This window comes from Cyprinodon variegatus, unplaced genomic scaffold (genome assembly GCF_000732505.1).
Source record: "Cyprinodon variegatus isolate N-32 unplaced genomic scaffold, C_variegatus-1.0 Scaffold91, whole genome shotgun sequence".
NCBI classification, from domain to species: Eukaryota; Metazoa; Chordata; class Actinopteri; order Cyprinodontiformes; family Cyprinodontidae; genus Cyprinodon; species Cyprinodon variegatus.
This window is the reverse complement of record NW_015150544.1, coordinates 1,384,338-1,518,158: the sequence shown is the minus strand read 5'-3', so window position 1 is coordinate 1,518,158 and position 133,821 is coordinate 1,384,338. Positions and strand designations below refer to the sequence as shown.

The window sequence follows — 133,821 nt, the reverse complement described above, 5'->3', positions numbered from 1 at the left end:
CATTAAACCTTAAAAGATTTTTAACGATCCACTTTTTGATAAATTCAATTCCCTTTATTTCAAACTACCTCAAACATTTAGGCTGTTTTTTTAGCCTCTTATTTTAGAAAATCTCTCAGTAGATCTTTGTTTTTTATCTGCATATATATTTATTTTTCAGATTCCACAACTTTGGCAAAGGTTTAACAGTTTAAGGTTAAATAACATAGTGTTATTTTATCATTAAACTAAATGAAATGCATAAATACACTTCGATTTGCATGAACAATAATTAGCAATAGATGGGAAATAAATGACATTTATCCAACTCTAACAATTAAATAAATTGATCAAATAATGCATTATTCTTTTGTTTACAGCCTTGTGTCATCAGGTTTAAATATTTGACCACTGATGCCTTTAAAACAGCTTCTATTTCAGTTTTTGTAGAGCGAATATCTCAAGCAAGAAAAATCTGAGAAACCTTCCTAACGTCCTCCACCGCTCTCTGCAAACAGCAAAAAACATAAAGCATTATTTCAAAGTAAAAGCTTAACTATAAGGGCAAATATTAATGTCATAAATATATTATTCATGTTACACTTTTCAGGTTATGTTTATTCCAAAAAGTGCTAAGCATAAATGAAAACCAGATTATAATTTTAGAAATACAGTTTTCCTAATCCCACATAGGATTAAGACTTTTTACATTTTAATTGACTGTTATATAAACAATACAGATAAAGTAAACTTTAAATATATTTCACTCAGTGTATTTGTTTATTTATTTAAAATTAGTAAAACTTTAAAAAAATAAAAAAACAACAAACCAGACTGCTAAAGCAGGGATTTTAATCTTTTTTTTGGGCAAGTTGCTGCTTTATTCCCATATTTTCTGCTTCCTGTCTTCTCCTTCCCAAGCAGAGTCACTCTGACTTGGCTAAAATATCAGACTGCAGATATAATCTGATAAACTTCTCATCCTGTCTCACTGCTGCACAGGTTAAATTCCTTCTCAGCCATGTCATGTCAAATATGCTACTGATACACCAAGAGGCTCTTTGTGCAGGTTGACTTTGCCTGAGGGGTGTGGACAGACAAGGAAAAACCAGGACAGCAACAGATTCATATGCGAAGTAGAATATGGTTACTGTATTTTGAAGGCTTTTTGAATAAAAAAAAACCCTAAAACAGTAGAAAAGGAAGCTGTAAAACACGTATTTCAGCTTTGACGAAGAAAAATAAGCTGGTTGGATCAGAGGTTTACCGGTACTTGTCGCAGCAGCAAATAAACTTAAAATTCTAAATTTATGATTGTTTGCTGCTTAACTTTGATCAGCCTTTAATTCGGCATAGAACGAATATATTCCCAGTCAGTTTATAAGGTCATGGAGAGTGCTTCGGTTTTTGATGGGAGAAGTGTGATGTCTCAGGAGAGGCTTTTATAAAACCCGAGAAAAACTAGTGTTAAATCAGCTTGGGCTTGAATATTAAAAATTCATAGAAGACACTTCGATTACAAAATTGGGACATGCATTTTGAATGACATTTACAAGAAAAAAGTATTTTTTCTTCGGTATCAGAAATGCATAAAGGAATGAAAATGCTAAAGCAGCAGATAATCAGCAAAAAACAAGGAATGCGTTCCAGTTTCTCTCACGCTAACAACCTTTTCAGTAGATTACAGAAACATTGTTTCATTTGATATAAATGCAAAAAGCACCATCTCTGTTTTTTTATTGAAACTGGCATATATGCAGCTTGAATTTCATTGCTAAAGGAAGAGGAAAATACATTTAAAAAAAAACCTCTTTGTTTGTGCAGATCCACTCACCAGGAAGAGAAAATGGCTTAATGTAAAATTCAAGCAGGCATGTTTGTTTATGCAGCAAACTAGATAACTACATAAAGTAAGATCTTCCCTTTAATCTGATTTGTAAAGCTGCTTAATTCGGTTCAGGCACATTAGTGAGGCTGTTGCCCCTCTCAACCATCATCCCCTCCCAGGACAACACGAAATGTAGGCTGTCCACACACAGCCAAATCCAGGATAAAAAGGGCATTTTACTAAACATGTATGTTTCTGAACCAGAGGAAACTGGAGTCTCTGCAAAAAAAAAGGGGGAAAAATGGACTCTAGGATCTTTATCTTGTATGTAAACACCTCCAACTACTATTTTTTTGGTTTCAGATAACCAAACCAGCTCTGTCAGCTAATTTAAGCACCATAACCTGAGCATGTCCACCTAATATGCTGAGGGATGAAAATGAGAAGGCGAGTCCTCCTGCCATTGTTCCGGCTCTGTGGAGCATTAAACACCAAGAGGCTATGTCAGGAATGAGCTCTCCCTTCCCTCTCTTCCCAGCCACCAAAACTTCAGAGCAGAGCCAATCAGGCGTAGACTGTTTACTCTGAGCCGCAGACACACCAACTCAACCATACATGCACATGGTTATCCATGCACAGATGCAGTCTGGTTTCATTCATCTAGTTAAAAAGATAAAATAAGCATCAGTCCTTTAAGCACCTCGGCGCTTCACACAGCAGCTTGCAAACGTAGCTTTAACTCCTCTCCCCTTTTCCCATTGCTTCTTTCTTTTTTGGATTTTATTAGTCAAACAAAAAGCAGTGGTAGTAGTAGTTTTTTGCATTAAAGAGTACTGTTCGAATCGTCATCATAAAACATGCAGCTGCCAAACTTCAAAGACATGGCCGTCTAGGATGTTCAAGAAGAGCATTAATAGAGGCAGCTGAGAAGAGCATGGTAACTTTGGAGGAGCTGCAGAGACCATGTGAGAGGGTAATTAGTCATGTATTGCACAAATCTAGGCTGTTGAGAAAAATAGTGAAAAGACATCTGACAGAAGGATATGAAAACATGTGGAAGCAGGTTCTCTGCTCAGATGAGAATAAAGTTGCAATGCTGAGAATAAAGCTGCCAAATACTGTGTTGGAAAGAGGATTGCATACATTCTAAGCATGGCATTGGCAGCATCATGCCATGGGGGCTCTTTTACACCAACTAGACCAATGGTAAATCCATGGACACCCTGGAGGAAAAACTACTATTTAAAAGATAAAAGACTTGAGACCATGGATGAGGTTCAAAGCATATTTATCAGAACGGTTTAGTCAAAGTCCAGATATAAATGTAATAGAGAATCTGTGGCAAGACTTGGAAAAACAGCCTGTCTATTCAACCTGAATGAGTATGAGCTGTTCTTTTGTTTAAACAAAAAACAATGAGTAAAAATCTGAGCCTTGGCTTGCAGCTCAGATTGATGTATAGCTAGAATCTATGATATGTTGACTCAGCAGCCAAAAATACAAATGCACATTGTGTTTGCAAAACAAAAAAAACCAAAAAAAACAAGAACTCTGTATATGGAAGAGAGAAAAAAAGACTTGAGTTCAAAACTGAGCAAGGCTCTCTGACCAAACCAGTGTTAATAATGAACTTTGCCTTATAATTGGGCAGATTGGTTTTAAGTTCACCTTCCTCTAAGTGTCCTTCATTTTGACCATGACCCCTCAGAAATGCAACTTTTTCAGTAATTAAAATGTAACTGCGGTTATAGTATAACACACAGAACCTCCCATGTCAGCCAATCAGGTTAAATTAGTAGATCAAAGTCAGACTTTGTCTTTACGAAAAACATTCTTAGGATTCCAGACGTTCCCTTTCAGTGCTGCTCGTGGTTTGCATTTCTATAATAGAGGAACCGTAGAAATGGGCCAGTAGAAGCAACTACCGGTATATGGTTCCTACTTGTGAAGCATAATTCCTGCATAAGCAGTAAATGTAAGAGAGAACAAGAGTTAAATGGTTTCGCCACTTATTCAACAAACAGGATCAATCCTCGGTCACTGAAACTGCAAAGAAGCTGATGTGTTCCTTAAGTAAACACACGTCTCAACAAAGGCTCAGTTGTTATTCAGTCACCAGTAGCTGTGCACCTCTGGGTGACAACGGCTTCGCCTTACACGCCGTCCCTCTCACTTGTCACAAGGACGAGCTGAGTCAACAGAGACAGGAATGCCACCAAACTGGCCAATCAGCCGTCGCTCGTCCTCATCAGCCAACTGGATCGACTCACTTTAATACTTACTGCTTTCTCCTACCTAATAACTTTAACATTTATGGTAAAACTTTCACTGAGCACCATCATCTTCGATCTTCAATAATTTAACCCAATTTTAAGTTGCATTATTTTATCCTATTTTAAGTTGCATTATTTTCATGCATAACTAAACCACTTAATATGAATTTCTACAATTACCTTAGACTTTGTGTAAAGAAAATAAAGTCCTTTAAATTTAACAGAGTTGCTTCTTTAATATGAATTTTATATTATTGACATACTGTTCGAAAAAGAAATATATCCTTTAAAAGAAAAGTAAAAAATAAACATTCTGCAAACAGATATGTAAAAATATGTTATACCAATTTATTAGATAAAGACGGATATTTTCTAATAGATTTTTTGCAGTTTGGATTATTCTAGCATGCAGCAACTGAAATACACTGGAGAAGTTTCTAATACAAAAAGTAGAGCCTTAAGGCAATGCAATGATTTAACCAATCACAGTGAAGGCTACGGATTTGATAGTCTGGTTGGCCATCGATTAAAGGGCATTGCTAAAGAAGCTGGCTATCATAGCACATGAAGGGAAAATTTAGTGGAAGGACGAGTTCCTGCATCCCTCTTTTTAAGAAAATCTTAAAAAACATCCCCCTTCTTAAATGGCCATCCCACCCCGATACTATCTCCTGTGACATTTTATTACTGAATGTGTGAAAGTTCTACTATATATTAACAGTAAGGGCAATAATATTGCCCTTTCAACATTTGACGGGCTGTGGGCTTATGAGAAGCCTGAGCAAAATAAATAAAATCAAAGAAGTGGCCTACCATGACTATGAAGCTGATCCCAGTGGGAAATGTGTCCTCTGTATTTGTCCCTAACTATGTAGGGGCAGTGATAGCCCTGCCAAACCAGGGACTGACTGCAAATTAAAAGGTTGCCAAGTCCTAATTTCAGATGAAGGTCAATGCTGGGTTTCATTTTAAAGTCAAGGTTTCTGCACACACTCTTACCATTTGCTGGTCTTGGTTAACTTTGACTGGTCAAGTAAAATTTAAATGCAGCCATCGACCAGAGGATATTAGAGGACCTGCAGACAAGCTTTATAAAAAGACTGATTATATTTTCCAGCAGGAACTGGCACCTGCCTGCACAGCCAAAAGGTACCGATAACAGCTTTAATCAGCAATGTATTGGTCAGAGCTGGATTGATCAGCAAATTAACCTGACCACAATCACAGAGAATCTAGGGATTATTTTCAGAGGGAAGATGAGACACCAGACCAAACAATGTGGAGCAACAAAATGCTGCTAGAAAAAAGCGACTTGAGCTTCCCAGATTTTTGGTATTCACAGGCTAATTCCCTCTATTCCCTGATGCAGAATGGCTGCTAACCAAGCAATTATAATAAATAATATAATAAATCATAACAATGTTTCCAACCATTCAGCAATATATCAATAAACTTTACAGCCAGCATCTTTAGCAAAAACCTCTTCTTGTTTATTATCCTTTTAGCTGGTAGCCTGCCTATAATTGCACAGATAGTAAATCACCAAAGTTCTGTTTTAATGTTATTAGTGTTGTGATTCTATTTTATTTATATCAACCAGTTAAAAAAACGCATTTTTAATTGTTTTTCTAAATAATGAAATTATATTTATTAAAAAACAACAGTATGGCTCCATTTATTTAAAAACAACTGAAACAGGATTTGCAATCAGGTGCTGCTTGCCAAAACAAGGAATTAAACTTGAATCGTTTAACTTAGACATTACTATAAATAATTAACAATTAATGCAGACCTATCACTGGTAGGCTACAGAACAGACAGAGGCGTAGCCAGATAATTTTTATAAGGGTGGCCAGTAATAACCAATGTACACTGAGGGGTGGCTGAAGGTGGATAGGCGCCGGTCAGGCCAAAGATAAGACTAACTATACTTTCCTACAGCCTTTGCTAACAAATAGACGCATATATTTAAACATCAGTGCTTTCTAGATAAAAGATATAGTGGATAAATAGTATGGTGTATAAAATACTTTCAGGTTTGAGTTCTGGGGCGAACATCTTTTCCATTGTCATCACTTACCCACTTTTATCAATAATCATTCAGCATAAAACTGATATTTACAAGTACTAATATCTACATAAATTAATTATCAAATACGTTTTTATTAAAATAGTTATTTATCTATGATTTCACTGAATACTCCTAGATGACTTGCAGAGACACATGATTTTTTCTTTACCCCATATAACACAAAATCTAGCTCTGAAAATAGCTTGAATTCTGTACTTATCATCTTTAATGTTAGTATATTGATATGTGATAATTAACCAAAATGTTTTTGTTGTCAAGAAATTATAGATACATGAAAAAAATAGTGATATATGATATATGAAAAATGTAAATAATATTCCACTAGAGAGTATTACTGCTGCCACCATTTGTATTAAGCCGGTCGTACACTGTGCGATTTTCCAATTGCGCGAGAATCTTTCGATCGGGCCGACTTTCAGCTTGGTCGTGAGTCGTGTAGTGTACAGGGGGTAGCGAGGGGCGATCCGCCTCTCACAACCAGTTCCCGCTCAGGAATCCTAAGGTCGGGAGAGAATCAAATATGTCTGATTCTCTCCCGACCATCGTGGGCAAATCGCTCAGGGCGTATGCGCAAACAAGGACTCATCTTTTTCTTCTCCCTCTCAGATGTAAACACAGAAGCATGGCGGGGAGGCAACGAGTGAAATGGAGTTCTTTCTGTAAAACAGACGGTAGTAGCCACGTTTGCTCAGCCATGTCTTTGTCCAAATACGTTGTCGCCTTTTCTTTTTAGGGCTTTCAACACAAAATTGTTCTAAATTGCCAAGGCAGCGTGTTTCACTATAGAGAGCTTCATATTCCTCTTCTACTCATTCGGCTTTCGGATAGACGAGTCCGAGTAGCGCCATCTCACAACGGAGCTGAGTCCAACATGGATTTTGGTTGTACAGTGTGAGCAGGTACATCGCATGAGAGTGTGGTGGTGCAGATACATCATGAGTCGTGAACTTACAGTTGCAGTGTGTGTAGTAGCTGCGTGCAACGACTGAATAAAAAAAATTGCAAGGTGTACAACTCGCTTTAGAGGGGAAAAAATGGTAGGGGTGGACAATGATTGGCTAAGGGTAGCCATGGCCACCCCTGGCCCACCATCTAGCTCCCCCCCTGAGAACAGATGTACATGAGCCAACCTGACATTTTGAGGTGCTTTTGGCAGACCTCTACTGGTTCTGTGCAGCCGATTGTTTCGCTTATGCTTCTGTCCGGCTCTCAAGATTTTTTTGTTGTTTTGTTAACAGCATGATAATAAAGTCCAAAACACATTATTTCCAAAGCGAATTTCTTCAACCGTGACAGGAATAACACTACAACCACAACAAAAGCTTTTCAGATCGGATATTACTAATGCATCAATTACACAACAGTTTATTTTATAAGGGATGCTACACCTGTGTGCTCCTTGCGTTGATTACGTCACACCCACCTATCCGGTCAGTCGGTATCGGTGCGCGTCGAAACCTCCCGGCTGTTTCCACCTGAGCAGCAAAACCAGTGGAAATAATCAGCTGCCTCAGCGATGGAAACCTCCGCATCCTATTGGAGGCGTTCACCTGCTCCACCAGCCGCGCATATCCTCTTTACGCAGCGCAGACAGATCCGATTAAACCAAGAGTGGATAAAGAGCTGAGAAACTAACCCCAACAATGACGGCCAGCTACAAAAAGTCTGTTCCTCCTGATAATAAGCCACAGGTGGACACAGCGCTGCGGAAATGTCCGCTCAGCCTGAACACACTGCGATCCTCACTTTATTCCCAACTCAAAGTAAACAAGCAGCTGATGAGTATTACTGCACCTGCGTTGCCGGTCTCTTCCTCCGCCAGGTTTCTGGACATGAATCAGCAGCAGATCCACGCAGCGCTAAGATGGGGAGATATTATTCCACGAGCTGAGGACATTGGGGAAAATTACCCCCACTACCAGTGGAACCTGTTGCCAGCACGTCCGACGGACCGGCCTCTCGCCTCGGCGGCGATCTGATTGGTGGAAGCTCCCGAAGGGGGCGGGGCTTCATTTTGCACCGACTTTCATCTCTTCAGCTCTACATTTAAAACACAATGCAGCCACTGTGTGACCCATTTGAGCTGTGTAATCAATGAGAAACGCTTTGCATGGCACTATTATCTATATAAGCAGAACCAATGGGAAGTAGAAGCATAGTTTGCTGCTTCTTAAGATTAAAATAGACTTAATTTATACATTTTTTAAGGTCATAACCCCTAAGTTGTCAGGATTTTTTTGAGAAAGTAGTCTAACTCCTTAAAGGAATAGTACACCCAAAACATGATTAGCCTTCATTTTCTACTCACCCCCATGCTGAACAACACTCTGGAGTACTTTTTTGATATCTCAAATGCATCTGGAGATCTGGGAGGCTTCTTGCTGTCTGCTGACAGTCAAATAATGGAGGTCCATGGCGCCCGAGGCAGAAAGGTCCATAAAAGTCCACAAAAAACGTGTCAATATTCCTCCATACTGCTCGTCCAATGTATTCCAAGTGTCCTGAGTGGGTAGCATCCAGAATTTACTCGAAACAAAGTCATTTAGAATGTTTTTAGAGCATAAACAGTAGTGTATAGGATTTCCTAAAAGCGCGTTCACGAGTCTACGGAAACCGCGGCAGACCAAAAAAGATGAAAGTGCGCATTCAGCGTCTGCTCTGTCGATAACGCAAGCGTAGAAGAAGAAATGTGCTGTTTACCTGTGCAAAGAAAGAAACGAAAGAAAAATGTCTGAGGACTTCAGTGTTGAGGAAGAGCATGAGTTCTTTGCCGAGCTGAATGCGCACTTTCGTCTGGTTTGGTCTGCCACGGTTTCCGTAGACTCGTGAACGCGCTTTTAGGAAATCCTATACACTACTGTTTATGCTCTAAAAACATTCTAAATTACTTCGTTTCGAGTAAATTATGGACGCTACCAACTCAGGAAACTTGGAATACATTGGACGAGCAGTATGGAGGAATATTGACAGGTTTTTTGTGGACTTTTATGGACCTTTCTGCCTCAGGCACCATAGACCTCCATTATTTGAATGTCAGCAGACAGCAAGAAGCCTCCCAGATCTCCAGATGCATTTGAGATATCAAAAAAGTACTCCAGAGTGTTGTTCAGCATGGGGGTGAGTAGAAAATGAAGGCTAATCATGTTTTGGGTGTACTATTCCTTTAATATTCTCCTTAAAATTTATTTTTACAGGGACTGTTGTCTCCTGATGTCACTTAAAAAGGCATGTTAAATAGCAGATTAATAGACTAAAACTACATTTAATCACCTTATCTATACAAAATCAATTGGATGATTTCTAAAAAGCAGTGGAAGATCAATTAGCTTTAATTGGCTCCAAACAGACAAAAAACTGGTCAGATTTTCTTATTGAATGAAAAAAAAAAAAAAAACAGAAATCTCCCATCTTTTTATATATGCTTAGAAACAAAAACAGGAATATTTTTTAGTTACTTTATTGTAAGCCTCCTTACAGGAAACTCCAGCTTATTTATTTTTTGCTGCTTTAAAGCTAAAAACATGGTTTACACAAGTTTATATGTTAGTCCTTGGGCAAAAAAGCTAAAACAGCACACTGGTTGTTCAGACCATAATATGACAGAAAAATAGGTATTGGCTAATCAATGCCTGATTGGCCCATCTTTTGCTAAACGACAGACCGAAACATAAAAAGTTCAGTACCATCATCAATATAGATGGCAAAGCAACAATTTATAGGTTTTAACATTGATTAGAATGCAATCAAAGTAGAAGTGACAAACCAGACATGACAAGATGGCAAAAAAACAAACGTTCTTTACTTCAGAGTTTAGTACCTCTCACTTCCCCACCGCATGTAGCACCTGCTGGTTCCACCAGGAGGCACCAGAGCAGAGCAAGAGCACAGCACAAATAGCAGTACAAAAAAAAGGAAACGAATGATAGCGTCAAAAGAAAGGCAACTCGGACATGTAATAAAGAAAAAAATGACAAGTAAGAAGAAGATATAAACACCTTATACTGCAAGAGAAATGTAAAAATTAGTAATTTTCTTTCCTCTTCAGGTATTTGGTCTACTTCAAGGTTTCCTGCAGGGCAGAATCCTGAAAATAATAGACAGTTGCTGCATTGGATCGCATGCATCTCCCACCACTAGTTTTGTTAAGGACTATGCACATTGTGAAATGAGACATGTCACTACTTGCTATGCCAACACCGTGCAAAAGCACTGGATTCACAATTTCATGAGCACTGCAGATAAAAAAAAGAAGACCGTATAAAACCCAAAACACCATGTACACAACCAAGACACATAAATTTAACTCATCATTTTTTTGATCACCGGTTTGACTCTGCGACTTGTTCACAAGTGATGGGAACTCTAGACAAATATTTTGTCCGTATATTTACAAGTTTATGTTTTATGTTTCTTTTTTAGTGGGTGGCGAGATCCTTTGTGAAACGTGGATGAGATCCCGACCTTGTAGTCCTTTGGAATAACCAGCACTGGATACAGAATGATGCAGTAAGCAGGGTTAAAGCATGTGCATGTAAGATTTAGATTCCACAAAACACTTAATACTGACATGTTTATACTGCCATATACTCATATATTGTTTTCAGTTTTTCCCCTTGCTCTCAGTAAAAGGCCAACAATGTGAAAGGGCAGTGGTGAACTGAAGCATTTCTGTAGAAATTAAACTGCAAATTCATGAGACCATTATACAGGGTTCCTACATATACCTCAGATTTAGAGAGTAAAAAAATCCATGTCTCTAATCCTTTTAGATAATTTTAAGATATAGACATTTAATTGAACTTTTAATGCATGGAAAGATTGGATGGGCAGATGGAGGGATAAAAAAAAAGATGGCACTAGAGATCAAAGACATACATGAACAGAAAGGAAGCACAGAATAAATGATGGCAGGAATCGAGTCACACAGGACAGGATAAAAGTATAAAGTACACAGGGAAGGGCTTAAGTAAAGAAGAAATGACATGGGAAAGGAAACACAAAGGAAAACAGAAGTAGGGTAAGAAGGAGAGGCGAAGAAGAAACTGAATGTAGGAGATAAGGTAAAGGCAAGGATACTAAGATGGATGAAGAGGAAAAAGTTGAGATTTTCAAGCTTTGTAGGAACCCTGTTCTTTCCGGTGGCTGTTCCAGGGTTTCTCCTATTTAAAATCAGTAATCTTCTGAGCTCCTATCAGCACAAAGTGGGCATTTAAAAATTACGTTCCCCGCCTGAATTGAATTTCTGAGAGTGTGAGCTGGAAATCTCACCGCACACACCATTCGGTCCGTCAGTGCACAAGTTTCTGTGCCAGTCAGTCAAAAGCTGTTTGAGGTAGTGTGTTGGTGTCAGTGCTTTGCTGATTGGCAAGCAGATCTCTCAAGGACCCTGCGGGCAAAACATTCATTTAGATTCTGAACTCCAATCAGGTGGGGTGGGGGGGGTTTAAGAAAATTGATTTGCCAAGAGTCACTCAAAGTGCTACGTATAAGCATGAGAGTCGATGAGTGTGTCGCTATGTGTAGTGAATGGGTGAAGGGCTGGCTGAGACAAAGGTGACATGGCACGGTTCATTCAGTTAGTCTGTTTGTCCAATCAATGTTGCTCAGCTCTCGTTAGCCGCCACCAGCTGGCCTAAAGGCTGGCGAACAATCACGGCCTGTATGTCCTTGCTCTTGATGCAGTTGTCACAGGCCCAAACGGCAGCGCTCTCTGTCGTCAGCAGCCCATATGCCGGTTCTGTAAGGCCTGTACAGTCACGGTGGTACCAGCGCTGGCAAGAAGCCTCGCAAAGGATGGCGTCCTGGTCGTCATGTACCTCCGTCCTACAATGGCCGCAAGGGAAGACCATACCGGGCACACCAAGTTTTCCAGGACCTGAACTGGGTCCGGTTGTAGGGGCAGTGGGTCCAGAAGGTAAAGGGGACTGGGTGTTAGGGGTCGAGGTGGAGTTTGAGGGAGGGTTGGGGTTGCTGCCAGGAGTGTTGCTTCCGTTGTTGTTAGTCATGTTATTCTGATTTGAATTGGAGGCAGCGTTGGACAGGGAGCCACCAGAACCGGGAGTGCTGTTCTGCTGGTTGTAGGAGGAGGACCCTGCAGAATTTGGCGGAGTTGATTGTTGCTGCTGCATATTGGAGTTGTTGGAGTTTGGGGTATTTGTGTTGTTTGGGGGCTGCAACTGACTGGACTGAGGATGTTGGGCTTGACCTGATCCGTTCAGTGGACCAGTAGGAGAGGAGTTGGGGTTGGGCTGTGATGGGGCCGATGGAGGCTGACCGGGTGTGTTGGCACTGGGCTGTGGTACGTCTGGGTGGCCGGGAAAGCCTCCCCCTTGTTGTGAAGGCCCAGAGTTAGAGGGAGGACCATGTGTAGTGTTGGTATTCGGGGGACCGTTGGGATTCATGTTAAGCTGCTGCTGTTGTTGTTGTTGCTGCTGCTGCTGCGGGGGCCCTGGAGGCCCGCCTCCTCCACCAAAGTTCTTTCCATCTTCAGTGCCTGGCCCCGGTGGACTGGGGCCAGGATAAGGGCCATCCTGTGAGGGAGGAAACTGTCCTTGAGGGGGCATACCTGGCAACCCTCCTCCTACCATGTTGCCACCAGGGCCACCTCCCATGCCACCCATCATGTTCATTCCTGGACCCATACCTCCTCCCATGGGAGGCAAGGGCCCTCGTGGACCTCCGCCCCCAGGCAATGGTGGGCTGTTAAACGGGTGCCCGCCCTGTCCGTGCTGCTGCTGAGGGGGCATGCCAAAACGAGGGTGGGGTGGACCACCTCCACCTGGACCCCCCATTCCCCCTGGAGACAACATGGAATTAAATCCTGTCCCAGGATGCATGGGTGGACTGAAGTTTGGTTGCATATTGAACTGAGAGGGGCCACCAGGAGGAAATCCACCTCCTCCACCTCCCCCACCTCCTCCACCGCCTCCTCCACCTCCAAAACCAGGCATTCCTCCAAAGCCCAACTGGTGGTGTGGTCCAGTGTTGGTCGGAGGGCCAAAAGGTGGTCTGCGTCCAGGCGGGCCACTTCCTGGTCCACCTGGGCCTCCCATGAAGTTCATGCCTGGACCGATTCTACCACCACCTCCATACCCACCTCCTCCACCTGCACCTGGGCTGGGGAGAAACGGAGCCCCACCTGGTCCACCTGCCCCACTAGGTCTTGAGGGAGGTCCAAAGTCATCATCAAATGGGTTGGAGGCGACCAGATGATCCACCATAGGAGTAGGTGGAGGCGCAAACTCGGTGAGGTGGGAGAACCCCGCCGCCTGGAACAGAAAACATCGCAGTTTTACTTTTTTTTTTTTTTCCTTCTAATTTTCACCTTGGATGTTTTAAAAATTTGCAAATTAAAGGCTTGAGCAACATTGCAACTAAAACCTTTTAGATTTAAGGAGAAAAGACTGGAAGATAAAAAAAAGGCTGAAAATGAGACAACATACACACAACAAACAGCAGTAAATAAGAGTACAATACCATTAAAATAGATTACTGAACACATCGACAGATGCCTTAAAACACTGCAGTGCTGGCTGATTTGTACAGAATGAAGTTGTGCAGTTATGCTCACTTCAGTTCAAATTAGATTAGAGTTTTAATCAACGGCTGTGATCTGAGAACCTCTTCGTCTAGCATAGTGGCCGGGGCATTTGAAAAGGTGAAAAGATATTGAATTGGGGAAAAAAAATGTTGGAGCAGGGTTTTCAAATTTGTAGATTTTGGACAGGTGCTCAAACTATGAGTTTTGTTGTGTTGTTTTTTTTACATTAAAATAATATTTAAGTGGAAAATATCTGCTCACTGGCAAACCAAAAACATACCGCTTCATGTAGAGTCAATTGGTTGGTAAATATGGGGTCATAAAGGAAAATTTAAACTTTTTTTTTTTTATCTATCTAGAGCAAGGGATTAACTCAACAAAAAGGCAAAGAAAAGAAAAGGGAACGCTGTTTTTTTTACATTTGACCCTTGATTTTACGTTACTACATCATGTTCTACTCACCCATATGAGTTTTGTGCCAGTTGGAGCTGTTCTGAAGATATTCCGTCAGGTTATATCCAAGTACCGTCTTCCTATGGGCAACGACTTGAAAGTACAAACTGAACTGTTCATAATTTATTCTTTATGGTACGCCCGAATTCATAACATGTTGGCGAATCACTTTCCCCCAGACATTTGTGGTTTTATTTTTTTATATTTATATCTTTTAAAAACCAAGTGGCGCGTGTATGACGTCATCCGCGTGCGCCGTTCATTCATCCTGTCCGCAGAACTGCTGCTAGTTTTACTCACATGCATGGAAGATGTCTAGTGCTACTACCACAGATGATCTCGCTCTTCAAATGGAATTGAATAATTCAGATTAGCTAGCCGAATGAATAGAAGGGGTAGAGCGTAGCCGCCTGTAGCCCGGGCTTCCTGTTACGACTCCAGTCCGCGTGCGGGGATTATGTCATACACGTGCCGCTTTGTTTTTAAAACTTATTGATATAAAAAATATAACCGCGAATGTCTGGGGGACAGTGATTCGCCAACATGTTATGAATGATGGCGTACTATAAATAATAAATTATGAACAGTTCAGTTTGTGCCTTTAAGTCGTTGCCCATAGGAAGACGTTACTTGGATATAACCTGACGGAATATCTTCAGAATAGCTCCAAATGACACAAAACTCATATGGGTGAGTAGAACACGATGCAATAACCTAAAATCAAGGGCCAAATGTAAAAAAACAGCGTTCCCCTTTAAAGTGTGTTTGCAAATAGACGGTTTCACTGCTCTCACCATATTGAGAACTATAATAAATAAAAAAAACTCTGTTCGTAATGTAGGTTCTGATGGAAACATGGCCCAGAGGTCATTGAATGAGTTGTTCAGCCATTGACTTTGAGGCAGTGTGGAAACACCAGAACAAGTGGGCATGTTTACTTTATTTAGTGGCTGGAATGATTATTTACTATTTAGTAAATACCCAGCCTCCGAGGCCCCTCGCTTTGAACCTGCTGTTACCCCTGGCAACCCAATGCCATTTCCTGTCAAGGTCTCTCTGTCCGTATTTCACAATAAAAGCACATTTGAAACGTAACATCATGGACTGCTGCTCAATTGTTCCCAATTAACAACTTTTGATTGCGTTAGGTTTACTTTCATTTCTTTTGGAAAAGCCCCAAAAGCTCTGAATAAAAAAAATAAAAAATTAAAAAAACGTCCACTGGTTCATCCAAAGCTGCATCTGGATGATGGTTGGATTCGCTGGGACATCCTTGTAAATCTGGAGGTCAGGGAGGATGATTAATAGTCCTTTGTTAATATTGTTTTTCTATGTATTTAATTTTAAGTAAAAAAAGCTTTGCCTACGACCGGTACCTGATTGACTGATGTGTCGTGATTTCACAGAAAAGTTCGGCATGTTTCAACTTCAGTGATCACCGCTCTGCTCTCTCCTTCTCCACCCTTCATCGTTTGGTTTGCATAGGAATTCTATATGAATCCATCTCACTCGCAGCAAAAACAGCATCCACTCTAAATGCACTATTAAACTGGTTATTTTGATGATGGTGTTGTTAGATTTTTATTTACACATAACAACCGCATTATTAATCCTTCTGTTTTACGCACATTGACAGGCAAGTGATGTGGACACAAAATTTACAAAGAAACTGATTGCCTGATATTTTTTTGTAAATACACCCAATAAAATTAAGCTAATTTGGTGTAGAAGGAGCATTTTGTTGGGCATTTCACAAGGGCATAAGAAAATGAGGGCCTAACAAAAAACAATTAGAACCAAAACACAGTAAATCAAAACATTTTTGGATGTTTTATGGCCTTACATTTATATTTTAACATTTAAGATTTAAAGAGTTTTTTCATAAATCACAGAAATCCTACTGAATAATAATGACAGAAGGGGATTACAAATTTACTTCCTTTTGAATTTCTGTGAGGGGGAAGTCCAACACGGGGAGGTCAGTCGTTTGTTAAAAAAACTAGAAGTTAAGAAGTACATGTCCTCCCTCCTATAAGGATTTCTCTAAATGCATCCAACTTGGAAACTTGGGATCAGATGATGGCAGCCCATTAATAAGGGTGGCGGATGAGGAGTACATGTCCACCCTTCTTTTAGGATTTATGTGCATCTTAGATACTCTAATGTTAGTTGCCAAGTACTAAAAACAGATGGTAGGGGAGTTCCGTCTTCCTTACCAGATCTAACAAGTAGTGATAACACAATGTGGGACGAAATATGGAGATTTGAAATAGAAAATATGTTACTAGCATAAAGCAAGAACATGTTTGTCCTTGTAGTCTTGTTCCTAAAGCCTTTTCATTTTTTTCTGAAGAAAGCGTACTCACTGTTAAAGGGGTCATAGGATGCAAAACAGTTTACCTTGTCTAAAATGAATAACAATAGTTAAGAGGGTGATATGGACGTACAGAGAAGTTCAAACCCCAATGACATCTTCTTTCTCTGCAAATCTCACAATTCTAAACTACCACCATAAAAAACAGGTGAATCCAAAAGAAGCCCAGAGTTGATGTAAACTCTGGGATGTTGCCTTATTTGGTTCTGGCCTGTACTTTTGCCACGCCCTGAAATTTACATACAGACAAGCCCCCAGGCTATCGTCACCAGGTCGGTTCAGTCGCTCTGCCAGAGACCTTAAGGACCAGCATCAAATACTCTAAATAAACATTCTATGACCCCTTTAAATAAAACATTAATACACTCTTCTCACCTGAGTGGAGGATTTACGAGCCTTTTTCTTCTCCGGGCTCTTCATCTGTGAGGCTGCAACAGCAAAACACAGATGTAGAGGAAAATATGAGTCACTAAAAACCTCATCTTCATGTCACACATTATTGATCCACCAATAATCAGGCAAAGAACCACATTTGGATTGGCCAATTCCCCTTAGTGACAGAGTGGAGCAGTTTTAGACCTAGGGCCTTTTTTTTTCTTTTTTCTTTTTTTAAAGTCCAACAGTTGAGATGGTATCAATGATGGGACATAGACTGGCATGAGAACAAAATGCTGAACATCCAGGCGTTACCATCACCAACGTTATGAAGCCTTGAATCGCAAATGACCCAGGCAGACCAAATGACCCAGGCAAGAGGGAGAGAGGCCGCAAACAGAGGCAGAAGAGGTAAGTTCAATGAGGGAGACAGGAAAAGACTTCAGACATGAGAACAAGGAAACAGTATTGAAGATACATTTATAGCAAGATAGACGTAATACCCTGTTCACAGACTCACTCTGTGAGAAACAGCCACCACCGAAGACAGTCGTGAAGTTTACATATGGGGGAGGCGAAAAGTGATTTGCTAACAGCACCAGTGCAGCCCATTGCAGCGCAGTAATGGATGATTCCGATCTGATGGGTGAAGATAATTCCTACCTTTTCTTTTTCCTTGTCCCGCCAGTAGTCTCCCCGATTCGGAAGCCATTAGCTAATATGACTGTCGGTGAAGTGGCAAATCACCGTTCATATGCAAGGGAAAAAAAAAGTTAAAAAAATGACGACGTTTGGAAGGCTACATGCCGACAGGCTGAGTCTGCCTTTATATCAAGGCTACGGTGGCTGTGAGGTGTAAAACACAACAAGATTCTTTTTTTTTGTTGTTACTCAACCGTTTTCTTTATCCCTGCTATATTTCCTGCAACACGCAGTAAAACTATAGAGCTTTGTCTGCTGTTGTTGTGTTTTTCATCTCAGGTTTAACATTCCTGTCAGTGATTTAACCAGAGAATTTGCTAACATTTAAACGTGAACTGGATAAGCTGGAAAAACAGCGCCGGCCCAGGTCTGCAAACTCCTCCTCAGCTGCAAATGTTGTAGCCAGGATGTCTGTCACGCCGGGTTTTGGTCACCAAATCAACGTCAGACAAAAGTGACAATACGAATATTATATAGCACAAATTTACAGAGCCCATAAAGTGCCACAGATTTGAAATAAAAGGGAAAGAAATCTGATAATTTTGGTAGGTCAGGAGTATGCACACGTTAGCAACAAATTGGCGTCAATATACAACAGCTTATTTTACTGAGCTGTGCTTCCAGTTAGGGAAGCAGATCAAGAAAACAGGGACAGCATCAAACCAATGAATATCAAACAAAGTATTTATTTAGGAATTACCTATTTTATATTGTTTCCAATTAAGAAGGAAAAAACTACCCTGATAATTATTTGGTATATTCCCTTAAATACCTTAAACTGTAGCTTATGCTGCTTACAAATTCTAAAGACTTCCCAGAATGCTTAAAGCCTTTCTAAGATGTGTTTTTCTCATTTGCTCTATATTTAAAATGATGTAATTTTTAGATGGTTTAGTCTTGCGTGTAGCCATAACCGCCTTCTTTCTACTTGCTTTGCCACACTAACACCCAAATTTCCAACTACAAGGTGAGAAAGATATTTCTTATCTAATCTCATCTTTTGTGACAAACACTGATAGCGTGATAACGGGAATTTGATGACTTCTGAAGATCTATTTCACATAGTTCTTTTTTCTTTCTGAACTACATTCAAATACAATTGAAAATATACCATAAGAAGAGCAAGTTGTTTTAAATAAGGGTAATCTGATCAACTTGAGTTACTAGCTTCAAACCCTGGTATTTTTTGTCAAGGTTTCTGTGTTCCGAGCATATCCAACTGATCCCTGCCCAAATGGCATAATAAAAATGAAGAGATCGCTGGTTGTTACTGAATGTCATGGAGATTGTTAGATATATTACTAAGACAGATGAGTTAAATGTGTGAGGAAAAGGGTAATTGTTCGCAATTAACATTGTCATCATACATTTTAACGACAGTACCACTACTTTGTTTATTTGTATATTGTGCAGACCAATTTTATACACCTTAAACTACAAAACTCATTTGGGAATTATATAATTCCAGGGTCTGCTTCTTAAAGGGATAGCTTAAGATTTTGTCGGGAGCTGTACCTTCTGTACCTTATTTATTTAGGTACAGAAGCAATGTTAACTCACTGCTTTCATACCCATTCCCATAAAAAAAAAGAAAGCCATATTGGTCATAACACTGTAATACCTCACCTAACCTAACCTAAATAAAATAAAAAACTATGCATTAGGATGAATCAGAAGCAGCAAATAACGAGCACATATTTATAGCAAATGATAAGACAATTTAGTTTAAAAAAAATCTGAAACTGATCATGGAGAAACACGTTTTCCATTGATAGAAATTGTTCAAGACGTGAACATAAACACATATTTTTTTAAAGTTTGGATTCTAATATTTACTCACGTTCTTCTGTGCACACGTTTCAGAAACGTTAACGCACGTTCCCAACTTCTATTTTCCCTACACTATCTGGCACTTACAGGGCTCCGTACAAATTTGTGTAGATGTAAAACAGCTTATTTCTGCTGTGTAATACTGCTTTCCAAACAGTCAGTAAAAATACGTTAAAGAGACCCCCCTCCCTCCCCAGTCATTCTCTAATCACTTACAGATGTTTGGTTAGCAACTTACTGGTGACTACGTTTGCTAACCAGTTAGCCACATTACCAAATGCGGCTAGCCAGCAGCGTTGAGCTTTTCCCTCAAAACTTGTATTAACCATAAACCAAACTCTACCATGTATGTGTATACAGTCATCAATAATCAAATGCGGTTAAATTTAAAACTTATCACCTAATGTATAGATTGGTGTTTTGCTATGCTAACATTAGCGTGCTAGCTGCAGACTGCTAGCCATCTAGCAGACTATCGTGGATGCAAACTGTACCCTTTCTCCGATGCTTGCTCTGCTGTCCTTTAAATTGAAACTCGCTGGTGTGTCATTGCCAGCAAACCAGTCCTCACACGGTGTGTGCTTGTTGATCCACCATTCAACTGTAATTCATTCAAAAACGCAAATTTGTGTCATAATTATCACGGCCTTTCTGCCGCTACCGGACAAAGAGGGATAAGCAGGGTTAGCGAGCTTCACGGACCGCTACATTTCATTACAGAGATAGGGGTGTCCGCCTTTGTTTGCAACTTGTTTTAGGACCATATTTTGTCAATAAAATGTAAAATAATTTGTATTCGATACGAAAAGTATAAATACAATAATATTTTTTCGATATTTTCCAGAAAAAAGCAAAAAGCTTTCATTTTAATTTAGAATAGAATCCCATCTACACCTTTGAGTGGTCTGAAATAGGTAGAGGTGGCGTGAACAGTTCAACTTGGATTTCAATAAAATGCAGTCAATTCATTTTGGCTATTAAAAAAAATTAAAACTCTTCATCGCTTCATCACTATGGAGGACCAGCTGTACTATATTTAAAAATAAATACATAAATAAATAAATGCTCAATAAATAAATAAGCATAAATACAATAAACAAAAACATGCAGGTAGAAATTAAATTATACAGTTAGAAATAAATGTATATATCTTTTTTAATTAACTTTATTTATTTTTTAAAGTATTTTTGTGCATGTTATAACATAACCCTTTGCATATTTTTTACCCTATTTATTTATTGAATGCTATTTATTTCTGCCTGTTGTTGTTACATTTCTGTTTGTATTTCTGCCTCATTATGCAAATGAGGAAGGGCTGTGTCTTAGAGGGTAGTGCAGTAGTTAAACCTACTTTTAATTGTTGACTCTTTGCTATAAAACAAACAAAATAATTATATATGGTGTATGGTATATGGGGATTCATTGTCATTCTTTGTTATTACCTCCTGATGTCAAGAGCAAACAAGCTTATACAAAAGCAATGCCTTATTGCATTATTGCTATTTAAGTTTACACAGTAATTCAGTCATTTTATTTTTTTATTAAAGATTCTGCAAGTGGTTGTCCGTAAAGATCGAGATAATCCTCAGGCCAAATTAAGCTACTCCCTGTTGCATTTGCACTGCCATATCATCAGCCAGCATTCCTGAGAGAAGGGTTTTAAGAATAAAAAAAAAAAAAACGTAAAAGACCTAATCTCCTTCAGTGGCTCAAAATTACCAGTATGATGCTTGCACAAGAGAACCAAACATTAGACATTTTTAGGTTGAAGATTTTTTTTATTGTCTGATGTAAATACATTAACCTTGATGTTTATTGGCATTGCAAGAAGATCCCACACAGCATATTGGAGAGCAGGTCCTGTTCTAGCTGTACATAAATGAGGAGGCATCTAGAAGTATGATGGCACCATCTTTATCCATGCACATTATGCTCCATATTGTATTTTGACTTGGGTTTTCTTCAAGGGACAGGGGTAACAGTTAAAAGCTGATATTTAGAAAATATTGTCACGGAAGGTTCTCCAGTTTGACTGACTTCAGACAGACAGAACAAGATCACAACCTGCCCAGTATGATGCTCTGCACAACTTGATTGATGTTCAATTTTGTCAGGTTTGATTTCAGGGGGCGGCCCCAGTTTATAGCCGGCCTTTCTGGAGAGGATGCCGGCATCATCTATTGTGCTTTTTCCTTCAGTGAAACAACGGAGCTTCAGGGTTTGAAGATGCATCAGACTGCAGCCGTCTGTCATGAGTTGTTCCCTCATGGTTGAAGATGTTCATCTGTGTTGTAATGAATAGGTTTTTTTTTAACAGGTCAGCAGTTCAAACTGCATACCTGCATGTCAGAGGACTTAACATTTTCCCCTTATAAACTAGTTGTCGGTAACAATACAAGGAAGAAAATGAGAAATTAAGTAATGGATGATCATGTGAAATGTCAGAGGGTAAAATTTGAAAATACACACACAAAAAAAATCAAAAGGGAATTAAAATCCAAGACAAAAGCTGAGTTATATGACCATAAAGCCATTCTGGCCCTCATCAGTGCAAATGAACATAAGTTGGTTCAGTCCAAACTGAAGTCCTATAAAAAGTGTGTCATAATATAGTCATGCAATAATATAGTTTAATAACTGTTATATGACTGTAATAAATATATATATTGTCTTATTCTGATATTTCAGTATATATTGACTACAGCATTTGTCACTGAGCAATGTTTAATTTTTTTGTCTTTTTTTAAAGCAAATATTTTTAAATTGTTATATTAAAGGTGTTGTATACACTTGGTAAAACTAATAGTTATACATTTTTACAGGATTTTGTCATTTGCATGTCTTTCTGAGATGGTTATTTTTTCATATCAAGAATTTCCTCATTGTGGGACAATAAAGTTATTTTCTCTTCTATTCTATTTATGTTAATATAGCATTGATATAAATTTAGAATTATAACATCATAGAGTTTTTGGCCATAGACAGGGGTGAAGCTAAAGACCACTTCTAGAGAGCTTCAGAAAGACCTGGAATTAGCAGCTACAAATATTGTAAAGAAAAAAGTAAAAAAATGCCCTCTGCTGTACAACCATAGTCTGGATGCATGCTCATCAAGCGAGACTGTTTTTTTTTAAAGAAAAATTATGCTAAAGCCAGTTTAGAGTTTGCTGCATAATATTTGGACAAGTAAGTAAAATTTTTGTTTGGTCAGATCAGGGCAAAATGGAAGTTTTTGGATTCCATAATAAATGATATGTTTGGAGGACATGAAGGACGGTACAGCACCCTGAATAGTATGATCCTTTCCCGGCCCTCTGGATTCCACTCTGTCTGCGGATTTCTTTGAACCGTTCATTCAATGAAGGCCTGATTACCTACCTGGACCATTGTTAGGACAATCCTGGGGCCTCCTCAATGTGTTTGCTAAAACCTCGACAGGTTGGTCTTATCTCATCCTGAGCAAAACTGTGCTGACCTGCCTAACCCCAGTTCAATTCAATTCAATTTCAATTTCAGTTTATTTATATAGCGCCAATTCACAACACATGTCATCTCAAGGCACTTTACAGTTCAACCAGATCATAAAGTCAAATTAATTAAAAAAACATTTTCTAAGGAAAACCAGTTCATTGCCTCAACTCATTGACTCGATTGCAATCCCTCACACTAAGCATGCTTGTAGTGACAGTGGAGAGGAAAAACTCCCTTTTAACAGTAAGAAACCTCCATCAGAACCAGGCTCAGTGTGAGCGGCCATCTGACGAGGCTGACTGGGGTTCAAGGAGACAGAAGCAGAGATACAAAAAGCAGCTGTAAAAGGCGGCCCCATCCAGAAAACACACAGCCAGGCAGACGAGCTTCGAGCCAGCTCCCATGTCAGAGGATAAAGAGAGCACATCCAACCAGTCACACTCAGAGAAACAGGACTACACTGGAAAACAGGCCGATCTCCAACATCTATAAACAAGTTACTCTCTTACTTCCCTGCTTCTGATCAGAGGTTATTGCCTGTGTCCAGACCTGCAGTCTAATTTTTAAATAAAGCCTGTAAACACTTTATTCTATGAACTGTGTCATATATGGGTCATAAGATATTTACAGAGCCAAGGAAACACTCATCTGGCTTCCCAGAAATAAAGTAAGGCAACTAACCAATCACCTGATTTGAATCCAACCAAAAATCTAATATTTTATCTTTGGTTTCTGTATAACACTTTTGTGTAGGAAAGGTTTTTAGAGACAAATATTTGTTCATTGATTCGGTGATTTTATTGCTGTGTGGGTAGTGCATGGAGCTGATGTTGGAAGGAGGGGCCCAGGGCACCATTCAGGACTGAACCGCCACTGATCTCCACCCACCAGGGATTGCCTCTAACCCCCCACCCACCCACACACACACAGGGGCTCATTCATTTGACTTTTTGCCACTGCGACTCTTGTTGAAGAAGATCGACCAGCCATTCTGGGAATGGGACCAAAACTCTCTATTAAAATAAACTTCACTCTTTTTTGCATGATACCACCTCAAAGACATCTATTTATTCAAAAGGAATAAACTTTTATTTATTTTTTTTACAGTAAGTCCATTCAAGAGTTTTTTTTAAGGATAAAAGACAAGAAAATTTCCAATGGGATAAAACTTCAGTATTCTGTTTTTTTCTTTGCTTTTTCATTGTTCACCCTTTTATTTTTGATTGAGGAAATTTTCAAATGAATCTTTTAAAGTGAGGTGGGAAAACATTCTTTACAAGCTTCCTATTGGAATAAAGCAGAGCAAGTCTTTTGTTAGAGAGGCTGTGATTGTCTAAAGGTGGGTCCCAGGGGGCCCCCGTTGCATGGCGCTGATAGGTGTAGGTCCAGTCAGGGGAGTTTACTGGTTTCAATCAGATGGAAAAATGGCAAAGTGGTTCAAGGATTTCCCAATAACTCTGAAGAATGGTACGGACAAGATCCGCTCAGTGGTTGAGCCAGGCTCCCAAAGGAAAGCAAATAAAGCTGGATTTGGGGCCAAAACGGGCCATCGCAAAGGCTCCCCTGCAGACAGCACAGCAGGAGGTGGTGGAGGTGTTGGCTCCTTGTTGTCCGGAAGGAACCGAAAGAACTCAGAGGTCAGAAACGGAGCTGGATCCCAGAAGGATGGGAAAGTTTGGGACACCTTGGTGTCTGGAAAAAGCCGCAAAAACTCCAAAGCAGAGGCGGTGCTGGAGGAGATGCACAGACCCCCAAAGTCCACCCCGCCCGCCTGCGGCTACATGAGCCGAATGGTGAGAGTGGACAAACAGGACAAAAGCCCCAATTTCACTACAGTAAGTGGTACCGTCAGCAGTCCACTGGACCCTGAAGTGGAGAAACCTGCTGCCCTGAGCAAAACGGAAACTGTAAGTTTGATTCCAAGGGCCAAATTTGGCATCACTAAATACAGAATTTTTCAACTTTTAATGAGGCCATTTTTGAGCTGTAATTCTAATATTAAGAATCAGTTCGACTGTCCCAAGTTTGTTTGGGTTCCCCTGCAGAATTCCATGTTGGTCCTATGAATTTAATAAATATTTTCCAGATCGATTTCCATAATATTGTCTCAATAATCTAATGACAGATGACAAAGACAGAATATATAGATATAAATAACCAGAGTTAGAGTTGCAAAAATAACTTACTAAACAGGAAAAAACTGTTTAAATAACTTTACAAAACATGCATAGAAAAGCATAAATGGTTCTGATCTAATTCTCCCCTTTCATCTCTGTATCTGACTTTGATCAAAGCGTAAACTGGACTCTGAGGTATTTTTCATCCTGTTTACCGCTTAAATTTCATCCTGTTTACAGCTTAAAAAAAAAAAATTGTATTGAGAAACCCCAAACATGTGCAGTCTGTTTATAACTTCACGTGCTGTTTAAGGTAAACAGCATTTATGGAGAAATAGGTTTCAACTATACATATTTTAAGGGGATATTATTATCATATTCAGAGCCAAATTTTTCTTTTTTCCCACAAAAAAATATATAGATATATATAGATATATAGATACGTATATTATATCCAAAAGAGAGCTTTATGTGTTTATTATTACAGGCACATCTTAGTGCCTTTTTAAGGCAGTGTGTAAACACTGATGAGATGACATCAAGCACTATAACAGTGTTAACCTGCAGAAAGGGCTTCAGTTATGCTCAGGAGCCTGGATCCAGTCCAAGCCTTAAAAATCAATATTATTACATCACTTTGTGCTTCTGATTCTTTTTACTCCTCCCAGTTTGTCTCTCTTCATTTACCTCTACCGTTTGATCACAGACCTTCCCATGCCTCTGCCTTCATTACAAAGAAAGGTCACCACCTTCCTGTCCTGCGTGCAATCTGGCTTCTCTACTTATTATTAGAGTGATAAAGCAGAGAGGCATTGTTCATCCCTCTGGTGATCACTATTCTGGTATAACACATATTGTGATTCAGTGTTCACCAAAGTCTCTAATGAAAAAGTCTGGATCTATTAGCCCTGCACATCCAGAGGCAGGTTTATATTCTATTCATCTTTGTAAATTAACCTATAGCTCTGTCAGACTGGATGGAGAATATCTGTTGATATCTCAGTCTAACCTTTAAATAAGTCATTCTAACATACATTAATTAATTAATTAATACTGATCAAAACCAATATTTTCTTCTGGATTAATTTTTTGGTTCAGTTTTTCTACTAGAAGGTAAAACATTTTCCATAATTTTAGTCTCCCATTCGCATAGCTTGTGACAAAACGTCTTTCTATGAATGAAATATATCTTTCTTCTAGCTACAGTAAAGCAAATTATTGCCACCTGCTCTTGTTCAAGTTATCACTTTATAATAAAATTTACAATTGGGAAAGTATCATTATTATATTCTCATTTAATAATGAAGAAATGCTCAATTATTTTGATTTGCTGATATACTTTTTATTTTTAGCAAGATTTTACATTATGCTCTGGGAAAATATAATAAGCATCTAAAAAAAAACTGATCAAAGCAACATTGGTTGGAACTATTTTTTACTTATTTTAATTAGAACACTGATTGCATTTAACTTCTTCTTCATCTTTGTTTATAATAAATTCCATTTATTTGTGTGTGGACGCTCATTTTGCTTGATACTTCTAATATATTATTAAAATTAATCAGCCCTACTAGTTTGTGGAGTAACTTTTTTTCTACTGAAACATTACATCCAATCTAAAAAAACACAGAACTATAAATTTTCCCCAAACAGACGTTTTAGCATTTATTTATTTATTGTTTTCATGTTGGTAAAATTAACATTAAATGTGGTGTTCTTTGATGCATTAAAAAAAGCATATAATCACTCCTAAACTGTTGCCTTTTCTATATTTTCACTAATCTAGCTGGTTATTCTGGAGGACTATGCGGACCCCTTCGATGCTCAGAGAACCAGAGAGCAGAGGGATGCAGAGAGATCTGGAGAGAACGATGGCTACATGGAGCCGTACGATGCCCAACAAATGATAACTGGTAAGAAGCTCTGGAAACATGTTTGCCCTCACAGGATTCCAATTTTCAGTCACTTCCATCGTCCTTGTGAGAACGTGAAGTGACTCTTGTCTCTGTATCCGTGGCTTTGCTATGATGACTGTATTGCATTTAGACAATGGGTGCAGTTTCCTGTCCTCACTTCCTCTTTCCTGTTTCTGTTTCCTGGCGTTATTCTCTCTAAAGGAAGCTGGCCCTGACTGGCTCCCAGAAACTCGGACGCAGCTTCTTGTATAGCCCTATATGGACCTGGCTGACCATTAATCAAAGCCTCTCAGTGGCAAAGGAAATGTGGTGTCCAATCAGCAAATCACACATTGCCAGAAAAAAAAAATTGTTTATTGTGTTGATCAGGAGAGTCAGACAATGGCACTGTCCGAAGGTGAATGGATTTTATTGGTCTGTTGTCTTTTAGGTTGTGTCTTATTGAGACAATAAATAATCACCAGAGGATGTAATGATGTAAGTCAGCAGTTTAAGACATTCAAATCCTATGTGAGAAACTATTATGAGGATTTTTTTCAGCAGCTGAATTCTGTTAATAAACCATAACTTTATGCTTAAATTCTGCCGAATACACTTCTCTGTTGCTTATTCAGATCTGGTTGTTGTGACACGTCAAGTTTGTTTTCTTAATTATTATTTAGACCAGGGATGAGAGCAGGGCTGGAAATTGAAAATTTTATACCAGCCACATGGATATTTAACCGGGCACTATTTTTCTGTAAAATCTCCTGGTGATTGTTAAAACAGATTTTTTTTCTTTTAATGCTATAGGGGTGTTCCTTTGACTCATACATTTGACTCATCAATCTCTTTCTATGTAGATAATCTACATCATTGTTTGGGAAAAAATGTCTTCATATGATTTACAATGTCTCATATCGCCATATTAGGCAGGAAAATTAGTTCATCTTTTGTGTGAAATGTATCCCTCAGAGGTAGTAAGATTTGAACAAATAAATGACGTACAGCACTGAAGTGGTCTGTGCTTTATCTGTATAGCCACCAAGCAGACGTCATAGAGCTGTAGAGAACAGCTGTTAATGACAATGCACATCCCCACATGACCGGTTCCAAGAAACAACTTGGTTTATCTGCACAAAGAAGTTTTTAATGAGACTCCATGTGGACGGTTCTAAAAATGTAGCTTTATGCAGATGTATCCGGCTGACATCTGCTTAGTGTCTCCAGTTAGCCCTGAATAATAAACACCAGCAGTTCATAAATACCCCCCATAATCAACAGATTACGAAAAATACTCCTGAAAGAAAACTTTCTGTCACTGTTGGATGACAAAAAGAGGCTTTGAATGTTGGAAATGTTTTCTACTTCTACATGCAGTTGTTAATTGCAGTCTGTGGTTCACTCTCTCCCAGAGTTGGCCAGAATATTAGGTGCAGAACTATATATAAAGGGGGAAAAAGCCCCACGAAGTATAAAATCCTGCAATCCCTGTTGGCAATGATCTGTGCATGAAGCATAAACGTTTCCACAGTCTGCCAGTGAATACGCAGACATCCATGAATTCAAGTATGAGCTAGCCTTTACCAACATAATTCTACTGTTAGTTTTCTTTCCTTTTGCTGATAGTGTGCCTGAATTTAAACTCAGGCACACTGCTGCCACACATATAGAATATATTCAGAGTGTAAATTGTGTCAAGATGCTAAACAAACTCACTCATAATCCAATAAAAGCATTTTGTTTTGCCTGAACTTTTGTGTATCTCTATATGTTTGGACTAAGGAGCGAGAGCTGCAAGACAGAAGCCATACAATCTATCTACCCAAATCTTATTGTTATTATGTGGTTAAAATGGCACCAAGTACAAAGGATGAGCAGGCACTGTATCTCTGCAGCATGGAGAGGCAGTGGAATAAAGAGCTGCAAACAGAAGAACCAGAATGTATACTGAGGGAAGAGTGGAGAATGACATTGAATAGAGAGTTAAAGCAATCACAAATAGAAGGCAGCTGTCACCCTTAACCCTCTGGAGTCTCTGAAATCTAAATAACTCAGCCTCAAACTAATGCCATGCAAATATTCACATCATCTAAAAAATGTCTTCATGAGAGGAAAATTAATGTTATGTCAATGTTTTCAGATTTTCTGTTGCTTTTTCTGTTGATTTTCTGTTGCTTTTAGTCAATTTAACAAGGATTCATGATACATTAGATCAGGAAAAAGATAGTAAATAAGTCTCATTTTAGCAGGGGTTAGTAGACTTTTGGTTTATCTCAAATTCAGTTGCATGCCAATTCAGTGTGTTTTTGTGTCCAGTTTCCACAGACTGTAGCCCTCCTTAAGCTCTCATGTACCCAGCGGATATTTTAATCTTTAATCCATTCTCTTTAACCTGCCAGAGATCAGACGAAGGGGATCTAAAGACTTGCTGAAGGTGTGTGCGCCTACTGATGGCAGTGAAGGAGCTGCAGAGAAAGGTCAGCCAGCTGCCATCTATGATGACCCATATGAGGGAAGTGCTGACAGTAAGAAGACGGCTGTGGTGAAGCCAAAGCTGGACCAGCGACCCGTCACTGAATACGAGCTTGCCTGGGAGTGGAGGAAGGAGCACATTGTCAGGACTCTGTCGGGTACAGCGTGGAATCTTTAAACTCATTGTTTTTTCTTGAATCATCACTGAGTTTGATTGTGGTTAAAGCCTTTTAAGCCTACTTGGCAGTGTTTACCCTTCCTTCGCCTGCTTTACCCTCACATGTATTTTTTATAAGCTACACAGACCAACAGCATTCTGAACAACTTGTACTAAACATCAAAGCACCCCGCTGCTGTTTTATTATTTCCTAGACTTCAACAGAGAGTTCAAACGCAAAGACAAAGTTTTTCTTGCATATAGTTTTTTCTTTATTTTTTGTTTTGCCTGTGCTTGTCTTTTCTCAGCACAATTCGACAGCCCAGTCAAAGAAGAGATGTGCCATCAAACACTCACAAGACAGACCCAGTTGCAGCAGCATCAGAGGCAGAAAAGCAAAAGCCAGAAAAACTTGAGATCCTCTCACCCAACTCTGCTGCCATCTTCAGCTCGCTGCGGCAGCCCAGATGGTGAGACCTGCTGTGTGGACCCCTCACTTCCCCTTGAAAAACAGAGGTAACATCCTTTATATGCCAAACAATTCATTTGATTAAATATGGTTTTCGTTTTTTACATTTTGTCATATTAAAATCCTAGCTTCTTGTTTATTTTAGTTAGATTTTAAAGTGACTCAAAGTGGGACATCCCTAAAAGCAGAAAAATAAGTGTGGTGTGCATTTAATTTCATCCACTTTACTCTCGTACACCTAATTAAACACCAATACAACAAAATATATATATACATCTATATATATATATATCTATATATATAGATATATATATAGATATATATATAGTATATTAGCTATCTTAACCTTAACCCTGGTGTAAACCCAGCTGTTTCATGAAAGACATCAAGATTTCTTGAAAAAAACAAAATTCATTATGAAGAATGTGGAAATCAAAAGACAGGACTAGGATAAAGATGTGGGGAGGTTTACATCAGTTTTAGGTCATAAAGGCAAGGCAAGTTTATTTGTACATTTCAGTACAAAAAAAATTCAAAAAGCTTTGTAAAACAACCCCCCAAGAGTTAAATGAAGTTGCACATGATTGTAAGGTTTCGGTATGTAAAGGACCCAAATGAAGACTGGCTGAAGTGAGAAACGGTTAAATTATAATAAAAAATGTTACATGGGTGCAGAAGAATAACAGGACAGTTTAAGAGGCAACAGTGTGCATATAAAAAATGCATATAAAAAAATCAGTCCACTCTGACTGAGCCATTTGGTAAAGATGAGTGTGGGGACAAAATCAGGCGGTTGAGCAGCGCTGATGCTGGTAGCCTCCTCTGCTTCATCTTCAGCTGTAAGAAAAAGTGTTTCTACAAAGTATTGACTCAGAGGGGATTGAAATAAATGCATTTTTCAGATTTCAATTAAAATGTGAGGGCTGCTCAGTGTGTGTAGGTGGCATTGTTGCCTTGCAGCAAGAAGGTCCCAGGTTCGATTCTCGGCCCAGGGACTTTCTGCATGGAGTTTTCATGTTCTCCCTGTGCATGTGTGGGTTCTCTCCGGGTACCCCGGCTTCCTCCCACAGTCCAAAAATATAAGTGTTAGGTTAAATAGCTTCTCTAAATTCTCCTTAGGTGTGAGTGTGTGTGTGAATGGTTGTTTGTCCTGTTTGTCTCTGTGTTGCCCTGCGATGGACTGGTGACCTCTCGAGGGTGTACCCCGCCTCTTGCCTGTAGACAGCAGGAGACGGGGACAAGCACCCCTTGCAACCCTGCTTGGGATAAGTATAATGGAAAATGGAAAAAGTGGATGGAAATAAACATGTTTTACATTTAATTTATGAACTATATTAGAGTTTGTTTCTCTAATATGACAAGATTTGGAAGTTTCTGCTGATTTCCAAGCTTTCACTAAGATGGTGGAGATTTTTATAGTGGTTTTATAAACCCTCTGCATTTATGACTTATGGTATAATGTTTACAAATCTCATTATTTCCCAACATAAAAGCTCAACAAACAATTTTATTATCAAAGAGTCTAACAAACTTTTCGATTCTACACTTTATATCTTCCAGCTGGTACCATGGTTATGTGACCAGACAGGAGGCGGAGTCACAGCTGCAGTCCTGCAAAGAGGCCAGCTTCCTGGTCAGGAACAGCGAGTCTGACAACAGCAAGTACTCCATTGCCCTCAAGTGAGTGTTTTCAGGAAGTGCAGGGGCATTTTTTTCTGGATGAAGTGTTTGAAAATGGGTGCTCATTGCTTATTGGTGGCATGCTGTTGTTGGTGTTTGGAAGAATTAAGTTTGTGGGTTTGTTAGTCATAAAGGTCATGGGGATAATGAGTGCTCAAAAGCATCTTCATTTAATTATTTCAGTGAAGTGGATTATTATTTTGTACACTTTTTTTTTTTTTTTTTTTTTTTTTTTACAGATGGTATTTATTATTTTTCACCTGTTAAAGATATGCATATTTTAAAAAGCCAAATATATCAAAGGAGCTCTACAATCACGTATTCTCCTTATCTTCACATTACCCTGTTTGTACTCTTTAGAGCTTCTCCACTTCCTATCCTCTAACATCTGCATTTAATTTAAACTTATGTGCTCTGTTTCTTTTCAACTATCATATAATTTCTATTGAGCCACAAAGGCAAGGCAAGTTTATTTATATAGTGCATATTATCAATGCAGTAAAATAAATACATAAACAAACCTTAGATGAAATAGTCTGAATGAAAAAGACTTTGTTGGACAGAACAATTCAAGACCAAGATTTTTAGTTTTGGATTCCTGATAAGTGTTGATTCTATTTAAACTGTATATAATTATAATCTAGTATTATTAATATGATATTATGCAAATAATTTTGGGATAAAACTAGTGGAAATAAAGGCAACTGTAAAGTTGTTACCAATAGATAAATCATACATTGATTGAGGGGGAAAATTAGCAAAGGTTGCATTATCAATAACATTGTATTTAGGTCAAAACTAAATGCAGTAAGTTTTATATAATCAGTAATTAGAAAAAACAATTGATGTATAGAGAATAATTTTTTTCTTCCAATTATCATTTGGATAGAATAGAAGTAAATGACTTGTCTTTCTTGCCTGTGCCTCAGGACGAGTCAGGGCTGTGTTCACATCATTGTGGCCCAGACTAAAGAGAACAGCTACACCCTGGACCAGAGCAGCTGTGTGTTTCCCAGCATCCCAGAGGTGGTGCACCATTACTGCACCAGGCGCCTGCCTTTCAACGGAGCCGAGCACATGACGCTGCTCCACCCTGTGCCTCGTCTGCAGTGACTATGACCTTAAAACCTCAAGTTTATAAAGCAGGGAGTAGAGAAAATAATTACAACATTATTTTTATTGCATCTAAAAAAAAATCCCACTGATATGTTATTTTAGTTGATTTAATGTCTATCTAAACTCTGTTTAGGGCCCTCAGTTGGTTTATTTTACTTTTAGTTTGAGTGAATGTGCAGCTTATGCAAAACATCAAGGCTGCTATTTTGCATCTAAATACGCTCAGCAGAAATAACAAGGCACTTTTTGTCTGATTTAAATGTGACCTGAGTTCAAGAAGGGATAACAGATGTGTTATTAGCCATGTCCCTAAACACTGCTGCTATTTTATTGTTATTTAGTTACATTTGAGGATAATGGAAACTTTTTGTTTGGCATTCTCTTCTGCCTTCTAGTGGACAAGGACATATCCTACACCTGCTTACAAAAGTATGACTTTTTTTCTCTTTGCTTAAAAGCCAATTTATCTATTTCTAAAGATGTATAAAAACCCTGCGAGCTTGGTGACATTATATGAAATAGTAATTTATGCATTTGATTTCTGTACCCATTGTCCCATGAGGATGTTTCCCCTCTGTGAACGAGGAAACATTTTCCACTGCATTTTGTGCACTGGGAATAATGTGTGATTCACCCTAAAGCAATGTGCTAAACAGAGTGCCAGCTTTGTAGTGATTATACTTTTTACAAGAGCTAAGAATATCAGGTTAAACATGTCTGCTCATTTATAGGAACATTACAGTGATTTCCAATCGGTGGAGAGGTAGAGGTCTATCTATTAGTACTTTGGAGATGACTTTCATTGTCGTCTGTTAATATGTTGCACACATGCTTTTCCCTGTTGGAACAAACCAGAATCAAATAAGTAGGTCATTTGCAGGACTCTGGAGAACATTAATTCAACCAATAAGGTAATTAAGTCATTTAATTCAGGCGTGTTGGAGCAGGGAGAAATCTAAAAGTCACAGGATTCAAGGACTTGAGCTTGCTCCAGATTATTCAACATCCTACTTCTCTCCTATGCTCTCTTGTTTTTAGTTTATGTAGGATTTGGATCTAGGTTCTGTGTCTAGTGAAGTATTTCTAGTTAATTTGGGCATATGGTTTTGATCATTGTGCTGTCATAAAAAACAACAGTGGCACAAATGTCACATTAGTAGTAGAGCCAAGTAGTATTGGCTTCTAAATCTAAATCTCTATAATGTAGTCTAAAAAAAGTTTTTAAAGGTATAGACAAAGTGGGCATGAAACTGGGGTGTTCTCCTCCTTTGACATGGCCTGCCTGCTGTGTTCATGGCAGGAAAATATATCTTAGTCTCATCCCATTGAGATCTTTGTTCCCTCAGTCTTCATGCTGTAATTTCAACTGATACACAGTTCAGGTCCAATTTCACGTGATGTTTAAAAAAATAACATGTTTACATATGTGATGGTAGGAAAGAAGACTTTTATTTTGTTCCTTTCCTGGCATTTCTCCTAAACAACAGCTGAAATGTAGATATAATGGGTTTTCTGGAGACTTGGGGACATCAAGGTACCACTCTTTGCTGCAGCTGAGCTTATGTCAGGTGCAAAGATAAACTTGATTCGAAAGTCAGCCTTGTTTGTTGCTGCTCTAGTTTATTTAAACTTTAACACTCCCTGACCGTAGGTGTGAGCAGTACAGATGAGAATGTGTTTTATATGCTTTTGGAAGATCTACATTCATCTACCCTCCTGCAACAACACGTTCTGATGTGTTGCTAATTTTCGTTAATGTCTTGCAGAAAGTGGCCACAATTTCCATGGTATATCCTAGAAACACTGAAAAAAATATAAAATGTTTCTGTGGTTAAAACTTTTTTTATATGCATTGTGTTGCTGTGAATAATTGTATGGCATCAAGGATTTGCTGGGGGAAAAAAATCTTAATTTGGATTAAACTGGAAAAAATTGTTTGAAATAAATAATTTGGGAAGCAACAAGTTAGGCAAAGAAACTCATATCTTCATATCTACATACACTGGGTTTACAATGTGCTTTAAGATTCAAGAGCACATACCAAACCCGGCTGTGATCAATTATGTTTTTCATGGTCACTAAAGTTCTGGATGGTTAGAGGAAAAATGTATGCACTCTGGCAACAAACTAGTTTCTTCCATCACATTCCACAAGAAATGAAGCTTTTAGTGTTGGTGCAAAAAGAGAAGCTCCTGGAAATGGAATGGTAAGGGATGACTATTTAAAAATATTGCTAACAAATAATTATTTATAAAAACGTACAAGTTTGAAAAGAAAAATTATTTGTTAAAAAACCTCAAACTAGTATGTTGGTGAAGTCAGATTAGCTCTGCTTAGATCTAGTTTTTCATATAAGGAAAAAAAATCCTATGGTCAGTTCTTGTTTTTGTGGTAAAAAATGATTTTATTATGAAGAATTGCTCTGTTTTCTAGTGTCTGCTCACAAGCTTGATTCTTGTGAGGTCATTTACCCAAGCCTGATCAGCAGTTTTCTCTTTACTGAGCTTATAGTGAGATCCACCTTCGACAAACATTTCATCATGAGCAAGTGTACTTGCTCAGGTAGCTGATCCTCTGCCTGTTCTTTCCGTTAAAGGGAGGAGTTCCGTTGCAAAGAGGTGGAAAATACACAGAAGATGTTTGCATTTTCTCTAAAATTCTTGGTTTTACAACCTATCTGCTCAAACATGCAGAGCATTCAGTTTTGTGGTTCATCAGCATCCTGGAGTTTAAAATTCAGCCTCAAATCGAGTCTGATTATGATTCGACTTCCACAGCTTTATATTTCTTTGAGTCAAACCACTAACATGTCACTTGAATTTTTTGTTTTTTATTGTTTTTTGATGTTTCTGTTTTAATGTGATTTAAATGTGAACCAGCTTTAATGCGTCTGAATCTCAGAGATTGATGCTTTTTACTCTCTGATTCCAATAAAACCAGCAATGGAAAATGAAAAAAAAATTAGTCTGTTTGTGTTGGTGCTTCAATGAAACACTCTCAAAGTTTTCTTGCATCTCATCAATCCTGAGCAACTATGACAGAATGGGGGGTTTGAGCTCACTCTGGATGTTATCTTAACTTATTGTTCCAAAGATTGACAAGGTCAGGAGGTGTCTTGGATGAGGGATTAAGTTTTAACCTGAGGATTATGTGGAACACAAACAGTTTACCAAGCTGAACTCTATAGTATGGATTAAAGTAAATGCAGCCCTAAAAGGAGTAAGAGTCGGATCATTTCACTCATGTCAAGGATGCTTAATGTGAAGGGGGAAAAAAAGAAGCATTTGACACCATCCCTCTCTTCTTCCCTTCTTTTCTTACGGATCTCCTTTACCTGCCTCGCCGGCTCTGTGTCACCCGAGGCAGGTGACTGTCTGACTTGCAGAGGGGGATGTGGGTGCTTCTTATGTATGTTTGATGCCAGCAGTTTGTGGTTCAACACATGATGGTCTTATTACTTTAAAACCTCAGATAGCTTTCAGTCTTCTCACGAATGCTGCAGCACCTCTGGGTTTGGGGACCGGTGACTGGTGGAAAATAAAATAATAATAAATATATATATTTCTATACATATATATCGCTGGATTTCATAAAGAACAGTGCTGGTAGGATTTTGGAGGGTTTCTGAGATCAAATAGGGTGGAAATAACATTTCTTGAAACATGCTTTGACAGTTTACTTACATGTCACGTTTACTTTATGTTAACGTCTTAGGGGTTCTCCAGTTTTCAACATTTTAACAAGTATACAAAACACACCCTTTTTGGACAACCTCCCCCAAAAGGCTACAGGAAAGGTTAGCTTTTTCCCCAGCCTTATTTTATTGTAGCTGGGACTAAGAAAACCATGTTCATATGTGGTTATATAAGGTAAAATTATTATTGCTCAATTTCTACCTTAAAAACTTTCTATAATAAAACACGATTTAAATAAATCAATGATAAAATAAAACAATTTGAGAACATCAATTTTAATGCACAAGTACACTAAAATGTGTAATTATATGAGCCAAGAGGACATTATTTAAAAAATGTACACTAGGATTTCTACTAGAAGTGTTTTTCTTTTCAGTAAACCCTATTATTTTCCTTAATAGAAACAAATTTGTGGATTATGTAATAAAACCATATTGACACGTTAGCTAAAAAAATAACTGTTCACACTCCGACTTATTTATGACTGAGAAAAGACAAAAGATAAACCTATTTACATAAAATCCATCTTAGATTCTGCAGCAGCAATTCTAAAAGTCTGTATCCCATCTTATGGGACAGGGGTTGACTGTTTGACCCAGTTTACAGATGTCTATTTTTACTTACATAGGTGTTCCTTTTTTTGAATACAGAACTAAATCACTAACCATGCAGAAACTAGTTTTGCTGGAACGAAAACAAATCAGATCTCCAAATTAGGTGCTTGAGAACAAAATAATAAAAAGCTTTCTGAGTCTATCATATACAAAACAATGAAAAATAATTCTTGGTGTTAAAGGTTTGGACTTCAGCTGCAAAATGTAGACCCTCGGGTTAAATTTGATGCACACAACAGAAAAGCATGGAGACATGTAATGTTTCAACTGTTAAGGCAACTGTAAGGGTTGTTATGGTGTGGCAGATATTTTCATGGCACTTTCAGGGGCTTCTTAGGAACAATTAAATCTCATTTAAACACCAGAGTACATCTGACTATGGTTGCTGTAAATCTTTGTCCTTTTAAGACCAAAGTATACACATATTTTGATGTCTACTCTATTAGAATAATGCACCATATCACAATGCTCAAATAATCTTAGAGTGGTTTGTTGAACATGAACTGTCTGGTGGCTCTATGTAGTAAATAAAGTTATTGAGCAATAATTACTCAGTGGTTCCAGTAAGTCCTTCTGTGTGCCATTGTAAACATAAGCATACAGTAAACATAAGTAAGTAGCTAGCTAACAAGGCAAAGAGCAGATCAGGACCTAGAAAAATAATCAGACTTTAGATTTAAGAGAAAACTATTATCTTTAATCAAAGTGTGAATGTTTCTGGGAGAATTTTACAATTCATGCAACTGATCAAAAACTTGTTTTTAATGGTTAAAAGAAAAAAAAATCTTGGCATTATCTTAGCAGAAGCAGAATTTAATGCTATCATTTATAATGCCTCTCAATGCTAGACTGTGAAGAGATACGACTGGGCCTGGACAAGAGCCTTGTGGAACACCATAACTGATTGGTGAATTATGAAGACATCATTATTTTGTATAACCGGATATCCTTAGCAAAAAATCTAAATAATATATTCTAGTTAAGTTAATATTTTGCTGTGCAGTGCAGTCATCAAATGTATATCTTCTTCTGCCAAAGTCGTGGCCTTGTGTTCAAATTTGAGTCAGCAGCAGGAAACCAACAAGATTAACGGAACCCCACCAGCTCTGCCAGGAGGAGCGGTCAAATATCCAACCACAACAATGCCAGACGTTGGTGTCCTCCTGGAGCATCTGATCTAGGTGCAAATGCTATCCATATATTAGTAGTGCAATACAGGATGGTTTATTTTGACACAGTGATTTGCATGTAGATCACATGCAATAGGCTGAAAAGATAATCAAAAGGCAAAAACATAATAAAACTGTATAATTTTTCCAAAGGCAAGTTTAAATCCACAATGTTTTGTTAAATATGGTGCAGTTTAAGCTCTTTATGAAATGAGGATATCAGAACTTTGTCTTCTGATTCATCTTTGGCAGGCTCTGAGTCTCCCTGAGGGCTTCTATCAAGATTAATTTCATGAACACGAGCAAAGCCGCCCTTCTCAAGTTCTCCAAAGACAGAGCCAGCTACACCTAGAAAGGGTTTAATCAGCAGATGATATAGAGCTACAGCCTGTTCTGCTCTATACTTGAATAAATAACCTCATTTTGTTCCCATGTATAAGTCATTCTACCCCTCTGTCCACCCGCTGCCTCTTTTTTGGCTTGCATGACAACTTGACACGATCGCCGCCTGACTCCTGATGGACGTGGTGCCTTGAGATCTTGGTTTCACTTGACCTGCTCTCTTGGTAACTGAAGTGTCCCTGTCGTCCTTATCAAACGCATCAGGCCACTGACACTGCCTGGCTCTCTCTTAGATCTTCCTCTTCCCCTCATGCATGCAGGCAGCACCTGCCATGTGTGATCCAGGTTTTTCTGACACTCTTGCTGTTCAGTTTGACCTCACCAGGTGAGGTCGGGCATGTTCTGCACTCATTGTTTGTGCACAAAAGGATGAAAAGATTGTGGGCTGCAATGGAGCACAACTTGTTGAGGTTTTCTGTTTCAAACTTTTTCCTTACCACTTACAGCAGACAGCTAAAAAAAACATGTTTTACCCTAAACACATTAAGATTGTTCTCTTATTATATTAAAAAAAAAAGATTTTTTTTTTATGTTTATGTTTTAGAGATAATATTTGAACTATAAATGAAGCATTTCTATAAAGTTTTTAAATAAAGAACATTTAAGTCCTGAACAATTTTCTCTATAATATTGTAAAATCTCTGAAGTGTTTGAAATAAGTTATTAACAAACTTTTCAACATTTTTTATTAATATTCGCTTCTATATATTTTTGCATAAATTAGAGGCTTTTTCAGTATGGTAAAGAATCAGTTTGCTAGTTCAAATGTAATTAATCAAGACATAAAGGTTATCCAATGTAACTTGTCCAAATGTATAAAAATTTATTCTATTCATGCTGAGAATAAAAAAATAGCCTATCTAACAACATAAAGACATCTGAAAGATTAAAAATATCACAATTTTCCACCATCTGAAGAAACTATAGAGCAGATGGGAAACAAACTGTGTCATATATTGGTTTAAAGGCATTTCCAATGCTTTTGGATTCTCGTTAACTACGATTAGAGTTATTTACCAAATTACTTAAAGGACAAATTCACATCTCCTAAAGGAGGTCAAAAAAGAAACCAGAAGAACATCTGAATCACTGCAGCTTGCCTCAGTAATCTCACTGTCAAACCATTGTCAATCAGTTTTGAGTTAAAGTGTCAGGGCTCAGCAAGTAGGACCCAGAATTTAGGCAGAAAAAAACAGGTTTGTTTTCAAGTGAAATGCTTTATTGAATGCTCTGAGGACTGTGATTCGTCAGCTGGGACCGGTTTACTGGAATCTCTGAATCGGTATAAACTCAGGTTAGTCACCACGAAACTCAGACGGGGAATGATAACGAGCATGTGAGTCACTAACCTGGTTCTAACGTTTTGTTGGTACCCAGACCAAAAACTGGAATCCAGCCAGAGAGTTTCAGGAGTGAGGCAGAGCAGACTGACGAATGGAAACCAACAGTCTAGGATGAGCAGAAGAATCCAGAGGAAGAATTCAGAGCAGGTCTTGATGCAGGAGCAGATGTCCAGAAGATCAGAGAGACGAAGAAGTACCGAAGGGAAATCCAAGCCAGGTCGGAGGACAGATCCAAGGCCTTTAACAGACATAGTCCAAACAGCATTCTGAAAACAGGAAAAGGCAGAAACAGACAAGAACCAGAACAAGCCAAACTCTGGAGTCCAGAGACAAAAACAGGTCAGGATCAGGTAATCAAAACACTACAGAGTACGCTGGTGAAGATTCTCGTTCATCAAGGTCATAGTCATTCCTAAAAAAGGAAATTAAAAACAATCCACTGGACTTTCCAATTTTGAAGATACTGCAGGGTACGCTACAGAACTCTCACACTCAGCTAGTAAAATCTTGCGCTGATGGCTGGAAACAGGCAGCTTAAATAGAAACGGGAACAGGTAGACCAGATGAAGGGAGATGAAATTGGGCAGAGCTAAGCAGGTGGAAGAAATGAACTAATAATCCAGTCATCAGTACCAAGATCATGACATAAAGTGCAACAGAGGTCAGAATACCAATGGAAAACAACTCTCTTGTACTGCCTTACCATGCATTATAACACAGTAGAATACACTTTTTCATATCCACATAAATCAGACTGCCACAGATTATTTTAAATGTTGAAAATTAGTAAAAAATTATATCACTTAATATAACAGTGCCCTATGAAGATTCTTTACTCACTTGCCATACATGGAACGGGAAAAACAAGAGTCAAGCCATTTTTTTTATTTAATAATCCTGGTGCTGTAATACAGCTTTTCATTTCAGAGAGTCCCTTGATTCTTATCATACCAACAATGATCAAATAAAACCTAGATGGTGACTCAATCAGTACCTTACCATAAGACAGCAGGTCACTGGGAACCTAACCCTACTGATCTTTGCTATACATTATCTTTTCATTGTGTGTCAAAGATGTGCAAATAACATCTTAAATATCTCCAATATTGTTGTGAGAATTCAAATCGGGAACATTTTGGAAGGTAGGTAAAATCAATGGAATTATTAATTCCCTTCTCTAGCATAAATCACAGATGAGATGAAATCTAGAAGATTTTCCTGCCATCAATGAACAACCTGAAGCCCAAGCAAACCAACAAAATTATCTGAAACACACAAGCAAGTCAAGCTCTTCATGGTTTTGAATAAAAAGGTTGTTCAGTGGCCTTAAATCAGAATTAAGACCAATAGTTATACAATGTTAAAATCTTAAAAAAAGATTGCTAATGCTTTAATCTCTCTTCAGTGTGCCTGAGATTAAAATATTCTATAGAGAAAAGTGAGTTATTATGGGAAAATTATTATAAGGCTTATCGAACAATTACTTTTTACTTAAACAAATGGAGTGATAACTTAAAAGCTGCTATTTGTATTTCTATTATGGGGATATTTTTATTTAATTATATTAAGTATTTAAATCACAAAAAATGCAAAAAGTGATTTCTTCTGCAAGAGGGAAAGTATTTTTTTCACAGTATTTCACTTGTTCATGGTGAAATTAATACACTTTGTTTTCAATGGTGCATTTTATTGTCTTCCACTTATATAACATCTAACATATCTGCCATATGTGCAGCAGACGCTGAACAGACAGATTGTTTTTGGCATGGTGGACTTATGGAGTTGTGACATTTCAAACCTGAATCGACTTTTCTGAAACCTCATCTGCATTTAAGGTCCTGCTTACCCTGTTAAGATGTCTGCATGTTATCTGAAGTTTATAATTCACTTTTATTGATAATTTTGAAGGGGACTGCAGATTAATACAGGGGCTAGAGACTGCTATAACAAGCTGCTTGGTTGTCTTAAGGGTCACTCTAAGGTTTTTGCTCCGGATGGGGAACCAGTCAGCAGGCGTGCACGAAGCGAAGCATTCACACCAATCTATCAAAGGACACCTTTGGAGAACAGAGATGGCTGAAGAACAAGAGCAGATCGGGTAAGCCCCGCCCCTCGGACAACTGGCTGACCTGGAGTCAGTTTCCCAATCTTGCTAGAGGCAAAAACAAAAAGTTGGTTAACACTAACGGTGTACACCCAGAAATGAAGAAATCCCTCTGGCTGATAGGATCTGTGTTTCATCTGTTTCATATTTGGCCCTTTGTTTTATTTTCAGTCTGATACAGAGTTGTAAAAGCCAATTTGGTGAAGGAGGATGTTCTAATCTGCTGATGTCCATGTGCGAGGGACAGATAGAGCTGTTTGCTAGAACAGCAACTCTTGCATTCCTCCCTGATTTTATCCCCCCACTTTCCAAGCTCTGCACTTCAGTAATGTGCTTCACAATCTGGATCCCCTCCCCATCTTTGCTATCCTTTATTCACACCATACTGACACAGGCATGCACACATACGCTCTCACATATCACACCCTATTTCTGTTTTCCCCTCTTGAAGGAGTTTTCTACGCAGTTTTAAGTCAAACATCTGGGTCAGCTTAGATCTAGCGGAACAGGACTTGCAGGATATTGTTGGCAGGATGTGATGTGTGAGCTGAAGCAGTTTACTCTGTGGGAATCCCCAGCACAAAGAGACACACACAGAGGGAAGAGAATGCTTACACACAGACACACACTCCCTGCTCACTGACATCCTACTCAGCCCCACGTCCAGGTGTAGCCAATCATACAAGACATTTACTTTTTCATTCAACAATCTGTCTTTCTTAAATTCTCGGCTGCTGTTTAAATCTCTGTGTTGTAACAGACTTGGTTTGTGGAGACGATCTAAGTGGTTTTGGAGCAAAGGAGAAATAAGCAAGATTTATATGACAAAAAAAAACAAAACACACAATTTTTATTCAGTACTAAGCAAAAGTCTTAAGCAATCCTTTGTTTACAAGTAATTTGCTTCACATGAGGTTTGCCACAACAATAGTGAGTTTCCTGAACTTGTCTGATGACTGTCTACTTAGCTGTTAATTAAACAATGCTATGGTTGATTGATTGATTAATTGATTGTCTTTATTGATCTCACAGCAGGGAAAAATACTCTTTACATCAACTCAAATACTCAAAGGAGAAGAATGTGCCAATGGTAGAAAAAGGTGCATGATATATACAGTGTATACAGTGCGTCCACATATGACAGCTTTTTTTTATTCTTTTAAGGTAGGATCTTTATACAGGGTTATTGCACAGGGTGTTTACATGGGTATTCATCTGGATGGATATTTATATTTATATATATATAGTTATTGCACAGGGTCTCAAATATATAGAGACAGGTTATTGTGCAGGGTATCAAATAGTAATTGCACAATATACATTGCAGAAGTTATTACCGTAGTGTCGCATTGTAGAGTCTGGTTGCAACAGGGATGAATGACCTGCGGTGGCGCACCTTTTTACAAACAGGGTGTAAAAATCTTTCACAAAAGGAGCTGCTCAGCTTCTCTACAGTCTGGTGCAGAGGGTGGAAGGTGTACTGCTAAAAGTTGTACAAAAGTTAAGCCACATAGGAAAATCTTAATTAAACTTTAAGCCATAACATGCCGTCCAATAAGAAAACAGTGCAGCTTAAATAGAATTTAAGAAAAAGTAACACTGCAATCACCAAAAAGAGTAGCATACAACGAACACAAAATTGTTGCAGCTTTCAGTCAGACTCTCTAATTTCTGCTCCAGTTCTGACTCACATTTTTACTATGAAGACTTCTTCAGTTTGTGCTAAGGAGGCTTTTTGCATGAGAGGTGGAGAATCTTTTCGAAATACGGTCTAGATTTGTGCTAGGCTGTTACAGTTGTCTCCTTAATGACAGAGAATCTAAACCAGTGTGTTACTCTGATAACCAGAAATATGCATCAGCACTGCTTGTCCCAAATTTGCGGTGAATAGAAGCAGCTGAAAGTGTTTAACTTTTCTAATCACCGTCTATTGGGTTTACCTGCACTGAAGGAATTCAACGTTCTGGTGAGACACCCTTTTTAAAAAGCGCCATAGACTCTTTAAGTCTTTCCACAATTAACATAGTAGCGTCTCGGCTGACTCTACTACAGAAACATTCATTGCTGGGGTATGATCCATGCTGTGTCACCATTCCTTCAGCTTCAGGTTTTCCTTCCATTGAATCTAGGATTTCAGCTGTATAATGATCCTTGAAAGATGAGTGTTAATAGCAGATGGCGTGTTTTTTGGTGTTTGAGCAGAGTGTGCACACATATTTCACTTAAGACAGTCTTTTTTCCGCTCTGAGCTCCAATCATTGTCCATACAGTGTTGTGGCTTTCACTCTTTGCTGTCACAAAAAAGATTTTTGAAATTAATATTTTTCTTTTAAATCCACAGAAATGCAAATTTGTTTTACAGCTTCAAGATTCCAGAGTTTGCTGGTTCACACATTAAATTACAATTTCCTTTAACAGACCACTAATCTGTCTTAGATAGTTATTGCTCATTTTTCAAAGAAAGGACTGGAATGGAGAATGTTAAAGATCCAAAAGAAGAAATATTGATCAAGACTATGTTGAAGATTAGTTTTGTAAACATTTAAAAGAAAACACAGGCTTTAGACACTTGAAGTGACACAATCATCCATTATTGAACTTCCTGCATTACCATCTGACCAAAGCCCTTTCTCAGCTTCTATGTGTCGACTGTACTTCAGCTTTCAAATTCCCTCTAATCCAATGAGCTTCCTAACTATTTTAAACCTGCTTTTGTTTTGCTGGTTGGATTTTAGACTTTTTATCTGATAAATCTCAGTGTGAGAGAGTCAACTGTTTTTTTCCCATTTATTTTTATTGACTGCCTTTCATATTTCATAGGCAAACAGGCATATTATTAAACATGCAGATGATACAGTAATTTAAAGCATTTTCCATGCTGAAGAGCATCACCAGAAGGAGTATGTTTCTTGTGCTGATAACGAATCTTTAAAGATCAACACCCTGCAGAAATGACTTCAGAAGGTTATTGTCCCTTTCACTACTAACAGAAGTAAATGGTAACAAACAATATTTGTCAAAGCAAATCTTTATTTACATTATGGATTTAACTCAGTCCTTTGGCAGAGGTGTCAAAAGTATTACAATTTTTTTCTCAAGTAGAAGTATAAATCATAGTATTGTAGAAGTTACAGTATCAATTTAAGCATTTTACGCAAGTGTAAAGTAAAATTTTTGGAAAATACTTAATTATAAAATAAGTGCAGGAAAAAATGTTAAGGACAGATGCTTCAAACTTTATACTGGTTACTGCCCAACCCTTTTAAAGGAAGATTTTGAGTTAATTTTCTTACTTTTATAACTAATGGTAACAGTGTCAAATTTAACTTAGCATCATCATGGAAAACTATTTATTTTGGTTTGTGGCAAACAAGACGTTGATGCAGTACTGAGTCCAAACACAAAGAAATTAATTGTCTGGATAAAACAAATTATTTTTATGGTTTGTAAATATATATATATATTTTTAATACTGTTAAAAGGTAAGCTCTGTGTCCACACCTTGAAGCTTTACTTCTTCGGTTCGTTTTCCTGAAAATAGATCACTATGGACAAACTCTTTAAATAACAGTTCATAGCTTATATGTATTAAATAACCATGAGCCCTTACGACAGATTTTGATAGAAATTGTAATCTTACTCAGATCAGAGAAGTTGCTAAGAGTTACAGAAGGCAGCTGCTTACCAACCGGGGTCACTTCTCGGGAAGTGGCCACGATTAATAGTTAAAGAAGCATTTTATACATCTTCAGTCTGCCATATCATCACATTTTACATCATGAGTGTTAGCAGATGAGGAGACATCCATGGCTCCAGCCTTATCAGAATATTACACTTTGTTCTTAGCTGAAGGACACCGCTCTCATTCCATTTCCAAATCTTTGCCACGTACAAAATGAAGATTATAACTGTATATATCCGGACCGAGGAACTGGCCTTATTGGGGAAAACATCAGTTCGGAGACGCAACAGGCAGCTAATATTAAGGTGTAATAAACTTACACATCATCACTGATAATTATCCTAGCAATACCATCAGGCCATAATTAAAGGGAGCTTAAATAAAACAAAACCAACAAGGTTATTTTTTAAAATATAAGGAGTAGAAAGTAGAGATAATTGGTAAAAAATGTAGGGAGTAGAAGAAAAAGTTGCCTAAAAAGTAATTACTACAATAATGTACAAATAGCCAAAATTTCTACTTAAGTAAGATAAAGTATTTGTACTTTTTTTCTTGACAGCTCGGCCCCTTGAAGAGTAATGTGCTGCCATTTTATAAAGACAGGGTAGCCTTCTGGGACTTAGAGTATTCCTCAGGAACCCTTAAGTGGTAGTCTCAGGATGTAAAAACCGGGCTCTGACCACTAGGCCACCACTGCTCCAAAATGGGACTACCCTTGATCAGAGTTTTATTCTTATTTATCAGGTTGTGTGGAGGATGGAAGAGGGCCCAAATGCAGAGACAGAAGCTGAGTAGGCTTCTTGCAGATGTACTTATCAAAAAAGACAGCAGAAGCAAAAATCCACAAACAAAATATAGAAAAACACCTAAATCCAGGACACGTCAGGGAAAACACAAATGAGGAGCCAAGAAACCAGTGACTGAACAGGAGGTGTATAAATGGGAGTCTGAACAAAGACCAGGCTAAACAGCAGATTGGGAGCAGGTGTGGACAGAAGAATCTAGAAGGTTCTAGGAGAAGGAGACTGACACAAGAGGGCAACAAAGGGTAAACAAGAAATACATAAGAACTCAAATACAACCAGAAAACTCAAAATGGAAATGAAACCAATAAAACTCAAAAAGAAAACTGAAACAGAACCAAAACCATGACATTAATATTTTGTGTTTTTTCTTGATAATGCTCTGTTATTTATACCATATGAACCTTGGCGGCCTAGTGGTTAGGGCATTGGGCTTTGAATCCTGATATTGGGATTTCGATCCCCCACTTCCCCAGACTGCCATTCTGGGTCCCTGAGCAAGACCCTTAACCCCACACTGCTCCCCGAGCCACAATGGCAGCCCAGTGCTCCCCAAGGGGATGGGTTAAATGCAGAGATAAATTTCTCCAATGTGAGATCAATAATGTTCAATTTATTTATAACAGGGAGGAAATAGGGCCATTTTGTTGACTTTTAAGAGTGGTAGGTGTAAGGAAAGTAGCTTCTGTCATTTTCAGATTATTCTCCCTTTAAAGATTTTCAGATGTGTCGTTGCAGTCATTTGTTTTATAATGCAGTTTATGTTTGATTTGATTAACAGACATGCTGCAAATTAATTCTACATTACCACTGATATTAAAAAAGAAGAGACATTTTTGTTTTCTTTCGATGGACCTTTTCTAAAAACGGAAATGAAAATACAGTTAATTGATGAGCATCCTGACGGCAATAAAAACAGAATCTCTTGTGCAAGAAAACAGACACCAAATGATCCTCATTGGGGGAATACAATTTTTAATATTTCGAAGCATTGGTTATTTCCATAAAATATTGAAAATAGGCAGGACCGCCTATCTTTCAACACTTAGTACATACAATAGAATAATGATCTGAAACTATATATATTTATAAGGCTCAAACACACATCTCCAATCTGGTTCTTTCTTTTTTCCTCCCCTACTGTAAATCTCGGATGAGTCTGAGCTGAAACATGGTGAAGCCCTGATGTGTACATTAAGAGCTGTGGAACCTGATCCGGATTAGTTATGGTATGAATAACATTTGGAGGGGAAAACAGCACTCCCACTGAATTCCTCATGTTCTGTGACCCCCACAACCTGAGTGCTAGACATCTCCTCTCTTATGTGTTTATAGTGTTTAGAAATTGTGTAAGACAAAAAATGGAGGAAAAAAAGCCATCCGTTTTACAGTCCTTTCCCCCCTCCTCTGTTCCGCTGCTTCTTCTCCTCCACCTCCTCTGTCCTCTCTCGCAAAGTTTCAATCTTTCTTCTCCGCCGCCCCGTCTTTCGGCTTCTCGTCTGGTTTGACTTCAAGGAAGAAGTCGTTACAGGCCACCGTTAGGGCACCCATCAGGATGATGAACTCTGTGAAGTCAACCTCGCCGTCGTTGTTGGCGTCCAGATCATTCATCACCTTCTCCACTGCTTCGTTGTCTTTGGAGCTCTGATAGTGAGAGATAGAAGACAAGCAGGGCTAATGTTGTGGACTTTTTAATGTGTATTTGCAGCTATGCAAAAGCTGAACAGGCTTGTCAAAACTTGTGCATGTGAGTATCAGTGCACATACCAGTACTTGTGTCACACGTGTTTGCAAAATGCACTCTGTCTTTTTCTTCACAACCACATATTTATCTTCTGAGACACTCAACACTTACCCCTAGGTAACTTCCCAGTTCCTCAAGTAGGAGCTCCTTCAGTTCTCCCCTGCTCAGAGTGTACTTATCACCCTCCTTCCCAGAGTACTTGTGGAAGGTTTTTATGAGCATCTGCATGGCACTCTCAAGGTTGGAACTGGGCTCCTTGGACATGCTGGAAAAAAGCATCAGGTAGAAATGTTAAACTCTTAGATTAGATGCCCGCTCCAGCCTCTGCTTGCATGTATGGTCACATGGCAATCAGGGGTGAAGCAACCTCAAAGATGAAGTGATGGAGATATAGGTAGGCTGATGTTGAAGAGTCACATTTTGGATGTAAAAACAGGAAAAAAAGCTTCTGAAAAAAGCTTTTCTTTTGCGAACGATCTTACACACATTGTGTCCGGCATCTTGGAGTGTCTTGTGCTCGACTCGTTGGGAGACTGTGCACACACATAGATAAGTCACTGTCAATAATGCAAAGCTGGTATGAGCAAATCCAAGCAACAGTTACATGTCATTCTTCTAGTGATGCTGTAATAAAATAACTCTCAGATGTATTACTTAACACTCCAAGGAGGAAAGTGACCTGAGGACCCTGATCACCTTTCCCTCAGATGCACTCATTAAAGCTTATTTAGTAGTTTAAAGTCACCATTAAGCCCTCTGAAATCCTGTGCAGAACCTCAGTAATAAATAAATAAATAAAACAGCTTTTAAAGTGTCAAGAAGGAGGAAGATGATCTCAAAATGTTTGTGAATAGTTTTAACCTTGTAACAACAAATATGTCACAACTATTTGTGTCTTGGAGTGACATTAAAAATATGCAAGCGCCTTATACAGTTACCTAAAGAGACAATGATGCCTGTAGCATTGCTGCAGGACTTAAACTGTTTACATTTTGATAAGTAATTAAAAAAAATAAAAGGAATACATTTTCCTTAATACATCATCTGGACAGAACCTATTTCTTATCTCTTATCTGACTGTTATTTTTTACAAATATATTATAGGTATCAATGCTGCATTAAGAGGGAGCTATGAGGATTTTCCCACAAGTTTTCAGCCAATTTCTTGTGGATTCAAAGGATATCTAGTGGTTTATGCAAAAGCCTTCAATATGACATTTGTTTTTGTTTAGTTTTTTCAGGAAGGAAATTAGATTTATCTTTTTTAGTAATATCTACACCAAGGGAAAAACCTAAAGTATCAACTATGCAAAAAAAAAAAAAAAAAAAGACTGGTTTGTTTTTTCCCTCAATAGAGATAAAATCTAAGACATTAGGATTTTCCAAAAGTTTTTTGTTGTGCCTGGCTGGTGTCTGTCACTGACGATTAGATTAGCCGGCGCAACGCTGGCTAGCTGGAAAATCTGTATGGTCACCTGTCTCGCCGGCTGACAAAATACAATAGATGCAGATAAGGACTGTAATACAATCCCAGACATTCGAACATTAAAGATGCATTCAGTGATGGAGCAATGTTTTAGATTAGGGATGCAAAATGTTTTAGAATTTGTCATGAAAAAATTATGTCATTACAGGAGTTTTTATGAATAAGCTGATTTACTTGTTTAATTTGTCAATGTTCCATCATTCTTCTCTGGATATGCAGTTTGTTTTCTTTAGGTCTCCTGCCCACAAACCTGATCTGGACCCATTGTGTTATCGACTTTGGCAGCACTCAACAGTTTGCGAGAAACCTTCTTGTCAGCTACAGAGGAGAAAGTGCAGAAAAGCAACATGTCTGTGTGTCGGTCTTACCTGAGTGCTGATGGAGGGACTCTTTTGTCTTTAAAGAGCAGCAGGGGACAGAGCCAAGGCAAAGATGGATGGGGAGAGAGTCTGCCAGTGGCTTAAATATCACCAGCTCCTCTCTCTCTCCTCCTCCTACTGCTCCCCCCCAAACTTTATCATCCCATTTGGACCTGAAGGTGCCCTTCCTCCCTTCTCCCATTCCCCTCAGCAAAAAAAGATGTCAAGAGTCTTACAAAATTAATATCCCTCCCAGTATTTGACACAAGAAGTGCATAATTGTAAAATAGAAGGAAAAGTGTTTAAACATGATTTAAAAAAAATGCTGCATGTGTTTATCCTTAACTCTTTTTACTACAATAGCCTCTTACACCTCTTAAATGTCAGTCAGAGCTAAACAAGGAGAGTATCTGTGATCATAATTGTTTAAGTCTGGTCACAGATTCTCAAACTGGACTTTGATCGGGTCATTCTTGCACAGTAACATGCTTCAATATAAAACAGATTGCTCCAGCTTTGGCTTTTTGCTTCTGTCTCTTTGGAAGGTGAAGTCCTCAAATTCTGCAATGAATTTTTTTCTGTCCACCTTTCATTCATTTCTGATTAGTTCCCAAGTCCCTTTGAGAGAAAGGATCCCCACAGTATGATACTGCCTCCACCATGCTTTACTGCATGCTGTGTTAGGTCTTCATATTTTTTCCACCCTTTTGTTAAAGATCACATTTGTAGAATACATTATTTATTGCTACTGTCTTGACAGATATTCCCACCGGGAGTCTTCATGTGCCTCTTGGTTGATTCTATAATTAATTATCATCTTGCATGGACTTTCATTTTAGGTGTGTTTATAGTTTTATAGTCTTAACCTTGCTTTAAAATTGATTACAACTTCATTGCTGTGCTGCCTCTCTGTTTGAAAACCAGGAAACTCTTCACCTCTGGTTGTGCAGAGGGTGGTAACAAGTTAATTTTACTGAAGTAACTGAAAGAAATACATCAGTTAGTCATTTTAATGCACCACCATTATTAACCTTAACTAGAGCATATCTTTATTCATAACTTTAATCAAAAAAATATTTTTGTTATTTTACTAAAAAGACTAGGAGGATTCAACCGAAATGCTCCAAACACAGAAAAGCACATTCATTTTATATCATCAGTTTCTTTTTGCTAATGTTTTTTTTGTTCAAATGTCATTTTTCAATACAAATGTCAATTGGTGAGTCTGCAGTGCAATTTGGAGGTAGGACCAATAAACAGTAAGAAAAAAACATAAATTCCCACTGGAAACACTGTATACTATAGTGAACTATAAACTACAAGTATTCATTTAAAATACTTTGAGTTTTAAAAAATAATTATAGAAATTTAATTTGGAAATAAGTATTTCTTCAACCTGAAATTATTTGTTGTAATAATAGTTATGTTTTACTCATTTTGTAGTTTTAATACCAGAATTTCTAAATATTACGTCTTTGTGCTTGTTTTTATTATATTAAAGATATAAAATCAAATAACAATTGACTTATAACAAATATTCACTACTTAAATAACCTTTCTTAACAAATTTTCCAGCGTTTTTATTGTCATTTCACTGTCACAAGTACTGTCACTGTTACTTTAACATAAGTATTGATATTTTACAGTAGTGATATGTTTTTAAATGTATTTTGGCCTTAAGATCATTGTATGCACACAGGAGCTTCCTCCCCACTACATGCCATTCCTTTAAGTAGCCCATTTCTTACTTGAGTACACTACCTATTCTATCCACTTCTTGTTGTGCACTACTTTGGGTTGGACTATTGCATAAAATCAGCCAAAAGCAAATTAAAGATTGAGGTTATAGTTCAAGAACATTTGCAAGAAACTTTGCAAGAAAAAAGCACCACACATTAAAAAATGTTACTGTCACAGTTTAATTCTATATTAGCCAGTACATAGATTATAAGCAAAAATGATACAGCATTATGTATTTATATTTATAATTAACAGTGAAGACATATTTCTAGAAAATAAACAGATAAGTACCTGCATGGCATCCTGTGAAACATCCCACTATCACAAACATTTTGAGCCCAGTGGCCATAAAGTCACATTTATATATTCAAATACTTTATGCTGTTCCAGTTCGCTGCTTAATAACTTTGATCTTTATCTACTGTATCTGAGAATGAAGGTGATTTACTGTGTGGCAATGTGAACACTCCCTGCTGCGTATCTATTGTGTTCCAGTTTTAGTAGATCATTTAGAGTTGGGTGGATTTTTGCTGTGACAAGCTTTATAAACAATAAAAGGCACATTTTAAATGAAAAATATTGGCTAAAGATCATCTTCCAGGGGATGTTCAATCAAAGTATGTTCATATTAAGCTGGTTTTTATAGTGCAAATCAGCAAACTACTGTTCTGTACCTTAACATGACCATATGAGCCGTAGGTGGTTTAGGAAACTGATGACACCATTAGTCTCAACAAAAATAAAAATGCATAAAAAAAAAAAAATCAGATTTAAAAAAGAGAGCTAGTAATAAGACCATCTAAAACGCCCATTAAGAGGCAGCTAATGCAGGAAGCATGGTGCACTGTGGGCTGCATGGAGAAGGTGTAAATGAGAGTATTTACAATGGGAGTGTCTGAGTGAAGCAGGGTGATCACATGATCTGCCTTTATTTATCTCTCCCATTTTTGTAAGGCAGCAGTGTGAAGTGCTGTCAGTTCTGATGAGGAACAAGGTGCCGCTATTTTACTATAATAATCCCTAAAGTGCTCCATCAATAGGTTAGCTGTAGATTTTAAAGTTCATTGTAATAAAGAGGGAAAAATTAATAGTGGTTAAAATAATCACAAAAATGATATTTGGTTAAATCCATTAAGATACACTCTGTGTTGTTCCTATATTTAAAACAGCACAACCGCCAACAGGCATGGAGAGGAATTCCATGTCCAGGATTACTTTCATGCAATTGTTTGCATCCCTGGGTGTGTTAGTCATGAAATGCCTAATCCAGTAATTTCCTAATGCCTAATGCTTGAGGATCCAGTTGCAGGACAAACAGGGTGTCTAAAATGCACAAGGGTGTGACCAGCAAAACATAATGGAAGAACAAGCAGCTGGTACTCCAACTATCAACCAGTTCAGATGAAGGTCAGGAGGTTTTAGCATTTTCAATAAGTAGGTCACTCTTGAACCGCCAATGCATTCATAGCTCGTTAATTAAAAGAAAATTTCCAGTAAGGTGGATTTTTAGAGTCATCTGTTGTTTGTTACAGGGTTTCCTTTTCAAAACCCAATCTGGGGATAAAGTTGCTTGAGCACCTTTGCTGATATGGCCTGCTAGTCCCCAGCCCACTCCCACAGGACTATTCTGGGCTCCCTTTTTGACCTAATTGGTCCTTTAGGTGTAGATTCCCTGACAGTGCCTTAATAATTTAGTCAAAGGTCACACCTAACGTTCCAGTCCCCAGTTCACGTCTAACAGTTCAAAGAACACACTCTGCAGACAAAGGGGGGAAAATGAGATAGATCAAAAAGTTCACAGGAAAAAGAAAGAAAAAGGGCCATGAGAAAACAATTAAGATCAGCGGAAGTATGTAGAACTTATGAAATTAGTTTGTTTATTGTTTTGTGAAATAAGCCACAGCACCAATTTCAAGACATACAAAAACCATGATTTAAGTGCATACAATAAAGGAACATTTGGACAGATTAAAGATTAAAGTTTAATAAAAAAATAACAATTTTCAAGAAAAAAAGAAGCTAACCTGAATATGTTTTATTTAGAATTAATATTGAGGAATGGTTTCCCCATCAACTTGATAAAAAAAACAAAAAACAAAAACAAGCAAACAAAAGAAAATAGTGGAATCTTACAAAGCCAATTTAATGGGCTTCAAACCAACAGAACTGAAACTATGTTAATCATTGCAGTGACTATCATTTTATTTATTTAGGTGGCAGCCATATTGGATTCAGAAATTCATTATTATTTATTAACATCAGAAGATTTCTACTTTTTTTTTTTTTTTTACTTTAAACACTAAATTTCCAACTTTCAAGTAAAAATGCCTTTTGACCTTATTGGCTAACAAATTTAAAATCTAGCTTGCCTCTAAAGTTTACACTATACTATTAGGGAAATTTAATATGTTTTAAATAATCAAGGACAAAATTAGTGAAGATAAACATTTGAAGGGTCAATTTAATTTAATCTAATTTACAACTAACAGCAAAGCAAGAATTAAAATGATCAGAAGTCAATAGGAACAGTTCATTACATTTGATTTATTATGTTTTATTTGAGTGGAAGCCATATTGGATTTGAAATACATTTTCCAAGTTGTTTGGGGAAAAACTTTAGGGAATGTTCCAGTTAATATTTTAAAACCTCTTAAGATTTTAGCTTTCAAATGCAAATATAACATGACAATGTACCAAACTAACAAAGAAAGGGAAGCAGCTAATTCATATCTTACCACCTTCCTCTAAATGTACAGGCTAGCAAATAAATGTCTGTATATATTTGTATTTATTGCCAAGCGGATTCAATTTACAAAACACAACCAAGTGCATAAAATACAGGAATGTTTCAAAGCTGGATAATGACTAAATATATTATCATGGTAAATGTCAGCTTAGCAAATTCGGAAAAGCAGCTATTGCTATCATTAACCTAAAAATAAAATTGTAAATTGAGTAAAATAGAAACAGGGAACAAAATGTAATCTCTAATATTCTAGGGTGCTTCTTAACTTTAAAAATCATTTCTTATTCCGGGATTCACAAATCCAAACATTTAGTGAGCTCCCTGTATCTATGTTTTGACTAGCAAGTTGCTAAAACGTCTAAATTATTTCTTTTAAGACATATTTATCTGGCAACGGGGTTATTGCCAAAGTTTTCAAAGGACTTGTTTTGACTTTGTTGTTAGTGTAGAAGTGAGAGAAAGTGAAAAACACCCAGAAAGAGAAAGTACGGATGGAAGGCCTCTAGTTTGCAATAGTGTGTTAAGCTGCTTCAGTCAAGTGTGCAGGAAAATCATACTTTCCAGGGAAGCTTTCACATGGATACTGCATGCACGATTTAGTGTACAACAGCATGCTGTCTTTGTATACCATCATAATGAGGTAAATGTGCTATATAGTGGGATGCACATCTTACATATAAACATAGTGGTAAAAGTAGTACTAAAAGTAGCTACCGTAATGTACATAATCATGTATATGGAATAGTGTTCTGTAGTGTTTAATATATAATTGTATTTAAATGCATATAAAAAATAGTGGCTTTCCAAATTATTTTGGAATTAATGTTACGTTCTCTGATGAATTTATTTTCGGAGTGTGACTTTTGGGATGGAGTGGATTGTCCCCTATGAAGATGCCTCTTTTGTCTTCTCTGCTCCTTCCTCCTCAGTAGCAGCAGGCGACTTCTCTGTTGAATCCACGTTTGGCGTTTCCTCGGCTTTCTCTGGCTCTGTAGCCTTTACCTCTGCCTCTACTGAGGCTGCTGCTTCCACTGCAGCTGCCTCAGGCTTTGTTTCCCCCTCCGCCTTTGCTTCTACCTTCCCATCCATGTTCGCATCCACTTTCGCCTCCACCTTTGCCTCAGCTGCTCCGTCTACTTTTGTTTCTTCGTTTTCTTTTGGCTTTCCATCCTCCTTAGGATCTGCATTCTCTTTGGGCTGTTCTGCTGCTTTATCCGGGGAGCTTTGTGCCACTTGTTCAGAAGTAGCATTTTTTACAGCTTCCTCTTTATTGCGCCCACGCTGCTCACTGAGTGAGCAGGCCAGGTAGCCTATTAGCTTCATGTACTCCTCAAACCCAACCTTGCCGTCATTGTCGGAGTCTAGCTGCTTGCCCATATTGTCGATTGCTTCCTTGCTCTCTGTGTCCTGGATGTTGGACACACACAACCACAACTCAGTCAAGTGAAATAAATCATCATTTGGGATTTACCAACATAAAATAAAGTTATTATATCATGGAGAAGCTTCTAATATTTATGCACTACTTTCAACACAGAAAATTGACCAGAATGTATGCAATTTGAGTAAGTACAAGTGAGTATCACAAAATCTAGGTTGGGAATGTAGTTACATAATAAATGGTTGAAAGAGACTGAGGGGGATCCAATGAAGGTTGCTCTAACCGTAAGGATGTTGCCGAGCTGGGATGAGACGAGGCTTTGGAACTCTTTCTTTCCTAGAGTATCTTTTCCTTTAGCTGATTTCAGGAAGGTTTTCACCACTGCCTGGATGGCGCCCTCCATGATTCCCCTGTCTGGGAAAACAAGAAGTCATATTCTCTTAGCAAAACAAATCAGACTGATGCCCATCGATCCGTCCCAACGATGGAAGGTTAATAAACACCTACAGACAAAGAAATGTTGACTTTTTGAGACATTTTTGGAATTTTTACTAAAAAATCTCTTTAAAATAGCCTTTTTATTTGACCCTTTACTACTAAAACATTGTTTTATGATCAGACTGATAACTCAGTCGTGCAGCTCCAATGCATCTATAAGCCTGTGACCTATTTTTCTTGAATGTACTTTGGGTCAGAAGTTCCCTTGCTGCTCTGTGGATGATGTTGAAAGGGTCCAACATAGAAAACAATATCTTTAAGGACAGTGCTTTTTGAGTCAGAAACTTCTCAAAACAGAAATTCTACTGTAAAATATTTTCACAACTAAAGCAGACATCATTAAACCAGGAAACTGAACTACCATTGTGGCGTTCTGGCTATATGTTAGGTCCAGTTTAGGATTAACATCAAACCAAAATAAGCTGGGCTACAGTTTGAAAGCCAGTGGGATTTCTAATGTTGCCAATGACCCGTCTTACAAAAACTATCAACAAGAACTAATTCTTTCAGTAAAGTTTCAACCGTGCTATTTGTATCTGAATCATTTAAATATGTCCTAATATTAAGAAGTGCATAGATGATGTTTCTCATGATGAACCAAATACAAGTAACATATTTTTCATTTGGAATTTCAACTACAGGAGAACTTCTTCCAACTTCTACCTTGAGTTTTACCAAACAATTACTTCCTCATCTTTCAGTCAGTAGCAAAGTGCAAATTGATAGGAAGTTAGTTTTTATTTATTTTCCTGTTTTTTCTTTGACAAATCACAACAGTTTTGCAGTTGTGATTTCTCTCTGTTGCCATATTATGCATACCAAAGTGGCAATTTCATTTAAAATCTTTGAGAACACCAGATCCACTTAATTATTGAGAACTTACTCATATTTTTCAGACAGCTACATGCTCTGTGAAAACTGAAACCGATGATCTCTCGCGTCCCTGCAAAGTTTTTTGTTTCAGTTGTTGGACTCTTGAACTGCAGTTTGGGACGGACAGTGACGTGAGATAGGTGGAAAAGGTGAGAGGGAGTCTGATTGAGAGACGAGCTGAGATGTACAATGGAAGTTCTGATCTTTGATAGGTCATCTGATCTACCGAAGCTACCAAGGGGACCAGGACTCAGATTACCTGAGGGATTACCTAGTCCTTTTCTGCCCTTCTCCGTCTGCCTCCCTTTCGCTCTGCTCTGTCTTCCTTTACCTGTCTGTCCCTCAACGTACTCAGCCTCTCTCAAGATGCTGTCCTGAAACTGCTGCATGAAGGCAAAGACCGGCTTGCTCCTACACGTTAGGCAACTGCACAAATAACAGAGTCCTGTCGACTTTGACTCCAACAAGATTTCAAGTATTTCACAGATGCACAGATAGTGGTCACACATTGCACAAACTGTAACAAACCAGCAAGGATTACATGTTTGCTGGAATTCCACTCATTTCTGTCTGCGGTGATCACTAAGACAGGAATTTACAAGCTACCTCTGAGCTAGCTTTGCCCCGAAGGAGCCAAGCGACATTCATTTAAGGCAAACATGCTGGGCAGTCAGTTTCAGTATTCAAATGCTGTAGAAAAAATACATGGCGAGGTGAGAGAATGTTGACTCATTCTTTTAATAAGGATGCAGTGGGTCTTGTGCCATAGACAGCATAATGACATCTGCATTACTGGAGTCTAAGTCAGGCAGAGAGACGAGCAGTTAGGAAAGAATACCTTAAATATTACCAGGAGTGACGTTACACTTATAAAATTACTTGAATCTAACATTTCTCTTTCCTCTCCTAGGTACCGTATTAAAAAAATGCTTTAATACAAGATTCATCACATCAACCAGCAGCCATTTTAACACTTTTAAAAGTGTCCAAGTGTACCAAAAATTACATGATAATACCAATAAATTATTTTTTTCAGTTAAGTTTTTAAGCTTTTGTTGCAGAGGTGGGGTTGAGAGTACAGCTTTTCAAAATAAATTTAATAGATATGGGAGAAGGGAGTCTATTAAAATGGTTGTGCTTACAATAAAATGGAAATGTGTCTTTCCTAAACAGTTTTTTTTATTCTTTATTTTTATCTGGATTATAGGTACACTGTATATGTAAAACCATTTTTCAATATTGATGTGGTAGATGCGGCTAAATCCTTAGATGCCACAATTTGCTATTAAATTTGAGCCTATTAAGTATTTTGGGGCCTTTTATATTGACTTTCATGTTTTCTTTTATCCACACACCTGAAATTGATATTGGCCTTTAAGCCAAGTTGTGGTTAGATGAAGACATTGTGATGGTGGCAAGAAGAAAGAGGAAAAAGTGGCTAATGTGGATAGAAACGAACGATCCAAGATATATCAGCTGTTGTTTGATATATTGGTTCTTGAAAACACAAACTTAAAGATAAATTAGCCATTTAAAAAGAAAGAAAAAAATGAAAACCAAAACTTAAACAAAGAGTCAGTCTGGCCTTAAATTTTACAAACTTGTTTAAATATCTATAAAGATGATAGAATTCTGCTCCTGGGCATATATGAGGCACTTTAACATTATAGGAAGGCTCCAACCAGGATCCTCCACTGTAATCAGTTAATAAGCTTTATGCTACTATATGAAAGTTAAGGATTATTTACAAAAATCAAAACAACATCTAAACAGCAATATGTATAAATATCAAATAGAAACAGCAACTTTTTTAAATCATTTTTTTTTTAAATAACAATTTGCCTTTTGAGAGAGGTATGCAATGCAGCTGGGATATCTTTGTGGAATATTGCTTATGATTTACTTCTATCACTTATATATCAATTCCCTTCCTCTAGAAGCTTTAACATTCCGGTCACTAAACTCTTCATTAGTTGTGAGGATTTTAAAAAGCATGATATGTACCAGCATGCAGAGTGAGAATCTCCCACTTGAAATATATCAAGATCCACCAAATACTGTATCAAAGGTGTATTTTACACTTTGGATGAAAAGAAGTTTGTCACAGTGGCAGTTTAATCCAAACATCCAGTTCAACTGGGACTTTAGGGGACTTCTTCCTTTGCCTGACACACCCTTTGCAGCCCTGAGTACACAATATCCTTATTCTAACACTGCTGTGCATTTCACCACATTCAACATTAACAATAGATTCAGACACTAAGGCAAATATTAAACCAATAAACGATTTTGACTTTCTAAAAATAAAAAGTATTCGCCTTTCCAAAACAAAAACAACAAAACCAAATAATTAAATACAGATACCTACAACCAAAGGTTTCCCGTTTCCCTACAGAGCCCCAAAGGGAGGGATTGGGTGTTGCGTTTCAAAAATGGGTAAACATGATACGGTACGTGCGCAAAGTAATGACAGTACTACCGCTGGTGTGGCGTGAATTATTAACAGAGGAACAAGTCAGGCTGCGGCTATAAACAGCGGGAAGAGTCGCTGTCTGCCACCCAGACCGGACTGATTTAAAAGCTACAAAGAAAAAAAAGATTTAAACTTCAGAGAAAGGAGCTACTTATACCACATGGAAACTGCCAGGTCGGTCTTCTGCAAAGAAAACGTGAGAAATAGGCTGTTTGCAATGAGAACTGCGGTTTTACGCACAATTGCGCAGGTTGCGTTATGCTCAGATCCCGTCATTCTGTCACCTGGATACGCTGTTTGCATCTGGTGACTTAAAGTTTATATCACAACACATTATCTGAACTGGAAGTGGATTTGTAAATAAGCGAATATGGAAGTAAAAAGCAAACACAAATGAAGTAGTTTGCTAAAAACGCGCAACTTGAGCGCCCAAACTTTGTAGGATAGCAGCCTGTGAACTCGTCCTGTAGTCAGACAAGCAGGGATCGAAACGTGGCAAGAGAAAAAAAGAAAAAGAAAAGAAAAAAAAAAGCTGCTTCCAAACAGGAGATAATAAGAAGGAACCAAAGGAATAACAGTCAAAACTTACCGTTGATCGTCTGCGGGATAAGAGAAGTGTGTGAAATGTGCGCAAAAGTGCCTTTCGCTCCTCTTCTCCGCCTTTTTTAATTCTGCGCTGCTTTGAGTCCTGCTGACTTGCCAAACTAGTAAGACTGCAGAGGCTCTTCCGTGATTTGGGCTCTTTTTTCCCCTGTCCTTAAAAGTTTTCTCCCCCTTCACAAGTCAAAGGGCGTGTACCTGGAGAGGGAGAGGAGTACAACAGCGACCATTACAAGGAGAGAAAGGGGGAGAAGTACAAGAAAATACTTACATTTTTTATTTTTATTTTATTATTAAGTTGTTTGAAGTCCATGGTTAGTTGATGGGCCAGCTGTTTCACGTCATGCGTGATTCTCTCATTCTGTGGCTTTGGAACAGCTTCCTCTGCTGGGACAGAGAGACAGGGCGACTGGAATGACTTCATCCAGATTCTAAACCAAGGATTTAGTGTCGCTTATTAAATAAACATTGCAATAAAAATAAGTCTTAATATTTCTATTGTAGTAGTCCATCTTAATGCAAATATTCCTTTTTTCATTTTCATTTTGTTGATTAAATCAAATGCTGTGTACGACGGCTTGCCAAAGTATTCCCACCACTTCTATCCCATATTTTGTCACGTTGTAACCACACACTTTATTTGGGTTTTATATGATAGACAGGGGCGGAGCTAGATGGGGGGCCAGGGGTGGCCATGGCCACCCTTATCTAAAGTCCTTACACTGGCTCCCTGTATCTCAGAGAATAGACTTTAAAATACTTCTGTTGGTCTATAAATCTCTGAATGGCTTAGCACCTAAATACATCACAGACTTGCTATCAGTGTATCAACCCTCCAGACCACTCAGGTCTTCTGGCTCCAGCCTGCTCTGCATACCAAGAACCAGAACTAAACTTAGAGAAGCAGTATTTAGTTCCTATGCTCCACTTATCTGGAACAAACTTCCAGAAAACTGTAAAAAATTTGGAAAGCTGAGTTCCTTTAAATCAAGACTAAAAACATTTTTTTTTTTTTTAGGATTGCCTTTGACTGTTCTAGTTAAACAGTTCAACTGAAACATCATTAGTTCAACTTTCTTATTTTCTTTTTCTTCTTTGTTTCTGCATTTTTTTATTTTATTTCATAATTTGTTTCCTACTTGTTTTGATTCTGTTTATTTTCCTATATTTTAATCATGTAAAGCACTTTGCATTGTCTTTGTACTGAATTGTGCTACAAATAAATGTGTCTTGCCTTGCCTTCCCTTGCCTTATCCAAATATTGGCCACCCCTGTACCATTTTCTCCCTCTAATACAGATGGTGGCATCAGTAATACTCTCAAGTGGAATATTCAAAATATTAATTTTTTTATTTTTTTGTGGTAAATTATACGCATCAATATACTAACATCAAATACGATAAATACGGTACAGAATTCATGCTCTTTTCAGAACTAGATTTTGTGTTATATGGGGTAAAGAGAAAATTAGTCTCTGCAAGTCATCTGGGAGTCTTCAGTGAAATCATAGATAAATAACAATTTTAATAAAAACTTATCAATTTATTTAGATGTTCGTGCTTTTAAATATCAATATTAGGCAGAATGTTTATTGATACAGGTAAGTAATGACGATGGAAAAGATTTACGCCCCAGATCTCAAAACTGAAAGAATTTTATCCACTATACCTTTTATTTAGAAAGCACGGACGTTTAAATATATGCGTCTATTTGTTAGCAAAGGCTGTAGGAAATTATAGGCAGTCTTTATTTAGAAAATATGGATGTTTTACTCGTTAATTTTCCTGTTGGAACAGTGTAGATTGACCCTGAGGTTCTGGTGTCTATCCGCTTTCGGCCCCCCCTCAGTGTAAGATGGTTATTGCCTGGCCACCCTTATAAAAATGTTCTGGCTACGCCTCTGGTGATGGAGCATAAGACAATAACATTTAATTTCACAATGTAAGGGAAATTACACAGTTATCTTTTTTTGCTAATAAAAAATAATCTTGTTTTATTTATTTATTTCATTCATTTGTTAAAAGAAAACAACATAACAAAACATGTCCAGGTGACAACTGAAATTATGAATGAAATGGAGCGGAAAGAAGTAAACACTTATATTTAAACTTAAACTCCCCCCATTTTCAATAAAGTATTACTTATTCAACTCAAATAATTACATCTAGTGTTGCACTGTTACCCATACCAGTATCGGGCGGGCCCTGTTCCAGCACTAAAATACTAGTATTGGTATCGGCGAGTAACAACAAATAGGGCACCGATACCATTTTGAGAGCCAACAGTTTATTCAGCTATTGTCACCCATTCCAGGTAGGCAATTAAAAGTTCTACTGGATTCACTTTGTATTAGTCTTTTTCCTTCTTAAAAAAGCTAGGCAGCAGCTTGACAAAGCCATGATGGCAATTATTTTACATCCAAGTAGTATGCAAGTCTTCATACATACACACACACACACACATCAATCTCAAACAGATGGTGTCAGTATGGTATCGGTATCGGCTAATACTGCACAGCAAAGTATCGCATACCCATATCAGGGTCAAAAAATAGCATCGGCGCAACACTAATTACAACCATACCAAAAAAAAAAAAAAAAAAGAAACAATGTTCTACACTATGCAAATACAAATAATAAAGAATATGAATGAGTTTTGAGAACTTCTAAATCAGGTCAACCAGATAAGTCAACCACTATGCAGAAAAAAATGAAAAAGCACAAAAAAGAATGCTGTTTTTGTTCTTAAACTTTTTCCTTACCCTAAATGTAATTCTTTTCCATATATAAGGGGTTTTCCATAAAAAAAAAACGTTTACATGATCTTTTTCTATAGGTTTTCGCTTTTCTTTTGCTTTAACCCAAAAATAGCAATAAAGTGGTTGTTTTTAAATTTTCCCTGAAAGCACGCAAGGTTTACAGCAATATCTGATTGATTTGTTTATTTAAAACAAATCATGTAAGATTAACAGCTGTGGACAAATTCTGTATTATTAAACTGACAAGGTTCCTGATACCTGTCCAGCCTGTCTAATGGACAGGCTTCTAGGCTGGACAAGGAGAGCATTAATCAGCAAAGTTACCAAGAGACCCATGGGGAGCTGCAGAGACCATAGCTTGGGTGGGGAATACCTGTCCATCCATCCATCCTTTATCTGACACGCTTGTCCCGAGTGGGGTCGCGAGGGGTGCTGGTGGGCTATCTCCAGCAGTCAATGCTGAGTCAACACAACACAGAGACAAACAACCATTCACGCACACACTCACACCTAAGGAGAATTTAGACAAGTCAATAGTCATGTTTTTGGACTGTGGGAGGAAGCCGGAGTACCCGGAGAGAACCCACACATGCTCAGGGAGAACATGCAAACTCCATGCAGAAAGACCCCGGGCTGGGAATCAAACCCAGAACCCTCTTGCAGCAAGGCAGCAGTGCCACCCACTGCACCACTGAGCAGCCCGGGAATACTTGTATTTTATGAAAAAAAATCGCATGAGGGTTGTTGAATAAAAGCTATAAGACAACCTATTTACACTTTGTCCACATGCTGCTATACGTTTTGGTTGCTGGAGGACATAGGAACCACTATTCATCTTTCTGCTTCATGAATTTCTATTCTCCCATTTTATAACATGTATTATAGTTCCACTCTTTATGCTCTCTCTGCTTTTTCTTAACATAGCAGCTTCATCTGGTCTGTTCTTGTTTGACTGTGACTCCATCTGGGATTGAAATACCAGCTGGGCGTTGATGTTGAGACCAAACTTGAAGTTAATTCTAAATGCTCTGTGTGGTGCAAAATTAAATTAAGCTCAGTCTAAATTTATCATCTCTATGGCAAGACATGACAGAGTATGAAGCTGTGGAGCAGGAACAGGGAGAGAGAAGCTGGTAAGAGTTGAAAGGAAGACGGTTGGAGCTAAATATCAGTGATATCCTGGAATAAATAGTGTTTGAGCCTACAAAAGTTCAACAACTTACACATGGATTCAGATATACTTTAGAAGGTTTGGATTCATTCTTAATAGCCCAGTTAAAGTCCAGACCTAAACTTGATTGTAGATCCGCCCAAGGTGGAGCTTTAATAGAAAAAGGTGGTAGGAAGTAGCTGCTCTTGGGAGCTAAATGTACCTGCAAGCCACAACTCTTACATTTTTATCATTGACCCCCTCCCTCCCCAAAAATCAATGCTTTACTTTCTCTTTCTAATAATTACTTGCTTAGTGTAAGCCGATCATAAAATCCCAATAAAAAACATAAAGTTTATGGTTGTAATGTGACAAGATATGGAAAAGTTCAAGGTGTATGAATATGTTTTTCTTTGTTTTTTGTTTTTTTGTATTCAGTAGATTTCTAACAGTTGTTTTGCATGATACTAAAGAGGACATACGATTCAGCTGAACCCTGATTTTTATCATAAGTGAATGGAACAAACAAAGCATATTTCCTACAGCCATCTCGGCAAATTCTTTTACAACCATGTAAAAGATTTACATCTCCTGATTTTACCTCAGTGAGTGAGGCGGGGTTACCCATGAGCTTATCTGCAAAAGCTCCTAGCTGCAAAAAAACAGACGTTCTGACTTCATCCGTTTCTCTGACTCATTTGGCTGTAGTCTGCCCCTCCCACACCTGCACCTTAACACAAGGAGGGGGGTGTAATTTGGATACAAAGGTCACATTTACCTATCCGTTTGAAAAAGGCACACAATCACAGGCAGGTCGACAACAAATTAAAACAGGCCTACAGGCGATAAAACAGCAGGTGAGCATTCCCGCCCACATATCTCCGGCTAGACATTGAAGTTTATGCTAAAATTACACAATAGGAAGTATTTGGCCTACATGTCCCCGTCTTTACCGATGTATTATCAAGCTAGAACAAGCAGTTTTATGGAGCCCTTTTGAGTATTAAGAGTGCAGGACAGTGCAGCAGCAATCCTTTCAAGATTATAATCTCTTAAATCAAGGCTGTATCTCACTGCAGCTTAGATGTCGCTGCAAATCATAAAATGTGGTGAATGAATGACAGCAGACTCAAAGCTGGTGGTTCAGGGTTTAAAACAATAGAGCCTTTAATTCAAAGTTCCTCCCATTGAACAAATGGTTAACTATGCAGTTACACATGTTGCACTGGCACAGAGATAAGAAGAACTCAGATGGCATGCAGTATGCCGGATGGCAGGAATAAAAAGCAGCCAGTTGGGTTTGGGTCTACTAGTTGAAGCCCCCCTGTTTGCCTGCTAGTTTTCCAATCAGCTGCCAGAACTCAGAGAACGTCAGCTCCCCATCGTTGTTTTCGTCTATGGAGCTCATGAGCTGGTCGATCGTCCCGGGGTCGCTGGCGTTCTGTGGGGGATCACAGATTAGACACAGATCAATGTTGGACCAGTGGGAGGTGCAGCACAGACTGCCCACTTTCTGTCCCGTTTATAACCATTTCTTCATGGATGTCATTAAATTGTTTGTTTCTATCAATGCATTTAAACTTGTATTTCCTCTGTGACACACATGGTGTTAATGTTTTTATTTCTTTTTTTTCTGTGTTTTCCACAATCCACACAGGGTCACATATTCTATTACTGTACTCAAATATATATAAATGCGTAAAACCACCACTAATATGTACTAACTTACATCGTAGTGACAGTTTTTGTCAGCATCAACAAGCTTGCTCTTAGCTAAAAACATCCATGCCCTTTAACAATTTCTCTCTGAAGAAACTTCATTGGTTTGGACTCAGGAACTACCAACTGCTGGATCACCAGCGCCACTGAGCCCAGAATCCAAAACCAACACATTTAAGCTCCAGAGCTTAGAGCTGTTCAACTTAACACACAGAGTAAATAAGGATTTGTTGTCTAGTAAAACAAATATTTAACTTTTTGGGCAAAATTAACATGGGATATTTTTCTTAATGTAAGTTAGAAAAAGGAATGGTATAAAACAAACAGGGGAACAGCTTCATATCAGATCAACAACTAGATGGTTGGAAATTTGTTCCAACACTAGCTGTTATAACAGAGCAATAATTCCCAGTTTACCAGAATGGGTGCTGAAAGCAGGGAAATGGCAAATGGCAAGTACTTATATAGCACTTTTTCAAGTCAGGAGTCTTGACCAAAACGCTTCACACTACATTCATGCATTCACTCACATGCTCACACACTGATGGTGGCAAAATGCATTGTAGCCACAGCTGCCCTGGGGCTCACTGACAGAAGCGGGCCTTCTGACCACCATCAGTGGGCAATGCAGGTGAAGTGTGCTGCCCAAGGACACAAGGACACTGAAAGCCGGAGCTGGCACTCAAAACGTCAACCCTCCAATGAGCTTTATGCACAGCTCCACTACTTCCTGAATTTAAGGTAGCTCCTTTGTTTCCTGTCTTTCATTACTGGACGGACTGATTAATTCAGGTGTGTCTGGCCAGTTACATAGGTCATACACACTTGGATTAATCAGTGCATCCAATCATGAAAGACAGGAAACAAAGGAGCCTCCTGAAGTTCAGGAAGTGGTGGAGTTGTGCATAGAGCCAATTGCAGGGCAAACTGCTGCACCAGACACCACTGTCGCCCTTAAAAATTAGACTCCTGGGATGTTCCCTGGATTTCCTCATAGACTACAGTATATACTTTGAATCCAGATCAGTGGTAACCACTGTAAATGATAAATTACACCAGAGGCTAGTTGACTGCTTATGGCAGCGGTCACTTTGCTAAGGAACATCTAGATATTACGAGTAATGTAGGCTTATATTCTGACCCGTCTGTGTAATATGGACCCTATGTGGATTAAAGATCCCTAAACCTGTGCAGAATTTCTTTTGAAGGTTTTTAGAATGTGCTCTAAGTTGTTAGTTGCATCTTAAGCCTGACCTGGAGAAAAAAAGCATTTCAAATTTATAAGATCAGTGAACCTCTAACTATAATAATATGTCAGCAGGAGGTGGCCAAACACCTACAACACTTGGAAATCAGTTGAATGTTAGGAATAGGTTCTATATTATAATAAAAAGATTGTAATAACTATGTTTCAGATTTTTTATTGCATTGAAATTACTAACTAAATATGTTGTTAAACACAGACAAATCCCCCAAAAAAACATATAATGAGAAAACCATGCAGGTAAAAGGTTTTTGGTTCAAACTTATGTTGGTATCACTGGTTTCAGATTTCCAGATGATTCCCATGATGTAGACATAATGGAAGAACTGCTCAACACCTATATTGACCTTTGCTTTTGAAAAATATAAAAAGCCTTCAACAATTGTCTAATATAAATGAAAACATCAAAAATAAGCTAAGAGAGACAATATCGACAATTAAAGAGACAAACCTTGACAAAGTTGGGAAGTTGGGAGGTCACCAGCTTATGGAACTCATCTTTACTCAGCGTGGTGGAGGATCCTTCATTCCCAGCGTACATCTTGAACTGGCTGACAATGGTGGTGATGGCAGCTTCCATGGTCGCTTTTACTGCAAATAAAATTTAAAAAATCTGTCAAAACTGAGGATGCATACGTATAAAAGCAGATAGAGAATTGCAATCAGCAGCTGAAGTGTTACCTTAATGGGGTTAGACTCAGTGTGTCAAGCTGCAGGAGATCCTTTCCTCTTCATCCCTGCCCATCTCCTCTAAATATACGTGCTTCATCTCCATCACTGGTGCACACATCAGCAGAAAACACCTCCTCATCACTCCCCTCCTGCCCTGCAGGCTGCCCTCATCGCTGTCTGATTTCCATGACATCAAAAACAGAAAAAAAGGAAAAAAAAAAAAACTGCCACTCTGACCTACTAAAGGTCACAGCTAGTACTGACGACTGGACAAAACACTGCTTGAGTCGCTCTGCAGAGTGAGGGATTCAGAGATAGCATCAGGCGAATCCAATCAACTGACTGAATCATGCATTTCTAAGCAGTAATTAGTTTATACAAAACATGACTCAAATGAAGGTACCAGGGGTTAAAACACACCCTCTGTTGTCTGAATCCCAACTGCAAATACTCAAAGTTCAGCCATGAATCATGCCTTTTTTTGTGTTTTTGCTGCACAGACCCGTTAATCTATATCTAGATTGTTAACATCAGAGACCATCACAGGGGGAGCACAGATCTCTGCTGAAACACCTCTGATCTGGCTGGTTGTAGAATTCAGAGAATGTCAGGCTCCGTCTGCTCTTTCGTAATGACCGACCAGTTCTCGTTCATCAGCATATCAGCTGGGTGATATCAGCCGAAGCCCAGATGCGATACATGCCATTGTTCTAGCAAGCGCTCATTCATAGAACTGAGTCTGAGTGTAAACATTTCAGTCTGGCAACATGGTTGTGATAATAGATGCCATTCATGCCATCAGCTCTTGTTCTCAGCACAGTGACTCAGATGCAGGGTGTCACACAGGCTTGGGTGACTTTCTTTTTAGAGCTAAACCCGTCACACAGAGAAGATCCGGTCTTTTTAACATGGGGAATACCAGACTCTGTTCTGGTCAGTTTATCTATGCTCTTAATGCTTGACGAGGCACAGCTGTAATTTAATTTGGGGGCTTTAATGATGAACACAAAGCCCCGTCTCCAGCTTGGAATAATTATTCAAAAAACAAGATTTGACTGCAAGAAAGGCAATTCTTTGGGGATTTTATCAAATCCACGCAGGATCTTGCAGGATCAGGTTCTTAACAGGCTTTTGATTGGCATGTAGCTTCTGTTTACTGCTGTATTAGAGATATGCTTTTCAACACTAACTGGATTTAATAATACTGGAGAATTCATAGAGAAACAAGGAGTCTCCAGAGCTGGAAAAGTCTGGAAACTTTTGGAAACAAGAGAAATGTCTCCAGAAAAAAAAAAAGTTTAATAGATGAAAATAAGATTTTAAACGTCATCACACTTTACAAGCACGGTGGTAGCAGCATGATGCTCATGGAGGAATTCTTACACAAAGTGGAGAAAATAAACTTGAGGACCTTGAGATGAACCAATTTTACCTAAAATTGACTAGATGGAAAATTGTACAAAGAGCAAAAATTAAGCTAATATTAAAAACTAATATCGATGCTTTCAAAAGCATAGTGAGGGAAACATTTCCCTCAATTATCGCATATTCCAACCTGTTTGTGGATCTGATCTGAGCACTGGCAAGATATATAACTCACCAGTTTTTGCTTAGTTTGATCATGAGAAGAATCAAAACCCACTTCATGATTTTAAAACCTAGGTGGAGTCCAGACTCAAACTTTGGGCTTCGATGGTACGACAATTGGGAACAACCCAGATTTATTAATTAATCCCGGTTCATGGTTTTCTAACCAACCAAATTGTTTTCTCCAATATAGCTCTACAATAACAGCCCCCCCAAAAACCTTTAGGCACTTAATCTTTTGAAAAAACCCCAAAGAAAATTCAGACATAATGGTGACAAATGTATTGAAATCAATGTTTATTTCACATAAACAGGACACAACTGATGATGATAGAATTTATAGGTGCCCTGACGTTATATCCATTCATCTCCAGGTCCTGCCCTATTGTTGCCAAACAGACAGAAATACTCTCAAATATTAACTAAACTCTTACTTTAATTCGTGCTACGAGGATTCCCTCAAACCCTTTAGGTTGGGAGATCTTCAGAAATAAACCAGTACAACGTCTCATCTGTAAAAACTCTGCAACATTCACTTCATGTTCTATCAACAGCAGGACAAATTAAAGTTGCGTAAACTTCTTCTTCTAGTAGAAGGAAAGGAAATCAGAGACCTCTGGTCCATTCTGAGATATTCATTGTGAGAAAGGCACATAAGCAGCAGCTCCTACATCAAGTAAATCAAAGCTGCTTTAACATTCAGCGTGAACAGCCTGGGACCAAGTCTGTCGCTCCTTTGATAAAGAAATAAAAGTGACAGAATAAATAATCAGGAAACACAACAAAGCTTCTTTTAACAATCACAATCTGCCAACTTTTCACTTTGACATCAACATAAAGAGGAACTGGTGAAATCAAAAGGATACCTTATTTTTGGGCTTGATTTTGTGCTGTTTTTTTTTTTTTTCCTTTTGCCCAAAAATATGAAAAGTCTTTTTTTTATTCTTATTTAAATTCTGGAAACTACATCTAAATCAGCTGCATGCAAGTCAACTCAAACCTATTTCTGAATGAAACGGGGGGTGGAGGGGTGTAGAACGTAATCTGGAGCATTAACAGATGAAGTGAAGGGGCTTCTTCTGGGATTACTAATTTATAATTGTACTTGTGCGCTGGGAAAGAAGAGCCCCTTCACAAGAAACGGTGAGAAGTAATCGCCATGTTTGACGAAAAGTGCTAAAGTGGTCAAGAAGTGTTGAATCTGTGGTATTGCTTTTTCTCTAGGAGCAGAAGTCAAATAAACAGATCTGGGGCAAGTCAGGTTAACAGAAAATGCTTGAGGCTCATAAACAGGTCTCTCTCTTTCTCCGTTTGTTTGCTGAAAAAAAAAAAAAATGCTGACAAAGAAACCAGTCAGACCTGATCTGATAAAAATCGCAGAACACAGCAGGATGCCCTCCTCTGGGACCGGACTTATAGGGGACTGATGATTAGGTTGATTATCTGGGTAATACTGATCGAATGCTCCCAGTCTGGTCTGGGTTTAAATTCACATCAATGCTACATGCACCAATTAGAGCAAGAAAGAAAAAAAAAGAAATAAAATTCACACAGCAGGTTACTCTGAAACAGGAGCCATGACCCGGACAGAGGTAGGTAACAACAACTAAGCCCAAAATGGCAAACACAGTATAGCTTATAATAAGAGACTCTGAGAGACACATTAAGGAGTCTGTTCCAAAAGCTACAACAATCACAGCTCAGAGGAGAAGTTAAGGAAATGTCCTACAAAACCATCATCAGCAATGTCCTTCTTGGGTTTTAATGCTTTGAAATCCTTCTTTTAAGCTGTGGCTGCAAACTTCCACAGGGCCTCCCGCTCAAACTCCTCCATCTCCTCCTCCAGGGAGTCATTGTCCTTCTGTCCACCACCCTCCAATACATCCACCATGTCTTCCAGGACATCTGCAACGTCCTCAGCAAAGTCCCCGAAGCGCACCCTGTCATGGATGAAGACGCCGTCCTCGAAGAAGTCAGCAGTCAGCTTGCGGATCTTATCCTTCCCGTCGTTGGAGGAGCCTTCCAGCTTGCTCAGGTAGCCCTCCAGCAGCTCCTCAAACTCGGACAGCTCCACGGGGTAGAGCCCCTCCTTAGTGGCGCAGTCCTCCACGGAGGTGCAGCCCAGCTGCGGACGGACGTTGCGATGGAGCTTGAGCTCCTGGTCTCTCCAGAAGTCGTTGTGGTTGTGCTGCTGAGGCTGCCGGGTCTGCTGATGATGATGGGGAGAGTTTTTACCCGGCCGGCTGTGCCACGGCTTCTCCTTCCTCCTTTCCTCTCGGTCCATCCTGCGCTCGCCCTTTTTCCTCTGCCAGTCGTCCTGGTTCTTCCTCCACGCTTCTTTGTGAGAGTTTTCCTTTTGGGGTTTCCCCTCCTTTTCTTTCTTCTCCTCTTTGCCGTGCTTCCACTCCTTCTTTTGCTCCTTCTTCCAGTGGTCTCGCTCCTGTTTTTTGTCCCTTTTTCCTTTCCATTTTGGCCCCTGTGGCTTCGTCTTCTCCCACCTCTCAACTTGTTCTGAGAGTTTCTTCTGGATTCCTTCTAAGTTCTCCCAAACTTGTTTTCCATCACCTCCATCCTTTCTCATCCCTTCCAGTCTTTTCTTGCTTTCTTCTAACAGGACTTTCTGACGGTGAAGCTCTTCCTTCAGCTTTCCATCCTTTCTCCACTCTGGTCCAGCTGCTTTATGGGAACTCTGAGCATCTTCAGCATTCGGCTGAGAAGCGGGGCTGGAAGCAGGCGACACCGTTCCTGCATCAAATTAAGAAAAACAAAAGGCGTTTAGGTTTCAGAGGTGGTCCCAGTACCCCAAAAAAATAAATGCAAGATGAAATATTTACGGTTGAACCTAAGAAGGAATAAATGCTTTGGCAGAAAAAAAGACAACCCTATGACATAAAAATAAAAAATAAAAATACAGTTTCATTTAAATTTCTATTTTTATTCTTCCTAAGATCATAGAACGTTCTTTTAACCCACTAAACAGTCATAAACATCCTTCAGCTAAAGCCACAGTTTGCAGAAAGGACCAAAATGGTCTTATTGTGAAAATTGAGCAATCAGGATAAGGCTATGAAGAAGCATTACATAATAATTGGTTTTAATGTGAAACTATATGCTGCAAAGGTCAGGAAGTCTGCTAAGAATCTATTGTTTTCTACAATCGCATTCAATGAGTTGGAATATAAATAAAAGATAAATTTATTTTAGTAACTAAATTCACCACATTGTATAGATTTCAAATAAGGATTTTTGGGTGGACAGCTGGTTAATTGAGGCCATGTTTCTTCCAGCCCATCCATCAATTCATTGCTTTAAAGGTATAGTGGAGGATGTTCTGTTTCCGGGCGGATCATCAAAATAAGTGGCCCTAATTGTCAATCATAAAGGTGGTATGTTTACGCAAGGCCGTCCTACGTGCTCGTCCCCAGTTATATGTGTGGTTTCTCACCGCGGTTCTTTGAAAATGACCGGGATCATAAGAGAAAAAGTGTCTACGAAGTGCATGAGAAGAAAAGAAAGGCCTCAGAAGAAGCAGATATATCCCCTAATGCTTTGCGTTAAGAGATCTCCTCGCAAAGCATTATGGGAATTGCTGTCACAGCGGCCCGCTGCCACCATAGGCTGTCGCTACCCGACAGCGGCGACTAATAACAAAGATGATGCAGGTATCACGCAGTGAAGGAGCAGTTATGTGACCAACCGGAGGAAAAAATAGTGATCATCGAGTTTGCTATAAAGTCCACTATATAGTGCCTGCTCTATATAGTGATTGAGGGATTTAGGGGTTAATGTGGACATTCGTACACAGTAAGCTTGTATGAGCAACTTTTAAATTCACACACCTTTTTTAAAGTGGAGAGGGCTGGACTTTTAAAGAAATTTGCAAAAATCCTCCACAATACCGTTAAAGACGTTTCTGTGGTCGCCTCAACCTCTGAGTTGTTATAACACCAATCTGTACCGTTAACTATCCCTGAAAACCTGAATAAATATAAAGCTTACCCTTAGAAAGTCAGCTGGTAGGAACCTAAAAATGCTGCTTAAAAAAACCACATATGCTACAGCCTTTATATTACCAACACTCTTATGACCAATCTGGATTTTGAAGTGATCAACTTTGGGATTTGTTTTTCTCAAAACCAACACGACGACCGCCGCATCCTTGGCTGCGTTTAAATACAACCAATCAAATATTTGGATTTCAAAGTTTCCCCTGCTTGCCTATATTTATGTTTGGATTCACATAAATCCAGCCCGCCCCTAAAAAGGCTAGAATTACTAGTGTAACCAGTTAGTCTGGGGAATGTTTATAAGCTTACTAATGAGCTGCCATGAGCAAATATCCGTTTAACAGTTTGCAGCAACAGCTACGTATCTCTATGATTTAATTTAATTTTGTCCTATATTTCCAGTTGTAAAGCTTATTAGATGGAAAACTTTGTAGCCTAGAATCAAATGTACATCAAAAAAAGTATTAGTTAAGGATGTAGAACAAAAGAATCGCGAGAGTGACTGGGAAAAAAATGCTTTGATTTATCATGTTCTCCTTTTTTTTTACATCACATAAAACCTGCTTTTCTAACAGGGATGTGTAGATTCTACATTAACAGGATATAAACACATAATTAAGCAGCCATACCTGTGAGCTGGCTGAGTTCGGTCACTCTCGCCCGGAGACTCTCCAGCTCTTTCTTCAGCTCAGGCAGGACCGACAGCTCCTCCTTCAGCTTTGAGTTTTCTTCTTCCAAGTCTGCTTTACCCCGTTCATCGCCACTCTCAGCCACCGCCTTCATCTCCGTGTCAAGTTCGTCTTTCTTAGACTGAGGCAGAAGGAAAAAATGAGACATGTTATAAAGATGCTGCTGGAATCCAAAAGCTGCAGATGTAAATAAAAAGCATTGATTGAGAAAACTACACTTTAAAGTTTCTTTTTTTTTTTTAAGAGTGGATGAAGGTAAACAATAAAAGTCAAAAGATGTGCACACTGACTTGTAGTTGAACCTCCAGCTGAGTGATCTGCTGGTTTTCCTCTGTTAGTTTATCCAGCAGCTCTTTCATATCCTGTGGATCTCCGCTAATCCAGTCCTGAAGAGAAATTCATGGGTGTGTGAATAGAATGCATATTTTTAAAAACATTCTTTTTATTTTCTTTTACTATTTATCTGTGCAGGTTCAAAACTGAAGTACGAATCAGATATATACTGAACATTGAGGAAGTGAGACTAAAGGAATAACCGGACCTGGTTTTGTTCTCCATCGCTCAACTCAGGTCCGTCGATGTCCCCTGCAAAACAAGAGAACACATATGTTACATATATTTGTTAAAAAATATGCTTAATGTCCACAAATGGCTTCCATTAAATCCTACATCCTGCATATATTTGCCTAGAATTTCACATTTCCTGAAAGGGAATTCATAAACCTTCCAACATTTATTTGCCTGATATCAAACCACACCCTCATGAATTTGTGAATGCCCCCCAAACAGCAGCTAAAGGCGTCACTCTCCACCTCAGTGTCATTTGTTCTTTTCCTGCTGTCGCTGCAGCAGCCGTCATCCTAAATAAATCTTCCGACAATCTACTAAGTGTTGGTGGGTGAGGGCACAAGCTTACACTGCGCTCTTATCTTTGACGCTGCACCTACCATTATCCAGGTCAGAGAGGAAACCTGTTGACATAACGCAGCTAAGTCAACAAGAATTAAAAACGGACATCAGAGTGTTGCTGACGACTGCAAATAAATATGCTTATGTAACTCAAATTCAGTTGTTGTCAAATAGGGAGTGCGTGAAACTCGGAGGCGGTCCAACCTCTGCTGTAACGGGTTTAAACCCATGAACATGAATAATATCTACAAAAAGAACGCTCTGATGTAAAATATATAAAATAGTTAATAGATCAGTTTTTATGTTTGCATAAATGTTGCTAATAGGGGAACAACACTTTGGAAAAGTTTAGATATGTTAAAGTATTTCAAAATTATATAAAGAAAAAAAAAAACACTCCATGATTTCATTTAAAAACACTTTGAGGTTCACAGTGACCATTTTACCCATCAAAACCTTAAAATATCCTTATTTTTGTTATATAATAGTTTTAAAGCTTCAGTGCTCATTATGTTCCTGATTTTTTATTTATTTTTATTTTTTTTAAATGGCACAAAACTTAACTTCCTTCTAAAGCCTAAACATGCCAGCAGTACTAGCTATTGTATTTAAGAATTAAATTTGATTACATACCATTTTATTTGAATCTGACATTAATATTTATATAATTTTAAAATATATTTTTTAAATGTATTCTTCATCATTGGATCTTCATGTGGAGAATTTACCAAAATAAAGTGATAGATTGATTGATTGGATACAAATTGAACCCGAATAACTAGCTGGACTGGAGTCACAACATCGATGCTCCTTACAGTAAGGTGGGGGGGGTTTCCTTAGGATTTTTATTGACTCCGTTTTTGCATCAGCCATCTTTTTAGATGTAGATTGTTGGTACAGTAGCTTATCTACCACTGACAGTAAGGGGTTACTTGGTTAGCTCATCGTTAAGGCCAGCTCCGACAACTCCCAACATCAGTGGCAAACCGCTGCACCCTAGGGCCACAAAGGAGCGTTATCGCAGCTCTTTCCTCCTAGAAGCCGTGCAAATTTATAACCATCCCTGCTTCAAACAAATTCAATAAGTTGTTAATATAGCTGCTGTCTTTTGCAAGGCTTTCCATATTTCAGTTTGCTGTTGTTTTTTACCCCTAATTATACAAAATTTGTAGGGCTGAAACAACTACCGGTAATCGGATTAATCGCGATTAATCGACTATTGAAATAATTATGAACTAATATAGTAATCTATTAATCATTAACTTGAATGTAGAGACTCTAAAACATCCTTTAGCTGACAGAGCAACCCAAGTAGAGCAGTAATTACACCAAGATTGTAAAAATATTAAACATTTTGAATTTAAGATTTTAAAAAAAGGTTTTCATCTGTCAATATTCTCCATTCAGAACTCTTCAAGTGGAAAAGTTTTAGTTTCACCTGGTTTAATTTTTTATTTTAAAGTCTTCTTTAAGGAACCTTTGACTATCAGATTATTAATTGATGAATCAAAATAATAACTTACAGATTAATCCATTTGCAAAATAATTGTTAGTTGCAGCCTTTGCAGGTTTTGAGAGCAATAAGGAAAGATGTAAAATCTTTACCTTAAACGTTTCTCAACAAAGGAGCAAATTGTTGCGAAATGTTTTCCAATTTTCTCTAACAGATGAAAACAGAGAAATAAAAAACACTTGTTTTTTCTTTAAATCAAGAAAAATGCTGTGTCAATTTTTTTTTAAACTTCAGAACATACAAGTTTTTTTATTTTTTATTTTATCTTACAGCTGGCTCATTTATTAAAGCTGAAAAGCATTCCTCTGCTCCCCAGTGAACAAAATGTGAGATTTATTTTTCCACAAGGAGCACTGCTGAAATACATTACACTAAATATAACATTAAATTATTATCTTTGATGGCCTGGGTAGAAATAGATTAAAAACAAAGCTCTTTTGGAGGTTTCTTAGCACTCAGGAAAAACTATCCATCTCAACAGAAGAACATTTAGACAAAGACTAATTCCTTGCACCAAATTCCTCGAGTCAAGCTTCTTTTGGATGAAATAAAGAAAAAATGATTGTTTGTAGAGGCACTTTCTACCTCAGGGTATGTCTCTATCAGCTTGGAACTTCTAGAAACTAAGATTTTTTTTTAAATCTTAATCAGAGATTTGAGTCTGGACTTGGACTAGGCTGCTGTATAGCTGTGGCTGGATGTTTAAGGTTGTATTTCTGCTATAAGGTAAACTTCCACCACTTTCCCAAGGTCTCTTGCAGCCTCAGACAGATTTTCTTTTGGGATTGTCCAACATTCAGATCCATCCATCTTCTCTTTAACTCTAGACAGCTTTATTTCTGTGCTAAAGTAAAGGAGCCTCACACAAACATGCTAACAATACACACAACGTTTTATATGTAGGCAGATCAATCTTATCACGTGTGCCAAGTCTCTACATATCAAGCTCCGTGTCTTACCCAGGTGTGGTTCATCAGCATCCGAGGCTACAGCTCTACAGTCTACCCAGCCTAGACCCGCCTACTTAATGTGATGTGTGCAATGTCATAAAATCCTAAAAAGGCAGCAGGATAGAAATATTTTGCCAGCCACTGAATTTAGTTGCATACAAAAACATTAAAATCATGCTTAACATAAAATTAGTCACTGTATTCAAAAACTGTATAACTGTAGAAAACCCGTTTGAAAGCACAAAGCTTTAGAAAAGAAAGAACCATCTATGATGAGTCCTGCAGAAAGGGAACTCACCTGACAAAAACAGGGAACCTAAGAAGAGCAGGACCAAAGCAGCAACGATACATTTGTTCATGGAGAACCACGGTTTCTCCTCCTTTCTCTCCGCCATTTTAAACTCGACCTCCTCTTCGTCATCCTCCTCATCAGAGGTTCTCGGCCTTGGCGCTTCAAAGGAGGGAACATTCCTCCTTCTCAGTCCGTCATCAAAGCCACTCGTGTCGCCCAACTCCAAGCTGCTGGACTGGTCTGAAAAGAGGCAGGAGCGTTACTGGTAACGGGCTGCGAACATGAAAACAGGAGACAGTGACAGCAGGGCCTTTGTGCAAATTTGAACCGCAAATACTCTGCAGTGCCTTCAAACCACTTCAATAAATCATTCCAGCATGCTAAACTGTTGCTGCTGAAGACATTTCCAATTTTATAACTATCTGCTGGCAGACTGCCTGACAAAAAGAAAGAAATACAGCAAATTTATTGAATGCATGAAATGCAAAACAAAGGAAATTTGCAAACTGCTGATTGCAAATTTGCTGCTTGTGGAAGTGGATGACATTTTTCCCCCCCATCTAAATTACAGCCACATTAATTTCATGCTTGAGGGTTTATTCATTTTCTCAGCAGGGTGGGGGCCTCACTGTCAGGAAAATAAATCACATTCCAGATGTTAACATGACGCAGATAAAAAGTGTGCTCACAAATCTTCACAGTTAGTCTCTTCTTGTTCTCGTCTAAAGAAGCAGAATAAAGCTCTGCAGATCTGCTGCAGCATTTATTGGTAAAAGCCATCATCTGGAGCCCAGATCTGTTCCAAGTGCAACAGAAGCTTCTTAAATTAACACACTTAATAGTCTGTGTTTATGCAAGATTATTACGTATATTAAGCTGCTAAAGTACTTGGAATCCAACAGGTATTAAAGAAAAATTAGGATATTTCTAAGTGAGATTTTAGAGTTGATATTAGTAGTCAGACACAGCCTGCTTTCAATAAATCAGTTGAGAGACTGCTGCCAAAACACGGGCCATGACTGCCCCAATAAGGTCAAGTAAAAGAGGCAAAACTCCACTGCCATGTCAGCCACTTATAGCAGATTAAATCAGTTTTAATTACAGTTTTTCATGAGGTAATTGCTAAGTTCTTGATCTCATGGAATAGGTGATATTTAGGAATCCTGAGAGGACACCAACATACCTTCCTCATCCTCATCCAAGTTCAGGGCCTCCGATGGTCCTTCCTCCTTCTCAGCATCAGCCTCGTCTTCTTCTGTCTCAGCAGAGCCAACGGTCTCCGGGTCAGGGCTTCCCCCATGTTCTGCCATCAGTCTTTCTGGGACTGGGCTCGGAGGCTCCGTGCTCTCTGGACCAAAGCCGACCTCATCTCCAACATGAGGTGGGGGTCCAGCGGCTGTAAGGTTCTCTGTGGGGATGTTGACCTCGGGTTCAGAGCTTGAGACATCACTCCCAGCAGCAGGACTCGTAGGCATTGGCCCAGAATCAGCAGGAGTGTGGAGCACAGGCTCAGCGGGGGAGGTGGTCTCAGCCATGCGAGTGGCGGGGGAAGACACTGTGGAGTCTGCTAGGGGAATATCAACTGCTGGGATGTCTAGCTGAGCTTCCAAATCAATGCTGGTGACCAAAGGCATGACGCCTTGAGGCTCGTTGTCGCTGGGAGAGGTGGTTACGATATCGTGGATGACGGGGGGCTGACTCTCTGCGTCGAGCAATGAGGAATCGAGAGGGTTTGAGGGGAGAGGGCTTAATCTGGAAGGACTAGAAGGGACGGGACCCTCACTGGATCCTGGGGAAGTTTCTTGACAAACCTGGACATGGAAGAAACTGATCTTTTATGGTTTTACCTTTAAATCTTACCACTGAACTCAACTTATCTCAGCATTTTATGATGGAGACTGATGTTCTATCTAAATGTTTGCCTCCCAACAATTTAAACGGCTTATTGACTGTACCAACCTGGTGCCCTTCTTCAGACAGGACAGTTTCTACTGGAAGGTCAGCTGGTTTATACTCTGCAGCAGCTCCTGAAAACAAAGTCCATGTAATGTCAATACAGAAGGAGGGGGTCATTTATGTCTTAGGTACCACTATAGACTAGTCAGTACCTGCCACCTCCTCAGACAGACTGGGGGCATCACCCAAACTCTCAGTGCCGTCGTCTGTTGGCCCGACATTCTCAATGGCTGCCTCCTGTGGAGAGAGAAGACCCAACAGGACATCTAAGAAGCTCAACGGTGGCAATGACATTAACAGAAAGAAACACTTGCAGACGCATCCATTAGGGCGGCATATAGCACATTTGTTCAAAAGGCGTTAAAATAAACGCCTCTTTTATTGCAGTAGCAACATTTCAAAGACATAAAAAAAAAAAATCTAAACTTTAACTGCATGCTTGGTCATCCCTTATACGTTCTCTTCAAACTCCTTGACAGCTTTTTCTCTGAAGGGAATAATGTTTTGACTAGGCCACATGTTTTGGATCATTAGAGATACAGTAAGCAAGCAGCCACTTTGAAGGTTTCTGGCTTTACCCAGTTTTTATTCGGGGTATTTTAAAGTAATCCTGCTGAACTCTCACATTAAAATGACATGAAGCTTTGGAAGAGCTACAACCTAACAACATACTTCACAGCGGGTGTTTTCACACATGCATTCTTTGTCTCAAAACGAAACTAAATAGATTGTTTGAAGCCAAAAACATAATTTTTAAGGCTCAACTGAAAAAAGCACACAGTCCCAGTTAAAAATGCAGTAAGGTTTAGCAAATCATAGATTATTATTATTTTTTCATAGGACAAAAAAAAGACCTGCTTCTCGCATGCTTCCCAAATAAACAGTCAGTATTTAGGTGGCAATCTTACCTTTGTTATGACTTAGTTTGAACCACTTCATAATATTTTCTAACATTTATTAGTGGGGAATGTTGCTCCTGCACTGAAAGGCTTTGAATGCTTGTTTTAGTTCTAGTAGGGTAACATTAAGGAGGTGGCTAACTAGCATTTTTCTTTAGATCTATGCTTTGGTTACTTCAGAAAGACAAAAAAAATATATAAAAAATAAAAATAAAATAATAATAACTAATACTTAATAGTTTTTGAAACTTTCAGCGATATATTTTGTATTGCAGACATTAAAAGCACACAAACACTCAGCCACCCAGCAGTGGGTACACCTTGCAGCCTTGTTTACACTTAAGGCAGACTCAATTAAGACAGCTACTACATTCCTTAAGAGTAACAGATAGGAGCGGTTTTCTTTCATACTCAGTCTTTTGTAAGGCTTATGACTCATAATTTGTTTTTCTTGAAGACATCCGCAAGACGTTTCCGTTTAAAAGAAGGCTCGGGGTTACAAGTTTAGACAGGAAACGTTGTAAATGAACTTGGATTGACGAGCCAGATTGACATGACACTTGAGATGATGTCTTAATAAACAACATCTCTCCGCCAGGAAGAGCATCGCCTCCTCTAACTAGGGCAAGATAAATATTCATATGTTTCCTAATCCTCAAGATGAATAAATCAACCATCTCTCAAAAATATTCTTTTTATTTCTATTTGATATTTCAGACATCTTAAAAGTGCATAATTTATTAAGAAACAAAGTTAGCAGACTTAGGAAAAGTGTTGTAACGACCCTTTCCGGATATTGCTACGCGAATAAGAATTTCTGCTGTGTTCGTTGTAGAAATTAGGCCTTTAAGAATAGTTTCTTTGAACTTGAAATGATCAAGATGTAGATCCCTGCATCAACATCCAGAGTACATTTTAAAACTAAGGAGAGAGATCAGACATACACTGGTATTGGATGATATTAAGAGTTTTTTTGTATCGGTGTTGGCCAATATATGAATGCCTTGGCTGATTCATTAGTGCAGTGGTCCCTAATTAGTGGTGGGCGTCCCCTAGGGGTGGTGTAGTGTAATTGAAGAAGGTGTGGTAGAAATTAGTGTAATAAATGTCAGAGTTTGACAGTTTTTTTGTTCAATTTATTGATAGCAATTTCAAATCCTGTAAACTAATTAGCTAACCTTCAAATAATTCTACTTTAAATTAATAAAACTACAAACTTTAAAAGACAATTGTATTTTATTTTATTGCAACATTTAATTTAACGTTGTTGAATTTTCTTTGTTTGAATGAAAGGGCACAAAAACATTCTAGTAAACACAAAGGAAAGTTTAGGTTCATTCAGCAGTATGGCTAATACCCCCGTCTGCTATCTAATTTTTTAAAGTTTTATTTGATTTAATATTATAAATGTTTGTTTTTGGTTTAAACTGATACTTGTTTAAAGTTTAATACTGCTTTATTTTGATCATGCATGTGGGGGAAGAAAAAGCAACATCGGTTTTAAAGAATAACCCCGAAAAATAATCAGCAGCACATATCCAGGATCGATGGGACTCAATAAGACATTTTAAAAAGTGGTCACAAATACGAGAAATAAATTAGGAAAAGTGTTTGAAACTTGAATCTTAAAATTCTGTAGTAAAGTTGTGGTCAACTAGTTGCTCTTAGCCTGTTTTCAGTTGATGTGGACCTGTTTAAACTGGTACCTGGACCTGTTTGCGGTCTGTCCTGGACACATTTCCAAAAAGTTTTGTGTTAAAAAGACCAGCCGAATAAATCTATAGTGAGCCAATTTTCACCTTGCATTTGAAAAACATCCATAGTCACATTGGTTTGATGCATAAGTTTGATTTTTCAAATTCTAATTTTTTTTATTTTAATGCATGACAACATACAATTTACTGTTTTTGTGTTAAAAATTATTTGATTTACTTATTCATTAATTAAGTGGATACTCGGCCACATCATTAAGTCATTTCTGATTATGCATAAAACCACTTTTGGGAATCTTTAAAAAGGTGGCTTTTCTGTTTGTTTGTTTTTTTTTTGTTTTTTTTGCATTTTGGGCCTGAGCAAATTTATAGTTGTCCTATCATGGCAACAACCAACCACAAACAGGCTTAAACTGACAATGAGTCATGGACAGGCAGTGAGAAGGTAATAGTGTGGATCAAAGCGAGACTTGTGAAAAAGCCCCACCTATTCACTCATTTGTTCACGAGCAAGATATAATAGCAGATGTATTGACCTATTTTCCTTTAAATCAGATGATTTACACACTAACTCATACTAAACTTTAATTATTTTTTTAAATGCTACCATCTGGAAAGTCATTATAGCCAATCATGTTAATACGTGAGCACTTTTCTGCAGAAACATGTTGAAATGATCTCAATTGTGAGTTATGTGAAGATGGAAACTCTCCAAAATTAATACAAAGTTAAGTTAAAACTCCAGGAAAAACTTCAAATAAGCACAGCTCTTTTGTGAGGAAAAAAACAAACCCAAATATTTCAGGACAAACTTTAGCCTCTTTGTGCAGAAAATAGTTGCAACACTTCTTGAAATTATGTTTGGTGGCTGTGTTGCCCCATTCTGGTTCTGGATGTTAAACACACAGTGCAACTGTCTTTGTGGGAGACCTGCCGAAGACCATCAAGTCTGCCTCTTCTTTTGATTTAGACCTAATATCAACTAAATGCCTCAAATTTTAGAAGATATTTTAAATAATTCGATTTCTGTATATTACCTGTGTCTGTTATTACCATAGTACAAACAGGGAGTCAGTCTGGGTGGGCTTATAGGGAAAAATCATTAATGTAAATATTACAAAAATAAATGACAAATGACAGTTCTGACAATTAGGCAGATTAAACTTTTTTTCCCCTTGGTGCAACTAGGATAATCAAAATAAATCATTTTTGATAATTCACAAAATAATAAGAAACACTGAGAAATAGTTTACTAAAATCTAAAATATCAAAAGCTTACATACACCAAGATTACGCTTTCTATAAAAATTGATATTTCCTGTATTTCTTTGATATTGGGGACTGCAAAGATGATTCCAGATTATATAAAATGAAAATACCTATCAGAGGTACCTATCATCAACAACAAACTGGAACTGGCACAAAAACAATGTGGTTTATTATGCAAATCAATATACTAACATTAAAGATGATAAGAACAGAGTTCAAGCAGAAATTGATTTTTTTTGTTTTATGGAGTAAAGGGAAAATTATGAGTCTCTGGAAGTCATCTAGGATTCTTCAGTGAAATCATAGATAAATAACTATTTTAATAAAAACTTATTAAACAATTAGTACTTGTAAATATCAATTTTATGTGAATGATTACTAATAAAAGTATGTAAGTAATGACAATGGAAAAGATGTTAGCCCAAAACTGAAACCTGTTTGAACAGTGTAGATTGATCGTGAGGTTTTGGTGCCTATCTACTTTCGGGCCTCAGTGTACACTGGTTATTGCCTGGCCACCCTCATAAAAATATTCTGGCTACGCCTCTGGGCAGAAAGTCTTGACTATGATTTTAATAACACTGAAAAACATATATAGTAGCTTTAAGTAGGAAGAAAATTGTGAAATCATTAATAATGCAAAACATGATCATGCCTTCCTGCCTGGAAAAGCTTACCTCTGGTGAGAGGAGGGTCCAGCTGTTGGTGGAGGAGCCAGTGCTTCCTGTGCTGTTGCTGGTGTCAGACATCGCCCTCTGGAGGCTAAGATTGGCACAGCAGCAGACAGATTCACCTTTATAATATCCTGCACATGACGACAGCAACAACGTTCCCTTCGTAAACGTGTCGATGTTAAATTGTATTATCATACAAAATGTCTCTAACACAAAAAGCTGCTATACATGCACACTGTATATATATTTTTTAAATACTTGTAAATAGTGTGTAGGGATTTGAACTGAGATAGTTTACCAAAAAAATACAAAATGCCTCTTGCATGGAGTATTGTAAGTAGGTGTTATACAAACTGCTTAAAAAGGACGCAATTATGCAACCAACGTAATATTTAAGCAACATGCGGAGCGCAGCCCCGGGATAAAGAGCCGATTGTGCCTGATTCCAGTTATGTAACGACATGGTGGCATCCATAACACTCTGCTGCGCAGTAAAATACAGACGATATTAATAAAAGAAGTGCTGATTTAATTTAGAGTGCCTATCATTTATATTCGCGGTCTGAGCTGCAGTTAAATCTGAAAAGCTAGTTAAGCCTCAGCTTCGAGCAGCTCATTGATCCAAAGACAGACAAATAGAGACAGATACTGAGTAGCCAGCAGGCTCTAGAGCGCCAATGTTCACTTTAAATTACATATGAGCCTTTCTTTGGGGGCTGGGGTTGTTGTAGCAACCGGTTTGAAGGTGCAATCGGGATGGTAAACAAAGGATGTTAGCCTGAACATTCCCATTCCCACTCTTCCGCCTTTCCACTGCGGCCCTGTAGCGGGAAGGAGCGTCGAAAGCGCCACTTTAACAACAGAACTCGATGTGTTGACACAAACCTGCTTATGTTCCAGTTGCTGCCTTATTTCCCCTTTCAAAAACTCTTGCTTAGTCGTAAAATCAACGTTCCTCTCCTCCTGTGAACTTGGGAACTTTGGGAATTCCGAGCTGCGTCACGTCAACCGAATAAAGGCCTTGTCCAATGGGATTTCGGGATTGATCCAGGAGCTCCCGCCCCCGGATAAAGGCTAGACCAATCAGAGAGAAGCGTGGAGCCAGGAAAGATACGTGATTGACGCACGCAGGTGAGGGAGCGGAAAGTGATGGACGGAGCTACTTCTTGTGGGTTTATAATAATACAGCTTCATGTGTGACCCCGACCTTCAGGATGTATGTGGTCCCACATATTTATACACCAGAGGGAGCGGCTGCACAGACCAGCCGCTCACTGACACGTCTGCACAGCTATATTTGACTGTGGGACTTACCAGAGTGGACAACCCCAGCTCTCCTGTTGCTGCAGAGTGGACACTGCTTTCATCATCTGATTCCCTATCCTCTATAATTAGTTTCAAGTGTTTAGACTGAGAGGAGCATTTTTTTGCCTCTAGATCTAGACATAGACAGATTTTATTTTGTAATTTTGTATACACATGTGTATATTTCATTTTATTGTACATTTCATTAAGTACAGCTCTCTAGACTATTTAATTTTTTAAAGTTAAGCCTTGATAAAGCTGAGCAGCAGTGATAAAAACATTGTGACTAAAATAAATAAATAAATAAAAAAACTTGGTGAAAAATAGTGATGTAAACATATGACTATATAGTTACAGTTCCAACATTCAGTTTTTTTTATTTTTATTCTACACTTTTAGGAACCAAAACATACATTATAGCTGCTATAGCTAGTCCTTCATATTTTATATAGTTGAGTCTAATGTATCTTCATGCTAATTTAAAAGCAGAAAGCTTAGGCTAGAGCTTGACAGGCAGTAAAAGGAAATCACTAATCAGAGAGCCACGTTGGAATTTGAAAGACATTGATATTGAAAAATGTATGAAAAGCTTTAAAACTATTATAAAGACACACTGAAGAGTATAATTTGCATTTTCAGTTTAATATTTATTGTTAAATTTGTACAAAAGGAAAATTATCAGAATGCAAAAAAGTTAAATATACATTAAAGGTATAGTTGAGGATGTTCTTTTTCGGGGTGGATCATCAATATAAGTGGTCCTCCTAATTCTCAATCTTTGGTGGTATGTTTACGTAAAGCCATCCTACGTGCTTGTCCCAATTTTCTCTTACCAGAGGTGAGTCTGACATAGTGGAAAAATTGCAAATCCTCTTTTGGAAAGTAAGCTTGTATGAGCGATGCGTTAATAGGTGATCCCTCTCAGGAGCAGATACAGGGCTGTGCATGTACATTTTTATTAAAAGTGGAGAGGGCAGGTCTTCTCAAAAATTCATTAAAAGACCCGCCTCCACCATACCTTTAATTTTAAGCTTTAGATTAAAAATCTTCTTATAAAAATAATAACAGCTTATTTAAAAAAAAAAAAAAAAAAACAGCTGTATCTATGTACACACACATAGAAAATAGGTTTTGGATATGGAAAATATAGTGTTATTAGGATTCACTATAACTTTATTAAAGGACAGATTATTTTTATGCTGGTCCTATGAACTTATTTTTCATGTATGTATAAGTGTAATAACAAAACATTTATTATTAGTGTTGCTGCTTCAGGCTGCTCATGAGAATGATCAAGATTTATAAATGTCTTTTAATGATTGCAGTTTAATCTGAATATAAAAATCAAACAAAACTTTTTTAATATCAACAAAGATTTTACACACACGCCTTTATCCATTTCTCCTGTTTCTCCTTTCTTTCTGTTCCTTTTTGCCGTACACTGGAGCCACCGGGCCTTCTGACCACCATCAATAGGCAATGCAGGTGAAGTGTCTTGCCAAAGGACACAATGACACTGAAAAGCCAAGGCAAACTCCTGCACCCAACACCACTGTCGCTCCCAGTTTTCTTGCTAATTTGTTTTAATCGTTATCTTTATGTCAAATGGCCCGCGCCTGGCACTTATTCATGCGTTGGTTCACTGTTTACTACTAAAAAATGAGGGAGAACACAAAGATCATTTATTTTAGACTTAGACAAACTTTATTGTCATTTTGTAAACAGAGTGTATAAAAAATGAAATTTCGTTTTGTAAAGCTCTCATTTCCATTTCTTACAGTGCAGCAGTGATCAAATGTACACATTGGGAGGAAAAAAACATGGTGCACAAAACGCATCGATATAGTCAGTTTGATCCAGAGACTGTGACATGATGTAGAGTGTCTTCAACATTAAGCTGTCTGATGGCGGTGGGGAAGAAGCTGTTTTGGAATCTGCTGGACCTGCATTGAATGCTGAAAAGTCTCTTCCCAAAATGCAGCAGGGAGAACCGTCCACACTGGGGGTGTGAGGGGTCAATGATATTTTTTAAATTAATCAATGTCTAAAAAAGCATAATTAGCACTGGGATGAAATGTCTTTTATGGAAGGAAGAGGAGCCCAGAGGATCTTCTCTGCAGTTCTCACTACTCTCCTCCTCTTCCAGTCTGTGGCGCTGCAGCTTCAAGACATCGCCGTGAGACAGCGGGTCAGAAAGCTCCCTATGGTGCTTCTGTAGAAGGTCGTGAGGATGGGTGGGGGCAGGTTACTGCTGGATTTTCTTTTGATATATGAAAAATATAACGGGACATACGTTTCTTCTTCTTTTGGGGCCCCACTCAGTTAAGGACCCTTAGAATCTTCCTAACTGACCAACACAAATATCTGCCCCCACAATGTCTGTAGATCTGTCTCTATTATTGGTTTGATCTTAGTACATATTTCCATGCTACTACACCAAATCCTGTATTGTACTCTCTCTGCATGGAGTTTGCAGGGTTTGCAGACTCTATGCAGATGCAGACAGGTCTCTGTAAATTGCCCACAGCTATGTGGTTGTTATTCCTTTAGATCGCCATAAAATTGCCCAGCAACCTTGCAAATGGCGATATGGTGAAAAAGATGGAGGATGGAAATTGTGTTTAAAGAGAGAAAGAACATATTTGTCATTGTAGATTTTGTTTAAGGGTACCAGAATAAATGAATGCAATAATATGTCACACTTTTGACATGTGAAATACTAACTACATACTACTTTAGGTTATTTTATATGGATTGAAAATAGTGGGTGTTTTTTTTTTTGTTATAACATGGCAATGTGTGAAAAAGTGTTAAGTGTTTGTGCAGTTCAAGAAGGCACTTGATGATGCAATGGTCTTTGAGGAGTTTTTTCTTGTTTTCTTGCTAAATGCATGAATTCTCCAAACATAACAGTTGTGCATATTGAATCTTTCTCTGTATTCTGCCAATAGTCAGTACGTAAAAGAAAATTCATAATCAGAAGTGTGCATGTTTTAAACATCTAGATGTACTTAACATTGAAAGAATTTGTTTAAAGTTTGAGGGAAAAAAGCATACTTCTAAAGAAGCACAGAAACCTGCTCTATTTCTTGCATTTCACAAGTAGAAATAAAGCTTTGAAAGTATCAGCAGAAAACTGATTTACTTATTGTAGATAGAAGTCTGTTATTACACTTAAGAATGTTAGTAGACAGTTTTTTTTACTTGCATCAAAAGCAGTTATTTTGCTGTTATCACCAGAGGTGTCATAACGTAAATTAAAAGGTTTATGTAAGCAAAAGTTAACTAAAGAAATTATAATTTCAATGTCTCAATTGTTACATCTCCTGGAGCCCAAAGCTCCTTTTTTTTCAGTGTTACTTTCTTTTAAAACAAACGAAAAATGTCTAAATTACATACAAATAAAAGAGACAATAAATCTTTCTCGTCACATTATGTGCAAATAAATGAAGGAAAGTGCTAGATGTTTTTACCCCTAGTAAACCATCAACAAGGTTGTATTAGCCAATAGAAAAGCTAGAAATAAATTACGTCATTTCCTCTGACAGAATATGCTAGCCAATGAAATGAGGTGGTTCCGTGAGAACAGCCAGTGAGAGGGGAGTTCTTCCGTCGGGTTGACCAATGGGGAGACGCCAGGTCTTTTTGAATGGAGAAAAGCGGGCTGGGAAACAGTCGCGAGGGAAACAAAGAAAGAGCAAACATCTCGCTGTCGCTTGAAGTGGATAACTTAACGAAAACAATATATTTCCGAGCATTTTAACTAGACGCTTTCATACGGTAACTATGAAACGCATTTGACGTAGTTTTTCAACGTTTAGATAATGTTATATACTGGTCATGCCAAATTAATTCAAGCAGTTAGCCTAGCCACAGCGCTTGCTTTGCTTAAAGTTGCTGCTAATGTTCTTAGCTTCGGGTTTCTCACGATGCTAACTAATGGTTGAAACTGTTTTTCCCCAGACCTTCGCCATGTCTCACAAACAGATTTACTACTCTGACAAATATGATGACGACAAATACGAGTACAGGTCGGTTTTACTTATATATGTTTATGTTTGTCGACTTCCTGTTATGTAACGTTTGTTTGACACACTTTTGTGTTTAGCGTAGCCTATTGTAACGTGATGTAAATGTTTGCCTTTCAGGCACGTAATGCTGCCGAAAGACATCGCAAAACGTGTACCAAAAACTCACTTGATGTCCGAAACCGAGTGGAGGAACCTGGGGGTCCAACAGAGCCAAGGATGGGTGCATTACATGATCCATCAACCAGGTATGTTTAATTCAGTTTAACAAGTCTTGGATATATAGTCAGTTGTGCATTTTTACACATGTTGGCTGCAGTGTTGATGTTATCAAATATAGCTTACAAACAATACTTGTAAAGTAATAGTATTAAAACCGTCTGTTTAGGGGAAAAACGGTAACTTGTGGCAGTTATAATCATGAATATTTATTAGTTTTCTGAAAACTAGCCAATACAACAACTCTTAAATTTCCAGAACAACAATTGATATTGTGATGGAGGAAATTGACATTTTGCATTTGTTTATATAAAAAAAAAAAAAAAAAAAACTAGCTAAATTCTCTAGCCAAACATGTCTAAAGTTGTACTGCCAAGTAAATCCTACCTCTAGGAAGTTGCTGTTAAGATACTTTTTGTGTCTGATCTCTTGCCAAACCAGTGATTAACTATTTTATATTATGCCAATACCTATTATTGGACAATTGTCTAATAGATCCCTGATAAGTGTTATTATTGGGCTGAATCTTTAAGCTAATATTGACTTTTTTCTTTAATTTAGACGAATTTACACGCAAAAAAGCCACAACGTTACTAAAGTCTGGTTGAAACGAAATGACAACAATCCATCCGTTACCTATGCATAACAAATATAAGATTACAACAATGCACTAATGCTGCTTGCAGGATGCGATGCTGGATGCACTAATGAATCGCAGGCCATGTTTTGTTCTATGTTTCTAATGAAGCAAACCTGTTCTGCAACATGTTGGGCTTAAAAATGCATTTAAAAGCAAAACACCCCACCCAGCCTCAAGCGAAACTACCTTTAATTTTACCTTAGATTAAGAAGTAAAGGCATCTGGAATATTAAAATGAAGCATTGATAAATCTGAATAACTGTCAGCTTAACTCTATGACTCTTGGTGTTTCAGAAGCAGAATTTCTGTCAAAGTATTTGAAGAATTCCTGCAGGGCTGTAATGAAAATTAAGCTGTAGTTTTTCACATTCCAATAAAACATTGAGCCATCATCTAAACTGTAAATATAGCCTTTATAATGGGTACTAAATTACATTCTAAATGTAATTTCTAACTTTCTAAATCAAGTTTGGTTTTGACCTAAATTTTTATAAATTGGTTTATCACTATTTTTTGAAATGTGACAAAACTACAAACTCCATATCGCCATAAGCCCTGAAAAGCAGGAATTCTTCACCAAATACTTGGGCAGAAATTCCGCTTTTGAAAACGGGAAGGGCCACCGAGAGGGTTAAGCCTATGGTTATTCAGATTTCTCTGCACTTCTTTTCAATATCCTTAATGTTTTTGATTTCAGGTAAACTGCTAGTGGTTTTGTTTGAAAGTGGGTGGGGTGTGTGTTTTTAAATGCACTTTTAAACCAAACATCTTGCAGAACAGGTTTGTTCCATTAGAATCTCCCTCAGTTTTTCATGCATAACTAAGACCTTTTCTTAACATTAGCAATGCCAAATATGTTGACCCCCCAGAATACTCTACATTTTGTGACCCAATTTATTGAGTTTTATCTAATCTTTTGTATTTTATTTTTTCCTGTTTCCACCCTACAGAACCCCATATCTTGCTGTTCCGGCGCCCTCTTCCTAACCCAAAATAAGTTGCCATCCTACGAAGATCAGCCCTTATGTGCCTCTGATCAACAGTTCCCATCATGTTGTCCAACCAAGCTCCCATTGGATTAGCTTTTTGGGCTGATGATGCTAGAGATGGACTATCATTTATGAACAATGGATGTGGAGTGAACTTGTTGGAAGGGAAAAGTGGGGAAAAAAGATCATCCTTCATGTAACGGAAGGAATCTGCAACAACATGCCGTCTGACACATTCAAGCATTTTGTTTTGACTCTTTGAACCAGCTTCAACTACTCTGAACCTGCTTGGATCATCATTTTTGTTAATATGATTGCTATTGTTTGGTGAGCAAAGCTTTAACATATGTAACATTATGAAGCCAGACATGACTATGGCTTTCTAGATTAGTTTACTTCAACATTGATCTTTTTAGTTGGCATGTTGCTGCTCGGGTGAATGAGACTGTAAATTTACATTTAACACATAAATAGCATCAGTCCCTTTTTTTTTAAACAGGGTTTGAGTTCTGTTTTCGATCCGATTTAGATAAATTCCCTTCACTTGGTCTGAATGTACCAATGAGCTGCTCAGTATTTATGAATTGTTGCCCTTAAATAAATGTAAACTTTAAAATCTACTACTGACAGTTTCCTTTTTTTCCCCCCATGTGGGGTTATATTTAGATTTGCGACGTATACGTTCATTTTAAAAGGATTAACTACACTGAAGTAAAGCTGTTCTCTTAGTTAATAGAAACCCATCATTACAAGTTTGAGGCGATGCTGAGATGACATCATTGTAGGTCGGGAAGTATCACAGATTGTGACTGGGATACTTGGTGTCTGGTGTTGTCTATGAACTCCCAAACTTGTTTAAGATGAGCCTGTTGTCCTACACTCTGACCTTAAAGCATTTTTAACAATCATCAAAACTGTATACATTTTCTTCCATATGATTTTAAAGTTGAAATGATGCATGCTTTCAAAGTTGAATAAAATGCAGCCGCCCCTGTGGTTTCATATTTTAGTTGTACTTTAAAACTGTAATTTACACATTTGCTTTGCTGCTGCTGTGCCTGAATTTATCTATTGTGGGGCAACAAAGGGTATTTATATTGTAAATGGCTTGGAAAAGTGAACCTTTGGGAAATTCACAATCTGAAGCAATAACACATTTGCTCCCATCTCACCCGAGATCTTGTTTTCTTAAAGATAATTGCTAACTGGACAAAATTCTGTCAGAAGCAAATATACGCTGTTGTACACTGTATCTTAGTGTCCCATTGAAAGATTAAATAAAACATTTACAAACATCTGGGCATGTCCTCGCTTAAGAAGATATACATAGGATGGCTTTTAATTTTTTTTGTGTTTAAGATATTTGAGGTATTTTCATTTGGTCTTGTGTGCAGCAGTTTAATCACTAGCAGGTTCTTGTGTCTTGAGTAGTTTGTCTGCTTGTGGCATTTCTTGCTTATCTGGTTGATTAACCACTATTGTTCTGTCAGGTTCATGCATTATGCGCTACTAAGGCCATGCTGGCTTAGCATGTGCCACAACCTCAAACGGTGTGGATACTTTCAGAAAATGGTGATTTTTTTGAGGCAGTAAATGGATCTGCCTCTTTTGTCTGAAAAACTAAAGGCCAAAATAACATTTTTAACTGCTATAGAAAAGTCATTAAATTGTTATAAAACATTCTACTTCAGCAGTTTTAGCCTTTAATATGAAGTTGTACCATACATCCTGTTGCAAAAACTGCAATATTACGATATTTGGTACAAAGAATTTAAATTTTGTTCCTTTTACCTTGAGCTCAGCTAATCATTTCCTGGTTGGTGAATTAACTTTAGTGGAAATAAAACATTGCTTTCATTACATCTTGCTTCATAGGTTGTTTTTAATGTTTAGGAAGGCACTTGCTTATACATTCGGATGCAGCTTTTTTTAAGCAAATACTATACTGTATAATTAACAAATATAAAATTTCCCTTTCCATATAAAAGAAAACAAAAATCCTACAATGAGTATCAGTTTACAGGTCTCAATTTGTTTAGTTTGGGATTTGGAAATATGATCAAAGATGGTGCCATTCTTCATAGACCTTTAGTAATATTTTGCAAACCCTAACCCTATGAATAACTGGACTATCTAGAAGAGGATAAAATTCAATCATAGCTCCAAACCAGACCCATACTTATCTAAGGCACCTGATTCAGTCACTATTGAGCCAAACTTTAAGATTAAATCATCAATAGAAATTTTTTGTTTTCCCCTTTTGTTTTAATCAGGCCTGGAGGCCAAATATGAAAAAATTTGGAAGAATGATTACTGTTGTGCATTGCTGTCTGCATTTGACAATTTATGTTAACTTGCTACTTTTTGAGTAGCAAGTACCTTAGCAAAGGCACTGAAAATAAGCTTTCATGTAAAGGTGCGTTTAGAACAAAAATGTTCTGGTTGTCAAAGCGTCTGATATACATGGAAGTCTATGGCAGAGTTTTGGCAGCACCTTAAATTATAGAAAATTTACTGCAGCTTGTGATCATTTTTTTTTTTTAAATATGATTTTAACTTCACCACACAGCTAATATTTAATGATAGTTTTCGGATTAAGTAATTAAATATATTTTTTGTAAGAATATACATCCATATTTAGTTCAAATAAAGTAGGAATTGTATGATTTCTACAGGATGAAAAACCTAGAAAAATAAACATATTTACCAATTTATTTAATTATATTTCCTTTAGTTTTAGCCATTTTTGCAAAGAAAGGGATTGAAGATTATATTTTTTTGGTTTGTCTTTTTCCCTTTGTCCTGTAGGGGGCAGTGCAATACAACAGAAATAGAAGACTTTTTTTTAATTTTTTTGCAAAAATCTAACGCAATAAACTAAAAAATATATATACATTTTCAGTTTACAACCAAGTTTAGATATATTAACTAAATATCCTTCAATTGATTTAGAAATTTGCTTTGACATGTTGAGATGACCTGTTTAGGACAGAAGATGATTTCAGATGTTTGCAGGTTGACAGTGGATGCAAACAGCTCAGGGTGACACTCAGACACTGTGAGTGATAACTGCACAGCTTTAGAAGTCATGGGTAATAGAAATAAAAATAACCAGTGTCTTCAGAATCACAGGGGAATTTATGACAATTTGTGCAAACTGTTCCTAAAGTACTGATCAAGCTGTGTGTCAGCAGCCAGAGCCGCCTCCTTGGGTGCAAAGATGTGTAGAGACAGGAAAGAAAAATATGTTTAGATATAAAAAAAAAAAAGGACTCAAAGCCAAAAAACGGTTCTGGTGTTCTATAATTATAAGATTTTATTTTGTAAAACACAATAAAATTCTAATATTTAAAACACAGATTTTCTTTGGGACTTAATGATATGTTCCACATTGAATGTAAAAAAGGTGACTAACTGGGACTCCTATGGTGACTGGTTGGCTATAATCTATATTGAAGTGTTAACATGTGCAGGCTCTTTTGCACATAAAAAGCCTACAGAGTATGCACACCTGCTGAACCTTTTTTTCCCCCCTATCTAAAATATATATGAAAAATATATAATAATTTATAATAGTTAAAGGTATANACCTATTTTTCCCCCCTATCTAAAATATATATGAAAAATATATAATAATTTATAATAGTTAAAGGTATAGTGGCGGATTATTGGGATTTGTTTGAAAAGACCCGCCCTCTCCACTTAAAAAAATGAAACTGAAAAAGAACATCCTCCACGATACCTTTAAACAGAAGAAAAAGGAATCCGGATTTTCAACCTTTTTGCTAGTGCCAATCTAAAATGTACATCCTGCATTTCAATTTGTTCTTTTATATGACAGTACCCCCCAATAAGACCTACTCTGTCATCTGTGTAATTTAATATCAGCATCGTTGCAGGTTTTCTGTAAAGAACATCAGAGAAGAAATATCATCATGAAGCGTAAGGGACAGCATGCAGGTTAGGGAGAACGCTAAGAGGTTTAAAACAAAGTTAGATGATGAAACAGCCTCAAGTGTCAAAGCATCTTTTTGGTCAGATGAGAACAATGGTGCTGTTTTTGGCCAAAAAAAAAAAAATGAAAAATCTTCACAAACATTGGAACACTCTCCAACGTGATTGATGGCTTTTCTTCAGCAGGGATTAGGAAGCTGGATGTAGAGGAACTTTAATTGAAGTTAAATTAAGAAATCCATTCAAGAAAATCTGATTGCTGTTTTGCAAATAATATTAGACAAATGAAATGCACTCCATCAATGTTCACCAAGTATAGACACATGTTTAGGTGTCTCTACCTAAAGTCTAGGAAGTTACACAAGTCAGTTGTAGAAAAAATATAATATCTCACATTGTGTTTAGTTCGGATAGGAACAAATGCTCTCAACCGAAGATAGTATCAGATGTAGGGCTAAAACAATGAATCGGATTAAATTGGATTAATTGATTATTGAAATAATCGTCAACTAATTTAGCAATGGATTAATCGATAACTGGAATATAGAGACTGAAAAACATGCCTTTAGCTGACAGAGAAACCCACTTAGAGCAGTAATTATACCAAAAATTGTAAAAAAATATATAAACATTTTGCATTTAAGATAGAAAAATCTTTTTTTTTCATCTGTCAATGCGCTCTATCCAGAACTCCTCAAGTGGAAAAGTTTTAGTTTCACCTGGTTTAATTTAGTAAAAAAATCTTCATTGAGGAACATTTGGCTATCAGATTATTAATAGATTAATCGAAAAAATAACTGACAGATTAATCGATTTGTAAAATAATCATTAGTTACAGCACTAATCAGATGTGAATCTCCTTTTTCTGGTAAATTATTTGAGCACCAAATTCTGTCTACATGAAGAACATGAAATCTGAACTTGTTAAAGTTAAAGTCCATAATACTCGGTTACTTAGGTTGTTGAAAAATTTCCAGGTGGCAAGGTTATCAGGGGTTTAAAAGGTTTTAAAAGAGTCTGAACACTCTGACCGTTCTCTGACTGGTACTTTTTAACACGTCTTTAAAATCTCATAGAGGAATGGGACAACCTGAGGAATATCAGACTTGTCTGAGGGTTGATCTTTTTTTAAAAAGGAACTAGATGATGATATAGAGCTATAAAGGGAACTTACTTACCAGCGTAGTTGAGAAAGCTTACTAGAGCATCTTTTAAAAGATACTGACTGGTTATTAAATGTCAGATTTAAGAGTAAAGGCTTTCCCTATAGGGTGGATGACTCAACCAGAAGGTGAGGAGCTACATGACGTCTCGCTGCAAGGAGACTGCAGAGTAGATCCAGATCCTATAGGAGAGCTTTGTTTTTCTTCAGGTCCAGGTTTTAAAAGAGTAAAAATGAAAAAAAGAAAAAAAGAAGCATGGATAAATAGAAAGCCAATTTGATCTAATCTGTGATGTATCAAAATAAAGTAATTAGAGATCAATCTTTGTCAGGTAAGATACTTATTGCAAATATTTTCACAGAAATAGATTTTTGTAAAAATCCAAACTGTTTCTTAATAAGAACATACAAGAATGGCAGAAAATGTTATATAAATATAATTATTGTGCCTGAGCACGATCATGTGTCATCTGATATTAACTGGCTTCCCCCTTCCAAACAAAACCAGCAGCTATGCATTTTTGGTGATCAATATACCAAAACAGAAAAAAAATAAAAATAAATAAAAAAGCCAGCAGAGATGAAGATTCTCATGGCAGGGGAAGACAAATGAATAATTCAATAGAGAGAATACCGTTAAAATAAAGGTTTAGTTAAATATATCACCGCCAGGTTGCAGGGGTTAGTCAAAGTCCCTGATGGGAATAAAAGATTATGATAAATATTCTTTAAATAATGCATTTTTGCGTTCAAGTAAATCTGAAATGCAATACCTCAGTTCTAATTTATTTTATTCAAACAAAATAAAACCTCCTGCAGCCTCTTGCAGGGGTTGTCATAAGCTTTAAGTGTCTTTTCTTATTTACCTTGTAAATATAAGGTGTACAGCTGCAGGGGTATGAATAGTTTCTTAAGAAACTGTATGTTTAGACTCAGTCCTCCTGAATCTAGAAAATCAAACCTTCTCCAGACATCCAACCCTGAGCATACAACACAACATCCGAATCACAGCTTGGTTCTGCTGCTCTGTTTGAGTATCTGACATCGCACCTCCATTCACTACTATAAAACTTCCAAAAGAACCCCAGACTGTTATTAAGTTTGGTCAGGTGTATGAATAATTTAGAGTGGAATGGAAAGCAGTGAAAGAAAAGTGTGATGGATGACAAGAGAGTGTGAAGATGTGCTCAGTTAAGGAAGAGAGGGGGCTGAAAAAAGGAGGCAAGCAACAGGGAGACAAAGCCAGGCTGCCTGGGCAGGCGTTGATCTTCAAACTAAAAAAGGTAGAGAAGATAATATAAAGTAGAGAGCATAATATAAAAAAGGATTTGGATATGGGAGTCATTGGTGGAGAGAAGGGAGAGAGGGTCTTATAATAAAATGAAATGCACTTCTTAAAGATGGCATATTTATGTCTTGGTGTTGTCAGCACATGGGGACATCTTATAAAAAGAAGCCATGTTTGCTGCAAAGTGCAGGCTGGGAGGATATTTAAAAGATGGCCGATGGAAGTTAGAGCCATAAAATTGGCTCCATTAGACCATCCAGAGGATAATATTGCCCCAAATGAATTTCAGAGCAGCTTAAATAATTCATAGTAGCAATCTTTCAGATGAAAGAATAGAATAATATTGTACAAAAAACAATCTAGCCGATACATTAATCCTTCATTTATACATTTTGCCCAATAATTCATTTATTCTACATGACAGAGCACTTTTTTTAAGGCTCCCATGTGAAAGACAATCTAAACATTAAATGGTTTACTCGCAAAGACACATGGGGTCTAGAGGCTGCAGTGACTGGTCTGGGAAACATGTCTAGCATAAACATCAGGGTAGGATTAAAATGGATCCAAATGCAAATTATTGAGAGAGTGAACAATTGAATGAGCCATTTAGATTTTAAAATGGACAAGACACAGTCACACTTTGGCTTTATTTATATCTTAACATATAATGTATCGTATAATGTAATGTATAATGTGTATAATGTATCTGATGTATAATGATCTATATAAACCATTTCAAAAGCAAAGAACATTTATGGTAGCATCATACTGGGGGGGATTTATTTATTTATTTATTTTTTGAGAGCGTAAGGGAAGCAAGTGAGAGAAAATATGAAGGTGGATAGATCCATCCAGCCTGACTGAGTAAAAATACATCAGGGCTTGTGGTTGGAATTCAAAAATCAGAGGGGATTTGAAGAACTTTGCACTGTAGATGAAACCTTTCAGCGTATTGAAAAACAAAAAAAATGGAGAAAAAAAACTTTTAGAGAATATGCAACAAGAAACACAAATCTAAAAAATATTACATATGGTTCATTGACTTGTTCTTTCATACAAGTGAATAAATCCTTTGACTTTCTCTATTCCTTTGCAAACCATTAAAGCATCAAAAAGGCATATGAATAACTGCACTATATGTTATCTAAGGAACATTTAATGCAAATCATTTTAACCATTGGATTAAATCTGTAAATCATTTTTTTCAGCGCTGGAAGCAAAGAAATAGTTTTTGTCCTTGGGTGTCTGCTGTCCACATGTGACTTTGTTAAATCTAACTTGCTTTTTCTGAGATTAGTCCTAAATGGTGATAAGACAAATGTCCATGCTATTAACTAACACAAAGTAACACAAACTCTCCATGAACAAAATCTCAGGTATAGTTTGAGAGATAGAAGTACCTTGGTTTACAACTGACTGTAAGCTTTTATTTGAGTCACAATTTTAAACTAGGTGTTAATTTGAAATCTAAGGTACAATTTTTTTCACTTATTACTTTTATAGCATAAAGAAGCATCTAGTCTTAATGGCATTCTCGCCTCTGTTAGATTTCTGTGAAGGTGTTGATATTAAGGCACTTGCTACCCTCCTATACCTCCTATGAGGTGGCCATAATTATTAGTCCATAGACTGATGATACAATGGTACATCTTAATCCATATAGCTATCTTTGGATTCTTCCTGACTTATTTATACTCCTACAAGTCACTAAAGACACTCCAACCTCAGACTTCACTTTCAGGACTTATGGTCCATTAGTACCATCAGAACCTGGGAACAATAGCTGCTCTATCAACCTGAAATGTTCTATTGCAGGCTCTGGAAGTATCCTGTTGAATAATCTGGGTCAAATAATAAATTATTCAAAGATATACAGAGAACTATTTCTATAAAACGTGCTCCTTGGGGTCATATTTAATTAACTTGTTTGAGTTGAGTTGAATGTTTATTAAATAACTGTTTTTTTGGACCGTTTTTGTAACTTTCATTGTTTTTTGTTTTATTGAAAGATGCTCATTTAAGAATTGATCTGAAACTTGTATGATTAAAGGTTAGATAAGATAGAAACCTGAAATGTTCTCCACTTTGTATTATAAAAAAGAAAGAAAAATGTTGACAACTACTGAAAAAAGCTAATTCCACATATTGGAGCCAAGCTTTATAAGATTTTTATGGATTTTTCAGCCTTTATTAGATTTTAAATGAACCAGGACAAATAATTGAAACATGATTTATTTTAAACTTTTTCAGGTTCACCTGATTTATGGAAAAGCCTTTAAAATCCAATTAGTTGCTAAATTGAATGAGTCTTAATGGCTTCAAGCATGAAACCTGCCATTTAACCACCACAATGAATTTTATTTTAGTGCAACAAAACAGGATGGTATAAGAGGCTAAATGAAAATGGTTATAAAGCAAACTGCATTTAACAGCAGTTCAGAGGTGCTGCTCAGTTAAGGAAATAAACATGTTATACAATATATTGAATCGCAGAACCGTTTACTGCAGGGCATGCAGGGTTAAAACAACAGCTTGTGTTGCATTTAATATTAGCTGTTGTTTGCACTGTACCTGATTACAGCATGAGTTCCTGTGAGAAAGCAGGAGCTGTGCAGCCCCCCCTTCATTTTTTTCTTTTTAGGTGGGAGGTATTGATCAACACTGCGTTCAACAATATAGTGTCAGGTTTTTTTCCAATAGCCCAAAGTAAAGGACTTGCAATGTCTACTGTGAGTTCTGATTCTTTAGTTAATATCAGCCATAGTGTTTAAATGGTTTCCTAACTTCATCGAACATTTCTAGTTTACTTTAACTGATCAGTGGCTTCACTGCATCAGTGGGGCATTTGTCTGGCTTCCGTTGCCTGATGTTTCAGATCACTGTTTTCCAGATAGCATCATAACCAATCCAACCCCAAAATACACAATTTGCATACAAATGGACTCACAAATCAAATCAGATGTACAAGTATAACATGTAAAGGGGCAGAAATGGCGACAAAATGAAGGAGTTTACTTTGCAACTGGAGGGTTGTCGGCTCAAGCCCTGGCTGTGGCGTTCAGTGTCGTTGTGTCTTTGGGCAAGACACTTCACCTGCATTGTCCACTGATGGTGGTCGGAGGGACTGGTGGCACCAGTGTACAGCAGCTTTGCTTCTGTCAGTGGGCCCCAGAGCAACTGTGGCTACAATGTAGCTTGCAGTACAGGGCATTTACCAAAATAAATATAAATAAAAAACAATAACATAAACTAAAAGAAAGATTGCGGAAGAGAAAAATAAGGAACGCTATCGTCCCCTGAAGGGGGTTACGCCTCGGGGCTTTTTCCCAATTCTTATGCCTGGAGAGCTCACTTTAAAGAGTGGTGCTGCTCAAACTGAAATTCTTATTTTCATGTTATTACGGCAGTTTTGTATGAATGTTGCTTATGTTAGTGGGATTTGTGACTATTATGATAATAGTTTATTATCACAGTCCTGCATCTATTTCAACTCAAATGCAATACTAATTGCAATACTTTAAACCCCCACAAAGTGGGAGTATCTGCCTAGTTAAGACTTTATCATACATTCACAGTCGTTATCCATCAAATAGGGGTGGGGAGGTTAGGGGGGGAAACCAGTCAAGTAAAACTTCAAGCAATCAGGACCCAATTTTCACTGTCATGTAACACTTAGATCACATTAGCTCTAAAATACATGTACAAACAGATAGTATCACACAACACCCACAACTATAGACAACACCTAAATAAGTAAACTAAAACATAATTTCCTAGATTTTTTATCTGAAGGACCTAAAACAAGCTTTTCTCATGCTGAACCAGGAAGATAAAACAAACAATCTTGTTAGAAATAAGATTATAAATGAAAAAATAAGATAAAAGAACACCTATCTCAAGATAACATATGGAGCCACTGTTTTTACTTAGAAGTAAAGTGAGAGCTTTGCCTTTGTTCTTAGCACTTTCTGCAGCACAACAAAGCAACAAAGAAGCTGTCTAACCTCCTTCTTCAGCATGCTACCATTACTTATGATCACCACGCACCCAAAAGGTGGATGAACAAGTCTGCCTTGAATCCCATCTCCCTTTATCTTCTTATTTATTTTTATGAAAATCCTTAAAACTTATTGGGATGCTACTTGTTCTTAAATGACTTAATCTACCTATCTTACAATAAGATTTTAAAGCGGGAGTGTGATCAGCAACTCTTCCACCTTAAACCAATCACTGATTCTCTTAAAAAGGTCCTTTACAGGAGTCAGGCAGTCAGGTATTGATCCAGTCCCAGAAGCACCTCTGGTTACTGATTTTAAGACCTGTGCTTTAGAGCAGGACTGCGTCTGGTTGAATTGATTGACCCTTGCAGGCTGCACCTATCGAACTTTATGACCTGTTTGTGTAAAAAAGTTGTTCTATGAATTGAGGTATTGAAAAGTGTAATGAGGTTGGGAGCAGGAGGCTTTCAGCTGTTTGGCAGACTCATTCCTGCAGCAGGAAAAATCGCTAACGTCTGTCAATATGAGCTGCAGAGGTCAAGCCTCCTGTCCTTATAAATGCTGTACTGGTATGGCACAACATCGCTTTTTAAGGCCTCTCACTTCTCTCTTCATCACTCCATGGGGGTAAGGTTCCAAGCATATAGCTGGATCATGTCTTCACCTTTTTTCAGACTCAAAATGAAATCAACCTCAAATGAAGCGGCACTGGCTCATGTATTTTCAAAAGCTCTTTGTGTGAGGTCGGTTATAAATCAATTGTAGAGTCAAGCGAGCACTTTATCTTGATTCTCAACCTTGGCAGATATTTTAGGGGTCTTTTAAACATTAGATCATTTCTTGCACCGGCAAGAGGCAGCTGAGGCGTTTCACTGCTCTTTGTATGTAGAACAAGGCGACTCAATCTGGGGTGATTCACTCATATAAATGAGGCACATTTAAGTGCACCTGAGGTGAAGAGTGAATGGTCTGTGTGTGTGTTTGGCGTATTGATCCAGCAGGAGGAGACCTGAGGCGGACTTCCTCTTGGCCTTAGTGAGTGAAATGCCGTCTGAACATCGAGACTGCACTATTGATCAGCATGTTGGGCCTAAAGTAGCCCCTCTATTCAGTTCTTCTTGACAATAGCACTCCAAAAATGACAGTAATCAATGAAAATGTATAAATGAATCATTGCCACCCAACTGTTACAAACAGCCTTGGCACAGCAGAGTTATTTTTGGTGGATTTTGGAGCTCTGTAAGACTTATTGGCCACTCTTATCCTCCCTCAGGATAGGCACTGTGTCAAACTGGGGCTTGTTGTTTATGAACTGTACCAACAGAAAGGCAGTGAATGGTTGCTTCCTTCCCCGTGCTGTTCCAAATGGCTCTTTGTGTGTGATGGATGGGCATTATAAGAGCCATTTTCCCCTTTGCACTCCTCACTACTTGTAATCCAAACACATTTGAGGCTGATGGTTTTCAAATGGTAGCGGGTAATCAGACAGACAGAAATGAATAATGCATGGAAATATGTCTGGGTATCATTGTGCTGATTATTGTCAAAATGAGCCAAAGTACTCTATTTGGAATTAAAAAAAAAAAAGACATGCAGATTGACTCTAGTTCTCCAAATGAAAATAAAATATACATTTTCTGCACTCTAAAAACTCATGTATACCTTAGTTTCAGGAAAATCTGTTACTAACTACGGTAGCTAAATGTTTTACATTTCGTCACACTAGAGCCTTGAACTTTAAGGCTTTTCTTCTGGGGTTTTGTGTCAGATCATCATAAAAGTGCTAAATAATGCAAATATATAAATGTGTAGACTTGTTTTTAGCACATCTTGGACAATTTTTGTAGAACCATCTTTTGCTACAGTGAGAACTGAAAGTATGACTGTACTAGTTTTTACCATCTAGACTATTCCTTTAAACAAACAAAAAAAAAAAGCTAAACTCCTTTTAGACTGGATGGGGAGTGTCTGTGAAAAGAATGTATATTCAGTTCTTGACTTTGAGTTGACTTTATCATGCAAATCCATATAAGCTAGGTTTAGGTTTGTTGGTCTTCAAGAAAGTGCTCCTCTGTCTCCGTCTCAAGTCTTGTTTAGTCAGGTTTTTCTCCTGTATTTCCTTCTACTACCTCCAACCATTTAACCTCAGACAACTCTGCTATGTCGCCTGAAGAAAAACAACACCCCTACAGCATGATGCTACTTCCTTCATTTCATAGTTATACTTTTGCTTAACTATTGCATAAAATGCTCATAATATATGCTGATGTTTACAGCTGTCTTGTATGCAGGTTTAAGAGGTATGAACACATTTGAAGACAGGGTATAAACTAGTGGAACGCTGTAAGCATCATTATCAGTCGCTTCCCAGCAAAGGGGAAGCTCAAGAGGAGAGACCAAAGTAAATTTCTCCATCATTTCACTTTGCCCCAGCAGTATAGACACATTGACAGCAAAACACAGAAAATTGAGATTGATGCAACTGCAGAGATGCACAGTGAGCACAGCATATAACTAAGCAGCCGCTAGCAAAACACCCTCCTCTCTGCAGAAGCTTGCAGAGAACTGTATGGGACAACTGGGATCAAGAGAGGGAATATAAGAATATCCACACTCAGATGTATGTAGAGCGGGTACATTTCAGCAATGTCACAAAAGCCTCTAAGAGGAGTTTGTCTTAGATAAAGTGAAATATCTGAGTTTGGGGTCTCAGTGGTGTTGTGTTGGTACATTTATTAGATCTGGAATATTTCTCATGCAGCCAAGTACTGGTAACCATTCTATGTTAGTTTGATTATAATTAATTGAAATAAATGATTATCTAAATTTGAGATTTTACTTCCTGTAAAAGTCTGATTTTAATGATGAATCCATCCATCCATCCATCCATCCATCCATCCATCCATCCATCCATCCATCCATCCATCCATCCATCCATCCATCCATCCATCCATCCAACAAAATGACTTGCAGAAAGTGAAGCTAAATATTATATAACTAATAAAGCAGATTTTCCAGCTTTTTAAAACTACACGAAAAAGTATTTAAACTAAGTAATTTAACTAAGCCTTTGATTACTACTCTCTTGAAAATCCTTAAACTGTATGTTCACAACTAAATGCCAGTGTTTTGAGAGGAGGACCTGCATTATCTGTTACAGTGACAGGAGAACATTTATCTATATTTAAAAGTAAAAATCAAAGTGAATTCAGTCTCATCAATAATGCTAAAACCAGTGGACCGTAGGCTCAGGTGTATGCTCACAACATGCATAAAGAAACTAATCTTTCCTGGCAGGACTCTGACATACGGGTTCTGCTATCACGTTTTCCAGAGTGTTACATGATGACAAGCCCTCTCCATTTTTATCTAAGTCTCAATGCTTTTCGCCTCTCCTCCTGAATTAGCTGTCAGGGCTCTCTTCAATGCTTCTTTGGGAAGATCAAATGACTGAATTAGGCCTTACCTTTAAAGATAATTGCCTAATTGGGCTCTTTTCATATGCTGTCGGTGGCTGAGGACCTGAGAAGGGCTCTGATAACTCTGTAATTACGTGGATAAGGCAGATATATATACGCATTAGCAGCCGGGTGGTGGAAACGGAGATGACAGCATTTTGCTCTTTCTGCGTCCACACACCCCACTTGCACTTTGACGTGTGGACAAAATTGCCACTTTCATTGCAATTAATTGAAAATGTTGCTGTCTGAACAAGAATATGTCAAGATTCTTTAATGCAGCTGGCAGAAGATGCCAAAATTTTGCTATGAAGGTGGTACCACTGCTTTGGTTCTGCTGTCGCTGTCCATTGCAAAGGTGTGCTTGCAAAACTAGTATATTTTATTCAGGTGTTATGTTATAGAAAAACACAGAGTTATGCATTACTGCAATGTGGATGGAAAATCATGAAAAAAGTTTTATGTCTACAACCGCAAATCTTTTGGGTCTTGTAATTGCATATTTATGACAGCAACACCTCTGCCCAGGTTTCTTTTCAGAAGCCACATTTTTAGATTTTCAAAACAAAGCATTGAACCTTAAGAAAAAAAACAAATTTTTGCATTTACATTTTCTAAATGTAAAATTTCATATTAGAAAATTAAAGTAAAACCAAACCATCATCGGTATTCTACATGGAGTTATCCCCTCATAATATGTGTTTTCTATTCTAATATTACAGCTTCCTATTACAGTCTGAAAGTAAGCATCTTGTCAGGGATTTCTCTCATTATCAGTTCGTATGAAATCGTGCGAAAATGCAGTTATGCACAGTATTTCGTACGTTTTGGACGTTTTTTCCTCCAAAATACAGATCAGTGCGCATGCGCAGCCAGATAGACGAAAAAAGCAGATCCGCGGACGGACGCAAACTGGGAAAAACAGTGCAATAATCACTTCTTCAGGTCTCTAACTAGGTTGCTTGCTGTTTTGTATCCTAGGGTTAGGGTCAGGGTTAGGGTTAATTGTATGTTAAATTCTATGTTATTTAATGGTGCGTAAGATGAGCATGCGCAAGGAACGTCTAAAACGTACAAAATTACGGTGCATAACTTTTTGTACGATTTCATACGAACTAATAATGAGAATACACTGGTGGGTTAGTGCGAGTTGCGCATCTCTACTATAAAGGATCTTTGTGGAGAACTTGGGTAGCCTACACAGGTGAAAATAATCTTTATAATCATAGTGCTGGGATTAAAAGAGCACCAGAGCCTTCATTCAGTGCTGGTTTCTTGTGTGTTGTAGATGTTGTTTCATTGCTTCCTAGTCTCTTGCTTCCCTCAACTATTTTCCCTGATCTTTATTGTTTTTTGTTTGGTTCTCAGTGTTTTTGGTTTTTGGATTATTGCCTCTGTTCCCCTTGGACTTTTATTAAATCATCCAAACTCATCCGTGCCTACCCCTCTCAGCATTTGGGTCCTCAAAACCTCCACACAACCTCACACATCTAAGTTAGCTGGTGTCCCAAAATTAACCCAAAGTGTAGAATTGTGAAGTATTTCCTGCGTGTCTTCCCTTTTCATAGACATGGGTCCATATATGCAGAATATTTCAGCTAATTTCCTATGTTCCCCTCCCCCTCTGACTCTCAGTCAATCTTTGTGTTATCACTGAAGAAAATAACTCATGCATCTTTTGCATCTATTCAGGCATATTTAGTTAATTAAAACATTTTTTCATGTCCTACCCTGCTAACATGAGACACTTGTGTTAAAGTAACTAAATATGTTTGTTAAGATGTAAAAGATGCATTATTTTTGTGGGATCAGTGGGCAGACTTGGGAAGCGGAACTTTGCATGAAATATGAATATTTCAAAGGAAAACAAACTTTTTTCTTGTTCGTGCCATTTTGAGAACAGGAGGAAATGTCCCAGTTCTGGTGGAGTACGCAGGAGCTATTTCATTGTAACTAAACAAAGGGTATAGATGAATCTATAGATGAATTCCACACAAGTAAGGTGTAATGATTCATATGGGGGATAGGCTGTAAAAAAATCACACATAAACAACTGCATGAACGAAGTGTAAATGTGTAAGGATAGCTGCCTTTAGACCGCTGGAGGACAGAGATCTTACTGACCTGCTGGCACATGATGATGCCTGGAGTATTGGCTGGCATGTCACCATATGTCACCCGTGTCTGTTCAATTCTTGAATAGACTGCATCCTTTGCGACATGGGAACTGATTGACATGTCCAGTATTAAACAGAGCCCCTGAACCATCCCACACCAGCTTTATGTAAAAGCCTAGTCCATGCATTATTCATAACTGTAAAATAAACTATGCCTGAATTCACTTAGAATCAAGAACTGATTTCCAAATGTAACCAGAAACTGTAATCATACTGCTTTAAGGAAACTCTAACCGCATTTCTGTCTTTATTGCCTGGTAAGTCTCTCTAACTAACTTCCCTTTCCATGCCAAAGAAAGGGTTCAACACAGCATCAGAAAGAAGATGTTTCAGTGGAGAAGGCTCCACAGTGCTTGATGCCATCTTCCCTAGACTTTGCACGTAAAAAAAAAGATCAAAAGCCAACTCTCTTTTCTTTGTACAAATCCATTCTTTTGGCCTTTTTAAAATCTGCAGTGTTACCCCTTCATATTCATATATATATATATGCTGACAGCCCTTCAGATTTGATCATGGCTTGCATGCAGTGTTTGTCTCCAAGAAAACTCCGGGATTAGCTTTCCTGATTGGTTGACGCTGTGTGTCCAGCTTCAAAAGTTTAGATTTATGAACTCCAGTGTCCAAAGCTTGGAAGCCCCAACGCTGACAGGACCTCTTGACACTGCTTGATTTCATCCACCATAGATGGATATAGACATGATTTCAAGTGCACTCCTGTTTAAAAAACAGAGGCAAACAATAAACCAGAACATCTTCCCAGTGGACTTTCCCTCATTGAGGTTCTAGATCTAAATTGTCAGAAAAAAGTCCCCTCTGGAAGGATATTTTGGGAGGTAACATCGCTTACATGGCACCAGCTTTCATATGAGTCTTTTTTTTTCTGCCTTCTGCAAAGGCTTGCCTGTCAATATAACTTAGAGAGCTGCAAAGAAATGCTCTGAAGGGGAGGGAGCAGCAAGAGAGGTAAATACAGTTATGGTCTGAGGTGAATAACAGTAGGATGTCAAAGGGAAGAAGGAAGACCTGGAGAGGGGAAGTGTAAGAGAGGGAGGCTAAGAGTATGTCGAGGAAAAGAGGAAGATTAGTTTTGGTCTGGTGGCGACAGATCATAAAAACGCAAAGGGGAGGAGAGGGGAGATGAAAAAGAGAGAAGGGTGGGAGGATTAGTGCCACTTCAGGAATGACAGAGAGTGGGGGGAGTAAGAGAAATAAGAGTGGGCTGGGAAATGGGAGGAATCCTGGGAGTTTAGTTAAGATTAGTTTTGCTTCAGGGACCGGGGATTGAATGAGGAAGGGGGGGGAGTTGGGTGATCTGGTTGGCGTCAGGAAAACAAAACCTCTTATCAATCAATTGTTGACAGAGTGAGCCCCACAGCAATCTTTCTTTTACCCCCCCACTCCTGTTCCCTTGGGTGGTGTAAATCTACTGGGCATCAGGGCAGGAAAGTTCTTACACCTGACGTTCTGCTGCAAAGAAATGCTTATATTAGCCACTTCAAATAAAAAAAATCTACAACCAGCGTTTCCTCCTCTAACTCCATAATGGGCTTACATTTATAGAACAGCAATGACAGCAGCCTGTTTGTTTTAGACCTTCATGGCTCTCAGATGATGAATTTCAATGAGTTTATTGATTTTTCTGACTTTTGTTTATTGCACCGTCACAACTAAAGTCCTTTCCTTTCAAAAACTGTCAGGAGTTTTGGATCTCTTTGTTCTGTCTAACCGTCTGATAGGATGATGGTTTTGCTCTTCTGGTTTTCCTCCCTATTGCATTTTGACCCCTCCACTTAACATTCCTGTTTCTGTTAATTGATCATTTTCCCAGTTTTTCATGTTGGGGCCTGAACTGCATTTCTCCTTGCATTTTTAGACAGCTATGTTTACTTTTTTTTAATCTTTTTTCAAAAACATGCAGCTAATGCTGACATTTAAAAGAAGAATATCTTGAACATAAATAAATCTGGGGAAGCTGGAGGTTATTCTGCTATTACTGTACCGCAGTAGAATGTATGATACAAATATTTGCTGTTAAATTCTGTTGCTAACATTGAATTTCAACTGAAATATAGAGCAGTACAAAGGCTATGTAAAAAAAACAAACAAACAACATAAACAGTTTGTGAGTATGGGTCAACCTATCTGGTTCTGTTCTGTAAAGTGTACTTCTTTCAATGAATATCATTTCCCCAAAACCTAAATAACCTTAGGCTGCATATTCAGATAAAATATTTTTTTTTTTACAACTTTTCTGGCCCTCTTATTTGATATCAAATCACACTAATTATTTCCTTAAATGGGAAATATTTAGTGTGATTAATATTAAGAAACAAATTTCTTTTTGTCAATTGTGACAATACATTGTATACACAGTATCTGTGTTAAAAAAAAAACTAATGGAAGAGAATTAGGCATTGGTCATAAGGGAACCTTAAGAAATGTATTACCAAAGCTGAGTCATCATCTTCCCCCTTTGAAATTTAACATCTGTAAGATGACAGTCTATCATTAGACGATGCATTTAACAGATCTGGAAAAAGTACAGAGAGAAACAAATCCCCACTATTGCTTGGTGGGTCTGCAATCATCAGATCACAGCATCATGGCAGGATGAACAATTAAGAAACTCACGTTGTGAGAAAAAGGTATCTGTCAGACTGTCAACAACTACCAAAAAAGAATTGTTGCTTTACAGCAAGATCAGATTTAACGCTATTAAGTGAAAACAAAACACACGCACCTCAGAAAAACACACACTTAAAGCACATGATGTGATATATATATATATAGATGTATTAATAGAGGCATCAGAAAACAGTGCAACATCAGACTTGACAACCAATCATTAATTAACCAATTAAATTCCCCATTAATTGCATTTCTAATTAAAGGTGTTGCTGACTGTGTTCACAGTTATTGTGCACAGTTGCATTCTACATATTATCACTCTACTGATATGCCTTTTCACACAGCAGGGAAAAAAAAATGAAATAACTGTTTTTAAAGGTTGGTGCTTTGGTATAGCCAGAGCTACAACTATCTGAGAAAGAATGCCTCCATGAAGTAAATGCAGCCAGGGGAAAAGTTAAGTACACCCTCGGTTTTAATAACACTGAGAACCACCTTTAGAAGCAATACGTTTAAGTTGTAATATTCTTTCTGACTTTATCATTCTCTTACATTGTAGTGCAGAAATTCCTCTTTACAACAATGATTCAGTTCATGTAGGGTTGCAGGTATGCACTTGTAAACAGCTCTCTTAAGATATACAAAGTTTCGACTCAGTAATCACCACTGTGCTTGCCTGTTGTTATGAGGTATTTATTAATTTGATGGTTTTTTGCTCTTACCCAACAAAAGACATTCCTGTAAAAAAAATCCTCTTATTTATTTAGATGCAACAAACCCAACTTGTGCGCATGTTCAATTGGAGAGAAGTGAGTGTCTCCCGGCAACCCTTCCGAACAAATCCAAAGCATGTACTTCAGATTGGGACTTTACCAGCTGCCTCTCTTAGGTCCTTGTTTTCTTTCCAGGAGTGAGCAGGTGCGTCGACACACACCTACACGCTCCGGATCAAAGAACTGCAAAACACTGCTTGCTTCTGATAGAGAGCACTAGATTAGCTATATTCTGGCTAATATGTAACCTCTGAAATTATTTACAAGCAACCAGGGTGTATTTAGTTAACATGGCTGTACAGTGACTGAAGGCTTACTTTTTCCTCTTTGAATGTGTTACTGCTGCTAAAATACAATTTTTCAAACCAGGACGGTAGAAAAGTGTAAACAAATGCATAATTAATCAAGGTTTGACTGATGCCTCTGCATCTATTCCTTTGAAAGTTAAATACTGTATTTTCCTTTTCTATACATGCCCTTACAAATGGCTGACACATAAAACAGGTTTTCTGCATTTACCACAACTGCTTCTATGGGCTCCATTTGTCGGTTCTTAAGATTGTGATTCAAGTCAGATTCTCTGGGGATGTGCGTTAGCATGACGAGCCATGCGCTTACGTTCACCTGGATGCTTTGTTGAGTCTTTGCCTCCACTGATGCATTTGCAAGAGAACACTGACAATTACTTCTGTAAGTGAATCACAAAAGGCCAGGCACAAGTGCACCCTGAACCCCATCACAGAATCCACACAAGAGTAAGAAAATAAAACATTTGTCTAGTGCAATGAAGAGGGCAGAAATAGAGGCTGATCAGCTACTAAATGAGACGTGAGTAAATATTGGGGTAGTTTAAAAAAATTAAGGGAGCTTAAATTTGCCCTGGAGAAAGAGACCCACATTTGGCCTTTATTTTGCTAAAAAGCTAAGATGCTTAAAATAACTATCAAAATAACTTCAATATTTCCTTATCTTAAAAGAAATGGTGCCTCTAAACAAAGACCTGTGCAGTCCAAGCTGCATAGTGCAATGCTTTTCCTATTCTCTCATATACTTGCAAAACACTGACGTTGTTTTAACTCATGGCCACCTAATTAATGAAATGCAGTTCATATGTAACAGTTAAGGGATTTAAAGCCCTAGAATGGTGTGTGGCATTCCACATATTGTTACAACGACTCCAAAAATACTGATATTTAATTTGACTGTATGATTTGGTAAACTGTAAAGTGCCTTGAGATGACATGTGTTGTGAATTGGAGCTATAAAAATAAACTGAATTGAATTGACAGCAGGCTGTTTTAGTATGTATGAGGTAGAATAATGCTTCTTAGAATCTTAGCTTCCAAGCTGTTGCCCCCAGACTGTGAAATGCATTACTACTTTACAGTACATGCGCTATATGAACTCCATGGATGATTTGAAAAAAAAAAAAAAAAAACTATTAAAAACATTCTTTTTTAACCAAGCTTTTTAGTTTCATTTAATCAAGGGTTGCTATGATTGTATTTATTTCATCTAGATGTAATTTATATGGTGCTCTTTTGTATTCTATGCCTCATATTGTACAACACTTTGTGACGCTAGTCTGAGAAAGGTGATATTTTAATAAACCTTACTTACTTACTAAGCTTTGGATAAAACCTTAATGTTGACACAGCTTAACTTGCTTCTTACCTATAAAATAGCAAAAACAAAACATTATGCATAGTATGAAATTCACTGCTGATAATATATAAAATATTTATTTCACCAATAAAAAAAAAGTTGAAGAAACGAATCAATGATTATGTGTCACAGGTTATACAGCCTATATACACGTACACCCTTCAGCAACATCTAGAAGCAATTTTAATAAGATTATTAATCATTCCCAAGGCTATGCAAATCTATCTGCAAGGTCTGACCCCCAGTTTGGCAGCCAATGTCATACATTAATTTTGTGTCTGCTTATAGAACGGTGAGTAAACCGAGTGTAACGGACCCTCATTAGTTTATTCAAACTTCTCTTTTTTTTCTTGGTTAATCCATCCCTTAAAAATTGTTCCATATGTCCAATCTAAATCTGGACTGCAGCACAGATATCCTGACAATCCTAATATTTTTTTTACCTTCATCAAGGAGATTTTTGGGGGAGTTTATGTGTGTGATTGTCTGTTTGTCTCTGTAAAGGATAACTTGAAAAGTTATTAGCAGGTTTAAATGAAATTATTACCAAAGGTGCACTTCAGTACAAGGAATCGTATTTTTGTGATGACCCAGATCACCATCTGCATTCAGGAATTTTTTTGAAAGATTCTGTGAATAAAGGTATTAACTTAAGGTGGAAGTCCCAATATGTCAGGGGAAAAGAGCTACTTGGCAGAGGTCTGCATTCTCTGAGTTCTTTAAGTTTCTTCTTTCTTTACTAGTCCAAAGAACATACTGAGTCACAATTTTACATAATTTGTTTTATCTTTATTGTTTAAAAATATACTGTATGTATAAAAATGTTGGAAGGAAAACTAACACAAGGCCCTTGGAACTACACTGGAAATTGCCACGGTCTTATCACATTAAATACAAAATACTGGGCTCAGGTGTTAATAATGTATAGCACAGGGGTCCATTCACTAAGCAGATTGAACAAACTCAGATTGAAATCTGCAACTCTAAATTGATCTAGCCTAAGTTCTTTTGGTTTCACAACAGCTGCTATGAATTAGTTCAATCAACTCTAAGTAGGTCCACTCAGACTTTCACTGCACAGCGTGACAAGTTTGAAAAGCCATCATCAGTTAAGCCCTTAAATCGACGACAACAGGAAATAGCTATTTCACCTCACTAGAACTGGAGGCAAAGTAGAAGATTGTTGCTTGAGTTAATGCTTAAGTTTATATGAATTCTTCTATGGCAGGCCAAATGCTGACCACTAACAAAAGGGAATATGGAGATCTGAAATTAATTGCTGGACATCCAGAATGTTTATTCTAGATGTGAAGAATGTGATTTTGTTTGAAATTGTCATTTTGATAAGGAAAAAAGTTTTTTTCTCAGACATCAGGAATACATGTTCAGTAAAACTAAAATGTATAAAAATCGGCTTGCCATAGCCTGTTGTCACCACAATAACATTACGAGTTTATTTTTTGAATGGTAGTGGATCAATATAAATATATTAAGACTAAATCTGGCAGCAGGTCAAGAAGGTCAAGATGAAGAATAAATGCATTGTTATAAAAGATCTAACCTGTTCATCATCTCATGGGGTTCCTCCTCAGTTGATTATGTCCTCCATAACACAGTAAATACTAAGTGGCTGTTTGCAGCCGCTTCAGATGTTATCATCCCAATAAATGGTTATTAGTGGTTATCAATCCCATAGAATGGCTTCAGATTGTTCCCTTGTCAAATGGATATGCAATGATTGTTCAATGAAAAAGTTAAAGTTAAAAAACAGACCACTGGACTTTGTTTTCCAAGTTTGAAGACATTTCGCTTCCCATCCAGGAAGCATTCTCAATTCAAAATGTCTGTATTAGCATTGAGTTCCAGGTTTTATAGAGTAGCCTTACAAAAGCACTCAACATAAGCCTTGTAATGGCTTAGAAAACATGCACATTGAAACTGGAAAACCAGCTCCACCCCTTCATAATGTTTGTTTATAAAATCTAATTTGTCTTTTTTTTTTTATGCAAAAAACTATGACAAAGATCTGACTAAATCAGGAAATAAAACAATGTGACTGGCTCTAAGGAAAACGGAGAGAGAGGACACTGAGTTTACTGAAGAAAACCTGCTCCTGACCAGGTTAGCTCTGGGGAGAATGTTACTACTGTGATTGAAACAGAGGTCTCTTTGGCTACGTTCACACTGCTCAATTCCGATTTTTTTGTGAAATCCGATTTTTTTGCATTGCTGTTCACATTTCCAAATATATGCGACTTGTATGTGATCTCCTGTGTGAACTGTAGTCATACAACGCAAGTGTTCCGCAATGATGTCACAGGCCAGTGTGCTCGGTGTTTACGGAAGTAAACATGGAAGGTAGTGCCGGAGTGCATCTAGCGAACTTTCCCAACCATAAAAACACAATCTTTTCAAGAGGGTTAAACATAAATACTGCTCTTTGCATCATCATCTGCCATGGTTGTTGTTTTTCTTCCTGCTTCTTCATAGCAAGACCAAGAACAGTGACCTTTGTTGGGTATTAATGGCATTCAGGTCGGATGAATGTGACCTGGCTGTTCACACACAGGTCGCGTTTGAAAAGATCAGATTCGTATCGGATTCAGGACCACATAGCCAAGTGGCCTGGGTCGCATTGTAAAAAATTGGATCTGTGTTGTTCAGACTGCCATGAAAAGATCACATCCGGGTCACAAATGCGCCAAAAAAATCGGATTTGGGTTACTTCAGGCTGCAGTGTGAACGTAGCCTTTGTAGAACAGGAAACCCAGAGTTTTCCAGATTTCAAGTTTAGAAAACTTAGGGCTTTCAGTAAACCTGCTTCGTGAAATGGACCCCAGGTGAACTCTGACAGTTAAGCCTCCAGCGCAGACCTGAAGTCAATGTGTATATGGTTTGTCCAGTGAGGAGGTAGAAGTGAGTATTTGGAGAGCTGTAGCTTTCTCTTTCCAAGACTTAAAACTTCCTGATCTCCCTTTAATTTGCCATAAAGATGAATTAACTTTTCCAACACAAACAACGTACAGTTTAAATAAAAACAATAAATTAAAAAGGTCTCAACAAGTCAGGGGTTTTTCTATTCATACCTTGGGTATTGTTTTTATTTAAACGAGTTCAACTACTTTACAGTTAATTTTTAGGTGGCTTGATTCTCAAAAGATTTCAAATAAAGACCACTAAATTGCTTTGACAAAATGCATTTGTGCCTACAATAAATGGCCATGTTGTTGGTGATCTACAAGGATTAAGTTGCCCAAATGAGAAGACGTACAAACTGGTTTAGTTCCGCCCTATTAAAATGAGCAGATCGCATGTGCTGCTGGCAGTTTGAGTGTCTGTAAAAGAGAGTGGAAGTTAAGCCATTCAATTGGAGATTAAAAATATAGTCATTATTTAAGAAATAGAATATAAATAAAGAATATAATTGATACTACAGGCGAAAGTAAAAAAAAAAAACAACAACATGAAAATAAAAGGAGTTACAGAAGTTACAGATCTGTACATATAAGATGAAATATTAGCTATAGTTTTCCTTTTTGTGTTTTAAAAAAAATCAAAACTTGAAATCAGGTATGAGCTTAACTTTATTTATAAATGAAGTCCAGGGAGGCAGGTCATCTTAATCAAGTCCTTTTAACCCTTGTTTATCCCAGGATTCCCAGGAGACTAGGCAAGCCGACTTCTTCATGATCAGAGGGAAAAAGTACTTGGCGAAAAACAGTGGTGAATATTGGAATTCAGTTTAATATATTACAAGTATGTGAATAGTTCCGTCTGAAATTAATGAAAATAGTTATTTTAATGGTTATTGAGTCATATATGTGGTGGGCAATGTTTAATTTATCTAATGGCGTTTATTTTTTACAGTGTGAATGGGTTTGGCTGTAATTTAAGGACATATTCTAATATATCTGCAGTGTGGGGACTATAACTCTGATATGATTTTTATTTTTTAATTGCTATTTTTCACAATTTGCTTAACTAAGTATTTTTGTTGATGAATATAAGAGATTTTGCACATATATTTTTATACATAGATTGTTTGGGTTTACTTATATCTTTCTACCCCTTTTATAGAATAAAATAGTATAGAAAATTCCTTTATTAACCCACAGTGGGGAAATTCTGGTGTTTACAGTAACAAAAAAATGTGGAGAAAAAAAAAGGTCACACACATGTGGAACTTAGAAAAATGTATAACATAATAGTGAAGAGTTAAAAAATAAAAATAAAATACTGTACTGTAAAGTGTTTTAACAATATAAAGTTGTTCACCTGGAAAATAAATAACCAATATACAGCTGTGGACTTTATTACAGTTATGGATATTTGAAAATAGCAGCAACATCAGAGATGTGCAAAATGAAGGAGAAAGTCGCAGAAGGCGGGACCTGTTTGAATTCACAGCCGAAACTCTTCCGGTCTCCTTATTTTCACAGACTTCGAAGGATCCAGTCCAGGTAGACCGCATCTTTGGAAGAAGCAGCCCATGAATTCGAACAGAGCCATGGTTTTCTCTCAGTAACACTGCAACTTCAATTTAGTTGGTCTTTCAAAGCACTGTTGGTATGTATTCAATTTTGCAATGGATATTTGTTGACTAAGAATAATTTAGCCATTTGTATAAAGTAATATTTCTTTTATAAGAGCTTTCACAGCTTTGAGCTAATTATTTTTACTGGAGCAAATTTATTGTACTTTTATGTGCTGTATTGTTTGCTACTGCGTAGTATTTCTGAAAGTTTGTATGTTTATTTCTCAGTTTTACCCTAATCCAACTGGCTTCAATAAAGAGTCAAGGTAAGCCCTCTTGTCTGTGTGGTCATTTTGGAGTGGAGTTTATCTGAAAGTCGACTCCAACAAGGCAAAGGAGTTTGAGGACATGACAGTCCTCTTACAGGCTCTGATGGATGTTTCCCAGTTTCTATCGTTACAGTTTTGTTTTATGAACTTATCACAATATTGAAGTTTAGTCAAGTTTTCTCTTAGTTTAACCCCATATAAAATCCACTCCCCTTGCATTCATTTGTTCCAGCCCCTAATTTTTTTATTCCCTCACTAATATTGATATTTCTGACAGGTAAGTGTTTATGCTTGCATATCATCCACCTATAGATTTGCGCGGTCTGGTCATTGGAATATCATCCGCATTTTAATCAAGGCATACGCTAAAAAAAAAAAGAGTTAGCATCCACTGTTCACTGAATCTTGTATGAGGATCTTCTTTGTGCAAACATGTTTTTACATGTTTTAATACACACATCTTTTGATAGTCAAGCCCCTAAGTCTGGGGTGCTCAAGTCCATTCCTCAGGAGCTACTATCCTGCAACTTTTTGATGCAACCATTTTTAACACACCTGAATCAAATGAGTGGCTCGTTACCATGCCTCTGTTGGGCTAAATGAGGTTAGATTCAGGTGTGCTAGAGAAGAGATGCATCTAAAAGTTACAGGATGGTAGCTCTTGAGGACTGGACTTGGGCACCCCTGCCCTAAGTCATGACATAGTTATTTTTAAGGCAACATATCTTGTCAAACTTCACGTGTTGTAGAAAGGGAATTTCCATAAAACCTAAAATGGGAAAACCTTAAAAAGATAGCTATTTTGAGGGTTCTCTCACTATTTATTTCTTTGTTGTTTGCCTGTTAGCCAGAGATGTGAAGTAATAAAGTACAAATACTTTGTAACTTTACTTTGATAGAAATTTTCTAAACTATCTATACTTTACTGGAGTAATTATTTTTTAGACAACTTTTTACTTCTATTTCTTACTTTTTGAAAATAGACTCATAAGGTTTGTGTCATTTTAGCTCATTTCATTATGGCCTGTAAAAACCATCAAAATTATATGTTTCATCCAGACAATTTCTTTGTGGTTGCACTTGGTACTGCAATAACTTGTTGTTCGCCACATACCAAAATAATTCTTTTTTCAAGATGATGCAAAGTTAAATTTGACACTGTTACCATTAGTTATAAAACTAAGAAAATTAAGTATAAGAAGGTTATTATCCAGGGTAGTGGGTAGTGCAGTAAAGCATATTTCCTTAACATTATTTTTATGCATTACTTTTACTTTTAAACTTTAAGTAGTCTTAAAAATGGTACTTTTACTTTAGCAAAAAGCTTAACTTGATACTAATTGTTTTTAAATAGTAGGATTTATTTATTTTATTTTATTTATACTTCTACTTGAGTAATAAACCTTAACACTTTGTGATGACCTCAGAAACTAGGACCCAATATGCAGACAGAGAGACCAGGATGATTTTTAACAGGATTTATGTATAAACAAAAGGATTACAGCGAGTGGCTAGGTGTCAGTGGGACGGATACTCAGCAGAGAGAGGAAACACAGGCCAGTGACAGATATGTCGGGCTGATCAGGACTTGGAGCAAAAGTCAATGACCTGATACAAAGTTCAGTCAATAATATGGCAAAGATGTCTGGAAAGTAAACAGCATAAATTGCTGCAGGAACCAGCTATTTATGCTGCGGGAACCAGGACCATGAAATATTTTCAACAAGTCTGCTGTTGCAACCAGTTATCCACTAATCCACTCCGCCTTTTTTATCATGAAAATTATTTTCAATGAACAAAAGGCAATTTTCTACCAAATAAGGTACAAATAGCCATTTCCTGTTTTAAAATGAGTTAAAACTTTGAGAAAAAGGTAAGGAGGATTTATTCATGTTTCATACTTTCAAGTTTAAAGTTGTTATTGAATGAAAGTATAATATTTGCCCTTTAAAAGTCCTCTTTATTATAAGAAAGTGCTGCACTGTTACTTGCCAAGACAGGGCGTAAGAGCATTATACAAAGACAAACATTTGTGGTCTCTGGTGGTATAGTAGGAAAAAAAAAAACAGCCAAGTTTTCTTCCCTGAGTTATTATGTGAACCGTTTGCACAGAAGCCAAAAACAAATATCAGTGTTTAATGAGAATAAACACAATTGCTGGATCATATGTTTGCCTAATCAAGTTTCCTGGATTAAACCCATTATATAAAAATGTGGCAGCAACAGATGCCTTCTATTTTTCTCTGCCAACATTTGCAGGCACTTAGATTAAAAAAAACAAACGGTTTGCCAGGTGAATGTTTGCGTGAAGCTGCAGATATTTACACCAAGTTGGGCTGACGTAAAGTGATGAAGCTGAAAAAGAAAAGAAAAGGAATGAACAAAAAAAAAACAAAAAAAACAATGTGGCTATGCCTGGCCTAATAACAGCACTGACTGTCAGTGTCAGTGGGCTCAGCTGTGGACAGCGGGCAAAAACGGTTCTGGGGGAACATTGTTAAAAGGGAGCAGCACTGTCAGATCTGGATATTCTCTGAAAGTGAACACGAGGTCACGGGGTGCACGGTTAACACGAGCAAGAAGGGGATAACAAGTCCTGTGCTTTGTACAGATTGACTCTGAAGACTGTCCCAATGTGAATATCAAACCTCTGCTGTGACAAATAGGCAAAGAGGGCGAGGAATAGAATACCGGGTGAGAGTTGTGAAAAGAAGAGGAACACGAGTGGAGTGATGGAAAGAGGTTGCTGTGGGGGAGAGAAAGCGAGGCAGATGGAGAGAGGTGACGGTGCAGAGACACAGAGAGCGGAGAAGGAGATGGAAAGGAGAATGGTTTGTGTTTAATTAGTGGCCCTGGAGAGAGTCTTGGTTGAGCCAAGACAGAACATGGGATGTTCTCTAATTGGCCCTGCTTTGTGGTGAGGAAAGAGAGAGAACGGGCGCAAGAGGAAGGTGAAGAAGCAGGGTGGGAAAACTGACTGGCCTTCTGTCTGTTTGCTTTTGTCCACAGAGCTGTAAAACTTTTGTCTGAGCCTTCATTATAGCTTATTTCTGCTCAATAACAAATATATTGAATTAATTAGCTGGTACAAATAATTAGCCTTTGTAAACCACCCCTCCCCCTTGACTTAGTGTTGAGCTATTTGCACACAGAGGCAGAACACTTAGCTTCGTTTCTCTTTTTTGTAGTCTAATAAAAAATAAAAGATCTATAAGTTTTAGACTAAACAGGGGTATGTTGGTTTGATTATGTGACTCGCAGCAAGAAGTTGTTTAATTCATCCACCTTGTCAGCCCAGCAACATTTTCCCTCTGCAATCACAAAACAAGTTGGGTCAAATGGTGAATCCAACTAGAGCTTAATTGTGTTCGTCTAAGAGGTTTAGTTGTCTTTTTCTGGATTGACTAGTGTCCAAAAGTTGTGGTCATATGTTAACGTATAGTTAGTATTAGTATAACATTTATTTCTAACATTTTTTCTAATTAATTCCTTGACACCTGATGACCTCCTGGGTGCAATGGTTATTAGTGTTGCTCTACTTTAAAAAACAACATAAATTCAATTCCCAGTCTGTATTGCTTTTTTTCTTTTCTTCTGTATTGAGTGTCCACGTGCTCCCTGTGGATGCCTTGATTAATCCTGGTAACTCTGGTTCCATCTCCACAGTCCAAAATATGATTTGCTGCTGCCCATTCACAGAATGAAAACCTAAAATATCTCCCCTGGTCAAAACTGAAGTAATTTATTTTACACATTTTTTCTACTTGTGAAAATGCAAGAAAGGAATGCGTAAATGCCAATTTGGGCATTTAAACACCTTGGACCTGATCATGTTTGAACAATGCACATGAAGAATACCTCACCATCACAATTCACACACTGACGGTGGCAAGCTAGCCACAGATGCCCTGGGGCCCACTGAGAAAAAAGATTGCTGTACACAGGCCCTCTAACCACCATCAGCATCATCACCATCAAGATATGCAGGTACAGTGTCTTGCTCGAGGACATGATTGGACTGGGCTGACAGAGTTGGGGTTTTGAAACCTCGGGATACAGCCACCTCACTTTCCACCACTGAGAAGGTTAGTGCAATCAGAAGAGATTATGCACACTAAACTCATAATCTGTGTGTTTTTCACAGAGCAAAATGACCTGAACACCATGAGGCAAAGGCCAAAGTTGTCATGAACTTGGCACTGATTACTGGATTATTGGTTCATTCCATCCACCTGCCTAGCTCTGCCCAATTTTCATTACCTTTCATCAGATCCACCTGTTCCAGATTCTACTTAAACTGTTTGGTCTCTGCCATCAGTGCCAGATTATTTAAGCTGTAGGTGAGAGTTTTCTAGCGTACCTAGTTTGTTGCTGATTTCTTGATTCTGACTAGTTTTTGCTCCTGGACCTCTGAGCCTACTTGCCCCTGTTCTGAGCCGTTTGCTTGACCTGTCTTAACTCTCTTGGCAACTCCCGCTGCGGGCTGTGGAAAATCATCCCGGCTGGATAACATTCCTTCCTCTGGGTTCAGATGGAACTTTATAACCAGGTTAGTGACTCACACACTCGTTATCATCCTCTGTCAGAGTTATTTGGTCACCAACCTGTGTTTTCCCCTCTAGAGATGTTCCAGCCATTTATTCCTTTCCAAACGAACAAACTTTTCCAAATCCTTTTATAAATCTCTTCAGTCTGTCTGCCTGAATCCTGGGTCCAAGAATCTGAGTCCTGACAAAAGTTGTCTTTTATGAGATTTACTGTGACTATATTTTAAATCCATTTCAGTGTTTCTGTTTTTTTTTTCCATCACTAGAACTAAAAACTGTGAAGCTTGATTTATACCCTGTTATACAATATTTATGAGAGCTGTATTTTCAAACCATTCTGATTTCAAATACTCTGCACCTTTATTTCTTATTTAACTCATTATTATTGAAAATAGCCATTACTTTCCATTGCTTACCAAGACATTGTAAATTACCTTCAAAATCTGATGTTCATTAAGCATTTTTAAACTGCAGACTGACAGAAAACCAAACTTTTAACCAATCAGACTCTGTTTTACTTGGAGCTGTGTGATTTCTCCACAGTTACGAGGTCATTACCATGTTGAGAGGAGTATCACCTCCGATCAGGTCTGGTCATGGTATTGTACTATACTTCATGGTATCTACGTAAATAAACTATAATCTGTTTTAGCATCTTTGTGAGGTCCTTTGTGTTGCGACCAAAGTCTTCCTCTGAACACGCAAGCCATGCTTAGAAATGCTCTGTTCAACTTTCTACATGGTTTATTTTATACATGTAAATAATTTCTGAGAAAATAGAAAAACAAACTTTAAAGGTGAATGGGACATTTTACTTTTTAGAGGTCTAGTGAATTTGTCACATGACTTGCATCCCAACAACCATGGCAAACTTTATTCCCCCCTTGTTATTTCCTTTTGTAAAAACTGGTACACTGCTGTTGCTCAAAGCTGATCAGGATAAAAACCTCAAACTTTTCAAATCAATGTTAAGCACTGCTGGAAGACAGAAGTAATTTTTTCGCTATATGTTTCCAAATGATGGGATTTTTTTATGGGAAGGTGACCTCTTTGTAAAGGAAACCAACTGAGACAACTGAAACTTGCAACAAATAGGATACCATTGTGTGGTAAACTAAATGGCCCTGAGCGATTCCCCTCATAGTGAGAGGGGCAATGTAGGAAAATAACTGCCTCCAGTCAGGATGCGACCAAATTGCCTGGAACAAAGGGAAGCTACAGAAAAAAAAGCACCATCTTTTGTTCTTCCACAGGCAAAAATGAAGTGCTCAAGGTCTGTGGAGGCAGATGCGAGTTCTTTCAAGTGGTTTGGATGATGATTAGACAAAGGCATCATCAGCGCTTTCTGTGTTCTCTGTTTAGAGGCAGTCCAGCCCAGATTGCACCGCCTCTGGGCTCCCAGGTGTAAGCCTGACTTCTAACCCTTACCCTTTGTTTAATAATTGAGAGCAACCGGCACTGTAAACACCTGTGTGGACCCATCTCTGTGTAGGAAGGTTACTACTTAATTATTCATTGTTAGTTTAAAAGCAGTTTTAATGATAAAAGAACATTATTGTTGCTAATTTAAATAAAATAAGGATATTGTGAAACTTTTCTCCTTTGTATCAACTTTGGCATCAGTTTCATTAATGACAAAGCTTAATCCTCTGTGGTAAGTAGATTAAAGGTCTTAACTTTTTCTTAATCATGGCTGTTAAGCTCTGAACACACTGAATCCAAATTTCTGTCCGATCTGACAAAAATAATTGAAAGTCAATGGGGATGATCACATCCGGCACGATTCTCTGCAGGGGTGTTTGCGTAGCTCAGGTCTATTTTAGTCGGACTACGCAGCAATTCAGCTGCAATTTTATGGGTTTGACAGGAAGAGAGATGCAGTTACAAAGTAAAACACATCCACTTTTGGGGAAAATAATGAAAGACAGTAGAAAGCACAGCTTATCACTTTCCTCAGAAAAAAAGATTCTACGAGGAGTATTCATTTTGTTGACATGTCCAATTCTGCCCGATCGGATGAGCAGAGATGTTTTCTTCTAACTACTCATGTGACCCATCTGTTCCAGCTTCTATTTAAACTGCTTACTCCCAATCGTCAGCTTATTCTTGAGCTCTTGGTGAGAGTTTTATAGTGTTATTTGCTGTGTTCTGATTGCCTGATCTTGATCCCTTTTCTGTCCTCGAACCTTTGAGCCTACTCCCTGCTCTTTGGGTTCTATTGTGGAATGTAGCTAGAGCTACTTCTTGACTTCACCCTCTGGATTATACTGCCTTCCTTCATCTGTTTGAATCTGATCTCCTGTCGGTCCTTGTCCTTCAAGCCTTCAGCATCTTGGAACTCTCCGTGTGGCAAGTGCTGTGTCTTGTCAGCTGACTGGGTGGTTTCAGCCTCATTCTCTGGGCATGGACTGCACTCTAAACCAGGTTGGTGACTCAAGCTTTCAGATCATCCTCGGTCAGGTTTTCGTGGTCACTAACCTGTGTTTCCTCTCTCCAGAATTACCTGCCTTAGATGCCTCAAATTAGTGCCGACAAACAAGCATTAAACAAATGGTTATTAATGGAAGGCAATCAAAACTTGGATCCAAGATACAACGACAAAACAGTTAAGTTTGGTGGAGGAAAATGAATGGTCTGGGGTTGCATCCAGTTTGGGGTGTGCAAGTTATTTGAAGGTTGGAAGGCAATATAAATAGCCTTAAGTATCAAGAAGTGTTAGCAACCTCTTACATTCCTAATGGTAAAAGTTGTGCTTTCTTTGCTATTCCTGATGATTTTATCAATACATTCTATGAAGCATTGTCAAACTCCATGGAGCCCTTCAAACTAATGGAAGACATCCAAGATATTAAATATCTCGGCTAACCGTTATTTAATTCACTAATGTTGTGTACCATTTTTTTGTATTTTAAGACATTTTTTGTTCAATTTTCACATTATTCTCTGTAGGCGACAGAACTTTTGTCTTGCCAAAATCACACCTTTTCATTAAATGATCAATCTTTCTTTAGTGATGCCAATTTATTTTGGTAAGTTAAACATAATTTGGGAGGGTTTTAGCTTTCATAAAACCACTAGATTAATTACAAGTCTGGTTATAAGCTGTTGTTTCTAGAAAATGAATAAGTGACCAGACCCTTTTCAGGGACTGTAGTTCCAATTATACTTTTAATATAGGCCTATAAACATTCTCCATCTGTTCTGGTTTGCTTTTTAGCCATGCCAGTTGTTTTTTATTTTTATTAATTTTTTTTTATTTTTTATAACTTTTCATTATCATTCCCAGTCAAATATGGGAAATTGTTTCAATTTGTGTGGCACAGAGACAGAATTGAAAAAAAATAAAAATCTGCACAGATCTACATACCTTGTGTAGTGGGAGCCTCTCTATATGCTCTCAGTGTGACATGGAAGAAAAAAATCAAATCAGAGATTAAAAAGTCAGATGTAACCGGTGTGGCTACACAAACTCTGCTAATGACAAAAAAATATTTGAGGGGTAGATTTGTGGCAGATAACTTTCCACAAGTTCCATATATCAAAATAAATCCTGATTCTTTTTGCAACAGCTTTTTTGTTTTTGTTAAATCATCTTTAGGGATTTTCTTCTTGTCAAGTTTGAAAGGTCCCTCAAAAGTTGATATTACAATGTGGATCTTGGCTTTTTTTTTGAACCAATTTTCTGTACACAAATCTAATCACATATTTTTGTACCGATGCTTGAAGCCGAAACCAAATACACAATATCTAAAAGTCGTGTATTTAAGTAACAAGAGGAAAATCTAGCAGCCTATCATGAACTTAGGCTCCAGAATTACCTTTAATTGCCTTTGATTTCACTATTGTGAGTGACTGAGGTAAGAAGCATTAGGAGTCACAGGGAATAATTTAAAAACAGTTTTTTTTATTATGAACCCTAAAAAACAAACCTACAAAAAATACATGGGTTCGAGTCATAAAAGAGGTCAACCGAAAAAGACAAAATTTAACTCAAGCAAACTGTGCCAAAATTAACAACATAACTAAACGTAACTGACGTATCAAAGAAATGACACACAAGTGTATATATAGATATATACACTGGCTGATCAGACCAATAAAGCAATAGGGGTAATTAAAACTAATCAAACAATGACAAATTGCAAAAGTATAGTTGGGTTTGGTAATAAACTAATCTACATCTAAGAAAAATGAAAACACACCAACCGAAAAACAAATCCTAAGTGAAAATGCAAAAATAAGGAAAATTTTATTCCCCCCTTCTAGCAGCAGCTGGTGGAACAGTCCAATTTCCACTCCTGCATTAAGCGGATCTGAGCCCCTGCTACCTTTTTGTCTGACCAAACTCCTATGCAGCGTGGAATGTAGAAAGCAAAGATTAGCTACAAGAAGAAATATGAATGAGTGGATACAAGTACAGTAAACTAAATGTGTGTGCTTACAAATAGAACACATGTATTTAAAATAAGAATAAAGTTTTATTGCAAATAAATAAAATTGAAGGTGCATGTATAGTACCAAATTTTAAGGTGTGGCCATGGGTTTGGCCATCACACTATGCAAAAATTCCATCTCCAGTTAATTCAGGTTACTTTGGAGGTTTTGGATAATCTGCAAATTCCAACATTTATTTATTTTTTTTCATAGATGCTTGTAACTGACACAACAATTTGCAGGAATTTCAATATAATTACACTTTACAGAGACAATTCAACCCAACCAGGTCATACAGTCAAATTCATAAAAGCCAGCCGATTGTAGTGACTCATTGAGTCAAAGGCAATCCCTCACACCAAGCATGCTTATAGCGACAGTGGAAAGGAAAAGTCCCTTTAAGCCGGAAGAAACCTCCAGCAGAGCGAGGCTCAGTGTAAGCGGCCATCCGCAGAGGCCAACTGGGGTTCAAGGAGACAGAAGCAGACATAGAAAAAGAAGCAGAGAAAAAAAAAAAAAAGGCAACTATTAAGAGGCTTCACAGGCGGACCCATAAAGGAAACAGTCAGCCAGGCAGATGAGTTCTGAGCCAGCTCCCATGTCAGAGCATGAAAGAGAACACATAGTTAGTCACAGTCAGAGAAACAGGACTACACTGAAAAACAGACCAAGCTCCAACATCTACAAACAAAGGTGTTGATGGCAGCAGCACAGCTGATATTTTTTTCCAGGATGGGACAGATCAGAACCATTTATGTTTGGATGTCTGAAAACACATTTTTTGTTGCCATGTTAAATATGATATTTTAAATATTAACTCTGTTCCCCCAAAGAGAGTGTAAGTTATTTTTTGCTCACCTATCAAACAATGATAATGCCTTTAGCAGCTAGACTCAGCCTCTCTGTTTTAGTTCAAGATGCCTTAACTTTGTGGAATATTTGAATGAGTAGGTTTGGTGTGAGAGAACCTGCATTACCTTTTGAGAATGATAGGACACCTTTGGGATGAATTGGAGCAAAGACTGTTAGCCAGGCCTTCTCATCCAATATCACTGTGACCTTACCAATGCACATCTAGAACTATGGTCAAAAAAGTCCTAGAAACAATTTGCTAAACTGTGATGAAAGCCTTTTCAGATAAACTAAACTAAAGCTACAGGATAAAGGTTTTATACTAAACATGTAGAACAATATTGTATTATCATCAGCTTTGGACTTTGCCACCTGTGTCCGGAATTAGTGGATAGATAGGCCCAATGTGTCAGCTTCAAAAATTAGAATTTTATCAAAAAGTGCCAGTCAGCACTTTTGGGATTGTTAAAGGAAAACCATTTTTCACAGCCTGATTTCTGCCCAAAATCAAGGTAAATATTTCAGGCTTTACCAAAGACACTCAAAGAATAGTATAACATCTAAAAACATATTGGATATTCTACAGTTATGAATATTAATAAAGCACAGTTTTCCAAAAATGTAGCACAAAACGAGAATAATTGCATCCTGAAAGAATTAACTGATGTTGGCATTTCCCAGGAACATGTGCACATGTTTTTTTTTCAGCAAAGGGTCAAGGAGAAACATGGCTGTCATGACACACAGGAGAGAGGAAAGCTCAGAGGATATGAATAAGGGAGCAGAAGAGATGGATGAGGGGAGTGAGGAGAGGCAGGCCAAAGACAGAGATGGATGGAGTGAAGAGCCTGCCTGTACAGGGGCAACGCCATGGAGAGAATTCACAGATGCACAGAGGAGATCCAGCAGACGCTTTGGAAAAATGACAAGTCAAGAAGTTGTGGTGGGAGGGGATAATGAACAGAGACAGAGTGGAGGAGTGTGTTTGGGTGCAAAAAGGGAACGGGGGCCAAGAGGGAGATGTACAAAAGAGATGAGTACATTTACTGGAGGGAATTAAAATACTAAAAAAAGAAATCCAAAAATGAGGAGATTCAGATGAGTCAGAACCTAGAAGAGGAAGAGAATTTCCATAAACAAATCAGGCCAACTCAGCATGTTATTTTCCGTGCACCCTCTTCACAATGATGACATTATTCTAAGCATAGCACAAATCAATACTTTTGATGGTCTTCTGGTGATCAATCAAAGTGCTGGGACCAGATTGACCACGCTCCCTCAAATGTGACATAAACAAGGCCTCTGGATCAATATTATGTTAGTGTATTCAGTCCAAGACAAACACAGTGTATCTCAATTAAGGGCTCATTTTGCAAGTATATACATTGATAAAGGAGTCGTTTAAGCACACCTATGAAGCGTCAAAGTGAAAGATGGTGTGTCAGACAATCTAAAAGCCAGAAAAGGATTTAGAGCTCTATGCTGCTTTAACTTTTAAATATTTTGTCTTGGTGCAAGCCCCTTTCCAAAATAAAATTGTAACATTATGGGGTCTGCCAGAATCAGCCCTTGTAGAATTACATTCTGCTGTAGTTAAAGCTCCAAGTCATTTATGATATGTTTGTACCATATTTGCACATTTATAGACTGAAAGTTCTTTCCATCTTTGCAAAACAGACTGGATGGAGAGATTCTGCTTAGATTAAAAAATAGTCGTCTTCAAATTTGCTGCAACAAATATTGTTAAGGTAAACCATTCTCATTTGAGAGTATGCTCAATGCCAACATCAGCTTCATTTAATCGTACTCTAAACTAGCAAGAGCAATAATGCAGTGCAACATAGCAATGGTACAATACAACTAGGAGGAATGATGAGGTTCAGGGTTATCCTGTTTGAATTCGAACCTCTATACCTGTCTAAGTGCAAATGCATAAACCATTTTATTTCTACTTCAAAGTGATGCATTACTTTTTTGGGTATCTGATAAAAAACACATATAATACAATGATGTTTGTGGCTGTAAGCCTAAGAGATGCAGAAAGGTTTAAGGGGTATACACTCTTTTCTAAGATGCAATATGTCTATTTAAAATATCTAACATTACACTTACTGTCTTTCAATGTAAACAGGCAATAAAGTCAATCGACAGAAAAGCAGAATCCCTTTTTTCTAAGTAAAAGTTAATAACTCTCCAGTGAAACAATCAGATGGTGCTGAGACACAAGAGGTTCCTTAAATACAGGCAGTAGATAATTATGCCAACTTAAAGTTTTGCTTACTGCTCGGATGTAAACATTTAATGAGACAGAATGGAGCAAGAGACATAAAGCGGAACAGTTTAAAACAAAGTATCACACACCTCCATGCTGAGGTCCGCTCAGATGCAGTACTTATAAAGGTTTGTGAAAGTACTGATTATTCTGTCTAATGTTAGAACTGAACAAAGCTTAAAGATCAATGCATTCAATACGAAGGATGAAACAATTCTGTCTAATGGGGAGCAATTTGTGATACATTTTTAAAATAACTCTCCTTCCCATTATGGATAACCCGTCCTGAACCCTTGTACTAGCTGTGTTGGCAATTAAACGATAATGCCTTCGGGAGATAATTCCAGAAAGAGCCTCTCCGTTCAAAGCACAGATGCTTCTATCACTGCTAAATGATATTATGGCTGACCTCGGGTGCTGCTTGCTGCAGTGTTGGGAGCATTTGGAGCAGTAAGACACTATTACGATATTGAGCTGCTGATCACCCCCCCTTCTCCTGCCACAATATGAACACAAACCAAATATACACGTCCTTCCTCAAAGCCATTTGTTGTAGCACTTCGATTTCCAGGAATCAAAACCCTTAAGGGACTTATCACTATAGCTCAATTGGCCAAATCGCCAAAACCAAATGTCACAATCGTTATTAAATGGCTAAATGAGGCAAATAAGCAGATAAACAAAGGATAAGGCAAAGCTGGACAATCTGCTGTCCAATCTTTAGAAAACAAACTCCTCCATATATTTTTGCAACCTAAATAATGCATGTGAGCTGCACGGTGACGCAATGGGTAGCTCTCTTAACTTGCAGCAAGAAGGTTCTGGGTTCAATTCCTGGCCTGGGTCTTCCTGCATGGAGTGTGCATGTTCTTCCAGTGCATGCTTGGGAGTGAGAGTTTGTGTGTGCATGGTTGTGTATCTTTGTGTGTCTCAGTGACACACTGGTGACCTGTCCAGGGTGTACCCACCTCCCGCCCATAATCTGCTGGAGGTAGGCACCGGACGCACTGCCACCCCGACAGGACTAAATGGGAGAAAATGAATAATGCATGCATGGTGTGAGGGATTGCCTGAGATTGGACAAGAAAATGTCTACTGTGATTACATGCTAATCCAAGAGGAGTGAATTTTCCAAAGTCAATGACTTGATGCACTTTGCTGGGTTTCCTTATAAAACTTTTTACCAATTGATATGATTTGATTGATCTGTGGCACGCGGCGTCTGAAGGTGGGGGGCGGGGCACCGCCCAATCTCAGACACTCTGTTTGTGGGAAAAAGACAAGTAAGTGACCACGATCATCTGACAGAAGATGATTATCTGAGTTGGTCACTTACCTGGTTTAACAGTCCAGTCCATCTCCCTGGAAAGGGCCGCAATCCAGCCGCTGGACTGTAGACCGACGCAGCGCGCGTCACCCAGAGTGTCCCTGTGGCTGCAGGAACAGACAGGTGACAGGATCCAGGCTTCCAAGTAATCCACCAACTCCCAGGCAGGTTCAGAGTCTGACTGAGTCCAGAAGCGTGACCAGGCGGTCACACACAGGAGCAGACAGGATCAGGTGCAGACGAGCAGGCTCAGTGGCAGAGGGTAGCCGAGATAGGACATGGAACCAGAACTTGATGCACAAACTTTAAACTGGTCTCCACCTTGGAGCCAGGCTTACTGAGATAAAAACAGAACCTCCCCGCATACAGAGCAAAAAACTCAGAGGACTCAGCAGGGGAGGAACAGTGGAGGAGCAGGAGACGAGACAGACACAAAAATCTCTTTCCACTGGCCGCCGGGAGCCATGACATGAACCTTGGAATCAGCAGAACAGACAGGCTAACAGAAAAACAAATAATGATCTGGGTCCGAATGCTCATGCTGAACAGAATATAAACCAAAGGAAACAGGTGAAAGGAATAAATGGTAATTGCAGCAGGGAGGGAAACCGACAGGTGAAAGAAATAACCAATTAAGGAAGAGCAAACAGGCCAGATCATGACAAATTGTCTTTGAAGTGCCTTGAAATGGCGTTTGTTGGGAATTGGCACTATAGAAATGAGAAATGAGCAGAACTGAATTAATACCAACACCTGCCCACAAATCAAAGCCTACATGGATAAAATCTAGCCATATTTAGCCAACAGGAAAACAAAGACCAAAATATATTATTTACAATGTATTTAAATTAATGTGTCTGACCCCATTGATTAATTAAATTATGCCATGTGTAAATACAGAGAAAGTTTGTTGCAGTTGTCAACTTCAATACAATAGGTTGCATCATTGATTTTGTTTTTCAAACTATCCTTTCAAAATAAGAGAAGTTAAAGATTTTTTCCATCGGGCAAAATGTGCAAATATACAACAAATAAAAGAAAATCTTCTCACCCAAAATTAAAACAATCTGTTTTTTATATTATGTGTGTCAGAAACTCAGAAAGTAGGACCCAGAATCCAGACAAGACAGACAGTGATCACTTAAAAGTGTTTATTAAAAAAGCTGCATGCAGCTGCTCATCTGCTGGGTTCACTGGATGCGGTGCGGGGCTGGAGACTCAGATCAGCGACTTCTGAAAAACTGGAACGGGGAACAACAACAATTCACCAACCTGGCAAAGTTCAGTCTGAGCTCAGAAGGACTGAAGTCCAGAGTGGCGAAACCCCACAGTTTGAAACTGGGCCGGTACCAGCGATTCAGGAGAGAAAAGGAGCAGCGATCAGCAGCAGCCAGAGCACGCAGAGGCAACAAGGGATCCAGGAGGGATTATGCAAGCCGTGGTCAGAAGACGGGTCCGAGGACGGCAACAGATAAAATCCAGGTAACAGTCTGGAAACACAGGACAGACAAAACAGAGCAGAACAGGGACGGCCAAAACTCAGAAGGCAGAAACAGGTCAGGATCAGGCAGAGCTATACACACACAGAACGCTAGAATTAAACTACCTGGAATGTCAAATAATCTGGCACCATGGGCTGGGAACCAGTGGAATAAATAACAAAAGAAGCAGGTGGATAAGATAAGAGATAGTTAGGCTGGGGTGGAGCAAACAAGATGAGAGGAGGAGGAGGAACACCCACCCTATGGTGCCAAGATAATAACCATGTGCACATCTTCCAAGTACATACAATTTTCACACAGTTTAAAAGTGTTAAAATTGGCAAAGTAAACAATGTTTCTAAAATTATTCCCTTCAGGCGATCAAACAATAGGTGGATCCCAAGGATGTCATGATACATAGATTACATCATAGTAGCCCAATGATCTGCTCAGTTGTGCAGTGGGTAGCACTGTTGCCTTGCAGCAAGAAGGTTCCAGGTTCCATTTCCGGCCCGGGGTCTTTCTGCATGGAGTTTGCATGTTCTCTCTGGGTACTCTGCCTTCCTCCCACAGTCCAAAAAATATGACTGTTAGGTTAATTGGCTTCTCTAAATTTTCCTTAAGTGAGAGTGTGTGTGAATGGTTGTTGTCCTATTTGTCTCTGTGTTGCCCTGCGATGAACTGGCAACCTGTCCAGGGTCTCGCCTCTCACCTATAGACAGCTGAAGATAGGCACCAGCACCCCTCACAACCCCGCTTGGGATAAGCTTGATGGAAAATAGATGGATCGATAGATGGATAGCCTAATGATTGGAAGCAATATGAATAGCTTTTTCAGTTCTTCACACTCAAAGTAAAAGTCAATGAAAAGAAGAGCAATGCTCAAATAAACTGTAAAGTAGAGGATACAAAGATCAAGTTATAACAGTGCAGCAAAGTATCTGTTCTTTCAGTAAAAATAAGCAAGAAGGAATTTATCCTTGAAAAAAAGCCATTAGACCTTTTAAACCATACAGAGATTTTTGGTTTGTGCAAAATGTTATCAGCTCCAGAAACTGAAGAAAATGCACAACACCCTAAAGACCATCCTCACATTGAAACATGACCCTGGCAGCGTTATGTAATGGCTGTGCGTTACTTCAACTCCGACTTTAATACAGGACAATCCCTGTAGGTAAACAGGCAGAGAAAAAGTGCATATGCTTGCAGCCAGAGATGGGAAGTAACGAAGTACAAATACTTCGTTACTGTACTCAAGTA

The 133,821-nt window shown here is 38.0% G+C and overlaps 8 protein-coding genes across 14 annotated transcripts in view; 2 read left to right on the top strand and 6 right to left on the bottom strand.

Annotated features, from left to right (window-relative positions):
• The window catches only part of LOC107084085 (cingulin-like), a 29,599-nt gene extending 21,489 nt beyond the window's left edge, over positions 1-8,110 (bottom strand). Inside the window, exon 1 of one of the 4 annotated variants that reach the window (XM_015373756.1) lies at positions 7,967-8,110. The gene's annotated coding sequence lies outside the window, so the exon portion shown is untranslated. Of the gene's footprint in view, positions 1-809; positions 833-7,560; positions 7,947-7,966 lie in introns of those variants that run through there. The other 3 variants (XM_015373758.1, XM_015373757.1, XM_015373759.1) reach the window with 3 other exon arrangements.
• Positions 8,111-9,951: 1,841 nt separating this feature from the next.
• Positions 9,952-20,139, bottom strand: pygo2 (pygopus family PHD finger 2). Of its 2 annotated transcripts, XM_015373732.1 has the most exons (4): positions 19,941-20,139; positions 17,578-17,638; positions 16,915-16,967; positions 9,952-13,440 (listed from the first exon to the last, which is right to left on the bottom strand). In XM_015373732.1, the coding sequence occupies exons 2-4, from the start codon at positions 17,624-17,626 to the stop codon at positions 11,776-11,778; spliced, it is 1,767 nt and encodes a 588-aa protein (XP_015229218.1). In that variant the 5' UTR covers positions 17,627-17,638; positions 19,941-20,139; the 3' UTR covers positions 9,952-11,775. The 2 variants fall into 2 exon arrangements, with proteins under 2 accessions (XP_015229218.1, XP_015229219.1); XM_015373733.1 differs by lacking the exon at positions 17,578-17,638 and having other exon boundaries at positions 19,941-20,134.
• A 3,753-nt stretch (positions 20,140-23,892) lies between these two features.
• LOC107084041 (SH2 domain-containing adapter protein E-like) lies at positions 23,893-34,058 on the top strand. The gene is made up of 6 exons (XM_015373682.1): positions 23,893-24,824; positions 26,821-26,947; positions 29,332-29,562; positions 29,870-30,077; positions 31,591-31,710; positions 32,640-34,058. The coding sequence occupies exons 1-6, from the start codon at positions 24,282-24,284 to the stop codon at positions 32,821-32,823; spliced, it is 1,413 nt and encodes a 470-aa protein (XP_015229168.1). The 5' UTR covers positions 23,893-24,281; the 3' UTR covers positions 32,824-34,058.
• Positions 34,059-47,582: 13,524 nt separating this feature from the next.
• LOC107084037 (protein S100-A1-like) lies at positions 47,583-50,359 on the bottom strand. 3 transcript variants are annotated; one of them, XM_015373677.1, is made up of 4 exons: positions 50,237-50,341; positions 48,869-48,915; positions 48,494-48,647; positions 47,583-48,282 (listed from the first exon to the last, which is right to left on the bottom strand). In XM_015373677.1, exons 2-4 carry the CDS (start codon positions 48,880-48,882, stop codon positions 48,097-48,099), a joined length of 354 nt encoding a protein of 117 aa, XP_015229163.1. In that variant the 5' UTR covers positions 48,883-48,915; positions 50,237-50,341; the 3' UTR covers positions 47,583-48,096. The 3 variants fall into 3 exon arrangements, with proteins under 3 accessions (XP_015229163.1, XP_015229164.1, XP_015229165.1); XM_015373678.1 differs by lacking the exon at positions 48,869-48,915 and having other exon boundaries at positions 50,237-50,359; XM_015373679.1 differs by lacking the exon at positions 50,237-50,341 and having other exon boundaries at positions 48,865-48,883.
• A 1,768-nt stretch (positions 50,360-52,127) lies between these two features.
• On the bottom strand, positions 52,128-60,697 carry LOC107084073 (translation initiation factor IF-2-like). Its single transcript, XM_015373735.1, has 3 exons — positions 60,528-60,697; positions 56,378-56,508; positions 52,128-56,120 (listed from the first exon to the last, which is right to left on the bottom strand). Exons 2-3 carry the CDS (start codon positions 56,495-56,497, stop codon positions 55,599-55,601), a joined length of 642 nt encoding a protein of 213 aa, XP_015229221.1. The 5' UTR covers positions 56,498-56,508; positions 60,528-60,697; the 3' UTR covers positions 52,128-55,598.
• Positions 60,698-65,582: 4,885 nt separating this feature from the next.
• Positions 65,583-68,334, bottom strand: LOC107084051 (protein S100-A13-like). The gene is made up of 3 exons (XM_015373694.1): positions 68,111-68,334; positions 67,881-68,020; positions 65,583-65,887 (listed from the first exon to the last, which is right to left on the bottom strand). Exons 2-3 carry the CDS (start codon positions 68,007-68,009, stop codon positions 65,756-65,758), a joined length of 261 nt encoding a protein of 86 aa, XP_015229180.1. The 5' UTR covers positions 68,010-68,020; positions 68,111-68,334; the 3' UTR covers positions 65,583-65,755.
• Positions 68,335-69,978: 1,644 nt separating this feature from the next.
• On the bottom strand, positions 69,979-85,688 carry LOC107084080 (pre-B-cell leukemia transcription factor-interacting protein 1-like). The gene is made up of 10 exons (XM_015373747.1): positions 85,444-85,688; positions 84,562-84,689; positions 80,157-80,241; positions 80,008-80,075; positions 79,232-79,859; positions 78,055-78,288; positions 74,926-74,969; positions 74,675-74,770; positions 74,325-74,505; positions 69,979-72,433 (listed from the first exon to the last, which is right to left on the bottom strand). Exons 2-10 carry the CDS (start codon positions 84,631-84,633, stop codon positions 71,472-71,474), a joined length of 2,370 nt encoding a protein of 789 aa, XP_015229233.1. The 5' UTR covers positions 84,634-84,689; positions 85,444-85,688; the 3' UTR covers positions 69,979-71,471.
• A 3,795-nt stretch (positions 85,689-89,483) lies between these two features.
• Positions 89,484-92,525, top strand: LOC107084040 (cyclin-dependent kinases regulatory subunit 1). Its single transcript, XM_015373681.1, has 4 exons — positions 89,484-89,643; positions 89,827-89,894; positions 90,012-90,139; positions 91,701-92,525. Exons 2-4 carry the CDS (start codon positions 89,836-89,838, stop codon positions 91,745-91,747), a joined length of 234 nt encoding a protein of 77 aa, XP_015229167.1. The 5' UTR covers positions 89,484-89,643; positions 89,827-89,835; the 3' UTR covers positions 91,748-92,525.
• Positions 92,526-133,821: the final 41,296 nt, after the last annotated feature.

Coding starts and splice junctions, on each gene's coding strand:
- LOC107084041 (XM_015373682.1), top strand. CDS start 24,282: ATGGCGCTGATAGGTGTAGGTCCAGTCAGGGGAGTTTACTGGTTTCAA. Junction 30,078..31,590: donor CTTCCCCTTGAAAAACAGAG/GTAACATCCTTT, acceptor TATATCTTCCAG/CTGGTACCATGGTTATGTGA. Junction 31,711..32,639: donor AAGTACTCCATTGCCCTCAA/GTGAGTGTTTTC, acceptor CCTGTGCCTCAG/GACGAGTCAGGGCTGTGTTC.
- LOC107084037 (XM_015373677.1), bottom strand. Junction 48,283..48,493: donor AACTGGGAAGTTACCTAGGG/GTAAGTGTTGAG, acceptor TCTCACTATCAG/AGCTCCAAAGACAACGAAGC.
- LOC107084073 (XM_015373735.1), bottom strand. CDS start 56,497: ATGGAGGGCGCCATCCAGGCAGTGGTGAAAACCTTCCTGAAATCAGCT. Junction 56,121..56,377: donor AGCTCGGCAACATCCTTACG/GTTAGAGCAACC, acceptor TCCAACATCCAG/GACACAGAGAGCAAGGAAGC.
- pygo2 (XM_015373732.1), bottom strand. CDS start 17,626: ATGGCTTCCGAATCGGGGAGACTACTGGCGGGACAAGGAAAAAGAAAA. Junction 16,968..17,577: donor GGGACAAGGAAAAAGAAAAG/GTAGGAATTATC, acceptor TTGCTGTTGCAG/CCTCACAGATGAAGAGCCCG. Junction 13,441..16,914: donor CTCGTAAATCCTCCACTCAG/GTGAGAAGAGTG, acceptor TTTCTGTTCCAG/GCGGCGGGGTTCTCCCACCT.
- LOC107084051 (XM_015373694.1), bottom strand. CDS start 68,009: ATGGAAGCTGCCATCACCACCATTGTCAGCCAGTTCAAGATGTACGCT. Junction 65,888..67,880: donor AACTTCCCAACTTTGTCAAG/GTTTGTCTCTTT, acceptor GATCCCCCACAG/AACGCCAGCGACCCCGGGAC.
- LOC107084080 (XM_015373747.1), bottom strand. CDS start 84,633: ATGTCTGACACCAGCAACAGCACAGGAAGCACTGGCTCCTCCACCAAC. Junction 80,242..84,561: donor GGACCCTCCTCTCACCAGAG/GTAAGCTTTTCC, acceptor CTCTCTCCACAG/GAGGCAGCCATTGAGAATGT. Junction 79,860..80,007: donor TGTCTGAAGAAGGGCACCAG/GTTGGTACAGTC, acceptor TTCCATGTCCAG/GTTTGTCAAGAAACTTCCCC.
- LOC107084040 (XM_015373681.1), top strand. CDS start 89,836: ATGTCTCACAAACAGATTTACTACTCTGACAAATATGATGACGACAAA. Junction 89,895..90,011: donor GACGACAAATACGAGTACAG/GTCGGTTTTACT, acceptor TTTGCCTTTCAG/GCACGTAATGCTGCCGAAAG. Junction 90,140..91,700: donor TTACATGATCCATCAACCAG/GTATGTTTAATT, acceptor TCCACCCTACAG/AACCCCATATCTTGCTGTTC.